The 137600-nt window shown below is 45.2% G+C and overlaps 1 protein-coding gene across 3 annotated transcripts; it reads right to left on the bottom strand.

The window, feature by feature from the left end:
• Window positions 1–53639: 53639 nt before the first annotated feature.
• On the bottom strand, window positions 53640–125719 carry SPATA6 (spermatogenesis associated 6). 3 transcript variants are annotated; one of them, XM_066597622.1, is made up of 10 exons: window positions 125419–125719; window positions 123358–123500; window positions 115113–115175; window positions 112993–113202; window positions 112090–112177; window positions 110006–110046; window positions 91772–91944; window positions 69343–69442; window positions 62636–62718; window positions 53640–57273 (listed from the first exon to the last, which is right to left on the bottom strand). In XM_066597622.1, exons 3-10 carry the CDS (start codon window positions 115122–115124, stop codon window positions 57084–57086), a joined length of 897 nt encoding a protein of 298 aa, XP_066453719.1. In that variant the 5' UTR covers window positions 115125–115175; window positions 123358–123500; window positions 125419–125719; the 3' UTR covers window positions 53640–57083. The 3 variants fall into 3 exon arrangements, with proteins under 3 accessions (XP_066453719.1, XP_066453720.1, XP_066453721.1); XM_066597623.1 differs by having other exon boundaries at window positions 125424–125719; XM_066597624.1 differs by lacking the exon at window positions 125419–125719 and adding an exon at window positions 125225–125371.
• Between the last annotated feature and the right edge of the window lie 11881 nt (window positions 125720–137600).

Raw genomic sequence — 137600 nt, 5'->3', positions numbered from 1 at the left:
GAATATACGCAGTGCTGCCTTTTGGTGGGAAAAAACTGAAAACAAATCTATTTGTCCAGCCTCTGTCCGTCCTTACGGGCGGTGGAGACGTGTGAGCTGCGTGAAGAACAGTGCTAAATCATACGCACCCAGCTACGCTTTACTGCTGGCTTCGCCATTTGCTTTCCTTAATTGGGAAAAAAAATTCCTGCTCTGCCAGAGTTATAATAACTCTGCTACCCTCACGTTCTGTGACACATAAGCAGGGACACAGCACAGTTATTAAACTTCTCATGTTCATTGAATATACGCAGTGCTGCCTTTTGGTGGGAAAAAACTGAAAACAAATCTATTTGTCCAGCCTCTGTCCGTCCTAACGCCTGTGGACACGTGTGAGCTGCGTGAAGAACAGTGCTAAATCATACGCACCCAGCTACGCTTTACTGCTGGCTTCGCCATTTGCTTTCCTTAATTGGGAAAAAAAATTCCTGCTCTGCCAGAGTTATAATAACTCTGCTACCCTCACGTTCTGTGACACATAAGCAGGGACACAGCACAGTTATTAAACTTCTCATGTTCATTGAATATACGCAGTGCTGCCTTTTGGTGGGAAAAAACTGAAAACAAATCTATTTGTCCAGCCTCTGTCCGTCCTTACGGGCGGTGGAGACGTGTGAGCTGCGTGAAGAACAGTGCTAAATCATACGCACCCAGCTACGCTTTACTGCTGGCTTCGCCATTTGCTTTCCTTAATTGGGAAAAAAAATTCCTGCTCTGCCAGAGTTATAATAACTCTGCTACCCTCACGTTCTGTGACACATAAGCAGGGACACAGCACAGTTATTAAACTTAGATAATTCATTCACTAGAGGCAGTGGGGCCTTTCGTTTTCCAAAAAGGGCAAAAATTATATTTGGCCTGCAGTCTTGCGCCAATTTATTTCCTGCCTGTGAAATCAAATCACTGGTAATACAGCATGCTGAGGGGTAGGGGTAGGCCTAGAGGACGTGGACGCGGCCGAGGACGCGGAGGGCCAAGTCAGGGTGTGGGCACAGGCCAAGCTCCTGATCCAGGTGTGTCGCAGCCGACTGCTGCGTGATTAGGAGAGAGGCACGTTTCTGGCGTCCCCACATTCATCGCCCAATTAATGGGTCCACGCGGGAGACGGTTATTAGAAAATGAGCAGTGTGAGCAGGTCCTGTCCTGGATGGCAGAAAGTGCTTCGAGCAACCTATCGTCTACCCGCAGTTCTGCGCCGTCCACTGCTGCCAATCCGAATCCTCTGTCTGCTGCTCCTCCTTCCTCCCAGCCTCCTCACTCCACTACAATGACACATGCTCAGGAGCGGGCAGACTCCCAGGAACTGTTCTCGGGCCCCTGCTTAGATTGGGCAGCAGCGGTTCCTCTCCCACCAGAGGAGTTTATCGTCACTGATGCCCAACCATTCGAAAGTTCCCGGGGTCCGGGGGAAGAGGCTGGGGACTTCCGCCAACTGTCTCAACAACTTTCTGTGGGTGAGGAGGACGATGACGATCAGACACAGTTGTCTTGCAGTGAGGTAGTAGTAAGGGCAGTAAGTCCCAGGGAGCAGCGCACAGAGGATTCGGAGGAAGAGCAGCAGGACGATGAGGTGACTGACCCCACCTGGTGTGCAACGCTTACTCAGGAGGACAGGTCTTCAGAGGGGGAGTCAAGGGCATCAGCAGGGCAGGTTGCAAGAGGCAGTGCAGTGGCCAGGGGTAGAGGCAGGGCCAGACCGAATAATCCACCAACTGTTTCCCAAAGCGCCCCCTCGCGCCATGCCACCCTGCGGAGGCCGAGGTGCTCTAAGGTCTGGCAGTTTTTCACAGAGACGCCTGACGACCGACGAACAGTGGTGTGCAACCTTTGTCGCGCAAAGCTCAGCCGGGGAGCCAACACCAACAGCCTCACCACCACCACCATGCGCAGACATATGATGGCCAAGCACCCCGCAAGGTGGGACAAAGGCCGTTCACCGCCTCCGGTTTGCACCCCTGCCTCTCCCCCTGTGCCCCAACCTGCCACTGAGATGCAACCCCCCTCTCAGGACACAGGCACTACCGCCTCATGGCCTGCACCCACACCCTCATCTCCGCTGTCCTCGGCCCCATCCAGCAGTGTAGTTCAGCGCACCGTTCAGCCGTCGCTTGCGCAAGTGTTCGAGCGCAAGCGCAAGTACGCCGCCACGCACCCGCACGCTCAAACGTTAACCGTCCGCATAGCAAAATTCATCAGCCTTGAGATGCTGCCGTATAGGGTTGTGGAAACGGAGTCCTTCAAAAGTATCATGGAGGCGGCGGCCCCGCGCTACTCAGTTCCCAGTCGCCACTACTTTTCCCGATGTGCCGTCCCAGCCCTGCACGACCACGTCTCCCGCAACATTGTGCGCGCCCTCACCAACGCGGTTACTGCCACGGTCCACTTAACTACGGACACGTGGACAAGCACAGGCGGGCAGGGCCACTACATCTCCCTGACGGCACATTGGGTGAATTTAGTGGAGGCTGGGACAGAGTCAGAGCCTGGGACCGCTCACGTCCTACCCACCCCCAGAATTGCGGGCCCCAGCTCGGTGCTGGTATCTGCGGAGGTGTATGCTTCCTCCACTAAAGCACCCTCCTCCTCCTCCTCCTCCTCTGTCTCACAATCAAGATGTGTTAGCAGCAGCATGTCGCCAGCAGTCGGTGTCGCGCGGTGTGGCAGCACAGCGGTGGGCAAGCGTCAGCAGGCCGTGCTGAAACTACTCAGCTTAGGCGATAAGAGGCACACGGCCCACGAACTGCTGCAGGGTCTGACACAGCAGACCGACCGCTGGCTTGCGCCGCTGAGCCTCCAACCGGGCATGGTCGTGTGTGACAACGGCCGTAACCTGGTGGCGGCTCTGCAGCTCGGCAGCCTCACGCACGTGCCATGCCTGGCCCACGTCTTTAATTTGGTGGTTCAGCGCTTTCTGAAAAGCTACCCACGCTTGTCAGACCTGCTCGTAAAGGCGCGCCGGCTCTGCGCACATTTCCGCAAGTCCCACACGGACGCTGCCACCCTGCGCACCCTGCAACATCACTTTAAGCTGCCAGTGCACCGACTGCTGTGCGACGTGCCCACACGGTGGAACTCTACGCTCCACATGTTGGCCAGGCTCTATGAACAACGTAGAGCTATAGTCGAATACCAACTCCAACATGGCCGGCGCAGTGGGAGTCAGCCTCCTCAATTCCTTTCAGAAGAGTGGGCCTGGTTGGCAGACATCTGCCATGTCCTTGGTAATTTTGAGGAGTCTACCCAGGTGGTGAGCGGCGATGCTACAATCATTAGCGTCACCATTCCTCTGCTATGCATCTTGAGAAATTCCCTGCAAACCATAAAGGCAGCTGCTTTGCGCTCGGAAACGGGGGCGGGGGAAGACAGTATGCCGCTGGATAGTCAGGGCACCCTCCTGTCTATTTCTCAGCGCGTACAGGAGGAGGAGGAGGAGCATGAGGAGGATGAGGAGGAGGGGGAAGAGACAGCTTGGGCCGCTGCTGACGGTACACCGGCTGATTGCCTGTCATCCTTTCAGCGTGTATGGCCTGAGGAGGAGGAGGAGGAGGAGGAGGAGGATCCTGAAAGTGATCTTCCTAGTGAAGACAGCCATGTGTTGCGTACAGGTACCCTGGCACACATGGCTGACTTCATGTTAGGATGCCTTTCTCGTGACCCTCGCGTTGCACGCATTCTGGCCACGACGGATTACTGGGTGTACACACTGCTCGATCCACGGTATAAGGAGAACCTGCCCACTCTGATTCCCGAAGAGGAAAGGGGTTCGAGAGTGTTGCTATACCACAGGACCCTTGCGGACAAGCTGATGGTAAAATTCCCAGCCGACAGCGCTAGTGGCAGAAGGCGCAGTACCGAGGGCAAGGTAGCAGGGGAGGTGCGGAGATCTAGCAGCATGTACATCCCAGGCAGTGCAACAGTCTTTAAGGGCCTGGCCAGCTTTACGGCTCCCCACCAAGACTATGTCACCGCTCCCCAGTCACGGCTGAGTCGGCGGGAGCACTGTAAAAGGATGGTGAGGGAGTACGTAGCGGATCGCACGACCATCCTTGGTGACGCCTCTGCCCCCTACAACTACTGGGTGTCGAAGCTGGACACGTGGCCTGAACTCGCGCTGTATGCCCTGGAGGTGCTTGCTTGTCCTGCGGCTAGCGTCTTGTCGGAAAGGGTGTTTAGTGCGGCTGGGGGAATCATCACAGATAAGCGTAGCCGCTTGTCAACCGACAGTGCCGACAGGCTAACACTCATCAAGATGAACAAAGGCTGGATTTCCCCAGACTTCTGTTCTCCACCAGCGGACAGCAGCGATACGTAAGCAATACGTAGGCTGCACCCGCGGATGGAAGCTACGTTCTCTCTCACCATCCAAAACGGGGACATTTCTGCTTCATCAATCTGTGTCTAATATTCCTCCTCCTCCTCCTGCTCCTCCTCCTGAAACCTCACGTAATCACGCTGAACGGGCAATTTTTCTTAGGGCCACAAGGCTCACTCAAATAATTTTTCTTAACAATTTTTATAAGTTTCAATGCGCTTAAAAGCGTTGGAACTTTAACTTGAACCAATTTTTCGTTACACTGGGCTGCCTACAGGCCTAGTTACCACTTAAGCCACATTAACCATTGCTTACATGGAACGAAGACTGCGCTCCCGCTATACTGCTGCTTCAGAATTGTTACTGGGGCCTGTCTTGAGTGCTACTATTGCTTACATGGAACGAAGACTGCGCTCCCGCTATACTGCTGCTTCAGAATTGTTACTGGGGCCTGTCTTGAGTGCTACTATTGCTTACATGGAACGAAGACTGCGCTCCCGCTATACTGCTGCTTCAGAATTGTTACTGGGGCCTGTCTTGAGTGCTACTATTGCTTACATGGAACGAAGACTGCGCTCCCGCTATACTGCTGCTTCAGAATTGTTACTGGGGCCTGTCTTGAGTGCTACTATTGCTTACATGGAACGAAGACTGCGCTCCCGCTATACTGCTGCTTCAGAATTGTTACTGGGGCCTGTCTTGAGTGCTACTATTGCTTACATGGAACGAAGACTGCGCTCCCGCTATACTGCTGCTTCAGAATTGTTACTGGGGCCTGTCTTGAGTGCTACTATTGCTTACATGGAACGAAGACTGCGCTCCCGCTATACTGCTGCTTCAGAATTGTTACTGGGGCCTGTCTTGAGTGCTACTATTGCTTACATGGAACGAAGACTGCGCTCCCGCTATACTGCTGCTTCAGAATTGTTACTGGGGCCTGTCTTGAGTGCTACTATTGCTGACATGGAACGGACACGTGGAGAGGACACGTAGTGCCTCAAAAACATCCCCCTCCTCCTCCAACAGGGAAAACATTGTTGGCAAATGCCTTTGCATTGGTTCGTCTGGTGGCAGTCCAAGAATTTCACCTTTACCGACACTACAAGAGAGCCCCGCCACCATCCCCCCGCCACGGCCCACTTAATCCTGGCCACATTCCGAAAACCAACAAAATACAACCGTGGTACTAGGTCCGCAGTCACCACCACATTACCACCAACGCGGTTACTGTTAAGGTGCATATAACCACGGACACGTGGAGAGGACACGTAGTGCCTCAAAAACATTCCCCTCCTCCTCCAACAGGGAAAACATTGTTGGCAAATGCCTTTGCATTGGTTCGTCTGGTGGCAGTCCAAGAATTTCACCTTTACCGACACTACAAGAGAGCCCCCCCACCATCCCCCCGCCACGGCCCACTTAATCCTGGCCACATTCCGAAAACCAACAAAATACAACCGTGGTACTAGGTCCGCAGTCACCACCACATTACCACCAACGCGGTTACTGTTAAGGTGCATATAACCAGTCTGACTGGGGCATGCAGACACCTTGACAGAATGAATAGTGTGTGGCACATAGGTTCCCCATTGCTATGCCCACGTGTGCAGCTCCTGATGGCGGTGGCACAGGATTATATTTCTCATTGCTTCTGTACAGCATTGTGGGCTATCGCCCCGCCCCTATTAAAGAGGGTCGCTACCTAGCCGTGCCAACCCTGTGCAGTGTGTGCCTGCGGTCCCTCGTCGTGGCAGACGCACTTCTAAATAGACATGAGGGTGGTGTGGCATGAGGGCAGCTGAAGGCTGCGCAGGGACAGTTTGGTGTGCGCTGTGGGGGGGAGGGGGTGCGGTTGGGCAGCATGTAACCCAGGAGAAGTGGCAGTGGAGTGTCATGCAGGCAGTGATTGTGCTTTGTTGGAGGTAGTGTGGTGCTTAGCAAAGGTATGCCATGCTAATGAGGGCTTTTCAGAAGTAAAAGTTGTTGGGGGGGGGGGGGCCACTCTTGCCGCTATTGTGGCTTAATAGTGGGACCTGTGAACTTGAGATGCAGCCCAACATGTAGCCCCTCGCCTGCCCTATCCGTCACTGTGTCATTCCCATCACTTTCCTGAATTGCCCAGATTTTCACACATGAAAACCTTAGCGAGCATCGGCGAAATACAAAAATGTTCTGGTCGCCCATTGACTTCAATGGGGTTCGTTGTTCGAAACGAACCCTCGAGCATCACGGGAAGTTCGTTACGAATAACGAACACCCGAACATTTTGGTGTTCGCTCATCTCTACTATCTATCTATCTCATATCTATCTATCTATCTATCTCATATCAATCTAATATCTATCTATCTAATATCTATCTATCTATTTAATATCTATCCCTCATATCTATCTATCTCATAGCTATCTATCTATCCATCTATCCCATATCCATCTATCTCATATCAGTCTAATATCTATCTATCTATCTATTTAATATCTATCTCATATCTATCTATCTATCTATCTATCTATCTCATATCTATCTATCGCTCTCACTCTCTTAAGGATCATGCCCACTTGCATGAACAGATTTCAATGCTAAATCCCACAGTGAAATCCAAACATGCCCGCGGACATGGAGAGGGAAAATACATTATACTCACCTCTCCGGACACTGCGGGGCTCCCTCCCCTCTGTGCTGGCCGGATCTTCTTTCTTCCGGTCGGCGGACATACTCAGCAGCGTGCCGCGTGCATGCGCACCAATATCTAAAAAAATCTCCTGTTCTCCCGCATATCCGCGGCACAGCACAAAAACAGCAGCGGCTGTGCCACGGATACGAACGGCTTCCATAGCCGCAGGAGCTATCTGTGCGGCAGATCTGCAGGAAAATGGAGCATGCTGCGATTTCTTCCTGTGCGTGTGACCCGCATGCCGGGAAGGAATCCCATCTGCATGCTTTTAGCTGCCCTACTGATCATAATGCATCCCTATGGGCAGCAAGACACACGGATCTCAGGCATAGGTACGGGGCGAGGGGGAAAAAGGGCCCGGGGGGGCCCTAACTGAACTTCTGCACCCGGGCCCCTAAGCCTTTAGGTATGCCCCTGGTCACTGGCAATGTAAGACGCCTGTATCTGGCATCCTGTTGCCATGGCAACCTGTCAGGCTCTCCACAATTACATCGTGAGAGTCCAATGACGTCACAGAGGGAGCCTGGCATGCTGCATGATTACATAGAGCGCAGCAGGGAAGGGGTTAACAGTGGGTGAGGCTGTCCGCATGCACCCTGCTGTGGCAGCTGGAGGCCGGCTATCGGTGACAACTGGCTCCCGCTGCCGGATAGCGTGGGATCTCTTCTGACCTTGTGTTATCCTCCGGGTGTAACTGTACGTTCTGTTGTGCTAAGTACCTCCCTGCCAAAACATACAGTTATGCCCTGTGGCATTAAAGGGTTAATAGTAGATCCAAAAAAAAGGAGTACACAGCAGCACACAAATATTCCTCCTTAAGGTGACATGGAAAAAATGCGGGTTAATAGCCGAGCCATTGACTTTCAGTATATATTTCAAATAACACTACATGCTGGTTTTAAGCCATTTGGCTAAATTTCGGCAAACAGCTCAGTTTAGTCAGAGGAAGTTCAAACCAAACAGAAAAAGAAGAACCGTCTGAGGCCTGGGCTCACGCCCAATCAAACTTGTTGCAAAGTTTGATCCAAAATATGGTTTCAGTTCTTCAACGCTACGACTTATTGGCACTGGTACTATGTATACAGTGGGCATTGGTAACAATATGGTGTGTTTGGTATAGCAATATTATTTGGGTGCTACATGGCAATATTACTTGTGCACCGTTAGGTGTAGACTTGCTTCTTTGCTCCCTGTAGGACAAGAATACGTATGTAGTAGAGAAAGACATATCTACATGCATGCATCTCATTACGCTACAGTGTATCTCCTAATTGCAACCCAGGTGCAGAGAATAGGAGGGCACACAATGTTCCCTGCTCTTCTTGGAACATGTTAGGATTAATACGGCTTCATTTTGGCGAGCGCCTCTGCATGGTATTTAATTTTTCACTTCATGTAAATACATTTAACAAATGACAACATCCCAACAGAATCTCGGCTCAATCCGTCATTCAGAGTGATAAATGGATCCATTCAGACAGTAAAACATCGCTGCTGCGCAGTGTAAGTTCTCAAGACAGGATGTAATGTTCAGAAGAACTGGCAGCAGCAATAATTAACAGCGCTGGCAAATGTGTCCACATAAGTTTCCAGGGCCAATGTTGGAAAATGGCCAAGTCTGATCTCTTCATTTCAGGCAATTCTCTGTGTCTTTTGAGATACGAGTCGTCTATGTAGCATACAGGCAAGGAAGAAACGGACAGCGCCTTGGAAGTGAAAAAGAAATGGTTCCTAGGGAGACACGTCTTTGAGGGTTCTTCTTAACCTCCCATGCAATCCACATCAGTGGAAATCTGCACATACAAAAAAAAGGAGAAACCCCCCCTAAAGAATGTTTTTTGGGGGGTATAAAGACAATTAAACCTAGGTGAGTGTGCTCCAGTGGTGGTCAAGACGGAAAATGTGCTTGAACTTACTTGGAGTTGAGGGAGTGACCCCACTTTGAGGTGAGGGAATTCTCCTTACGGTCCCCAAGTGTGTGTTGAGGAAAAACCACATCCTCTCTGGATGGATGATTATATGATACTTGAATCCATACACACTAATGGGAAATCCCAGGATAAAGAAAGCGATGGAGGTGAGTGCAACGCGTTTCGGAGCTGAGAATGGCACCTTTTTCGAGCACAAATCTGTGCAGGAATTGCTGCAGAGCCCATGTATGTAGCAGGCAGTGGTGGCACCGAACAGCCCTTTCCAGAGGACCGACTAATAGAGACATTATGATGCTTGGAGAAATTTTTCTTGAGGGGTGGCCTGGGTTCAAAAATGACCAAGGACAACATCTGCATGAAGTTTGTATGTTTTACATATATGTCACATCTTATTGAAGGAGAAGGAGGAAGAGGAGGAGACCGAGAAGGAGAAGGCTTGTCTGTCATTTAACTGAGTTGCAATGACAGGGAGGAAAGATGCTGGTGCATGTTTGCTTCATGGTGCCGCTCAGACGCAGGCATCTGCAAACGCTACTGAGACTTCTTTGCATCATGAGCAACATTGGAGGCAATATTGAATATTGAGCAGGGTGATCGTGCAAAGTGCAGGGAACGTTTTGACCTTTCAAATTACTTTACCGAGAAATGTCACAATGAGGCAAACAGGTTGGTGGAATTTGCTGATAATAGTACTCTTTATTTGTATAGCGCCAACTTATACTGCAGCGCTTTCAAGCACGGGAGAACACAGACAATGCAACAGATTACATGTGATATACAATCAGTTTGAAACAATCGAGGTGGGGGTGATACAAGGGGTACAGGGGGAGGAGATGAGGCACGGGGGAACGCAGGCAGTATGGGAATTATATGTGGAAATCAGTTATTAGGAAGCAAACATGGTGGGGCAGTAAGGAGGTGCAGGGATAGAGGTCATATGTGATAGGCAGGTGGAAGGTGGGGGGAGCCATAGGGTGGGTTGGGACTAGGTCAGGAGATTTGGTATGCCTCCCTGAAGAGGTGCGTTTTTAGGTCGCGTCTGAAATTTACGGTGGTGCGGCGCCATGGAGAGCTTTGTGGGTGAGGGTGAAAAGTTTAAATTTAGTTCTGAAGTGGATGGGCAGCCAATGCAATGACTGGCATAGTGCGGAGGCATCTGGGAAATGGCTAGATATAAAAATGAGGCTAGCTGCCACGTTTAGTAGGGATTGGAGGGGAGAGAGTCTGGTGCGGGGAAGGCTACTGAACAGCGAGTTGCAGTAGTCGAGTTGGGAGTGAATGAGGGCAACAATGAGTGTCTAGCGCATCTGGGGTGAGGAATAGATGGATTTTATTAATATCTCTGAGGTGCAGGTGGCATGTTCGGGCAGAGATTGGATGTGGGGGTAAAGGAGAGGTAGGAGTCCAGTGTGACCCCCAAGGCAGCAGGCGTGCTGTCTGGGGGTAATGGTGGTGCCAGATACTGATATTGAGATGTTGGGGGGAGGTCGGCTGGTCGAGGGCAGAAAGACGAGGGGGTCAGTTTTTGTGAGGTTAAGTTTAAGAAAGAGGGAGGACATGGTGTTAGAGACAGTGAACAGACAGTCGGTAAGATTTTGGAAAAATGGTGCTCAGATGTCAAGGGAAAAGATGTATAGGTGGGTGTCGTCAGCGTAGAGATGGTATTGGAGGCCGAATTTGTGGATGGTTTGTCCAACTGGGGCTGTTTAGAACAAAAAGAGGAGAGGCTCAAGGACCAAGCCCTTGGGGACCCAGACATCGAGAGGAAGTGGAGAGGAGATAGAGCCAGCTGAATGAGCGGTCAGAGAGGTAGGCTAGTTCAACTTCCTCCTGCAACTCAGGTAAGAAATGCTCATAAAGCATCTATAGTTGTATTTGCCCCTCTGATGGGACTTTTAATATACTATCTCACTCTGTAATTGAGATGGGTAAGCGCGGTCCTGTTGTATATGCCTCATCTGCCTTTTAGAATACTATTATGCAGGCCTTTTTAGCTCAAGCTAATGATGTAGATATGCAAAAATGATACATAAAAAGAACCAGATGTTTTTCTAGCTGTGACTAAAAGCAATACTGTTTTGGCTTTCCTCTCTGCTCAGGTTGGTAGCCTGAAAATTACTGAAGCATTCTTTAAGGCAGAGACATGTATTAATTAGAGATGAACGAGCACCAAAATGCTCGGGTGCTCGTTATTCGAGTCGAACTTCCCGCGATGCTCGAGGGTTCGTTTCGAGTAACGAACCCTATTGAAGTCAATGGGCGACCCGAGCATTTTTGTATGGGACCTATGCTCCGCTAAGGTTTTCATTTGTGAAAATCTGGGAAATTCGAGAAAGTGATGGGAACGACACAGAAGTGGATAGGGCAGGCGAGGGGCTACATGTTGGGCTGCATCTCAAGTTCCCAGGTCCTACTATTAAGCCACAATAGCGGCAAGAGTGCCCCCCCCAACAATTTTTACTTCTGAAAAACCCTCATTAGCAATGCATACCTTAGCTAAGCACCACACTACCTCCAACAAAGCACAATCACTGCCTGCATGACACTCCGCTGCCACTTCTCCTGGGTAACATGCTGCCCAACCGCCCCATACGACCCAGCGTCTGCCGCACACACAAAAGTGTCACTGCGCTCCCTTCAGCTGCCCCCATGCCACACGCAGTAAACTGAAGACGGTCACAGGCAGCCCAAATATAGTATTTTTTCCAATTTTTGGGAAAAAGCTCACTGCCTATATAGCCTGTATATGGATTTCCCTGTTGGAGGATGACTGTGGTTATTGAAAGCACAGTGCAGCCAGAAAAAATTATGTGCAAGGCTGCAGTAACACCTAGCTGGGTATTAATGAGCGACTACTACCCCCAGCAGACACGCAGTAAACTGAAGACGGTCTCAGGCAGCCCAAAGATTTTTTTTTCCAATTTTTTTGAAAAAGCCCACTGCCTATATAGCCAGTATATCTCTTTCCCTGTACCACTGTCCCTGCCTCACCAGTACTGCCCCTATACTCAGTAAAATGACTGCAGACTGAGGACGCAATGGTCTGCACGCCCGATATACAAAAAAAAAAAATTTGCAAAACTGCTAAAAGCAGCCTCAACAGTACTGCACACGGTCAGATGTGGCCCTAAGAAGGACCGTTGGGGTTCTTGAAGGCGAAGATAACAGCCTAACACTCTCCCTATAGCAGCTACAGCAGGACGGCACTTTCCCTAATGTCTCTCAGCGTGCATCTGTGGCGAGCCACGGCCAGCCCCAGTTTCTATACTCGGGTGTCACCTGATCTCCCCAGCCACTCACTGCAGGGGGGTGGTATAGGGCTTGAACGTCACAGGAGGAAGTTGTAATGCCTTCCCTGTGTTACTATTGGCCAGAAAACGACGCAAAATTTTCTGGGAAGAAAATGGAAGTGACTCGGACACCGCGTGGTGCTCGTCTCGAGTAACGAGCATCTCGAGTACCCTAATACTCAAACAAGCATCAAGCTTGGACGAGTACGCTCGCTCATCTCTAGTATTAATGAAATAGAAGAGAAATTTGTTCCTATGATCAGTAAATTTGAGTGATCTAGCTGTACTTTCTAATATAAAGCAGATGATCTGAAAAACAGGCTTATGAAAAATAATTTGTGATTGCTAGTGGTTACTGAAAAGGTGGAAGGACTGCATCCGAGATACTTTTTTGAGGGATGGCTGAAATCAACTATTCAGGAGGATACTTTGTATAGTGGCCCAGTACATCATCCTGATCCCCTCCATAAATGTCATACATGTTAGTCTTATGTGGATGCACTGTGCAAAATCTATCTTGTCATTTCCAGTGTGTGTGTTGCACAGCTGCAGCGCTTGAGAGGTTAACTTTAATAAAATCCAAGTCAGCATGTATATGTATCAAGTTTGTCATGTCTCATGGTATAAGAGAATGTGTAAATAGGAGTGATTGAGAGTGGCTAGTGAGTTCCATCTTGTCTGATGAGAGAGTCTACAACACCAAGCCACATGGAAGCACCTTCAGCTTTTTTGAGGGGAAGATGGAAGCGGAGCAGAGATTTCCCATGATGTCTGGACTCTGGATGTAAGTGGAATGAGTCCCCAATAGTAAGAGAGCAATTGTAAGTAATTCTTCAGACAAGGCCAGTGCAGAGGTACTACCTCTCTGTCTAATTTTCCTACGTGGCCGTCCAGAGGCAGGATCCCCACGTAGAGGTACACCCTTTAACTGTCACACCCCCGCGTCTCTGAGTCAGGTGGAGGTACTGCAAGAGAATAATCTTTATTACGTTTGAAAGTATTTGCCTGCACTGTAAAGTCTTAAAGTAAACTGCCTTGTGTAATCCATTCAAGTTTTCAAGTAAAAGTTTATGCTGGGCCCTAACCATTCCTAGGGACCCATCGTACTCAAAGACTGCCTCTGTCTGTATTTATTTTCCACCGAGGGTCATTCCGGTGTGTAGGAACGGTGGCATCACCCGTGACAACTACAACCCCCATTTTTCCTGTGCTATTGACATTCCCTATCATAGGGGTGTCTACGGTGGCCTGCAATAACACTATGGCCATGACTGCATGTATCCCTCCGGGAAAGGAGTTTGGTAAGTGCCGCTGTGACAAGCCATCACTTTACCCTCCCAGCTGTCAGTTGTCCGGGGTCTCCCTATGGGACGCTGTACTTTGTCCACTTTCTTTGCCATGGTAAGGGCTCATAAAGTAAAAAAAAGAATTTTTAAAAATCATTATCACTATGCCTGATGTGTGTAGGTATGTGTGTATTGGGATGGGTGTGGTGGGTGTTTTGTTTTTGTTTTCCTTTTTTTGTTCCCGTTCCCTTCTCTCTATCCTCCTCTACCATGTAAAAAATAAATAATGAATATCATTTACTGTGGATCAACGGGTTAATAGAATTTTGTGGAATGTGTGGGATATGGGAGCCAAAACTAAAAGCTATGCTGCTTTGTCATCTATTCAACAGTTTCAGCCAGCTATTGTTTGTCTATCAGAAACAGATTTAGCAAAAGATACTGTACACTTGGTTCATTATTCAGAACTTTTTGTTCCATAATGCACCAAATGTTTTCTGCTGGTAAAAGGTCTGGACTGCAGGCGGCCCGTTCAGCACTCAGACTCATCTTCTATGAAGCCATACGGTTGTGTAAGCTGCCCATGCCATAGACACTAATGCAACCCCATAGCATCTGAAATGCAGGCTTTTGAACTGTGCACTGACTGATAACAAGCTGGATGGTCCTTCTCCTCAAGTCTGCAGCACATGGCGTCCATGGTTTCCAAAAAGAATTCAAAATTTTGATTCATCCGACCACAGAACAGTTTTCCATTTTATCTCAGTCTCTTTGAAATTATCTTTGGCCCAGAGAAGACGCCGGCATTTCTGGATTGTGTTGATATATGGCTCTTCACAGACTAGTGAACCTCTGACCATCTTTGCTTCTAAGAGACTCTGCCTCTCGAACATGCTCTGTTTATACACAGTGTAAGCAGGATCCACAACAGGTATGTGTCTGTTGTAGGTGATGCTAAAGCAGGGTGGCTTATTGCCAAACTCTCAGTCATAAACAAACGCAGGCTTTCTCCAGCCATATAATGTCCATAAGGCACCCAAAATAACAGTCTTTGTAATCTGATGCAGGGATTCTCACCCAACCCTTTCCTCAGGGTTTACCTTCTCTCAGCTCTCCAAGTTCTCTTCACCTGGCTTTCCAGGGACTCTGCACACAGTCTGTCCTCTCTCTGGTCTGGCTGAACACACTCTGCCACAATCTCTCTCTTACTGAGCTTTTCCTGCTCCTTTTTCAATTATGTTTCAGCTGTGCTCCAGGTTCAGGTACTTCCTGGACTGGAATATACGTGTGACCCGGACAGCCCCTGTCTCATGGAAACTCCAGAGTTATATCCTGGAGTTTAGTAATCTCTGTGGTATATACACACCATCCAGGACTTTACCCCTTACTTCACTGCAATACACATAGTGGTCAGTTAGATTCTCCTCAGTATATACACATAGAGGAGAAGTGGATTCTCCTCAGTATATACACACACAGGTGAGGTAGATTCTCCTCACTATATACACATAGAGGTCAGTTAGATTCTCCTCAGTATATACACAGAGGAGTGTTAGATTCTCCTCACTGCATACACACAGAGGTCAGTTAAATTCTCCTCAGTATATACACATAGATCTGAGGTAGATTCTCTTCAGTATATATACATAGAGGTGAGGTAGATTCTCCTCAGCATATACCCACAGAGGTGAGGTAGATTCTCTTCAGCATATACACACAGAGGTGAGGTAGATCCTCCTCAGTATATACACATAGAGTTCAGTTATATTCTCCTCAGTATTCCCATGGAGGTAAGGTGGATTTTCCTTACTATATACACATAGAGGTCAGTTAGAATCTCCTCTGTATATACACATAGAGGTGAGGTATATTCTCTTCAGTATATACACATAGAGGTGAGGTAGATTCTCCTTAGTATATACACATAGAGGAGTATTAGATTCTCCTCAGTATATACACACAAAGGTGAAGTAGATTCCCCTCATGATATACACATAGAGGAAAGCTATATTCTCCTCAGTATATACACATAGAGGTCAGATATATATTCTGGTCAGTATATACACACAATGGTAAAGTAGATTCACATAGAGGAGCGTTAGATTCTCCTCAGTTTATACACACAGAGGTCGGTTAGATTCTCCTCAGTATATACACACAGAGGTCAGTTACATTCTCCTTAGTATATACACATAGAGGTGAGATAAATTCTCCTCACTATATACACATAGAGGTGGGTTAGATTCTTCTCAGTATATACACATAGAGGTGAGGTAGATTCTCCTCAGAATATACACATAGAGGTGAGGTACATTCTCCTCAGTATATACACACAGTGGAGTGTTAGATTCTCCATACTAAATACACATAAAGGTCAGTTAGATTCTCCTCAGTATATACACATAAAGGTGAGGTAGATTCTCCTCAGTATGTACATATAGAGGAGTGTTAGATTCTCCTCAGTATATACACAAAGAGGTCCGCTATATTCTCCTCAGTATATACACATAGAGGTCAGTTACATTCTGGTCAGTATGTACACATAGAAGTCAGAAATATTCTCCTCAGTATATACACATAGTGGTCAGTTAGATTCTCCTCAGTATATACACATAGAGGAGTGTTAGATTCTCCTCAGTATATACACATAGATGTGAGGTAGATTCTCCTCACTATATACACAGAGGTCAGTTAGATTCTACTCAGTATATACACACAGAGGTCAGTTAGATTTTCCTCAGTATATACACATAGAGAAGAAGTAGAATCTCCTCAGCATATACACACACAGGTGAAGTAGATTCTCCTCAGCATATACACACACAGGTGAGGTAGATTCTCCTCACTACTCACACATAGAGGTCAGTTAAATTCTTCTCAGTATATACACATAGAGGTGAGGTAGATTCTCTTCAGCATATACCCACAGAGGTGAGGTAGATTCTCCTCAGTTTATACACATAGAGGTGAGATAGATTCTCCTCAGTTTATATACATAGAGGTGAGGTAGATTCTCCTCAGTAAAAACACATAGAGGTGAGGTAGATTCTCCTCAGTATATACCCACAGAGGTGAGGTAGATTCTCCTCAGCATATACACACAGATGTGAGGTAGATTCTGCTCAGCATATACACACAGAGGTGAGGTAAATCCTCCTCATTATATACACATAGAGGTGAGGTAGATTCTCCTCAGTATATACACACAGAGGACAGTTAGATTCTCCTCAGTATATACACATAGAGGTGAGGTAGATTCTCCTCAGTATATAAACATAGAGGTGAGGTAGATTCTCCTCAGTATATAAACATAGAGGTGAGGTAGATTCTCCTCAGTAAAAACACATAGAGGTGAGGTAGATTCTCCTCAGCATATACCCACAGAGGTGAGGTAGATTCTCCTTAGCATATACACGCAGATATGAGGTAGATTCTTTTCAGTATATACACACAGACGTGAGGTAGATTCTCCTCAGTATATACACATAGAGGTCAGTTATATTCTCCTCAGTATTCACATAGAGGTAAGGTAGATTCTCCTCAGTATATACACAGAGGGGTGAGGTAGATTCTCCTCAGTATATAAACATAGAGGTGAGGTAGATTCTCCTCAGTATATACACATAGAGGAGTGTTAGATTCTCCTCAGTATATACACACAGAGGAGTGTTAGATTCTCCTCACTGCATACACACAGAGGTCAGCTAAATTCTCCTCAGTATATACACATAGATCTGAGGTAGATTCTCTTCAGTATATATACATAGAGGTGAGGTAGATTCTCCTCAGCATATACCCACAGAGGTGAGGTAGATTCTCTTCAGCATATACACACAGAGGTGAGGTAGATCCTCCTCAGTATATACACATAGAGTTCAGTTATATTCTCCTCAGTATTCCCATGGAGGTAAGGTGGATTTTCCTTACTATATACACATAGAGGTCAGTTAGAATCTCCTCTGTATATACACATAGAGGTGAGGTAGATTCTCTTCAGTATATACACATAGAGGTGAGGTAGATTCTCCTTAGTATATACACATAGAGGAGTATTAGATTCTCCTCAGTATATACACACAAAGGTGAAGTAGATTCCCCTCATGATATACACATAGAGGAAAGCTATATTCTCCTCAGTATATACACATAGAGGTCAGTTATATTCTGGTCAGTATATACACACAATGGTAAAGTAGATTCACATAGAGGAGCGTTAGATTCTCCTCAGTTTATACACACAGAGGTCGGTTAGATTCTCCTCAGTATATACACACAGAGGTCAGTTACATTCTCCTTAGTATATACACATAGAGGTGAGATAAATTCTCCTCACTATATACACATAGAGGTGGGTTAGATTCTTCTCAGTATATACACATAGAGGTGAGGTAGATTCTCCTCAGAATATACACATAGAGGTGAGGTACATTCTCCTCAGTATATACACACAGTGGAGTGTTAGATTCTCCATACTAAATACACATAAAGGTCAGTTAGATTCTCCTCAGTATATACACATAAAGGGGAGGTAGATTCTCCTCAGTATGTACATATAGAGGAGTGTTAGATTCTCCTCAGTATATACACAAAGAGGTCCGCTATATTCTCCTCAGTATATACACATAGAGGTCAGTTACATTCTGGTCAGTATGTACACATAGAAGTCAGAAATATTCTCCTCAGTATATACACATAGTGGTCAGTTAGATTCTCCTCAGTATATACACATAGAGGAGTGTTAGATTCTCCTCAGTATATACACATAGATGTGAGGTAGATTCTCCTCACTATATACACAGAGGTCAGTTAGATTCTACTCAGTATATACACACAGAGGTCAGTTAGATTTTCCTCAGTATATACACATAGAGAAGAAGTAGAATCTCCTCAGCATATACACACACAGGTGAAGTAGATTCTCCTCAGTATATACACACACAGGTGAGGTAGATTCTGCTCACTACTCACACATAGAGGTCAGTTAAATTCTTCTCAGTATATACACATAGAGGTGAGGTACATTCTCTTCAGCATATACCCACAGAGGTGAGGTAGATTCTCCTCAGTTTATACACACAGAGGTGAGATAGATTCTCCTCAGTTTATATACATAGAGGTGAGGTAGATTCTCCTCAGTAAAAACACACAGAGGTGAGGTAGATTCTCCTCAGTATATACCCACAGAGGTGAGGTAGATTCTCCTCAGCATATACACACAGATGTGAGGTAGATTCTGCTCAGCATATACACACAGAGGTGAGGTAAATCCTCCTCATTATATACACATAGAGGTGAGGTAGATTCTCCTCAGTATATACACACAGAGGACAGTTAGATTCTCCTCAGTATATACACATAGAGGTGAGGTAGATTCTCCTCAGTATATACACATAGAGGTGAGGTAGATTCTCCTCAGTATATAAACATAGAGGTGAGGTAGATTCTCCTCAGTAAAAACACATAGAGGTGAGGTAGATTCTCCTCAGCATATACCCACAGAGGTGAGGTAGATTCTCCTTAGCATATACACGCAGATGTGAGGTAGATTCTTTTCAGTATATACACACAGACGTGAGGTAGATTCTCCTCAGTATATACACATAGAGGTCAGTTATATTCTCCTCAGTATTCACATAGAGGTAAGGTAGATTCTCCTCAGTATATACACAGAGGGGTGAGGTAGATTCTCCTCAGTATATAAACATAGAGGTGAGGTAGATTTTCCTCAGTATATACACAGAGGGGTGAGGTAGATTCTCCTCAGTATATAAACATAGAGGTGATGTAGATTCTCCTCAGTATATACACATAGAGGTGAGGTAGATTCTCCTCAGTATATACACACAGAGGACAGTTAGATTCTCCTCAGTATATACACATAGAGGTGAGGTAGATTCTCCTCAGTATATACACATAGAGGTGAGGTAGATTCTCCTCAGTATATAAACATAGAGGTGAGGTAGATTCTCCTCAGTAAAAACACATAGAGGTGAGGTAGATTCTCCTCAGCATATACTCACAGAGGTGAGGTAGATTCTCCTTAGCATATACACGCAGATGTGAGGTAGATTCTTTTCAGTATATACACACAGACGTGAGGTAGATTCTCCTCAGTATATACACATAGAGGTCAGTTATATTCTCCTCAGTATTCACATAGAGGTAAGGTAGATTCTCCTCAGTATATATGTACAGAGGTGAAGTAGATTCTGTTCAGTATTCACATAGAGGTGAGGTAGATTCTCCTCAGTACACAAATCATTTCCCTGGGCTTTATGGTTTCTGAGAATAGAACTATCTCATGTATCGCGGATTTCCATAGTTTATCACGCTTAGAATTGAACATTGAAGTTGTGACCCCTTAACTTTTCTTATTAGGACCTAAAGAATGTGAGGGCTTTTGCATATATATATATATATATATATATATATATATATATAGATAGCAGAGTAGAAAAATTCCCCCTGCGCTCAGAAACCCACGGGAATCCAAATAATTATGTATTTTAATCTGCAACGTGTTTCGGCAGTCTCTGAGAAAGGCAGCAGAGACTGCCGCAACGCGTTGCAGATTAAAATACATAATAATTATTTGGATTCCCGTGGGTTTCTGAGCGCGGGGATAATTTTTCTACTCTGCTATCTTAACATTGGACAACACAGCCCAGCAGGAGGCTGCACCCCAATGCTGACTCTCCAGGAGACTGGATCACGAACCCAGGGTGGCTACCTAAGTCATCTCGGACAACAGGTGCCGGTGGTTTCTCATATCAGAGCAATCCACTGAGCACCAGGTGAGTACTCACACACCTATTTTTTATAATTTGCAGACCAACAGCAGAGGCGCTGATTAATTGGTTTATATATATATATATATATATATATATATATATATATATATATATATATATACATACACATATACATATATATAAACTTTGCATCACCGTGCTCATACTGACCCACAGAATAAAGATAGCGTCTCGTGTTTACTGCACCGTGAACGTGGCCAAAATAACCCCCCAAAAATGTTGCCATTTTTTCCATTTCTCCTTAGTAATACATCTTTTTAAGTTTTCCAATACATTAAATGGTGCAATTAAAAAAAATACAACTCGTCCCGCAAACTACATGCCCTCGTCTAGCTGTGTTGTCGTAGAGCTAGGAATAATTTTTTCAAGGTCCGGATAGAAAAATAAAAATGAGAAAACGAGAAAGGGTCCGCAGCGGGAAGGGACTGATATTCTGCTATAGGACTCCAGACAACCCCATCATCAGGGACCTGACTAGCAACATTCTGGAACTGTCATATTCTAAATCACCACAAGGTGGCGGAGTAAGATAGGAAATGAGAGTTTTGTCTTTTAACTACAGAAAGTTTGCTACAACAGAAACTACTGAAATAAACGTAGAAAGTAAAACGAGAAGAGCGCTAATCATAACGCATGGGATGTTTAGTGTCCAGGCGCCTGGAAAATGGAATATGACTGCTCGGTGCGGCGGAGAAGCGAAGTGAGATTATTTTCCTGCTAGCGGATTACTATAATTTCATGTTCTGCAAGCAAAGACATGACAGCGCAGAGATCGTACGGAAATGTTACTATATTATCTAGCTTCCGCTAATGATTTTTCTTCCCAAATAGCGGCCAAAAGGGTGTCACTAGGGGCGTATTCACAAGATCGATATTCTTGCGTGAGTTTTGTGTGATGGACACAAAACTCGCACGAATGTGAATGCATTTATTCAAACGTGCGAATGTTCTACATCTACATTCAGTTGGACGAGCGCGATATTGGGCCAAGAAACTCAGCCCAATATCATGCTTGCCAATATGTCATATTGCTCCTGTGAAATTGGGATCCTCATGTGTGTGAAACGCGTTACAAACTCTGCGTTCAGGCGCAGTTCTGAGAAGCTCCATTAAAATCAATGGAAGCGAAAAGTAAAAAGGGGTGTGAGTAGCCCCAGTGCTTAAACAGACAAACGTGTTTGCAGGGGTTTTTGCGCGCGTGAAAATCCCACCCGCAAAACATGATATAACAAAGCCATTGATTACAGTGGTTTTGTTCTCACGAGTGCGTTTCTCACGCGCAACTCCTACGCACAAGAAAAGATAGGCCCTGCCCTATCTTTCTGCTTTTTGTTTGCACCCGCAATAGCATTGGGTTTGAACTTGTAAAAAAAAACAAAGACTTATAACTTGTTCATTCGCAAATATTCTCTGTTGCGGTAAGCGTGTTTGTACAATCGTCTGTTTAAGCTCGAATTGCCAGATTTTTTTTTTTTTTGCACAGCGTATGCTAGAGATTTTGAAAATCTCCTCCACTGCGCTAAAATCAATGGGCTCTATTCACTGTATATTGCACATACAGATTTGGCATGCGCAAATACTCCCGTATGAAGCCAGCCTAACTTTAGGAGCTCTCCCTGACTTCTCTCCCGCTGTTTCACAGTCTACCACAGATGTCAGCAGACCGACAGTCATAATAATAATAATCTTTATTTGTATAGCACCGACATATTCCGCAGGGCTTACATAGACAGGGGGAATACAGAAAGACAAAAGTACAAAAATACAAAAACTACGGTTACATAGTAAATTAGTAATCAGTTGATGGAAACAGTAGGGGTGAGGGTCTTGCTCCAACAAGCTTACATACTACAGATAATGGGGTGATACAGAAGGTAAAGGGGCTGGAGATGTGCACGGTATGGGGAGGTGGAGAGTGAGGGATGCTATACACATAGACAATGGTCAGAGTTAAGCCGTATAGTGGCTGAATCAGTATGACTGCAGAGGCCGGCTGATGGTGGCTAGCAGGGGTTGCAGTCTGTAGGACAGGAAGCATGTTATCAGGGGGATAAAGAGGGGTTTGGTTTAGAAGATGTGGTATGCCTCCCTGAAGAGGTGCGTTTTTTAAGCACGCCTGAAACTTAGTGTGTCAGGGATTACCCGGATAGTTTTGGGTAGCGCGTTCCAGAGGACTGGTGCTGCTCTAGAGAAGTCTTGGAGGCAGGAATGAGAGGTTCGAATTTAAGGGGCACTAAGTCTGATTTCGTTAGCGGAACGGAGGGCCCGGGCTGGGTGGTGGATTGAGATGAGGGAGGCAATGTAAGGTGCGGTGCTGTGGAGGGCTTTATGGATGAAGGTAGTAAGTTTAAATTGTATTCTGTATTCGACGGGCAACCAGTGCAGTGACCGGCACAGGACAGAGGCGTCAGAGTAGCGACTGGACAGGAAGATGAGCCTGGCTGCTGCATTGAGGATGGATTGGAGAGTGGAGAATCTGGTGCTGGGGAGGCCGATCAGCAGCGAGTTGCAGAAATTGAGTAGATGAGGACACTGGTGAGTGTTTCTAGCATGTCCACGGTGAGAAAAGGGCGGATTCTTGCAATGTTCTTGAGGTGCAGCTGACATGTTCGGGTCCCACCACCTGCGTTAGCATCCCTCTCCCCGGTGGTTATCTCCCAACTCACCACTATATTCAACCTTTCTCTGACCTTTGGCATCTTTCCCTCTTCCTTCAAACATGCCATCATATCCCCACTGCTAAAGAAGCCGACTCTTGATGCAACTGATGGTGCCAACTACCGACCCATCTTCAGCCTCCCTTTTATCTCCAAACTATTGGAACGTCTGGTTTACTCCCGCCTTGTAAGCAACCTATCAGAGAACTCTCTCCTCAACCCCCCTACAGTCCAGCTTCCGACCTCAACACTCCTGACAGCCAAATCGAGGGTCGATTACTCCTCCTTACTGATCCTCTTCGACTTCTCCACAGCAATCAACACTGTTAACCACGAACTGCTCCTCAGAATGCTTCACTCCATCGGCCTAAAGGACACTGCTCTCTCCTGGTTCTCCTCCTACCTATTTGACCAATCCTTCAGTGTCTTCTTTGTTGGCTCTACCTCCCCTCCTCTTCCCCTTGCTTTTGGGGTCCCCCAGGGCTCGGTCCTCAGCCCCCTCCTTTTCTCCATCTACAAAGCCCCTATTGGACAAACCATCGGGAGATTTGGCAACCAATACCACCTCTATGCTGATGACACCCAACTATACACCTCCTCCCGTGACATCTCTGCACCTTTCCTCCAGAACGCCACTGACTGTCTGTCAGCTGTCTCTAACACCATGTCCTCTCCCTACCTAAAACTGATCCTCTCAAAAACTGACCTTCTTTTGTTTCTGCCCTCTACTAACCAACCTCATCCTGACATCTCCATCTCAGTGTGCGGCACCACCATAACTCCCAGACAGCCTGCCAGGGTCGCTAGCGCAAGTGGTGGGACGAGCAGAGAAGAGCAATCTGCAGACTTCTTCCTCTGTCATTGGTCTGAGTACAGAGAGTGAGCAGGAGCTAGATACAGTACTGACGAGACTAGGGTTTGGGATTGGGAGGTTATTTCCTGCCAGATGTCGTTGATTTTTCTCTTTTTCTTTTTGAAGTAATCAGCCAATTCGGCCGCACTGAGATCTGTCATGGAGGGGAATGCAGTTTAGGGCTGAGAAGGGAGTAAAAAGTATCAAAGAGTCATTTAGGGTTGTAAGATAGTGAGGAGACGAGAGAGGTGAATTAGACTTGTTTGGCGTGGTGGAGGGCGAGGTTGTAGGTTCTGAGCATGAATTTGAAATTCCGCGGACGTTTGCGACATTTTAATCACTCACTTTCAGAACGGCCCTCAAGTTTCTCCTGGCTTGAAGCGTCCATCGTCAGAGATAAGAACAATGGTGCTCAGCGCCTCAGACTCCGCCTCCTTGTCTCCTTCCTTCTACCCAGGTAAGATGGATGAGTAGAGAGACTGATTGGGACTTGTGAATCAGTGCTGCAATCAGACAGTAATGAACTTGTTCCCCAGGACTGTTTCTCCTCGGTAGACAGTAATGCATGGGGTGCTATTATGGTGGTCAAGACAGGTCCCTTACTTGCTTTAAAACACTGCGCATATTGGGCCCTGGCATCTACCCAGCTTTTCCCTTGCTAACGCTGGCCCTGCCGTCTATTACACTTCCAGATCTAACCACCAATGACAACATTCAGTCCCACTGCGCTGACGGCAAGCTAGAGGATCAGCTGACTGGCAGGGATCCCGAATGGTGGACCCCTACTGATCAACTATTTATGACTAATCCCGAGGATTGGTCATCAATAGTAAATATCCCTTTGATCCACCACTTATGCTCACCCTCGTAAGGTGGTGGTCATTTAGAGATACAACTTCCAATCATAGGCATAACTTGAAGCTGTTGGGCTCCAAACTGCACCCCCAACTCTATTGCTTCATTCTTAGTATTGGTCTCCTCGTATGGGGAAGAGAGACCTTATGGACCTCTTAAAACTCCGGGATGCAGGTGCAGTCGCATCTTCTGCACCCATTATAGTTACACCCCAGCCTTCACTTATATTATATGTTGTGATCTCATTGAAGCATCTTGTCCTAGCAACAGGTTCATTTGCAGAAAACATTGCTACTTACTACTTACATCTACGTCTCGCACACTTGCTTTAAGGGTCCTTCAGAACTTGACACACATTGCCCACGCAGAGTTTCAGCTGTAACTTCGGATGAGCAATAAACCACTCAACAAATCCCGCAGCTATTAAGATCGCTTACAATGGGCTTCACTATATACTTGAAGTACAATGTAATCAGCAGGTCAACGCCAAGCAGCAAAGATTGGGCTTAAGAACATCCATACCCCCTCTAAACCAGAGAAGAAGCTGCATCCATGACGTGAAGATGAGAGTCTTTAATAACAGTCTTCTCCATGTATTCTCCACGATACAAAGCAGCCTGGGAATATCAAGCCTATGGAATCTCGACAGCACCTCTACGCGCAACCTGTAGGCCATACGGACATCACAGTTTGGAATTCCCCACTCAGGACCCCCTTCTATGAGACAAAAGGCAAGACGCTCACAAGCAGCAGCTTGCGCAGACGCGAGCCATTGACTTAAAGGAAGCCTATGAGTTAGTTCATGTTGTCCTCACCACGGACTGCAATAAATGCCGACAGGCTCCCACAATATGAAGAACTGGAACCATTAACATTTTTATGCCAAAATTGCAGTGTAGAAAAGTCACAAATTTTGTCGCTGTTGGGCAAAAATGTGCAACTTTTCTGCTTTTTTACACCATTCTTGCCACGTTTGTAAAAAGTGGGCAGAGCTCGGCAGGAGGGGGCATGAACCATGAAATTCATTATCATTTAAATCATCAAATAAAAGCACAAAAAAAAATTTGCAGCATGTTCTATCTTGGTACATACTATGCGCTTCTACACGCTTCACGATTCATGGCTGGAGAAAGTATGGAAGTCATTGCGTACTTGCTGCGTCCTCGCACGTCCCGCAGCTAATTATGGCTGTGTGAGCCCAGGGCCTTAGGCCAGTCTTACACGGGCATTGTGCGCCACATGCCCAATTTTTCCTTGTGTGACATGTGATGCTAGTAGCCAATTGATTTCTAGTGGGCCATTCCCACCAGCATTTCTTTTGCACGCTTATCACTCGTGCAAAAAAGCTGCAGCATGCATTATCTTGGCATGTATTAAGCACCCATACACACCGAAATAGTGCATGGCCATTGGCGTCACGCATTAAGTACTCAACGACATGTTCCCATGTTCCATTTTGGTGTATGGGTGCTTAATACACACCAAATTATGCATGCTGCAATGTTTTTGTGCAAGTAATACCAGCGCAAAACAAATGTAGAAGCCCCAACGCAGGTTTACAGGATGTCACTGCAAATTTCCCTGACGGTCACTTTTTGGCTGCAGCAATCATGTGGGAAAACAACCCATGTCATACCTGCAGCCCAAAGTAAGCAGGAGCTGAAAGATTTCAGATTTATTATAGTTATTTTGAAGTTAGGCAATTTTCCAAAGAGGTCAAAGACTTTAATAATAGAGAGAAAAACTTTTGGGGGGGGGTTGTCATTGGCATTAGAAGGTCATCTGCAAAGGCAGCCGTATGATGTATTGTGTCGTCTACTTTGGGGCCGACAATATATTTGTTTTGTCTAATTGTTTGTAGGAGAGTCTCCATCACAAAAACAAACAATGTGGGAGAAAGTGGGCAGCCCAGGCTTGCCATTTTTAATTACAAAGGGTTTCGAGAGTGTTCCATTAATATGAATTCTGGTGGAGAATTGTGAGTAGAGAGTGAATATGGCCAAGATAAATTGAGAAGGGAAGCTGAAGTATGTTGGTGTTTCTCATGTAGCCTCAACTCACCCGGTCAAAGACATTCTCGTTATCTGTGCCAAGGAGAACTAGCAGAATTTTATTAAATTTAGCGTTGATGATGCGGGAAGTTTTGAATTTACCCCCTCTATTCGAAACGAACCCTACTTGGTCCAGACGGATCAGTTTGGTAAGGTAGGGGAAATACATTCGGCAAGGAGTTTTGGCCAAAATTTGAGATCTCCATTTAGTAAGGAAATAGGGTGATGATTGCTACACAGCTCACAATCTTTCTCTTATTTTGGTATAAGAAGGATATAAGCTTCTAAAGTTTGAAGAGTTTTCTGCCTACTAGCAAAGAGTTGCATAGCTTAGTGAATGGTGGAAGAAGCATTTCAGAGAACTTTTTGTTGGTAATAAGTAGGTCATCTGGACCTGGAACTGTACAGGGGATACAGGGGATGTGGTTGCACCCAGGCCCAGGAACCTTAGGGGGCCATACGGCTTTTCTTCTCCATATAGGGAGCCCAGCACTATGATTAAAGCATTATAGTTGGGGGCCATGTTATAGAGTTTCCATTGGAGCCCAGAAGCTTCAAATTATGTCTCTGACCTGGACTCCTTCCATTTAGGATGGAAGAGAGGGTTTTGGCTAAGTCATCGATAGTAAATGGTTGGAGTAATTTAATTTTTTTCCTTTTCAGTTATTTTAGGTAATGTTAAGGGGTTAAGAAAAGAAGTGGTGATCGAGGGGTCTTTGATACGTTGATCTGCTGGTTCAGATTCAGCTAAGTTATAAAAGGCTTCATAATACATTCTGAATTCTGAGGATATGTCCTCTGTGGATACAACTGAATCACCAGAAGCAGATTTTATTTTATGGATAAATGCTTTTGCTTTCCGTTTTTTAATAAGTCTGGTAATGGCCTTGAAGCCTTTATCTCCGTGGGCATAGATTTTATATTCAGAAGAGAAAAGGGTTTTATCCGCTTTTGCGTTTAAGGTGTTCTTCAAGTTGTTTCTCAGTGTTTTCAATTCAGCCAAGATATCATCATTCATGGATTTTTTAATGTAGATTTTCTAAGCTAGAGATTTTGGCCAGAAGGGAGTTTATTTCCAAAAGTCTTTGATTTTTTTTACTCTTGTACCAAAGGCTATTAACTCTCCCCTCATGTAAGCCTTGTATGATTCCCTCAGTATTGGGGTAAAGACTTCTGGCATGTCTTTCAGATTGAAAAATTCATTTAGTTTTTCTGAAATGGAAGAAATGAGTTTATCATCTTCTATCAATATATTGTTAAGACGCCATGTCCATTCCCTGACTGATAGGCTTCAAACCGAGTCTGTCATAGATACCGGGATCTGAGATAGTGATAGAGTTGCTATCTACCTCAGTGATCACCTAGACATGGTTCTCAGATATGAAGAAATAATCAATTCTGTGTAATGATGAGTGTAACTGTGAAAAGTAGGTGTAGTCTTCTAACCTCTGCATTTAAAATTCTTGAAGAATCTCTCACCTTATATTTTGAGAGGGCGATTTTGAGTTTACGTAAGTGCTTTTGAGATGTGGTGTCTAATAGTGGGTCGAGGACCAAGTTGAGGTCTCCTCCTACTACAATCAAACCACTGGTAAAGTCCATAAAAGTTTCAAGTGTTTGGAGAAGCCATGAGACTTGATTCTTATTTGGGGCATCTAAATTAGCAAGAGAAATGTTATTATGTGCAATTGTACCTTTCAGGAAGACATATCTACCATTTGGGTCTGATGAAGAGACTGAGGGAGTAAATGGGATGTTTTTACTAATTGCAATTGATACCCCTCTAAATGCAGAGGAATGGGTGCCATGGGACCATTTGCTATAATTGTGGTTAGGGTGCTTAGATGTATGATTATGTCTAAAGTTCGGGACGTGGGGTTGTCCTTGTCGAGACGAACGTCCCCCGTTAGGCAGGGTTATTTTTCCCCCTTTGGCTCATAGGGCTGGATTCCCCAGCTTTTTACCTTGTTTGTATTGGGCGGTGGTTTTAGTGTTTTATGTGGGAATTTCTGGAGTTTTTTTGTCCTGTGTGAACACTGCCTTGCGTCCGTCCTGCACATGGTGCATAAATGCTCAGCATTGATGCAACACTATGTACATAATATTCCACGTTCAAATTATTGAAATTGAAAATGACATTGAAGCAGGCGGTAATTGACTTGATGAAGTTATGTGTCATCCAAGTCTCACACATCTGCTTGAGTATATCGGGGGTAGGTAGACGTGCCTTATGGAAAATATGTAAAGCCCCAAGAAATTTCAAAAGCATCAAAAGAAAATGAATAGTTCCAAATAAAACAAATCAAAGTTAATGAAAACGGGAGTTGTGTAGTATGTGCATAGACGACTCTCCCTAGGAAAGGCTGTTTCTAGAGGTTGGTCTGGCATCCAGTGTTGCACCACCCAAGCACGCTGCCAGTTACCTGGTAGACACACTGGGCCAGCGCTCCCGCCAGATACCAGAGGTACTCAGTAACTAATGGCCCAAGCATAGCCATAGCAATAAAACCTGTAAGGCAACTTAAAACAGGAAGAACATATTGACTTAGAGTTCCCAAAAATAGCGGGTGTAGCACCAGTCTTCACAGTTGTCGAGTACAGTTCATCTGCAAGGTAAAGTCATGTTCATAAGAACTAGAGGAGGACAAAAAAGAGAGCATAATACCCAAAGAGTGTGAAGCTGAGATAAAGAGAGTATTTGCTTTCTGGTGACTTGAATTTGGAATTCAGCTTCCAGCCTTCTGTTCTTGTAAGTTGCGGTATGGAGTTGTGCTGGCATCCAGGATGGTATGTCTATTGGAGGGATTTTGAGTTTTTCCCATACCTTTTGCAGATCTTCCAGAGACCTAATAGTAATTTGTTGACCATCTTTAGAGCTAGCTAGGCCAAATAGGAAGAGCCATCTCACTGGAAGTCTTTTTGCTCGAAGAGTGTCAGTAAAGGGTTTCAGGATACACCTTTAGGCAAGTGTGTTTGGAGCGATATCTTGAAAAAGTAATATTTTATTGTTTTCAAATCGAATTTCTTGTGATTCTCTTCCTTTTGGTAGGGTAGCTGAGGTGTCTACATAGATTAACAGCCCACATATGACATCTCATGGTGGATCTGTAAAGAATGGCCTAGGGCGAAGGGCTCTGTGAATGTGCTGTATAATTACTGTTTCAACTCTAGTGTTGCGTAGGAGAGATTTAAAGATCTTTAGAGGCTGCAGATCTCTAGTCCTCATTTGGCCACTAGGCCTCGAAATCTAATATTTTCCCATCTACTTCTTTTTTCTTGATCCTCTATCATTAGGAGTGCTTGGTTGAGGTGTTCCTGTTGGGTTACTAAGTTGGGTTGTATGACTTCACTATGCTGGAGAATCTCATGGTGAGAACCTTCTAATTCTTCCACCCTGTGTTAATGTCCGCAAGTTACTTCATCACGGAATAGGGATTGTGTCAAGATATTTTCTAATGAAGGTTTAGGAAAGTCAGCCCTGATCTTGGCCGTCATTATGGTCAGAGTTAATAGAGGCACATTCCATCAAAGTTTTGATCTTGTTGTGCATATCTCGTTTTATTTCTTTGTGCAGCACGGAAATTGCTTATTTTTTGTGGGCTTTGGTGTACTTGTTAGATCCTCGCATTAATTCTGGAAACGTAGAGTTGGAAAGTGGTGATCTTATGCCCTAGGAGTCGTGCGGGAGAGTTGGTGGAAGCTAACAGCAGAATTTGCAATAAATAGCAGAAGAAATTGTGGTAGTGTCTGTTTCTGTAGGTGACTGAATTGAAAGCTGCAGCTGGAAGGGCCCTCAGAGGGTCTGTGCTGCCCAACTACCGGGAATGAACCAGATCTGGCGGGTGAGTGCCTAACTTGCCAGAGAGCAGCTGCACACTCACGTCGATGTGAGACCTTGCTGTGGGGGCCTGGTGCTCCAGGTGATAGGAGCAGTAGGACGCCGCTGGCCACAATCCCATCAGGACTGTCCACTTCTGTGGCTCGGGCGGCAAACCGCATGAGCAGTTGTGAGGCGGAGGGGCTCTCCCAGGCCACCCAGGCACCGCTCTATGCCAAAGCCGAAGACCCCGATGGAGTTAGTGGAGGCCCGCAGTCCCAGATCTCTGCATGTCTCCATGTCCTAGGTGATCTGCCCATTAGGCCTCCAGACGACAATTCATCCTTAAACTCGATTGTCCGTTGAAGGGCCGAGGGGTCTCTAAAAAATGATGTCAGCATCCATGTGCTATTTTAACAGTGTTTACTATGTGATATAAATGACATCTCAGCTTTTTTTTGCAGGTTAGTACGATTTCAACGGCACCAAAATGATATACTTTTATTTTGTTTTGTTTTTCCACTTCTAAAACCCCTAATTTGTTTTAGCTCCACTGAATTGTAAGATCTGGAATTTGGGGCATGGCTTGGCTGCCAAGACACATGGCTGCCTGATCCCAGAACTCCTGTCTTACCCGGCACTCACAGCAACTTTTAAGCACTTACTTTACTGGAAAACAGACTCCACCGGTGACTGAAGCACTTAGGATGCCGTGGAGGGGAAGGAGAGCGATGGCCAGAGCAGAGAAGCACACCAATTTCTACTTCTCCTGGTCCTTAGCATGGGACCAAGATTCTGGAGTTGGGAGCTCACAAGGGAGCTCCCCGGAATCGGATCACTTGGAGCGTTCACTCGAATGTTTGGTAACTGGACCATCGATGGAATGAAGCAGCAACAACCCTCTGAACCATCTACTAACACAGTTTTTCTACAAGGCAAGGTTTCTCGAAAGAGTAAATGAAAGAACCGAAAAATTCAGAAGGGAACTGTCTAAGAATATGAATCATCATCTATTAAGCCACAAGAGAAAATGGATCATCTGGAGGGGCAACCAGGAAAGGGGGGAAGTAACCAAACACTTACTAAGACTTTTCTGCTGGCTGAAACAAGTGCCTTTGATGATATACCAGTTAATGACATATCGCTTACAGACACATCTATAAAAAATATATTGAAAGCATTCCAAATCTCTCTCCAAGCAAATTTTGTTCAACTTATCCAACCTCTAAACTCCGCCATAGCAGAGGCAGGGCAGAGAATTACACATGTTGAGACTAAAATGCCTGATATTGCATCTTTGCATAATAACCTCATAGATGCACACGAAATTGAACATCTTCGCAGAAAACTGGTGGACTTGGAAGACTGGTTGCGCCGCACCAATATCAAATTCACGGGGATTCCAGACAAAGTGTCCCCTTCAGAGCTGATGCTATAGCTACAATCCTTAATGAAAGCACTACTATCGCTTGGCACCTCACAGGGCTTTGTCATAGATAGGGCACCCAGGCTTTGTTGTCCGAGAAACTTGGCAGAACATGTGCCGAGAGATACCGTATCTTGGCACACATCCATTTTTTTCATGTAAAAGGGAAGCTACTGGAAGCGGCGAGTAAGCTAAGCCCTGTATCCGCACCATATCATAGTTTGTCTCTGTCTAAAGATTTATGTACAACTACCTTGACACAAAGGCAACAGTTGCTCCCTGTCACTATAACTCATCGAAGTAACAAGATTGCCTATAAATGGGGATTTCCAGTGGGCCTTATCATCTCTCACAATAACACTACCGTATATACCGGCGTATAAGACGACTTTTGAACCCCGAAAAATCTGCTCTGCAGTCGGGGGTCGTCTTATGCGCCGGTAATACAAAAAAAAAAAAGTGTAAAAAAAAAAAATTTTATTACTCACCTCCCGCGGCGTTCTGTCGCGCTCCGGCAGGATGTCGCTCGCTCCTCGTTCCCGCCGCAGCATAGCTTTCTGAATGCGGGGCTTGAAATCCCCGCTTCCAGAAAGCTAATACACACGCCGGCAGCCATGACAGCATTGAATGGCTGTGATTGGCTAAAGCACACGTGGCTTCAGCCAATCACACTATTCAATGACATCATTGAATGGGTGTGATTGCTAACACGTGCGCCTTCAGCCAATCACAGCCATTCAATGATGTCATTGAATAGTGTGATTGGCTGAAGCCACGTGTGCTTTAGCCAATCACAGCCATTCAATGCTGTCATGGCTGCCGGCGTGTGTATTAGCTTTCTGGAAGCGGGGATTTCAAGCCCCGCATTCAGAAAGCTATGCTGCGCCGGGGACGAGGAGCGAGCGACAGCCTGCCGGAGCGAGCGACATCCTGCCGGAGCGCGACAAAACGCCGTGGGAGGTGAGTAATAAAATTTTTTTTTTTCTCCACTGAATACCGGCGTATAAGGTGACAGTTGGGGGGTCGTCTTATACGCCCCGTCGCCTTATACGCCGGTATATACGGTATATATGTGATAAAGTCAATGGATGAAGGGATCAATGTGCTGCGGCAGTGGAATCTAGAAGTCTATTTACCCATAAAGGACCCATTTGGACAACTTTCATCTGAATACTCTCTAAATTAAAGGGACACTTACAAATACATATTCTTCAAAAGCACAAACCAACTTTATTGAAGGGAAATACACACATATTCAAGATACTTTTGAGGAACACTAGGGTTGAAAAATATGTATATACATTACTTCCAGAAAATCTATCCATTGATGGAACGAGAATTTGAATTTAACCAAAAATTGAAGCATAAAGAAGGGAAACAGGCCATAATTTTCACATAGAGCACTGTGGGGTGATAGCTTGGTAACATGCGAGTTTCATGATATTTAGAGACGGAACACCAGCGGATACAGTCCAAAGCAGGTGTGACCTGCGTTTATTTTATAACAGCAACATAAAGTCCAACCTTAGCTTCAGGCAAAACAGCAACATAAAAGTCCAAACCTTAGTTTCAGGCAAACAAATAATAGTCCACAATCCTGCTATCAGGCCGTCCCGGCCTGATCAGGTCGCACTTAGCAGGTGCAGCGCACAGCAGGGTTTCTCTCTCCAGCTGGTCACACAGGCTGCCAGGGTCCAGCAGCCATCTTAGCTCCCCTGTGTCCGTGCATCTGCTATTTATGTGCACACTAGAACTGGCTCAGCCTCAGCACCTGGGCTGATTGAGCTCGTCCACACCCTGGAGTGGAGGAGGTGGAATGGACGGCCCCACAACCAACCTGCCATCCATTCCAAAAAACCAGGCCCGGATAATTTTAAAGAACAGATCTCCAGGAACTGCTTGCTGGAGACCACATTACGCTCCTGGTTTCTTACGTCTCCGAGAGCGGGACATGACCTTCCTCCAGTCCCCTTATGCATAGTACCGGAACCTAGGGGCGACGTAGCGACCGTCCACCACTACACCCCTCAGTACCTCACAGCACTTAAATGTAGTACACACATTGAAACACGAACCAAGATTACTTTGAGATGATACTAAACAACGGTCCGTTTAACTCAAATGTATCGGAGAAACTGTGGCTATAGAGGAACCTTGTTACATGTATTATGCAACTGCACTTCTTTCCTACAATTTTGGGATATTAGCCCGGGTACCCGATACAGAACACGTGCAATACAAAGGGTGACATTTTAAGTAAGAAAAGATGATATCAGAACGTGCGCATAAATACGTGGAAGGACACCTAGGCTGATTAATGCTATGTTAAAGTATTGTGTTAGATCCGGAACATGACCCTGACATAAGAGCCTCTAGTGGTTTAGGAGGAGTTCTAGGTGTTGATAGTAAAACCTTTCCGCCACAGCAACATAGTCCATGGGTCTCCTGGGGCCACTTTATAGTCCATGGGTCTCCTGGGGCCACTTTATAGTCCAGGTGTCTCCTGAGGGTACTTTATAGTCCGGGGGTCTCCTGGGGCCACTTAAGAGCATTGCAATATGAAGTTGGTTTGTTCATTCGGCCAAAGGAAATGACACTCGGAGTTATTGCTTGCATTGTCTCTAAAAGCTTCTCCGTCTAAGAATTTCCAAGCTTTTCTTCTCAAAATTGGCTATCTCTCTCGGCCTGAAGAATGTCGGGCATGCTTCGCTTCGTTAGTTTCTACAATTCAAGCTTCCGCTTGTCGCTTGCATTGATTGTGCAGTCTGTTAGTTTGCTCTGACGTCTCAGCTAGTTGAGCGGTGACTTGTTGAGTGCTTTGATTCTTGAGTTGAGCGTTAGTTTGCTCCGGCGCTGCAGCTACTCGCGCGGCTGTTGTCCTTCTGCCCAAACTGGTCCTTCTCTTGCTTGGCATCTTGTATCTAAAGCACAAAATCTGTTTGTTCGTGTCGTATACAAATCCCCAGTTCTGGCCCGATTTGAGTAAAATTTGTCATTTTTTGTTGCCAATAGCAACCAATCATAGCTCAGCTTTCATTTTTTATTCTGCTGAGGTAAAATGAAAGCTACACCGTCATTGGTTGCTATATATTATACTGCTAAGGTAAAATGAAAGCTGTGCTGTGATTGGTTGCTATGGGCAATAGTATTTAATCCTTCTAGTGCTGAGGTAAAATGAAAGCTGCTCTGTGATTGGTTGCTATGGGTACTCAAAACTGTTTTTTTTACTATTTGTTGATTTACTGTTAGACAGTTTGGATAAATGAGGGCCGGTGTTCATAAATTTGCTCCACGTATTCCTGTCTGGGGACATTTTTGCAAACTGTTATCCATACAGAAATCCCAGGCGGAATTAGGAAGGACAAAATGGGCAAATGATTGCTGGCCTCCACCAGGGTAAAAAGCAGTCCTGAAACACATATTTTCAATGCTCAGTCTGACTCTTCTAGTGGGAATTACTTGTTGGAAATAACCTGAAATACTAAATCCATTGGTGAAAGCAAATTTGGGGGTTGCTGCATTAAAATTCAACCAAAAGCAAAAAAATGCTCATATAGTTGCCAAGACAACAACATTTCTGGATTTTTTTTAACCTATAACCTGCTTTGGGTTGAGGTTATACTATGTGCAAAATTTCATGTCAATCGGTCGCACAGTTTGTGCATGACGTTCCAACAAACAGACAGACATTGACAAAAATATAGCAGATATATGTATATGACAGAATGCTTGCATGTGATACAATGTCACCACCACAAGGTCATACTATTTGGTCTACTTGGATGACTTGTAGCCAATGTATAAAAGAATGAATACACTTTCCCGCTTGCATTACATCTTTTAATATGCATAACCACAAGAATTATTACAAACTTTACCAACTATACCTGAACTTTACCGGGTATTTAATTCTCTCTAGGTATTTTTACCTCTTTATTCAATTATTTGGTCTTTTTTTGACATTTGCCTATCTGTTATTGCAAGCTTTGGAACAGAGTCCAGAAATGTACAACATGGAACTTATGTCCTTTATGGCAGTACAGCTGACTTTCACTTTACACTCCATGTCCTGCTGATTGTCATTATATTTTGTTCTGTAAATATTGAAAAAACTGTAATAAAAAAAACTACTGAAACAAAAAAAAAAAGACCCCGAACTTTGTTTTTCCATGGCTAGAGCTCTGTGAAGACTCATTTTTGCATGACGAGCTGTTTTAATTGGTACCATTTTAGATTACATACAACTTTTTTTATTACTTTTATTGTGTTTTCTTGGGAGGTAAAATGAACAAAAGGAAAAGCATTTTGGGTTTGTTTTCTTGCTGTTTTTCTTTTAACCCTTCAATACTACTCCTTCCTGAACGAACAATAATAATATTTTCAAAAGTAGTTGTACAACAATTACCAAGCATACCCTCATACATAGAAGACCTCGTCCAGACGAGCGCTGTTTTAGCGCAGTATAGGTGCACTAAAAATCGCATGAGCGGGCAGGAGGACAGAGAGATGAAGCTCCGCAGGGCTTTGTGAATTCCCCATAGCAGGGAGAGAGAGAGCAGGGTAACGGGGGATTAACCCATAGCCTCACTCTGTGTGTCCCTGCTATGGGTTAATCCCCCATAGCCCCACTCTCACTCCAGGCTATGGCTTAATCCCCCATAAACCCGATCTCTCTGCTATGGGGTTTTAACCCATAGCCTGACTCTCTCTCTCTCTCTGCCTGCTCTGGTTATCCCCAAGGAATCTCCCCATAGTGCATAGTGAGTGGGTGGGGCTACATGGAGGGGCGGGGCTATATAGGTTTTTTTACAGAGATACCCCATAGCAAAGATAGAGGGGGCAGGGATAGAGGGCGGATCCCTCTAGCCCCACCCCCTCCTCTCACTCTCTCCGGGGAATCCCTGTAACCTCGTCTCCCCCTTTCTCTCCAGCTATAGGGAAGTCCCTTGGGGAGAGAAGTGGAGAGAGTCCCCACTGCCCCTCACTGCTGGGGAATTGTCTGGTGCTTACAGCAGGGAGGAATACCCTGGTGCTTACAGCAGGGTGTTTAAAATGTGTTGCCCAGAAGCACATTTTAAATGTCCCATTGCAAATTCCTATTAGTCTCCGCAGGGATTAACAGAACCCTCGGGGAGTCCCCTCATCCCCGTGGGGACTAGCAGGAGTTTACAGTGGGACATTTAAAATGTGCTTCTGGGCAGCAGGTCTTAAATGTACTGCTGTAAGCAGCGGGGAATCTATTGCCTGCACTGGAGTTTCCATAAACTCCAGCTCCCATACGAGTCAATGGAAACTCCTGCAGGTCCTATCTTTTCGCGCAGCATGGACCTGTGATGCGGGTATTGTAGACACTCATGTCCTATCTTTGTTAGATGTGATAATTTAGCTTGTCTAACAAGCGTCCATGTGAAAGCTTCTGTAGGAACCTATTGGTTCCTATAGAAGCGCGTTTTGAGGGCTGCTTAGCAGTGCTCATCTGACCGAAGACTAAGAGTTTAATACAGTTTTGTTGTAATAAAATAAAAATTAATAGCGCCCTCGTGAGCAGTTTGAAAATGTTGAAAATCTTAATTTTCGCCCAGGGTAGTTTTCCAGAGTTAACTGCAAAAAAACAGGAAAAGTGTGCATAAAGGCTATTATTGTTATTTTTAATCTTTTTCTATATCCCTGTAGGGGACTTGAACCTATGATTCTATTATCGCTAAGATAATACACTACAGCACTTCTGTACTGCTGTGTATTATCTCTATTCATGGCTGTGACAAGTTATGGCAGACCTGAAGGGCATTATGAGGCAACCGCTTTCCATGGAAAACCGTTGGTTCTCCGTAATTGGATGTCGGAGGGCCAATGACATCACAGAGGGAGTTCACCTCAACCATTGACATCCTGCAATCGACCTTGATTGTGGTGTAGGAGGGGTGAGCAGTGCCCTGCTCCCTTGTTATGGATTGCAGTTGTTCTGCTGTCATGTACTGAGCTACAGAGCAAAATCAAGTTCATTGCCATTATCAGCCACTCTGTGTCATCCAAGACAGGCTATATAATTGTTGCAGGCTGCACTATTAAAGTCTGCAACAAAAAGGAGCCCAAAGATCTGGCTCAGTAGAATGCAATTGAAATATACTGGAAACTTCCAGAATAGGTTTTGATTGGTAGTGTGATCCCATGTGACACTGTGAGGAAGGGCCAGCAGCCTTCTTGGGAAAGAAAGACAGCCTTATGCAGTGTGTGGAGGAGCAACGGAAGCCTGTGTCTGTGTGCTGCAAGCTGCAGACTTTCACTATAATGCCAGCAAGAGAGACCGGTGAAGTTACGGAGACAGCTGTCTGCAGGTGCTATTCTGTCTCCATGCTGTGAAGCAGCGCAAATGTGTAGAAGCAGGCAGTGGACCTGATGACCAGGACCAAAGGGAGAGTGCAAGGGCCCTAATGACCAGGGGGCCAAATGCGAAATGGCCCTGATGACCGGGGACCAAAGAAAAGATGAGTATTGCTGTGGAACTGATGGCAATATGTTCGTCCAAACTTTTATGGGCCAGTAGGGGACCACCTGCGCCTCGTGTGGTGCAGAGTGTTAAGGCAGCAGAAATTCAGGCCTAAGCTCTCGCTCACGACCTGAAGGTTGCAGGTTCAATCCCCACATGGTTCAACTGGCTCAAGGTTGACTCCGAGGTCAGTAAAATGAGTACCCAGCTTGCTGGGGGATAAAAGATGGCTGGGGAAGGCAATGTCAAACCACCCCACAAAAATAGTCTGCCAAGAAAACATTATGATGTAACATCCCATTAGGAGTCACCCTAGGTCCCCTAAAGGGGACTTTACTTTTAGGGGACCACCCACAAATGAGGCTGTCTCATTAAATACTGGTAATGTGCCCTAATTGTCCGAAAGTGTCAAGTGACTTGTTGTGGCCCAGCTGAAAAGAAAAATCTTAAGGAGATGTGCCCTGAGTATTGCATGCGATGCTGTATAATTCTGCCATTTCATGCAATGTTTAAGTACCAGAGTCCTTCTATGAAGCAAAACCTCACGTAAACTATTTAAGTTAAAGAAAGCTATTTTTGATTAAAAGAAAGATGTGCTGCCTTTCTTCTGTCCCCGCCAAGGCACTTGTAACTTGTAACACGGGAACGTATCACCCACCCGTTATAGCTGCATGTAAGGGATTAACGGAGCGCATGGGTGTTCTCTGCAATCCCCGCTGTTGCAGCAGGACTCCTGTCATTTACAGCCGATTCCCACTGCAGACAGCAGGGCTCAGCTCCTGAGCCTGTGCCACCTACATGCTGTACATGTGTGGTATTTCACGTGAGCGCCTTTCATCCCATGATGTCATGGGGTGGGAAGGGGTTAATCTAGACTAAGTTGCTTGATTTTTTTTTTTCTTTTAGTGTACATTCATTAGAGTTATATTCGTTGACCAATTTTAATTTTTAGCCTTTAACTGAAGTTTAGGCAATACTATACCTTTGGCTCACAGGGCCCCTATATTACTAGGCCCTCCCCTTATTTAGGGGCATAGCTAAAGGCTCATGGGCCTGGGTGCAAAAGTTTATCGTGGGGCCCCCAACGTCTCTTAAACCCTTAATGCAGAGGCGTAACTTGAAGCTCCTGGGCCCCAATGCAAAACCTGTAACAGCTATAATGCTTTATTCATAGTACTGGGCTCCCTATATGGAGAGAAGAGGCCTTATGGGCCCCTAAGGCTCCTGGGCCCGGGTGCAACCGCATCCCCTATAGTTACACCAGTGCCTTATATGCATATAATGCTCTCTTAGAGTCAAACTATGACATTCATGTCTTAATACATATAATGTTTCGCTTTTTAAGCATCTGCTGCTTCAGTATAACAGAAACTGTCCCTGCAATCACCGGAAGGAAGGCAACACTAGTGTCACTTTTCCATTAACCTGAATGCACCATCTCGCTGGACGACCAACCTTAAGTGAGATTATGATTATAATTTGCTGCTCTCCCTGTGGGCGGAAAGTTTTCCGCATTGTAAAGGTTACCGGCATTAAACTGGCAGCCGGGGTTATTTTCATATCTCAAAAACAAATCACATTCGCTGACAAAACGAGGAATAAAAAATCGAATGTCTCAGTTGCCGCCTGACACTAGTAAAAAGTGGCTTAACGGGAAGAAATATAGAAGTCTTCATATCCCCATAAATAAAGCGTTTGCTATAATGTGAACGCGTTTTACAGGCCAGCTGCCCTTTGCATATACACGTAGCATCCCTGAAATATTAATATGTGTCGGCGGTAACATAATATAACGCCGTCCAGGAGGAGCGGGCAGAGGAACATGGAATTTATAATGGTTATATTTAATGTGTGACATGTTCAGCTCTCTCCTATCCTAAAGGGGAATCACAGTTGGAAAATAGGAAATATGTCTTTCTGAAGGTGTGAGATGTTTTTAATGAACATTTTTATTAACTTCACTGGAAAGCCATAGAATGGGCCTGGTTGAGCAAACCATAATGGCGGCTGACATAACAATGTAAACAATGCCAGCTCCCGGTTTATGTGGGCCTCTGGGCAACAGAGTCACAGTTGTTTCCCTTAGTCATTTATGGGTTTTGCTGTACCCCTAAGTCATTTATAGGACTCACTGTGCCGCCTAGTCATTTAAAGGTCCCACTGTGCACCTGAGTTATTTATAGGCCCTACTGTGCCACTCTAGTCATTTATAAGCCCCACTGTGCCAGCTAGTCATTCAAAGGTCCCACTGTGCACCTAGTCATTTAAAGGAAAGGTCCCACTGTGGCCCTGAGTTATTTATAGGCCCTACTGTGCCACTCTAGTCATTTATAGGCCCCACTGTGCCACATAGTCATTTAAAGGTCCCACTGTGCCACCTAGTCCTTTAAAGGTCCCACTGTTCCCCTGAGTTATTTATAGGCCCTACTGTGCCACTCTAGTCATTTATAGGCCCCACTGTGCCAAATAGTCATTTAAAGGAAAGGTCCCATCATGCCAGAGTTATTTATAGACCCCACTGTGCCGACTTAGTCTTTAATAGGTCCCACTGCACCCCTAAGTCACTTATAGGCCTAGCAGTGCCCCGTGTCATTAATAAGACTCCACTGTGCCCCTTGAGAAATGAATAAGGCCCTACTGTGCCTGCTAGGCAATTAATAGGGCCACTCTATGCCCTTGAGTCATTTATAGGCCCAAATATCCCACTGAGCAATTACTAAGGCCTCACCATGCCCCCTTAAAAAGTTAATAACACCCCACTGTGCCCCCTAGGCAATTAATAGGGTGTGCCTCCTACGAAAATTTTAAGCCCCCACTGTGCACAGGCAAATAAAATAATAAACTCCCTCCCCTCCATCATTTTTCCACAGCATCCTCCATATTTTGCCTTGGCCTCTTAAGAACAGAATCTGACATCATTACGACATCTTCAAGACAGAGAAGGCACTTTATGGTGAAGTAGAAAGTGCCAGCTTCCTGCAGTGTCGCTGTCCTACTCATTTGTATCTGTGTCTTTAAGAGGTGGATACAATTAATTTTAAAGGACAAAGAGTGGATTGTTCCCACCCCTAAGTGGGTCCTCACCAACCACCGTGGGGCCCAGCACTTGCTTAGATTTCCTGGATGCTGATGCTGGCCCAAAATGTTAAACCTAGTCCAAATCACAATTGTTTCTGATTATGACATATGCACCGCGTCTATGAACCAGAGTACAGAGATGTCTCTGACAGCAGCTTCAGTCTGAATTGCTACCATGTACTATTATATTTGTACTATTGTAAAGAAGTGCAGCCATGGCTTTTCCTAGCAAAATCAGTGGTGCCAGGGACCACAGCGATCAGCTGATCAGCTCCACTCTGATAGGGGTTGTCTTTTATGAAAAAAAACTTTTTTAATCGTAGATATAGTTAAAAATAGAAACTTTACATAGCGCTTACATCCTTATGTACAGCAAATTTTTCAAGATGTTCCCTTTAAAGCATAGTAGTTTGTGTTGCAGAGCTCTGCTTCTGTAATTAGTAGGAAATTGTTACCATTGTCTGCCATGTTACAGGTGCATTAGATTGTAGCTGTATCCCAGTCAGGGTGCGGGCAGACGAGCGTAGGCGTATTTACGTTCGCACGAGCGCAACATATAATCGCCCGAGCGATCGTTTTTCACCGATCACAACCAGAGCTAGAAAGCGTATTTTCGTTTGTTCCTACTTTGCAAACGGTCTTTTCGGCGATCGAATATGCGTTGGCGCGTATTTCGGTCGCATATGTTCTGTTTTTTTCGAATTTCCGTTTTTACGCGCTGTAAAATCGCCCATGTGAACGAATACATTCGAAACCATTGCCTCAGATGGTCATGTATATACGTTTGGTCGCAAAAACGCGCCGTTTATGCGCTCGTCTGCCCGCACCCTCACTCTGCCAGTGACTCTGCTAGCTATTACATTTGTCATTCCTCCTCCCTTTTCTCCTACGCTGTATGGACTGCTTGCTTGAAATAGTGCAGAGGCTGCTGTAATCACAGGACTTTAGCTATTAGGTAGAAAGTTTCATCTTCAAATAGATACCCTTATTTAGTTAAGACAGGCATTCGTCTGATTTTAGAGGTACAAAATTTTGTCTAATACACTATGGACTGTAGTGAAATGGATGGGCTGTGCAGCCATATTGTTTGACTGAAGGCAAAGCCATCGTCTGTTAGGTGGACAACATTTAGCTGAAAGCTTCATTGGTTGAACAGAATGCACACACAGTAACATTACCAAGTTTACTATAGTGAAGTTGTTATGTATGACATGACTAGTAAATATTTGGAAATTATAGTACCAGAGTTTTTGGTGACGCAATGCGCAATATAGTTGTGCTACATGGTACATCCCACACGCAGCTCTACTACATCCAACCTGACCCCAAACATCACATGACACACACAGCTCTGCAATATCCTGATTCACACACACAGCCCTGCTATATGGTACATCCATTATGATCCGCACACATCACACACAGCTCTACTACATCCAAACTGAACCTACACATCACACACAGCACATAACAAACACAGCCCTGCCACATCCTGATTTACACACACACACAGCTGTACATGGTACATCCATTATAATCCCCACACATCACACACACAGCTCTACTACATGCATCCGGACCCCACAAAGCACATGACAAACACAGCTCTTCTACATCCAGACCCACACACACACACAGCTCTGCTACATGGTTCATCCATTATGATCCCCACAGATCATACACAGCTCTACTACATCCATCTTGATCCTCACAGAAGACAAACACAGCTTGGCTCCTCCCACAGCAGTGACATCACGGCAGGTCCATTTGCCCACCAGATCTCTGTAGTGGTGGTGGTAGGTCAGTGTCTTCTATCACGACCACTGAATTGTGTCTGAGATAATAACGGCCTAGTTGTATTCTCATTTTGTTATTTTTGTCCTCCCCTTTTCAAAAGCCCTAACTGTGTTGTTCTGTTTTATATATTATATAGGACCTGTGATTATGTCACACTGGGGGCGGATCATGAGAAGAACCCACATATAGTACTTTCTACAAACTGCAGAATGGCCCCTCCCACAGTACCGTGGCTCAGCCAATCAGAGCCAGCGCTCGATTAACCAATCCCAGCCATCAGCCGTTAGGTGATGTTATGTGTTTTTTTTAAAGCAGATAGGGCTTATTTTTGGCATAGGGCTTATATTTCAAGTTCCCTTGAAAATCCTGGTAAAAGAGCGCTACAAAATCGCGATATCATTGCGAGAAAACACAGCGGCGAACAGACATGTGATATCGCAGCCATTTTCTCGCTGTCGCCTGTGTGAAAGAGGCCTTCGTTTAATGCAATAGATTTTTCTGTTACTGAAGACGGACATATTGGGGACGCCTTCCTGTATTGACTCTGTAGACAAAACTATAGAATGTGTGCTTTCTGGCAGATGCACTGAATGCAATAAATGAGAAGAGAAATGTCAGATTATTATGGCCCCTCCCCCAGAGAATGACAGGTGATATGCATAGAGAGCCTTAGCTACATATATAGTGTTGCTACCCTGCCTTATCTATGCCTCCAGAAGTAGAATAGAGCAGTTATTAACTTGCCCACCTGATGTAAAGGCATGTACCAAGGTTAAAAGTAATCTTCTATTCACAGGACAGGGAATAACTTGTTAATCAGTGGGGTCTCACTACTGAGACCCCATCGATCTCGAGAACAGGGGTCCCGTCACTGTGGGGTTACTTAGTGGGGAGGAGACTAAATAGAGCATTGGTTTCACAAACTTTCTAATATTCCATTCACTTTCAATGGGACTGCGGAGATAGCCGAAGGCCATAGAAATGAATGAAGCGCTGACAGTGCATGCTCGGCCAATGCTCCATTGATTCTTACATCACTGCAAGAGAGAAGGGACCCTGCAGTGACAGGTAGAGAGGAACACCGGTCCTCTGTTCCCAAGATCAACAAGGTTCTCAGTGGTGAGACCCTCACCAATCAGCAAGTTATCCTCCATTCTGTGGATAGGGGATAACTTGTAACCTTGGCACAGCCCCTTTAATGAGATGACTCTGTTCATTTTGTCTCAGTCCATACAGCAAAACTGACATGAGCTGCAGAAGTCAGGAAGCGTCAGCTTATTGTGTGCTCTAGTGGTCAGCAGTGGCATAGCTATAGGGGTTGCAGGGGTCGCAGATGTGACCAGTCGCATATGCCAGGGGGACCGAAAGAACCCCCCCTTTGCCACTGTGTAAGCCAGGTGACCACACCCCATGCACCTGTACTGCCAGTTACTAATTTCGGATTCTCTGTGACATCTTCACTTGGCTGATGCTGCCTGACTCTTACCCCAATAGAATGAAAACTGGAAACTAGGGGGGGATTCAGGCCATTCAGGCAGTAGTAGATGGGTGTGTATGTCACGGTGACTGAAGATGCTGAAGATCTGAAGCTCCTGACCATCGTTGCGGGTGCGAGAACGGGAGTGGGATGGATTGTAAGGGGAACCACTATAACAACATTGGGACAAAGAGGGGGTCACTGCAACTATGTTGGGGCATGTATGGGCTATCATAACGATGTTAGGGCACAGAGGAAGCCACTGTAATTGTGTGGAGGGAAATTATTAATTTTCAGGGGCAGGAAGTGGGCATTATTAGCTTGTGAGGGCCACAAAGAGAAATTGTTACCATGTGGGGCACTATTAGTATGGAGAGGGCATTGGGAACAGTGGCAGGATGTGGAGAGTATGCAGAGACAAGTTACGGCTGACATAAGTCTTTATGGTGGTCTGAGCTGGATAGAAAAGAAAAGAAAAGCAAAAGCTAATAAACCAGAGAATACGTAACCTGTGGAGGTAACTGCACTGTAATCACTATCACTGATATCTTACCATTATATGGTGACTGCATAATTAGAAGTATACTAAAGATAAGCAGCTGCATCTGAGCCTGCTTTTATATATATATATATATATATATATATATATATATATATATATATATATATATATATATATATATATATTCATTTATTTACTATTTACTTTTGGGGGAGGATAGTGAGTGTGTGTTGGAGCTTGTGCCCCTAATCTTTTAACCCTTTCCAATCCACTGTCTGACGTCTGAAGACATTCTGATTGAAGGCTGCACAGCTCCGGGTATTCTTACTGTATATTACTGGCCGCTCTGTTGTTGGGGGGCCTCTTCAGCATGTCCCATACCGCAGTACTAGCTCTAGCCAGCAGGTGGTGCCATTGTATAATGGCAGAAAAAGAAAACCCCCTAGGAAACCCTGAATCCAAAATTGGAGTGCAAAGGGTTAATACTCTAATCATAAGTCCCTGGTTGCTAGTGCTGCTTTGATGGACCACTTAAGAATGTTCAGTGGAAAGTTCTAGGCAGACAGGGATCTGTAACCATGATGAGCAAGATGAATGTTTGCACCAGAGCCTGTAAGCCTTTAGCTGCACCCCTAGTGGCCAGTGTGAAAACTACAATACTGTAAAGAGACACATTAAAAAAAACTACCAAATTAAAACTATTGTAATAACAATTTGATTTAGATAATCTGTCTTAATAATAGTCAAATATCCAAATAAAGACCACAGATAACTCATATATCAATGCATTCCTACAACTAATGAGTCCATAAGAAGAATACATAAAGGCCCACATATTTTTGCTGCCTTAGCACAATATTAAATGTGAGAGCTAGAAAATCTAATAGCGGGAGTGAGCAGTAAACTCCGGCGAGCAATATCAGTGCTCTTAGTTTAAACATCAGCAAACCCTTGGTGACTGATGGCCTTCCCTCCGCCGAGGCCGGGGCTGAAGCTTTAATTTACAGCGTTCACTTCAGAGCTGCCCAATGAAACAATCTGGGTTTGATTTACTACAAATAAGATGGCCAGAACAATTTCTGTCCGAATTACATTTTAGGGCGATGAAAAGCAGTTTGCATTACTGAAGGCCCAACAGCCGTCAGCGATAATGCTTGCAACCTTTTTATTCTAATGTATGGCCATCGCCGGTGTATATAGTCCATGGGGGAGCGGTGGGAGGGAAAGGCTTATCCATGAGAATATACAAGATGAATAACTGTTACATACATAAGCTGTACGAGGTTCGCATCCATTACTGGGAATACACAGTGTGGGCAATGAGCAGCGGGCCGCACACCAACATCATGCAGAATGCTACAATGTTACTGCATGGTCAGAACCTGGGATCCGGCATATCAAAGATACAGAAAGTGAAGCATAGCAAAATGGCCCTCTGTTTGTAGCGAGGCTTTATTTACAGTTGCAAAAAAAGTTAGTGAACTCTTCGAAATCTCCTGGATTTCTGCAATGATGGCTAATAAAGTTTGATCTAAAAGTTATCTAAGTCACAAGTTTAGACAACCACAACTAACTAAACTAATAACACAAAGACAGTTGTTGTTGTTAGCCATTTAGTCGTTCACGACCCTCGGTGATGGTAAAGGCGAGCTCCCTCCATGTTTTTCTGTTTTGCGCTGCTTCTTTCAGTTGTACGACATCAATGCCAGTATAAGCTTTGACAGTATCATGACCTTTGGCGGTCAGGTCTTCTTTTGCCTCTGATCTGTCCAACCATTATAGATTATTCTAGCGACTCTGCTCGCATTACATGGCCAAAATACGTGAGCCTGAGCCGGGTGATCTTGCCCTCCAGTGATATGTCAGGTCTTGTACGATTCAGGACTTCTCCGTTACTCTCGCCGTCCAGGGCATACGCAGCAGTTTTCGCCAGCACCACAGCTCTGGCATTGATTCTCCATCCCGGTCAATTTTTTGAGCCAAGGAAGATGAAGTCTCGCACACATTCTACGGCCTCGTTGTCGATTTTGATTTGAATTTGGCCATTTTTCGCAGTCGTCATCATTTTTTGTCATTTTTATATTCAGGTAGAGGCACATTTTTTCACTTTCAGTTTTAACCCTTTGCAATACAATTTTGGATTCAGGGTTTCCTAGGGGGTTTTATCTTTCTGCCATTATACAATGGCGCAGTCTGCTGGCTAGAGCCAGTACTGTGGTATGGGACATGCTGGAGAGGCCCCCGACAACAGAGCGGCCAGTAATATACAGTAAGAATACCCTGTCAGACGTCTTCCGACATCGGAGCTGTACAGCCTTCAATCAGAATGTCTTCGGACGTCAGACAGTGGACTGGAAAGGGTTAATCTTTCATATCAGCTGTTTCAGAACGGCTTCTGTTTCTGCAAGCAGAGTTGTGTCATCCGCATAACAGATTGTTGATGTTTCTGTCGCCTATTTTCATCTCTGTTTCCAATTCGTCTAAGTACATTTTCTGCATGATCACTTTCGCCTATAGGTTAAACAAGAAGGGTGAGAGGATGCAGCCCCGTCAGACGCCTTTGCCGATCCCAAACCAATCTGTGTCCGCATACTGTGTTCTCGGTGTCTTCCTGATTGGTATAAAGTGATTTTATTAGGTTGACTAGATGTGCCAATATGCCCAGCTCTTGTAGGGCCTGCCATAGCTTGTCTTGGTCGACGGTGTCAAAGCCCTTGATGTAGTTGATAAAGCACATGTAGATATTCTTTTGGTATTCTCAAGGTTTTTGCATAGTCCATCGCAGGTTCGCAATATGGTCGCAGGTGCCGCATCCTCCCCGGAATCCTGCCTGCGCATCGGAGTGCCGCTTCAACTACTGATCTCAGTCTTTCCTGTATTTGATTTCCAAGAAACATCTTGCTTGCATGCACAATGAGGGCTATTGTTCGGTAGTTGGAACAATTCTGGGAGCCGCCTTTCCTTGGCAACTGTTGCACCATCTTTTATTGAGCATATTGGGTAAACATTCACAGCGTAGCGGGGAAAAAGTAAGTTAAACCATGAAAGTAATAATTGTGGATCTCCCTTTAGAAGTCTTCCAAAAGTGGTTTGTGTCAAGGCATGGTTAACACAAACCGATTTTTCTTAAGAACAGATTTGTCAGGAACCAGGCTTTGTGCGCTTCATTTCATTGGAAAAACCCCTGTGAACCCCACACTTCCAATCTTATATTCTTCATTAAAACAAGTGTTATGAAGAGGTTCACTTACTTTTTTCCCTGCACTGTGGTTGATTACTCAATGTGTCCAATAAAAGACATTAGCGGTACAACTGTCTTTTTTGTTATTAGTTAGTAAAGGTTTGCCTATAATTGTGACTTATATAACAATGGGATCACACGTTATTAGGAATAAACGCAGAACTCCAGGTCATTCCAAACGGTTCACTTACTTTTTCTTGTAACTGTACACTAGTGCTAGGATTCAGAAATAGTGTTGCCTGTAGTGCTACTCTTGGTATCAAAAATGTGAGGGACACCATTATAAGTTCGTGGGATCCCCTAGGGATTGAAAGCGGATCAGTTGTACCTATCCTTCTCTCCTCTCACAACCAAACTCAGAATGGTGGAAGATGGTAAAATTGACGGATTGCTGAACAGAAACTACGTGTCTCTTCTGCGCTGTTTGCTTCCACCCATTTGGCCTGCGGTCCTCCTATCCATTGGTACAGAGAAGGGAATCGTAGAGCAAAACTGTCAAAAAGTATGTAAATTACTAATCACTGGTATGATAAAAACCATACCAGACAAACTTTTTACATCACTTGATATGGGGTTCCATACCCTTTGGGGCTCACAATCGATATTCACCTATCTCTATGTTCTTAGAGAGTGGAAGGAAACCAAAAAAACTTGGAACCCCAATACTGCATGGTGACAGCGCTAACCACTGAGCCACCATGGACTGCTTTACCAACAGCAGCCATCACACAACCCCCTACTCTATAGACCGGATTCACATGAGTATAAGATCTGGGGTCAACAAGAAAGGGTGTTTTTTCAAATATGTTTAGTTCCATATGATGTTTTTACTGACCTATGCCATCTGTTTTTGATTGGACCAACATACTGCGATTTTCTCTATATGGACCACAGTTCTGTGTGAAAAAACTGATAGGTGAGTTGGCACATTAAAGGGGTATTCCAGCGATGGGACATTTAAATTCATTTTCACCGATCCACCTGTCCCGAGAATGGGGGGACCCGTATCCCCCTTATTTCACAGTTCAAGATACATTGTCCTATTTCTGCATTGTAGTGGGGAATGCAGTGGATGGTTGCACATGTGCGCCTCCATTGCTCTCTCTGGGCACTGTATTCGGCTATCTATCTGCCCCAGTGAAATGAACAGAGTGGTACCGCTCCACTCATTCAATGGGGCAGATAGATAGCAGAGTACAGCATCTGCCTGCGCCATTGAGAGGAATGGAGCCGCTGCCGCTCATGTGCAACCATCCGCTCCATTCCCCACTACACTGCAGAAATAGGACAATGTATCTCGAATGTGAATTAGCGGTCATACAAATCTCAAAATCTGAGAATCCCATTTGGTCGGATTTTGAAGTGACATTTATTGCATATTTTTGTGCGAAATTCACCCCTTTATGGATAGCAGCGGAAGCAGCGATAAAATTAACATGCTGCGAAATTGAATTCCGCACCACGTGGGTTTTGTGCGGATTATTTCCGCAGCTCGTGGATGAGATTCCCAAAATTGCATCCACTTTACAGCTGCTGTAAATACCGCAAAATTTCCACGGTCTGCACAGAAATTGCGCATCCAATTCGCCCGTCTCTTCCAACTTTAGTCCGTTTTCGAGTCAGACATCAGACGGCCCCAAAACACTCTCGTATAAATGAGCCCTTACAAGCAAGCACAGGGATGGGTGGTATTTTTTCACGCATTTTAATAGCGTGTTCTGCAGTGCTGCACAGAGCATGCTGGGAGTTGTAGTATCACAGCAGCTGGAGATGCCGCTCTTCTAGACAGTAAACAGCTCGGATTATTATTATTATTTGATATGTTTTGATACATGAAATGATGGAAAGGAAAAAAACCGTTTCTGCGTTCCACGCGATGTTCCCATCTGGATGGGAAGAAACAAATCTCCATGTTATCCCCAAGTAACCCAGACATTCGCATTAGAGATTTCAGTTTTGTTGGTGGAAAGTAAGATGCAACAAACAATTATAGCTTATTACCGCGCTGATTTGTGCTCCCTGAAACTATAATTATCCCAGCAGTTCTCGACTGAAAGAGTTTGTCTAAACCTGGCTATGAGCGCAGAGCGGGGACTAACCGCGTCTGCTGGTTAATGCAGACGTCTTACTAAGCACCTCCGCCGCCAGGATATCAGCAGAAACCGCAGGAACGGTTTTCTGCAGTCGCAAATATTTTGTGGCCATTAGTTTCTCTTATTACCTTAGATGACAATCACGCGGCAGAGCAGATGTCACCTGTTTCTTCTTTTTAGCTTTCCTTTCTGCACTGGGAGACGCGTTCTTATGGTCCTCTTACACGGGCAGATCATCTGCCACGACCAATGACGTTTCGGTCGGCGCTCGTTCCCTCCGTGTATATGGGCAGATTATTATTTGCTGTATGGGGACAACCGAGGATTACTACTGTCACTGATTGGCTGCAGAGCTTACTTGGGGAGATAAGAAGCCCAGCAGTGAATACGCTTATGCTTATTTAAGGCTGGCTTCATACGGGTGTAGTGGCGTGCACGCTATCCGCAGAGAATAGAAGGCATGGATTTCACTGGGTTAGTCCATATTTTCGAATTTTGTGCACGCTCTTTGGTCGTGCAAAAAAAAAAAAGAATGTTCTATTTTTCTGCGTGTTTGCGCACCAATGGTCTCCATAGTGGTCAATGGGGAGGTCCACAAAACTCAAGGCAGGGAAAACTAATTGCGCTGGAAAAATAACACATTTGGAACTCATTAGCCAATTGGTGCTTTTGTTTGCTGCATGCAAATGAACATGCCCTGCGGGCTGAAGAAGTGCAGTGAGTTACACCGGTACGCACGCAAAAAAAAACAAGTTCAGTGCGAGCACCATTGAACTTACACTCGTGTGAAGCCAGCCTAAACGGCACAATCACCCAAGGAACGGGTGTTTCTCGTTCGTTGGCAGATCGTTCCTCATTTTACATGGCCCAATGCAGAGGAATGTTCAGGCCCAGTAATTGGCGCAGTTTAGGGTTTCCATCTTTGCTCCATTTTTGGAGAAAAACTGAAATAAAATGAATCATGAAGTGTCCACATTGTTTTCGATGGGGAAACCTTGCATCGCACCGCCTGCACCTGGCAAGTGGAGTGATGCTGCCGTCGGCCCCATTGAAAACAATGGGCTATGCGAGGGCAGGCCAAAAGATAGGACGTGACACGTCTTGCAATGCACAAATCTTGGCACGAGATTCTCGACCGTGTGAAAGCGGCCTCAGATGACCGTGACACAATGTTGCATTGTACAAGTAGTGCGTCATTTGCTTCCACACTTCAGCGTAGACCAGGTCAATCAAAAGGGCTGATGCCTGTTGGATCCAACATGGTTTTCCACCACTTGCTGTGTTCTTTTTTTCTGATGCTTTTGTGCATTATCATAAAATGGGGCAGAGTCTGCATAAATATGCCGTTTGGCCCACATACCATATTTTCTATTTACATTCTAAATTGCCCCATTGTTTTCAATGACAGTCATCCCCCAGCGTTGCGAGCGTGGCTCCGGTTTGATATCTCGGTGTGCTTGTTAGAATTGGTAGTTTTAAGGGCACCTGCACATAACATCAGGTTTAAGGGACCCATTTTTTACGATAGGCATAGGCCAGAGGGCTTTCAGTTCTACCCTCTCCCCTACTGTCCTGGCATGTTCCGGATTACCTACTTACAGAAGAGTAACATTGGCCTCTACTTCGGATAACTGGACTCGAGCGACCGTGGGCATCACCAGGTTCACTGGTTGGGTCTGCAGCTGGTGCAGCATAAAGTGTGCTTGCCCGCAGGGTTGGTGTTGTGCAGAATGGACCCAGGATGAAGACTCTCCTACTCTCCCCATGATGCTCAAAAACGTTTTACTAACATGGAATGCAGTCTACAACTCATGGTGAGTGACAGATGATCCATCAGTACCACCATGAAGGGTAACCACTGCAACACTTTTGAGAACATCCTTCTTAGATCACCAGTGATCTGGTCGCACATGACTAGCTTAGAGGACAGTGGGCACAAACTCAGTGTATACCAGACCGGAGCTTCAGACTGGGTGAGTGGAATGCCTGTAGGAATGCTGCCTGGCCAGAGGCAAATAAGGGGGGGGGGGGGGGGGGGGGGTTACCATTACTACTGGACCCACCATGGGGAAAGGAGGGGCACTATTACTACTGAGGCCCCGAGAATAAATTTCTCACAGGTTTCTGACAGACCATGGTCAGATAAGTCATGCTTCACCTATTCCCCACAATATGGTACCAGAGAGTAGCTTTAAAGGGATTTTCCAGCACTTTTACTATTAAAAGTCCACTATTGACAATCTATTCTCAGGAAAAGTCATCAATAGTTGATTGGCGGGGGCCCACTGCTTCGGACAGCGCTAGAAGCATAGTATTGCAGCAGCCTGGTTCAGTAGTGCAGGCACAGCTCCCATTGAATTAAATGGGAGCCATGCCTGTAGTACCAAAGCGGGCCACTGCATTGTTGACAGCGCTATCTGCTTCAAGCACTGCTGTCCACATTAATAGTGGGTTCAGCGAACCCATCGCAATCAACTATTAAGACCTATCCTGAGGACACTAGTAGTAAAAGTCCAGGAGAACTCCTTTCACACTGAAGAGGAAAGGAGACAAAATTGATATGGAAACACATGTGACTATTTTTGGCACCGTGAACCCCCTTCAGAACTCTGTCTGGAGCTCTCATCACCGGCTACATTTGGAAGTAGTGAAGATGGCTTGACTTTTATACCGCTCTAAAGAAAGAGGACAAGAAATAACGAGGCTCAGCAGAGCGTCCCAGCCCTCTGGTTTGGGTGATGGATGGATGTCTTAGCCCTCAGATTTACAACTTCTCTGTCATCTTCAGTAGCGGCTGCAGTAAGTTGGAGGCGCAATGAATTTCAGCTGTTTTATAAGGATATTGCTGTTTATGCAGGACCTTTATACATAAGTAAATCAACACTATACCATATCTCCCGACTGTGTGATCCTGAGCCAAAGAAAAGGTGAAGCGGAGTCTCCCTGTAAATAACTGGAAACCTTTCAAGTTGTTATATAATTTTATTAAAATAAGTATAAAAATACAAAAAAATGTACCGCGAGTGATACAGTATGTAAGACACTTCAACCAGACGTCTTCTGTGCAGTGTGAACGGTTCCTGAGGATACAACATGTCGGTAGGTGTAAGGCTTTGTTCACATCTTGCTTTTCGCTTCCGCAGGAGGTATACATTGGGAGCATTCCCCAACATAAGTCTACGCATACCACGGAATAAGCATACGTCGGCCATGATCCCCAATGTAAATGACGTATACCGTGTACTTTTTATTTTTCTGTGTTCCTCTGTATAAGAAAGCACAGCAGTAGAGAGGAGCGAGCATACTCGCTAAGGACAATTGCTCGACTGAGCATTGCCCTTAGCGAGTACCTGCCCGCTCAGGAACAAAGGATCGGGTGGCGGCGCGGGTGACAGGTGAGTTGCAGCCATGAGCAGAGGGGAGCGGGGGGGGGGGGGGGGGAAGAGGGAGATCTCCCCTCCGTTTCTCCCCGCGCTCCCCCGCCACTCCCCGCCGGCAGCCGAATCTCTCCCGAGCGGGCAGGTACTCGCTAAGGGCAATGCTCGCTCATCTCTACACAGCAGGCTAAGCTTTTCTATATAGTCAAAAAAAGTATGCTAACGAATACCACCAGCCCAACGTGTAGCAAAATGACCCGTTTTTGGCATACACTGGATACATAACGGCCTATAGACATGTTCAGCATGTAAACCAGGAGCTCCTCTAATATACATGAAGTAAACACTAAATTTGCACCACCTTAATGTTTAATGACGGCGCAAAATGTGGCCCCATCAATCACATGAGTTCAGAAATGGGCAGAATTTTTGTGGTCCTCATAAAGTACCCGCAACTTTCTCCTACTTTTGAAATATTGTTGTTGAGTGCGATTCTGTGTCGCCGTCGGAACTACTTCTGATTCAGTTGCTGGGGCCACAGAAGATACATTTCTTGGATCATTACTTGGGTTAAGGGTCAGGACAAGTATAAATGAGTCCATAAGTAACAGATTGCTAAGGAAGGCTAGGACTACAACTGCGGCTATGAAGATGTAAGTAGCAATTCAGACATAGCAGTACTGCTCAAAAGACAATCGCAACTTTAAAGGGGTTGTCAACAATGACCTCATAAATTTGAGTTGCATTTACAGGTAATGGCGGCACTATAACGCCAAACCGTTACATGAATATATTTAGTCCCGTTGTGAACTGTTGATGGCCACTCTTCAGGATAGCTCTTCAAAAGCAGATCATCAGGGAGCCAGGAACCCCTGCCAATGAGCTGTTCTCTGGGTCAGTACACTGAGCTGATGTGTGCCGGAAGCAAACAGCTCTGTTTCCACTGCAGTGGCCCAGCTTGGTATTACAGGCAAAGCCCTTATTGAAATAAATGAGAACGTGGCCTGCAATACCAAGCCTGGCCACTGCAATGGGAATGGCGCAGTTTGCTTCCTGCAGAAATAAGCTGAGTGCACAAGTGCACTGGCCTGGCAAACAGCAGTGTTCCCTGGCAACGGACCCTTGCCAATCTACTATTGATGACATGTCCTGAGAAGAGCCCATCGATAATTTACAACTGGACAACCACTTTAATAGATATGCATTATAGACCCTTTGATTTCAATCAGAGCGCTACCACGAATACAGACAATACAATACATCGCTGTAGCCCCTTCAAGTCTCATCTCATGGAAACCCACCAATGCCCACTTCAAACATCGCTCAGTGACATTCAGAAAAAAAGAAGTAGGTCAGCCTTTACTTTAAGGCCATCAGATGTGGTAAGTGTATATCAAGAAATGACACAAGTCATAAAATTCTGCTTTGGTCCACGGAGTTTCTATTAAAAGGGGAAATCCTCCTTAATATGTCTTCTGATAGGTCCCAGAGACCGTCAGTAGATACTCATGCTAGAATACTATTGATTACCATGGTGTGTCATTATGAGATATGTGACACATTCCTCCAGATGGAGCAAAGAAGTGTAAAGGCCCAACTGCACGGGTCGCATGTCGGGCAAATGGTGCCTGACACTTGTCCCTGTGTGTACTCACTTCCGTGCTGCTGCACAGGAGCGAGTATCGCAGGCTGTCTGACAGAGCGGCCAGCAGGGGGCCAGGGCAGCTGGAGGAGATTTCACTCCTCGCTCTCCCCGCCCCACTCCATTTACTAACACAGCGGCCGTTCAGTACTGAATGGCTGCTGTTTATACTCATCACTCACCGTTCAGGATCATCACATAATGAGTGTTCAGTGTAAATAGCAGTCGTTCAGTACTGAACAGCTGCTGTGTTAGTGAATGGAGAGGGGCGGGGGAGTGAGAGAAGTGAAGTCTCCTCCAGCCACCCCACTGCGAGTCAACAATACTCCCTCCTGTGCAACAGCACGGGAGCAAGTACATGCGGGGACGAGTGTCGGGCATCGTTCGCCTGACAGTCGTCCCGTGTAAATGGGGCTTAAGGGCTTTACAGAGCACAATGGGGAATATGCAAATGAAAAGATGGAAGGCAACATTCCTGCAAGTCAATGTCAGACTTTTTTAACAAGCCTTGTAACAATGACTGTGTATGGTTATTCTGGCTTTTGACTTACAATTCCCAGACAGCTTTTTTCAGGCTTATTGCCCCTCAACAGTGTGCAGTAGGTTTCCGGCTTGGCTAGTGAGAGGCTATCATTTCACCTTTCAGAGAGCACCTATAACGTGTGAAGAGACTCATAAGGCCATCCACGCTCCGCTGGGAAATATGCAAATGGGAAGGTGAAACAATACTAAGTTATGGTGCTTACAGTTTAAGTGATGTCCGGGTAACCTCTTGTCATACTCATGCAGTCCTCTGTTCCTTCGGTGTCACCCGGCAAAGTGAGCATACGCACACCAGCTTGACTCTCTTCAGAAGGCTGTGCATGCTCACTCCCATAGAGATGAATGGGAGTGCACAGCCTTCTGAAAAAGAGTCAAGCTGCTGTGCAATACCGACTCACCCGGGGGCACCACAGGACAAGGTGGGTAATAAAAGAGGGTCCCGAACTCCATATCACCTAACCTATAAACACTATAACTTAGTTTATGGTACTTCTAAGCTGATGACAGGCTTCCCTTTAATATCTACATTCCAACTCAAGCATCTAGTACAGTACATAGAAAAATAAGACAAAAGCCCCAGCAGAAGCGGGTAGATGAGTTTACATTCACTTGTGCATAGATAGGCTTAAGCTCTGTAAACGTAAGTAATAACCTGAGGATCTTTCGGACCGTTTTGGCATATAGATGTTCCAGGTTTACTGTAGATGGTGTTGGCCGCCTTAAAGGAGCACTTCGATACAATGCGTCATGCCTAGTGCAGGGGCGGTGGATGACTCAACGAGCCTAAACAAAAGGAGAGAAGCTCCTGTGTCAAGCACCGCCCCTCAGACTGTATCGCCATACTTCAGATAAACTCCTTGGAGTGATGGGATCTCCTATAGACATTGGGGTTTACAGCATTTCTGTACATGTTCTTGTAGATTTTCTCCATGCTCTCCTCGAATATTCTCCTATGACTCTTGCCTTTGTAGGCGGCTGCTCTCATGGACCAGTACTCTCCGTTGTCCAAGTGAACGGACTTATCCTGCGAGAAGCTGTAGATAAAAGGTGGGAAGCGTTACTTACATCATCCCATGAAATAACAATAAAAGAAAATGTAACCAAGTTGAAACATACAGATGTAGCCGTCATTAATGTGACCCGCAGATTGGGATAACTCGACTTACAGCAGTGTAATACATCGTAATGATCATAGCACATTGAGGCCTCATGCCCACGGCCAGGTCGGACCCAGAATCAGACCCAGCGCCCCCCAAAGACCTTATACTCACCTCACCGGATCTGTCGCAACTGTCCCATCCGGTGAGCACAGTGCAGCGCATGACGCGCCGGTGCTGGGCTGTGACGCCGATTCCTGTGATACTTCTGCAGTGCTCACAGCAGAAGTATCACGGGACGGATGGCTTCCATTGACTGCAATGGGAGCCGTCCGTGCGTTTTTCGACACAGGATAGAACATGCCGCGATTCTCTCCCGCGAGCGGAAAATCGCAGTTGACTTCCACTCGTGGGCAGGGGAGAATCATTTAACATAGCATGTCTATGGACGGACATAGCTGCAGAATTCGCGGCGGGTATCTGGCCGTGCTTTCCGTAGCAATAATCCGTCCGTGGGCATTAGCCCATAATGTCAAGTTAACATTTGCTACACTTGTAGTTAATTTCAAGCCCATGCCCAAACTTTGGAAGTCCACCTGCATGACCCCCTCATACCACCACTTCTTCCCCCAACGGTGGCATTAGGACCAAATAATTTCCACCAAACGAGAGAAAAATGACAATGATTGAAGTACATCTAGGTAGTACCTAAATCGCTCTGCCTGATCATAGGCTGGACTGAGTAGCTGCACAATCCTCTTTATTCCCCCCCTGCACTCATCTCTATAATCAGTGCAAGGAGGAAACAGGAATCTGCATACAAACAAAACAACACTGAAATCTGGAGCGGTGAGGAACGACTGGAACCGTGGTATGTAGCATCAACCCTTCTACTGTCCTCCACCAGATAGCTTAAAGTTACCCCTTTGATGCCACTAGACCACCAGGGATCTTTACATTGACCCCTTCCATGGCCTAGACAACCACAGATACTGGAATTAATCTCCTCACTGCCAGGAATACTGACATTAATCCATTTACTGCCCTAGACCACCAGGGTCCATACATTAACCTCTTCACTGCCCTAGACCATTAAGGCTACTGACATTAATCCTTTTACTACCCTAAGCCACCAGGGATGTTGATACTAACACACTTACTACCATAGACTATCTGGCATACAGATAATACCCCCCTTTATAGCCTTTAACAGACATTAATCCCTTTCCTGCTCTAGATCACTATGGATGTAGAAAATAACCCTCCCTATGATAGACCTGGATGCCCCTTAATAGCATTTGTCTGACTGCTAGGTGGCCTTGTATTTCTGGCTTTTATCTAATCGTTAGGGTAATGTTCATTAAAGGTGTATTTCCAAGACTGACTTTTCACCCATACATAGAACTGTCCCCCCCCCCCCCTCTTCTCCACACTGTAATCCCCGCAGTGATGTGGAGACTGAATGAAGTGGTGATTGAGCATTCTCAGCCCCATGCCATTCACTTTAATGGTGATGATGGAAATGGCTGAGTACAAGCACTTGGATATCTCTGGCAGTCCCATTGAAGCTGAATGGAGCGGTACCGCTCACACTTGACCACCACTCTGTTTAATCTTTTTCTCACCGTGTGGAGGTACCGCATTGTCCAGCCGCTTCGGCTGCACAGGGCCCAGCAGGGGAAGAGTGCCTGGGCTGCTGGGTCATGCACAGTCTATACTCCCCTCTCCTGTCGCTTCCCGGCCGCTGTCCTCTCGTAACTTTCGGGTTGGGTGAACATGTGGCACACACGATCGCTGAGAACATTCCCAGGCTCACTAACTCTGAGACTGGAGATTGACTGCAGCGATCATGGTTGTGTGACACAACCCGGAAGTCAGCGGGGGACAGCATCGTCGACTACAGCTGCCAGGGACCAACACGGGAGGAGAGTATAGACTGTTTTCTAATTTGTCACATCTTTATAAGGGGGCAGTATATGCAAAATGGGGGAAAAGGATGGTATACGCAGGTAAAAGGAGCAGAAGGTGGCATATGCAGGGAAGGTGGCATATACAGGTAAAAGAGTGCAGAAGATGGCAAATTTGCAAAAAGGGGGCAAAAGGTGGCGTATCTATAAGGGGGCAAATGTGGCATATAAAGTTAAAACGGAACAGAAGATGGCATATACGGGCAAGGTGGCATATACAGGTAAAAGGAAATAGAAGATGGCATGTACATGGCAGATGGCATATACAGGTAAAAGGAAACAGAAGATGGCATGTACATGGCAGATGGCATATACAGGTAAAAGGAAACAGAAGATGGCATGTACATGGCAGATGGCATATACAGGTAAAAGGGGTCAGAAGGTGGCATATACACGAATAAGAGGGAAAAAGGTGGTTTATATGTAAAAGTGGTAAAAGGTGGCATATTTAAAAAGGGGCAAGAGGTAGCATTATATCAAAACGGGGTAGAAGTGGCATTATAACTAAAAGGTTGGAAAAGGGAACATTATTTCTAAAAGGCATCAAGAGAAGGTATTATTATAGACTGAGGCAAAAGGGGGAAAACTGGGGGCATAAGGAGGAGCCACTATAAGCAGCACATCCTATATGGTTGTTAAAGGGGGCACATGAAGGGGGATACTATTTTACTGTGTAGGGCATTACAGGTGGAATTATTACTATCTAGGGCACTGCAGATGGGAAGATTGCGTAGAAGCGTAGAAAAAGTAAGGAGGATGCTGGAAAAGGAAGAAGCCAAAGATGTCTGTGTGTCATTCTGCAGAGACAAGTTGTGACTGGGATAAGCCATCATAGTGGTCTGGGTCGGGTGGAGAAGAAAGGGAAAATAGAACGCCTCCAATCAGATAGGAAATCACCTGTGATCACTGGAAGTAACAGCACTGTAATAACTTCTGCAGTCTCCCAGTAGAGCTGGTATGTAACATTTGGTATATATTATAACCTTGCGAGGGTAATATTGGTCTCTGTATGGTGTTTTTTCCGAAACAGTATGGGAGTATTCCATCACTATGTCAGGTGGTATTATTTGGCCCTCATATGGTGTTATTACTGGTAATGCTGCTCCTGGTATAGTGGGTTTTGTTGGGTGACACTTTGGAGGTAATATGAATGGTAATAGTGTTTGCATCTTGTATATATGGTATGCGATATTATTTTAGTGTCTGCTCTGGGATAACATATACGTGTTTAACGATTTGTTACCCTTACAGGCTTGGTCAGAATGTAAGGGCAGACTTGTGGCCCCTTTTCTTTTTTTTGTTACGCTTGAGTCGGCCCGCAAGTGGGTGCTTGCTGAACTTTTACATTGAGCTAGAAAGTTTTCATGCTCGAGGGTGGAGGTTTTTTTTTTTGGGGGGGGGGGGATTTTGCCCCCATCCTCAGGACAGGTGGAGGTCTCAGCGGTGAGAGCCCCACGATCAGACTTGTATCACCTAGGTAATAAAAATGAATCTTGGGAGCACCCCTTTAATATTTATTGGCTGTGGTTCTGTATTGCCCACCCTAGAGTGATCTGTGTGCGCAGGTCCCAAGGCTCCCCAGCTACAAAGGCTTAGAGGGAACATAGCTTTCTGCACAGTCTATAAAGACAATACAGCAAGTAAATGTATGAACTCCCAATATAGCCGTCCCAATTTATCTCCCCCATTTCGAATCTTGAACCAACATTATTTCTCTTCTCCATATTTATTTCATGAGACATAAATGCCCCCTAGTTGTACTATGCAGGTTACATGCAACCCATTTAAATGGCACACTGTGCATACGGATGAAAACAAAAAAAAAGGAACAATCCATCTTCAGAAACCGAGGATGTCTGTTGGGGATCGCTTCCGAGTTCCCTGGAAGTTAGGCCCGCAGGCAAATGATCTCTCCAGGTTCTCACGGAGCGCAGCTCTGCAGCATCCAACCTCCCGCTAATAAAATACATTTTTAGTACCATTGGGTTTAATTAAAAGGAGTTAGTACCTAAATCGACTTTACAAGCGGGAATGCCTCTCTGGGGACTGTTAATGTACTGTCCTATTACACAAAAAGTGCGCCCAAAGACGGAATGACTAGATAAAGAGGGAACATAGCGGCGCACGTGCTCCATCCCACAGTGCCGCTGTACCTCAAAGGGAACAGGCCGGTAGAGGGTTAATGCTCGGTCTATGTATTAGCTGGAGAAATGCAGTAATGGCTGAAAAGGGAGGAAATGAGAAAATCTAATGTAATATGAAAGAAATAGGCTGTGGGGGATGTGAAACAGGAGCGTGCAAAAGCATAACTAGATGGGATCAGGTTGGGAGAAATATCTGAGCGTGTGCAGATCAGCTTCTACGAGGAGGTAAGTTCTAGACTGGATCGGGGAGTCACGGGATACTGTGTATCAAGTGTTTGATTCTGTGCCGCATAGAAGGTAGGTATATAAAATGAGAATGCTTGGTCTGGGTGACAATGTGTGTAAGGGGGTCAGTAACTGGTCAGTAATAGAAAAGCAGAGGGGGATTATAAATGGTACAGACTCTGATTGGGTCACCGTTACTAGTGGGGTACCACAGGGGGCAGTATTGGGATGGGCACCGTTACTAGTGGGGTACCACAGGGAGCAGTATTGGGAAGGAGAGTGGGGGGTGGTGGTCACTATTACTAGTGGGGTACTACAGGGGGCAGTATTGGGAAGGGAGGGGGGGGCGGGGTGGAGTCCCCATTACTAGTGAGGTACTACAGGGGGCAGTATTGGGAAGGAAGGGGGGGGGGGGGGGTCACTATTACTAGTGGGGTACTACAGGGGGAAGTATTGGGAAAGGAGGGGGGTGGGGGTGGTCACTATTACTAGTGGGGTACTACAGAGGGCAGTATTGGGAAGGGAGGGGGGTGGGGGTGGTCACTATTACTAGTGGGGTACTACAGGGGGCAGTATTGGGAAGGGAGGGGGGGTGGGGTGGAGTCCCCGTTACTAGTAAGGTACAACAGGGGGCAGTATTGGGCCCTATTCTTTTTACTATATTTATTAATGACCAGGTTACATCAACATCACTATATACAGGGGATGTATATCTGCTATATATAGTGATATGGAGCATGCTGCTATACCTTGGGTATCTTGTGTATATACTGGGGATATCTAGCTTATACCAGTATTACATATATAATTATATAGTGATATGGAGCATGCTGGTATAACCTGGTATATCACTATATACAGCAGCTGTGTATACATAATAATATACCCGCATCGGGTACAACCTGACCTTGCTATGCCACTAATTAGCAGCTGCCAGAACTCAATAGTAAGTGAACCCCTCACCTGTCGTGCAGCTCTCTGGCGTTCAGTAGCTCCTCACTGACGGTCCTGGTGCGATCAGGTTCCTTCCAGGATACATTCTTGTCCTAAGAAAATTAGATATAAAACTTTGGTTTGGTCATAAATGGGCCTAGACGATCCCTCAGGAGAGGAGAGAGGGGCGGAGACACTTGGTGGATATTAGTTCACTGTGAACGGCGTTCTGCAGCTTGCTTTATACTGTGATACACAGAAGCTGCAGAAACCAAAACAGCACAACGTTTGTAATCCAACTCTATTGCAAAAAATTGGTTTTGAACAGTAAAAAAACGCCCTCAAAAGGTGTCCATATTCTGAGGCTGTTGGCGTATTATTACAAATATCGATGGCCTATCTACTATTAGTCTCCACGTTCAGAAGGTGGTTATGTGTATCTCCATATAACGTCTACCAGACAGCCTTTGGCTTTTTGACAATGTATAGAAACAACTAAATGGCACCAAGGAATTGAGAACGTTCCACACTCTACCCTGAAATAAAATGACTCTTCGGGCTATTATTCAGCATAGTGCTGCTTCTGGATCACAGATTTGGTCACATGAAAGTTGCACCGCAGTTCAGTGAATTTGATGGCAGGACATTAGGGTGGTTTCACACAAGCGTGTGCCGTACATAGGGGCGCACCAAAGTGAGCACCCACGTACATGCACAAACACACGTGAATGAAGGTCCGTGCCCATTGCCTTCAATGGGGCTGCGGCTGCTGCTGGCGGCCCCATTACAAACAATGGGCTGCCAGCAACCCCTGCAGTGATTTTTGGGGAAGGGCCTTAAATATAAGCCCATCCCTGAAAAATCCCTGTTTGCGTAAAAAAAATAATAAATATATATATATATATATATAATGTGTGTGTGCCCCGTGTACATATTCCCCACAGGGAGTCCCCTTGTCACTGAACACTGTGACAGCACTGTCACAGTGATCAGTGCCGAGAGGACTCCCCGTGGGGAGTAAAGAATCCTCTACCTCATCACGGGGGTTGTTTGGGATCTTCTAAGGCCACGGTCACACAGGGCAGATTCCCGACGGAAATGGGAGTGGCTTTGAAGCGGCCCGCTCGCTCTTCTGCTGCGGCCGGCGCTCCCATAGAGGAGAGCACGGCCGCAGCAGAAAAAAAAAAAAATAGACATGCTGCGGTTGGCAAATCCGTGCCGCAGCAGCGGCTTCTGCCGGCTTAGCCGCAGCGGATTTGCCGTCCCACGTGGACGAGATTTCTGAGAAATCTCGTCCACATGGCTGACTAATCCCGGGATAGGCGGCCGCATGCGCATTTGCTGAGGTGAAATTCCGCACGGCAAATCCGCCCTGCGTGAACCCAGCCTTACTCTGATCGAGGCATTTACATGCCACTGTCAGAATGAATGGCAGCATTAAAAGGGTTGACAGCCAGTCAGCATTAGCGCCGATCGCAGCTGTCATTGGTGGGGGTCAGCTGTGAGAAACAGCCGAAACCCGCATTGTATGGAGTGGGATCGACTCCTGATCCCTCTCCATACGAACCCTGAACCTGCAGGGCTTAACTGTACGTCCTGGAGCATGAAGGGGTTAGAGGCCTCTCAGTGCGTCTGATGTGGAGATCAGTAATAACAATCAGGCCGCAGTGTGGAGACGACAGCCGGCCTCACCGCATGGCGGATGTGTAATGGCCCCGCTGCCTGCTCAGAAGCATTCCACATGTCAGATCACATAATTACAGCTTTTTAATGGTGAGATAAATATCATGAAAGTGGGAAATGATGAGAGCAACGTTCTTCAGGTCTCACAGATGAGCGGCAGGATGGCGGCAGGGACCCCCTTCGGTGATATCAGGATGGCGGCAGAGACCCCCTTCGGTGATATCACCAACTTGTCACGTGCCATTAAGATCTAATTAGAGATGAATGGACGTGTCGCCGGTGGTCGTGACTCTGCGTTAGCGGCTTTAAACAGACACATTTTAAGCACTTCTTTACATGGCGGCCATTTTGTGCTCCGAGTATCATGTCGGCCATTTTGTGAGCTGAATGATCTGGCTACAATGATGTGCTCTACCTCACATTTATGCTATGGGTAATATGGCAGCCATTATGTACCCGATATTCCATGGCAGCCATTCTGTGCTCTTCATTACATGCCAGCCATTTAGTCCTATGGATGATACGGCAGCCATTTTACAACCTAGGACATAACGCAACGGGCACTCTGAATGACATGGTGCCATTTTGTGATAAATGATAGCCATTTTGCACTCTATGTTCCAGGATAGCCATGTTTCGCTTTGCATAACCTAGTAGTGATTTTACTCTCTGCATTACATGGCAGCCATTTTGTTTTATGCATTATATGGCATTTACTTTGCACCCTACATTAGATGCCAGCCATTTTGTTTCATAAATGACGCCGAGTCTGTTTTGAGCACTTGCAGCCATTTCATCTTATGGATTGCTATTCCAGTTTTACTGTTTAAAGGGGTTTTCTGGGACCTTAATACCAGATCGGCCATCAATACCAGATCGATGGTGATCCGACTCTCAACATACCTACCAATCAGCTGACGGAAAGGGCTGCGGTGCTTGGATGGGCAGCACATCCCCTCATTGCTTACCAGACACCGCTCCATACATTCAGTGGTGGCCGTGCCTGGTACTGCAGCTCCTTGCTGCTCTGTGAAGTGAAATGTAAGAGCACCACAGTTCCTTTAATCAGGGGGTTGTACGAGGATGCTGGCGATGTTATCCATGTGGTGGTTTTATGGAATTATTTTTTTTCTTGGCCTGCCAAAATACTTTTTACTGGTTTTTTTGTGATATGTACAGGGCTACTTTTCATACATTTTTCAGTTATTTTCCAATTTTTTATTATTAGAGTAATGCGTAAAAAAAAAGCATAAACAAATTATAATTTTTATTTTTTTTTTATTTCGAGAATTAGTGAATTTATACTATAATAAAATAGAGGAATGGGGTCCCCCAAATTTTGTTTTGGACATTTTGATATAGAATAGGGCGAATAGCATGGCGTGAGCGGTGGATCGTTCTTTTTTTTAATATACTTGCATTTTATTTGGCAATATTTTTTTTTTACTTATTTTTGTAAGTATTAATGATAACATATAAGTCCCTATGACATCATAGAAGTCCCAAAGCGCCATTTTTTTTCTTGCATTTAACAATTTTCTGCTGCAACGTCCATAGGAGCCCCGGCTACAGGATAAAACATCTGCCTCTGTCACTGGCAGGGCTGGTCAGGGGTCTAATAAGGCCTCATGTCCACTTGCGAATTCTAAATTTCAAATCCGCAGCGTTTTTCCTGTATGCGGATGTCATTTTTCCCTGCAGACGCGGATCCGCGTGCAGGAAAAAATCCGGACCATGCTCCATTTGGTGCGGGTCTCCCGCAGGCTTCTATTGAAGCCTATGGAAGCCGTCCGGATCCGCGGGAGACCTAAAATCAGAATATACTCACCTGCTGCGCCCATGCGTGTCTTCCCTTCTTCCCGGCCGGATCTTCTTGCTTCGGCCCGGCGGATATGCAGCCGGCGTGCCCAGCACATTGGCCAGGTCGAAGAAAGAAGTCCCGGCCGGGAAAAAGGGAAGACACGCACGGACCGCTGCAGGTGAGTATATTCTGATTTCAGTCCTCATGTCCGCGGGGCAGGAGGGACCCGCTGCGGATTCTCCATGGAGAATCCATAGCGGGCCCAATTTTTCCCGTGGACATGAGGCCTAAGACTTAGGAGCTCTGCCAATGCCGGGGGTCGCCGGTGGTCACATGATCGCCTGGTCTAATAGAGAAAATGTCCCTACCGCTTCCTTCATAGACTACATATCACACATTGAGCGCTAGGTAGAAGTAGTTACAAACCGCTTCTATCTTCTCTTCCTCATCCCTGGCCGTCTCTGACCAACCGGGAGCTTTAAACCCGTACCGTATTTTTAAAGCGGCGTGGGGTTAAAGCCCAGGAACGAGAGTCGCATATTTACAACATTTGGTCCTTATCCGGTAACTAAACTGAATTGGTTAAATTTTCGACTTTCTAATACATTCTCTAATCCCATCGTGAAGAATGCCCCCCGTCCTTGACACGCGTGCACTTGGATTTCCGTAGAGTGTAATAGAACTGGAGAGAGTAAAAAAATAAATAAATAAAAAAAGCGGCAACGTGAAGTAATGAGCCGCAAATTGATGAATATTTTTAATTAAATGTTACCGAATGGAGAGAAGGAAAGCAAACTCCTATGGGTTATAAATTGGAGAGAATCTACGGAGGCCTTGGAACCGCCGGCGCTTGCCATTCACCGCTCATGCCTTTAAACTCCCACGGCGGCTGAACATTTGTAAAACTCAACATCAGAATCAAATTTCAAAGCTCAGCGAGCGCCTCTGCTAATATGTTCTTGTTAGACATCCCATCATTTGTACTGGTTAGCTGTAATTACCGGGCGCGCTCAGCTATTCCACCGCTCGCGCTAAAACTTTTTTACTCTCTGCTTCCTGCTACCGACCCCCCAAAAAACACTGTCAGGGTAAAAATAGATGCTGGATTGTTATAGACGATACTAAACTCCCGTTAGGAAGGAACTGCTAATTACGTTATTAACCCCTTAGCCCCCCCGTAGTGTTAATGCACTTCCTAGGTTTCTATGGAGCCAAGTCTACGCCATACGCCGGCTGTAAGGCCCCCTTCACACTGGGTTTTGCGCGTACAATCCGCAGAGAAGAGAACCCTTTTTAATTGGTGCGGATATTTCCTGCACATTTCTGTCGCGCGCAAAAAAACCCTAAAAAACGCAGCATGCTCTATTTTCCTGCGCACCCGAAGTGCCTATAGACAAAAATAGGGATGCGCAAAATACGCTAGGAGATGCGTGAAATGCTGTGAAGTTGAGTAGGAATAAGAATACATCTGGAGTTCATTAGACTAATTGGCCATTTTCATTCAATGAGTTTTTGTTTGGCGCGCATAAAAAAAAAAAAGCATTGGTCGTTCCCTAAATATGCAGCGCTCAGACGCACGCAAATACGCATACGCTCGTGTGAAGGGGGCCTTAACTCTTCAAAATGCCATATTCAGCATTTATGGGTCCTGAACAGAGTCCCCTGCGATGAGATCGCGAGTTGCCATCCCTGATTTCAGGAAGCTTTTTGAAAGCCCCCGAGGCTGTCATGTATTTCTGCCTATTAAGACAGGCTTGTGGTATGTCTTAATAAAAAGCATGCAGAAATACCATATACTGCAATACTGGGGAAATTGCGGCTTTTTACATTTCACTCCATTTAGAAATTTTTGAAAGCTTCTTCGATACATTAAATGGTATATGAAATGGTACCACTGAAAAATACAAGTCACCCTGTAAAACAACAAGCCCTCTGAAAGCCCTAGAGGAGAAAAGAAAAATGGTTAAAAAGAAAAGGGGTCCACGCTCAGGTCAAAAGGGGTTCTCTGAGAAATTACATTTTAGAAAATGGGTCCCTATGTTTGCTCTCCAACCCACAAAGCCCCCCCAAGATACCTTTAAATGGTTAATGCCGCTCCCCCTGAAATCACAGGATGTGTTTACTGCCATGACTTCTGGCTGTAGCCATTTCCGGTTTGGTGCCCATGATGCTGGAGCCATGGGGACTGAGGCGGAAAATAGCTGCGACTGTAAGAACCCCTCGCAATGCAATAGCAGAACTCCGCCTTGCCCTTCAACCCTTGTGATTGACATGGAAGTAGACGCCACCTAAAGGCAGACAGGGTTGGAAAAAGGCTGTGGATAGCGGAGAACTTGACACATGGAGAAAAGATAAACTGAATGGGTCTGACGTTGCGCGTACATTAGGGGTTTGCCTGGCTTTTTATTTTTACTATGAAATTAATGAGCTATCCTCAGGTCATAACCTAGCTTATTGGTAGGATTAAAGTACATGTATAAGGCCAATATGCTTGAATGGATAGTCCATTTAAAAAGTATTGATCAATAGTAGATCAGCCATCCAGGATCCTTACCCATCAGCTATTCATTGGGCCGATGCATTACTGTATTGAGCTAATTTCTGCAGGAAGCAGACAGCTCTGTTCCCACTGCTGTGGCCAGGCTTGGTATTACACACAAAGTTCTCATTTACTTCAGTGGAAACTTCGCATGTAATACCAAGCCTGGTCACTGCAGTGGGAACAGAGCTGTGTGCTTCCTGCAGCACACCGACCCCAAGAACAGTTGATCGGTGATGGCAGACCTCTGCTGATCTAATATTGATGGCCCATTCTGCAAATAGGCATCAATAATTTACAAGGGGACAGCCTCTTTAATTACCCAGGGCAGCTGTAAGCGACAAAGTTGTCTATGTCCTAGAATACTCCTTTAACCCATTCAGGACCACAGATTTTTCCTTTTTTCTTTTTTCCCAAGAGCAATAAAACAAATTTTCCATTGATATAGCCATATGAGGGATTGTTTTACTGCCGAGTTTTATTCTCAATGGTAGCATTTAATGTGCCGTAAAATGTATGGAAAAACAATAAAAAAGTGGGAAGAAATTTTTTAAATGCAATTCCGCCGGTTTTGGGGGAGGTTAGTTTTTACGACATTCACAGAGCAGTAAAAGGGACATCTGAGCTTTGCCGTCAGACTTTCTAGATCATCGCATACTGGAAGCCAAGATCATTTTACTGTAGGGATCAATAATGTGATATTAGGGGACTCACAAAATGTAGCTTCTGACGGACACTGTGCGTCCTCAAGATACTCCGGACTCGCTCGTGGGTTTCCTTCCAGTTAGCGGATGCTTGCCGATCGGTCTGGAACCTTCAATAATCAGACATAATGAACATTATTCACTGCTCTGATATAGGAAAAGGTAGAGAACTTGTAAGAGGTGAATGTAACTCATGGAGAAGTAGCAAGTAGAATACAAAGAGACAGGTCAAGTACAGCAGTACCAAAACTCTGGAAATCTGGTTAGTTGGTTCAGAAGCCTCCAATATGTGAACTGAAAGTAAAGTAATACAAAAGGAAGACTATAGAGACTATAGAAAGTGAATCAGATACAGATAAAGCAAGTCCTTACATATGATATAAAAATCTGAAGGATCTGCTGAAAGCTGTAAATCACTTTCTATGGTGAAGGCAGCAGCATCATCAGGGTCCAGTACAACAAAAATTACATGGAGCTGCTCTCAACTCGCGTTCGTAGTAGCAGCTCATCCTGGTGCAAGTAAAGGACATGTACAGAGTTTCCCACGAAAATAGGACCCTGTCTTATATTAATTTTTTCCCCAAAATAGGCACAGGGTCTTATTTTTTGGGGATGCCTTATTATACTTACCTAGCAGGCTCGGTCCGAGTCCGCCCTGCTGCTCTCCGGAGCTCCAGCGCGCTTCCTACAGTCCTCAGCCGCCCACAGAAGATCACGTCCTGGTTATGGGATTCAGCCTCCAGGAAGCGATGGCTCTGATTAGTTCTTCGACCGAGGCTCAGCCAATCAATGCAGCGCTCGATGAACCAATCACAGTCAGTGAATTGTGGAGGCGGGATTTAGAAATTGGCTGAGCCACGGCATTGATTGGCCAATTCATAAATCCCGCCTGCACAACATGATGGCTGTTATTGGTTCTTCGACCGCTGCTCAGCGAATCAATGCAGCGCTTGAAGAACCAATCACAGCCATCGCATTGGTTCATGGAGCACTGCATAGATTGGTTCTCAAGCGCTGCTCAGCCAATCAGAGCTATTGCTTTATGGAGGCAGGATTTATGACTCCCGTAACCAGGAAGTGATGTTGTATGAGCGGCCGAGAACTGCAGGAAGCAAGCTGAAGCTCCGGAGAGCAGCGGGAGGGACCTGGACCGAGCCTGCTAGGTAATATATTCCTTTTTATGTAATGCAGCTAGGGCTTATATTTCAAGCCTTCCAAAAAATCCTAAAAAAATCAGAGTAGGGATTATTTTCGGGCAAACACGACAGTACTGCACTATACTGTAGAGAGGTGCTACTAGACAGCCAATCCGCGCAGGCACTTCAGTCATACAGGGGTTTTACCAGTGAGATGCTCATGCTGATTGGCTGGATTTTCTGGGCAGTCTGTGGCATTGTCTGCTGCATCTGGTTTTAAGTCACAATGGCCGAGGAAAAAAACATGGTATGCTGAAAATATTGTATCACGTAACCACTGTAACTGCAGGGAGCGTTGTATATAGCGATGTATTCTGTATAAAAAGTTAAGTAACTCTGTACTACATTTATAATTGTGCTGATCATGACTGGAAACAGTCAACAAGCTGGTGAGACACACCGCTAACAGCATAGCCAAGTTCCCATACTACAGGCAGTCAGTTACTTTTACTTGATCTGCTTACAGTACGGTGTCTGGTGTAGAGCCTGCGCTATTCAGGATGGAAGAGTGCGGACTGTGAGCCAGCAAGGAATGCAGCAAGATTTCAGCTCCGGGGCCTACAGAATTATTAAGGCAGCTCTGCGGTATAAAACAGGCTGAAACTCAGGATCAGTACAGAATAAATAATGGGATGTATTTTCAAAAAGTTACCTAACTTTTTATGCATATTAAAGAGGCTGTCCAGTTACAGAACACATTTTTTAAAACAGATCCAACGCTATTAAAAAGCACAAAAGCAGAGATACTTACCTGCCCTCAGACGCGCCGATCCAGCTCCGCAGTCCCACAGTTCTCCCGGTCTTTGTTGCGAAACGGACATCACGTGACCACTGCAGCCAATCAGAGGCCGCACCATCACCAACTGTTTTCCTGCCATCGACACACACAACTTGGGCGCCACGATGCCAGGAGTGCAGAAAGATGGCGTTGCAGCCTCTGATTAGCTGCAATGGTTATGTGATGTCCGTTTCACAACAAAGACTGGGAGCCCCATGGAACTGCAGTGCTGAGGATGGGTAAGTACCTCTGCTTTCATTATTTGAACAGTGCTCGACTTAGTTTTAAAAATTTGTACTGTAACCCCTTTAAAGGGGATGTCTAGAACTTTACCACTGATGATCTATCCTCCGCATGGGTCATCAATAGTTGATCATTGGGGGTCCGCTGCTCTGATCCGCTGATATTGAGCCAACTGGAAACAGACAGCAGTCCGGTTTGGCAATGCAAGCAGAGCTCCCATTAAATCTAATGCAACTTCAACCCAGGTCGCCGTCTACAAACAGTGGACCCAGTAAACAGCTGATCAGTTGGAAATCCCAAGTTTCAGACCCCAATCAACTATTGATGACCTACCCTGAGGATTGGGCATCGATCATAAAATTCTGGACAGCCCCTTTAAGTCTATAGTACCATCAATAGTTAATTTTTTTAATAAAAATACTCCAAATGCCAAAATTGCGTGAACACAACAAAGTCCTTTCCCATCTCTGCAGAATCATATGCATGTCCCTATAAAATTACCCTTTGGGGTCTTCGCAAACTCCTGGAACGCCTTAAAGACATATTAGAAGGCAGTGGGGTTCATGAACTGGATTTCAATTTCTTATCATTAGAAATAAGACTTTCAGTGAGTTGCAATTCCCACATTCAGCCACTAGGGTGCGCTGCCACCTCACCAATCCGGCCGGACGCACGGCGAGCATCAACCTGGGAAATAATTAGCAGCCCTTTATGGCAGAATCTTAAAAATGTAAATAAAAGGATTAACGTTTAATGTGAAGTCGTAGTATTATAAATTGTATGTTCACATTACGTAAATTCATCAAGACTCTTTTTACCGCAAAACGACACTCGCCCCCGAGTGCTTAAACCGTAGCCTGTGGAAATATTTGTGGATGGTGCCTCTGTGCTTACTACATAGGAAATGAAATACGGATTTCTTGCAATCAAATTAATAAAGGAACTGGAAAGTTATAAGAAGAACAGCGGTAGGAAGTGGAACCCGACTGAACGGAGAAGGAAACCGTCGCCAAGGATCACCGGCCGCGAGCGATGTACACAGCGAAGGTAAAGGGCAAACGTTCAGAGCGATGGCCTGCTGGGAAGTGCATAGTTTTTCCTGCCAAGTTGTGTACTGTAGGCTGAGACACTTATGACGGACCCCAATAACTATAATGTGGACCCCACTGACTATAATCCATGCTCCTTTAGGAAATATGCAAATGGGAAGATGGAACTACATATACCTGTTGCACACTGATGGGGGGCAATCACCCCGAGACAGCTGTCTGTGTATGGTTATTCTGGCTTCAGCTCACAATTCCCAGTCATTCTTATAAGGTTTGTTTAAAACGTCTAACAGTGACTTGCAGGAATGCTGCCTTCCAATAGGTGGCGTTGCAGAGGTATTGTTCCAGCTTCCCATTTGTCTCATCACACACATTCTAGGCGCTCTCCTTAAGGAGAAACGATACCCTTCCCGACCCCCAAAAAAGTGGTCACATAATAAAATCCATAGAAGGTGTTGCCAATGTTCGGTGTCCAGAAGTCCCAGTAGGCAAATCTTCAGGACTCAGTACCAGAATCACCACAACCTTACTAAGCAGGTGCAAAAATCCCTTTAACTGCTTTTTTAGAGCTTTCTGTTAAATATGTGGGTACAGATAGTACTGCCTTCCTACAATATATAGGTAGAGAACTGCCTCCTGTCCCTTTCTATACAATATACAGGTACAGATAGTACTGCCTCCCTGTCTCTTTCTCTACAATATACTGGTAGTACTGTCTCCCCACAATATATAGGTACAAATAGCACTGTCTCCCTGTCTTTTTCGGTACAATATACAGGTAAAGATAACACAGCCTCCCTTTCTGTACAATGTACGAATACATATACTACTGCCTTCCTACAATATATAGGTACAGATAGTACTGCCTCCCTGAATCTTGCTCCACAATATACAGGTACAGATAGTACTATCTCCCCATCCCTTTCTGTACAATAATACCTGAATAGATAGTACTACCTCCCATTCTGTACAATATGCAAGTACAGTAGTACTACCTGCCTGCCTCTTTCTCTTCGATATACAGGTACAGATAGTACTAGCTCCCTATCCAGTCCTGTGCAATATACAGGTATGGATGATACTTCCATCCTGTCACTTCATGTACAATATAAAAGGTGCAGATAGCACTGCCTCCCTATCTCTGTCCTTACAATATACCGGTACAGACAGTACTGCCTCCCTGTCTCTTCCTGTGAATGGTATACTACGTCCCTGCCTCTTTCTGTACAATATACAGGTACAGACAGTACTGCCTCTTCTGTAAATGGTATACTACGTCCCTGCATCTCTTGGTACAATATACCGGTACAGACAGTACTGCCTCCCTGTCTCTTCCTGTAAATGGTATACTACGTCCCTGCCTCTTTCTGTACAACATACCGGTACAGACTGTACTGCCAATGCATTATCATGGCTCTAATAGCTGTTATGGTTCAAGTCCCCTACAGGCACATTAAAAAAAATGGAAAAAAAGACCAAAAAAAAAACCCTTTTTGGCGCACTTTCCCCTATTTGTATAGAAACATTTCTGTTTAATACCACATAATTGGTATCATCGAATCCTTAACGACCTCTACGATAAACTGAATACATTAATTATCCTGCACAGCGAAAACTATAAAAAAAAAAAAAAAAAAAGGAAGAAAAAACAAGGGGCAAAATGCTTATTTTGCTCATTTTGCCCTCCCAAAAAAACACAACAAAAGTGATATGAAAAAGGCATACGTATTACAGAGTGGTGCCAATAGAAGTTACAGCTCATCAAGCATAAAACAAGCCCTCCGAGAGCTCCGTCCATGGAAAACTACAAAGAAGTTATGGCTCTTGAAAAGTGGAGACGAAAGTCTCCCAAAAATTGTTGCGTCCTATTTTGGCCATGTCCTTAAAGGGGTTGTCCCGCGCCGAAACGGGTTTTTTTTTTTCAATAGCCCCCCGTTTGGCGCGAGACAAACCTGATGCAGGCATAAAAAAAACAAACCGTCCAGTACTTACCCGAATCCCCGCGCTCCGGTGACTTCTGACTTACCTTGTGAAGATGGCCGCCGGGATCTTCACCCTCGGTGGACCGCAGGTCTTCTGTGCGGTCCATTGCCGATTCCAGCCTCCTGATTGGCTGGAATCCGCACACGTGACGGGGCGGAGCTACAAGGAGCCGCTCTCCGGCACGAGCAGCCCCATTCAACACGGAGAAGACCGGACTGCGCAAGCGCGTCTAATCGGGCGATTAGACGGCACCATGGAGACGAGGACGCTAGCAATGGAGCAGGTAAGTGAATAACTTCTGTATGGCTCATAATTAATGCACAATGTACATTACAAAGTGCATTAATATGGCCATACAGAAGTGTATAGACCCACTTTGCTTCGCGGGACAACCCCTTTAAGGGGTTAAAAGGTGTCATGTAGAGATGAGCGAGTATACTCGCTAAGGCACATTCCTCGAGCGAGTAGTGCCTTAGCCGAGTATCTCCCCGCTTGTCTCTAAAGATTCGGGGGCCGGCGCGGGTGACAGGTGATTTGCGGCGGGGAGTGTGTGTGTGTGTGGGGGGGGGGGGGGGGGGGGAAGGAATGACCTCTCCAGAATATGACCTCTCCCGATACATATCCGCTACAGGGAAAAGGTAGTGTAAGACGGCTGCCATTCAGATGCTACAAGGATGGCTTGAGTTGCCAAGACGGGAGCCACTTGTGAAGAACAGATCTCCATTCTGGCCCATAGAGGAGATCCTCGTTGCAGGACCCCACCGTGATGTCCACATTCCCTAGTAGACCATATCGATGGATGTAGGTTTCATGACACAAACTCTTTAAGGAGTTAAATCCAGCTGCATTCTAAATTTTTAGTTCAAAAATACTTTTGATGTCAACAAGTATCCCGAATCTTAGAACAGTCCATCCAAGTGACTGAGAGGTAGGAACATCGTGAGACTAATGATAGTAATTCTAGATTTGCTGCTTTTAGACCAACATGTAACTTGTACCAATGCTGGAAATGAAAATTCATGGTGACAGCTGCACGTTAATGTATACGTGTGACGTTACACAAGTGGCTTTAAGATATACAGATGGAATATGCTCAGCGGATAAGAATTTCAGATGGCAATCACAGTGGTGGCAGGAAGAGCGAGTAGCAGCACTTCAATTAGGGAGACGGCTACACCTCTGTAAAGGCAGACACAGAACACAGACTGCGAATGTCTGCCGAACATGGATATACACATGCTCAAACTTCTGAAAGTTTTTTTGGGACTAGGGGGAAAAAAAGGGTCTACTTTTTGACCATTGATGAATCGCAATACCGGATATGAAATACATGGTCAAGAGTGGCACTGTTCAGGGCATTAGCATCGGTGCCAGGGACCACAACTGTAAAAGGGTTTTAGAGTAGGGGGTGGCTTCTTTATAAATGTCTTGTCCATATAGCTACTCTACGGTCAGGAAGGATCGAAGTCTTATTCTATTCTTAAGAGTGTTAAGGCAGCAGAAATGCAGTCCTAAGCTCTCTCTCACGACCTAAAGGTTGCAAGTTCAATCCCTGCATGGTTCAGGTAGCAGTCTTAAGGTAGACTCAGCCTTTCATCCGTCCGAGGTGGGTAAAATGATTACCCAGCTTGGTGGGGGGTAATAAATAAATGATCTCAAAGCGCTGCGGAATAAGTTGGCGCTATACAAATAACAAGATTTATTTATTTATCTATAGAGTCCGCATAGATTTATATAGATTAGCAAGAAAAGGTAAGCAAACCCTTTGGAATCACCCACATTTCTGTATTGAGTGCTAATAAAATGTGGTCTCATGGTGTTTTTCTAGAATTGTAACCCTCAAAACCCACGGCAGAAAATGGCCTCATGATCTTGCCAGATACGGTTGGGCAGTATTGTGGCCGCATTGCAGGCTACTGCAATGAGTGGCCATAACCTAAAAGTTGTTTGCATCAAGGTATGGTTCACGTTAACCAATCCTTCTTGAGAAGAACAGGTTTGTCAGTGACCAGGCTTTGCATGCCTTTATTTAATGGGCATAGCACCCGTGAATCCGACACTTCTAATCTCATCTCTTTCATTGAAAACCTTTTGGAAATTAGATCTTGGAGAAATCATTAAAAAGGGTTGTCCAATTTATATTTTTTATACAATCCCTTATGCCAAAACTATTAAAAAAAAACAACAATATACTGACCATGGTGCAGGAACATAGTATTTGATAGGGAATGTCACCAGGTCTTCTGATCGGATTACATCAAGTAAACCTGTCAACCTGTCACATGGGCTTACATTAAGTAAACCTGTCACATGGGCTTCTAATATAGAGGCCCCTGGTAGACTTACGGGACATAAATGTAAACAAAGCACCAGAGGACCGGAGTGGGGACATGGGAGCAGTGAAGAGTTGAGAGCTTTTTTGTTTTTTTTCTCCTTTGTCACTCTTCCACCCCCCCTCCCCGCCTAACTGCTACCACTGTTTTATGTACTGGAAAACCCCTTTAACACAAAGCTTGACTGACATTTTACCCCTGCAGTTTGGATGATAGCAATAAAAGACATGAGTACTATAATTGTTTGTGTATTTTTTACCAAGGGCTGAATCAGCCTTATAGTTGCCTTCAAAGGGCTGATTGTAATTGTATACGGGCGTAAGCGATATTTGGTTGCAGCATATTTTTCTGACCGAAATCTGCTTACCCCCATGTGAACAAGGCCTATTTGTGACCCCCATAGTGGCCCCAGTAGTAATAGTGACACCCATAGTAGCCGCAGTAGTAACAGTACCACCATAATGGACCCAGTAGTGATAGTGACCCCATACTAGCCCAGTAGTAACAGTGCCCCAGTAGTAATAGTGACTCCCATAGTGGCCCAGTAGTAACAGTAACCCCGATAATGATCCCAGTAATGAAAGTGACGCCCATTAGTGATCCAAGTAGTAATAATGACCCCCATATTGGCCCAAGTAGTAATAGTAACCCCCATAGTAGTCCCAGGAATACTGCCTGGTCACAGGCCAATAGCAACCCTTCCTATTTGCCTCTGGCCGGGCAGCATACTTACAAGCTCACTCTCCCCGCCTATAGCCCCAATCTGGCGGCAGCCGCTGCTGAGTTTACAACCACTGACCTTTCACCCCAGCACAGAAGTCAGTGGTTACAGACTCTGCACTGCCGAATTGGCACAGCAGGCAGGGTGAGTAGAGGCAGCGCACCGCCGGGATAAACTGGGGTTGGAGAGGAAGCTGCTGCTCTGATCCCTGTGTAGTGGTCGTCGCTCGTAAGTCCAAGTGCAGTTTCCATTGAAAACAATGAGAGCTGCGCCTGCAATGACATGTGACAGCCACTACACAGGGGGGCGAGCAACGGCTACCTCTTCAAATCCGGTGTATTGTGACGCTCCATGGATAACCCCTTTATTAAGAGGCAGCAGGCCAGATTCAACCTGTGTGTTTGACATCAGTGGTTTAAATACATTGATATCCAAGTCCCAATTATAGACAAGCACAATCAGACCACATTTCATTAGTAATGATTGCAGAAATCCAGGTAATTCCAAAAGGTTCACTTTTTTGCAACAGTAGATGATGTCCATAAGGTCTGTGTCCGCAGATATGATGGCAGTACACCCTTGAATACCATCAGTCTGGTCCATCACGGTGGCAGGAAAATATCTCATGAAACGTTACCCTGTCCGATGCATGCAGTACCATTATTCAAAGTGATGGATATTAGTTTCTGCATCTGACATACAGATTGATTTTCAAATATCCCATTAACTTTGCAGGTGAAAAAGATCACTTTCTGTATCTATTGATGGATGCGAGAACAAACAACTGCATGAACTGGAGCTTATCCTATGGGCTTTGGTGTCACGATGAGAGCCTGGAAGCCCATTTGGGCTGCTTACAAGGTCTCCATGAAGAGCACCATAGTGTCTGCCCTAAAGGGGTGGTCCTACCAAGACAACCCTATCCACATGTTCATTGAGGGCAATGGATATGATCTGCAAACAGTGACTCGCTGCCATGTCTGTCGGAGACTGCTGATGAAACGAGGGCGGGAAGGATACCAGAGCAGTCTGGACAGGTGAGTATATGAGCGAATAGATGCCAAACCGAAAATAATATAGGAATACCAATCTGAGTGGAACATAGTATGTAAGGCCAAAAAAGACACATCCAAGCAGTTCAGCCTCTCATCCCCAATGTTGATCCAGAGGAAGGCAAAAAATATTTTAAAAAAACAATAAGGTCAAAATCTGGCAATCAGAATAATCCCCCGATCACTGACCCATCTGAAGATCCTCGACCTCCTCAACAGGACTCGCCACGAAGGGGAGCACACTTGCCACTAAAAGGGAGACTTCACTGTTTGCAAGGTCTCAACTAAGAGATGAAGTAGGGAACCAGACTGGAAACTATGGAAGGACAGAACTTAAAATGCTGACAACTCACACTGACAACTAACAGATATGCCGAGGACACGACACTGACAAGTATGCCGAGAGTTCTGACAGGGACAGAGTACTAGGAGTATAACCGGCGTCATCAGCAAGGAGGGGCCAGCTGTTAATCCCCAGCCAGTCCTTCAGCTAAACAGAAGCAGACAGATGTTTAACCCTTGATGACGAGAACTGGCTGAAATGTATATGCCAGCATGAGAAATATATAATCTGGAGCTGATGCAGTAATGTCACCCCTGACGCTATCCAGAGACACAGAAGAAATCATCCCCAGCAGCGCCATGAAAGCCACACACTAGAGCACTCATGTGTAACATCAGGCCTGAGAGACGCATATTAACCTATTATTCCCCACTTCTACACGAGCCAACCTAAACAACCAAGCACCGTGAACCAGCCAAACCAAATAACCAATCACTGTGAATTAGCCAACACAAATAACCAATCACCAGGAATGAGTAAATCCAAACCCCCAATGAGATTGCGAATGGTGTGCATTTGCGGAGTAATATAGATATATGCCTGCGGGAAGAGTTCTGTAGGAAGCAAACAGCTCTGTTCACACTGCAGTGGCCGGGTTTGGTATTACATGAAAAGTTCCCATTTAAGTGAATGGCCTGTAATACCAAACCTGTTCACTGCAGCGAGAATGGAGCAGTTTGCTTCCTGGAGAAATAAGCATAGTGAATGGGCACACTGGTCCGACGGACAGCTAATCAGTGGGGGTCCTGAACAGTGGATCCCCACCCATCTAATATAGATGGCCTATCCTAAGTATAGGCAATCAATAGTTTACAACTGAACAAGCCCTTTAAAAAGGGAAGCTATCAACATGTACATGCAATGTGTTCTGCAGGTAGCAAGTTATAGAGCAGGAGGAGCTGAGCAGATTGTCATATCATTTTGTGGGAAAACATTCAGTATAGATTGTATTTCATTCATTTAAACTCCTGTTCATTCAGAGCTTAGAAGTCCAGTGGGCGGAGCTACTCGGTGATCGGCAGTCTTTCTGTATAGGTTTTTATACAGATGTAGCTGTCAATCACTGATAGGACCACCCACTGGACCTCTACTAAATCACTGATAGGACAACCCACTGGACCTCTAAGCTCATAACAAGCACAGATGTACATGAATAAATTACAAGTTCTACTAAATCTTTCCCCATAAAGCTATATATGGATCCGCTCAGCTCCTCCTGCCTTATAACCTGCTGCCGCAGAATGGACAGCATCTTCATGGTCACAGGTTCCCTTTAACTGATCATCAGTTCTTTTAGGCAACCCACTGATTGTTAGCAGGTCCATATTTAGAAAAAAAAAGCAGTCAGTCCAAATGGTGCAATCCCTTTAAAGACTGGTTTTACACAAAATGTAAAATATTGTTACTTTATACCAGGTTGGTAATTGGCAAGTTTCAATGTTCTCGGTTTGAATGCAAATTCATAATTACAGAGAGCGCAAACCTGCATGTGAATATGGTTGCTAGGAGGCAATGGCAGGGTTATGAACGATAGTGAACAAATTCTCTATAAAAATTAAGAATTTTCATTTGACTTCAATTGGAAAATCTCACCTCAGCCGGTATACAGCATCTGATTGAGTATATATTATATTTATGTGTAGTTTTTTTTTTTTCTTGGAATGGACTATCGAGGTACTGTGTATAAGCCAGTAGACTGATACAGGCTGCACACTTCTTGCTACTGATGAAAAAACTAACAGGGACAATGATAAAACATGCTGTGTATGGCGTAAAATATAGTAGGAAACTTTGTAAAACACTTAGGTGGGTGAGAGGCAAAACTTTTTTTGGCACTATGGTGGTGCCTGGTTGGCCATATTAGTAGCAGCAATCACGGATTTAGTGCAAAAAACTTTAATGGAAAGGGGATCATGGGATATATGAATTGACCTTTACCAATTAAGTGTCAGACTTCATCCAACATTCAAATTTTCCTGCATAGCTCCAATGTTGGGTGAGGTCTGACACAGGTTTCTAACACTATGCAGAGCAGCATTCCAGTGTGGCAGCCTGTTTTGCATATGTATGTTAGAGTATGCAGGACAGCACTCTGATGTCGGAGAGCTGTCCTGCATAGTGTAACACACATATGCAGAACAGCCTCCGACGTTGGAGCGCTGTCCTGCATACTGTTAGAAACATGTGCTATACGCACTGTATGCAGTTATCGGGTGCCTTTGTATGGCACCGTATTAAAGAGATAGACTATCATTAGAGAAATTAGAAATGAAGTCTTATATGAGCTGTAATATCAATATACATATATTTACAGGATTATTACAAATGATCTTTCCGATGTGAAACACTCATAACTCGCGTTTAATTTTCAAAAAATTGCTAATAAAATCATGACAGATCATTTTTATGTGTTTCTGTTGAGCAATTCCAAGGAATCCATTGATAGGTGCAGTTGCTTTTTCAATATCTGCAACCATTTTCGACTTATGGATGAGGTCATGTTGAGTATTAATAAAGTTGTGATGTTGAATTATGTGGTAGGGAAAACACTAATTGCATGCAATTAGCAACCCTGGTCAGAATTGAGATCATACTGATGGTCAATAACAGAAGTTCACATGCCGTAGCCGTAAATCAAGAACACCCAGGAAGACACCCAGTAAGGGCACCAACTGTCAGGAAACTGATTCAGAAGCTCAGAGAAACCAAGAACTGGTGGTCCGAGCAGCGTTTCCCATCCCCAGGTTTCGACAGCTTTGTTAGCAGTTTTGATGAAGAGTCCAAAGAAAAGCACAGGGGTTTTCTGGGGCTAAAACACTGATGACCCATCCTGAGAATAGGTAATCAATATTAGATTGGTGGGGGTCCACTTGGCCGTGGCCCTTGGGTGAGCCCTGTAGCCTCTTCTCAGGCAAGTGACATCACGCTTATTTATCATGTGCCCTAAGTTGCAATCAAGTGAATAAGATTGCGCTGCTATACCAGGCACTGCTGCTATGAAATGTATGGCATTGTGCTTGGTGTACATCCCAGGCAGTGGACTCTCACCGGTCTGATATTGATGACCTAGGTCATCAGATAAAATATCAGTATCCAAACCCTGGAAAACTCCTCTAAAATTATTTCCCTATTCAGAACCTTATGAATTATAGTCAGCATGGAGGAGCACCGGTTCTTCTAATGCAGCTTTGTATCCAACCGAGAACTTCCTTTCCAATTCTAGAATCTCTACACAAGGAGAACCCGTATCACTTTGAGTAAGGGTAACTTTACATGGAACGACTGTCATTTAGTCTACCATGTCAGGTCCCACTTACATGGGACAACCACGAGTCAAAAAAGTTTGTTTGAGCGATTTTTTTCAGCCAATAGTACTCTAAGCTAGAGTTACTAATGAGCGATTTCATGCTTAGTACCCTGTCGGGTCTCACTTTTAGGGTGCCTACCCACTTGCGATTTTTTTTCCTGTGATGTTTTGCGTTTTTTCTCAAGAGCAATTAGTATAGAATGTGTTCTTGTCCATCTGGGGGGTTTTTTTCCGTTTCGTGGGGTTTTTTCACATAGGAACTGTCAGTTGCATATGTCTCCTTATTTTTCTCTTAATGCACCCATGATTGTCAATGGAGGGCTGCAAAAACCGCCGCGGAAAACGCTGCGTTTTTCACGCGCGAAAATCGGCAACGCAAGTGGGTAGGCGCCCTTAGGGTGGATTCAGACGACCGAATATCAGCTCGGTTTTCACGCCCGGCTGATATGCGGTGTCCTCATCTGCAGGGGGGGGGGGGGGATGCAAGAGCCAGGAGCAGGAACTGAGCTCCCGCCCCCTCTCTGCCTCCCTCCGCCCCTCTGCACTATTTGCAATGGGGAGAGGCGGGGTGGGGGTGGGGCTAATTCTCGGAACTTAGCCCCGCCCCACCTCCTTTCATTGCAAATAGTGCAGAGGGGTGGGGAGGAGGCAGAGAGGGGGCGGGAGCTCAGTTCCTGCTCCTGGCTCTTCCATCCTTTTCTCCCCTGCACACGAAGACAACGTATATCGGCTCGGCGTGAAAACCGAGCCGATATACGTTCGTGGGAATGCAGCCTTAGACGGGACAACTATTGGTCAAAACATTTGAGCTAATTTTTGGGCCGAAAGTACTCTAAACTAGAGAAATAAGATTGCAGGGACAGGATCTAATGGGGAGGACAATCTCTGTACACCCATGCAGTATAAGTTGGTGCTATAAAAGCAAATGGCAACTTATGTAGACATGAAATCCAGCCTTTCGAATTAGGTCCACTAATTAGGTCCACTATCAACGGAGGCAAGAGGAAAAAGATTTAATTAGGAGAACCCTTTGCTTCGATTATATATATATAAAAAAAATACTATACTTTAACCGTATTCATTGTCATACTCTCAATGTTCCTCGGCCCTGGCAAACATTCTGCGGCTCCACCGGTTTAAATTGTTTATTGATTTCAATAGATTGTATAAACACTTAGGAATTATTGCTCAGTGACCCGAGAAGAAAAAAAAAAGAAAGCCAGATCAATGGGAGACCTTCTCATAATTCATTTCAAAGAAGCTCTGTCAAGTGTGATCAACCGGCCTCTCTCTGGTGTGGCGGCGAGGCACGCTTCACCTCTGTTTGCATAGCGATAAAGTCACAAATAAAAGAGAAAAAGACAAAAATAAAGAAAGCAAATAATCTTCTCTCTCAACAGCAAGATTTCTTGATTAGCCGGAGTGACAATGGCGAGACTCTCCGCGGGATTAAAGGCTGGTTACTACAAGCTGAAAACACACAAGAATTTTTTTTTTTCCCAAAGAATGGTTCACGCTCTGACGGTTTATCACTCGATACAAAGTCCTGTCTCAAATGTCAAACAATTATCTTTTTAAAACAATGACATGCTGGCAACATCTGTGGGGACTGCGACAAGCACGAGAGAAGAAGAGAAGACACATAGAATCTCGGCAAATATATCACTCAACTTTTCCAGCTTCCCCAGAGGGCGTGCACGCAGGAGGGAGAGAAATCACCGGATGTTCTGACTGCAAAGGACAAGGATGCTCACGTTCATATTGTAATTAAGACTACCGATTTACCGTGATTTTTGATTGCGGTAAAGTCGGGGGTTGCTGTGTGACCTTAACCTTCAGGGAGAAAAAGTTGCAAGTGACTTCAGAAAATCCAGTCACCATATTGGAATTCTTGCAATTCTTACATAATTTACTTCTTCATAAGGAGAAATTGAGGATGTGCACAACCACATCACGGTGGAGCGATTAGGAATTCTCTTACTGGATTGCCATCTCCTGCGGTCTAACCTGTTGTTGGGGCAGTTGTTAGGTTACTGTTCCCACAGCTGATCCACTTGTGTGCATCAGCTGACCACTTGTTAGGTTGTGCGTCTGGGACCTGTGGTTCTACAGGATTGCATTAGCACAGCTTCACAGGTGAGGGTTAATTGAGCTGGCTGGGTGTGGTGTTTCTCCAGCCTATCCCCTCTGGTCTGCTAAACAGAAATACCAGCATCTCTTGGTAGATGATGCTGGTCATTTTACTCTGTTTTAAACCCCCTCAGAGCTGGTGCTATGCATGCTTGTCTGAAGTGCCTCCTTCCCTGAGGATGGTCTGGACACCTGTTGTCCCTCCCCTCCTTGCATTCTGGGGTGCGTGTATCAAGTAGTGTGTGGTACGGTGACTGCACTGGTGCATACACCCGCAGGTTTCTCCTTATCCCCTTGCAGGTGCGGCCTCCAGATGTCTGATGTCTTAGGTGTGTGTCAGGTGGGTGATGCCCGACACTGTTACCTGTATATCAGCAAGGTGGCTCACTCTCTTCCCCCTCGGTGTGAGGACACTTGGACTGGCTATGGTTTACCATCTGTATGCATGCGAGTTCTGGGTGGGGTTCCTGTTCTATGTGGTGTGCATGACCTTGTGTGTTGGTGTGAACAGCGACGTGTTTTGTATGTCAGGTGGGCAGACGTGCTTTATGCAGAGTCCTGTTCTATGTGTTTTGCCTTACTGTGTGTGTTGGTATGAACAGCGACATGTTTTGTAGGTCTGTGCAGGTGGCCAGACGTGCTCTATGCGCAGTCCTGTTTTGTGTGGTATGCATGACCTTGTGTGTTGGTGTGAACAGTGACTTGTTCCGTATGTCCGTGCGTGTGGCTAGACATGAGGTGTGAACTATCGTGTTCTGTGTTCACTGTGTGTGAGTAGTGTTGTGTTCCGTGTTGTTATGCATCTTTCCAGGACTGTGTCTACAGCACATCTGGCCACCAGCATGATAAAATGGCCAGCATCTTCTACCAAGAGATGCTGGTATTTATGTGCAGCAGATCAGAGGGGATTGGCTGGAGAAACACCACACCCAGCCAGCTTAATTAACCCTAACCCTGTGAAGCTGTGCTCATGGAAACCTGTAGAATCACAGGTCCCAGACGCACAACCTAACAACCACACTGCAGAACCATGCTCATTGGCTAGCCTCCCTTTAAATATCCCAGTCTTCTGCAATGTGGTTGCTAGAGAAAATGCAATGTGCACTTAAATCCAGTATTTATTTAGTTCCAGCACCTTATTCTAGTCTAGTTTCGTATTATCAGTGTGGTCATGTTCCTATGGTTCTCTCTTCTAGTCGTTTTCTAACCTTGTGGTTCGTCTGTTAATACCTTGATAGTATATATTTGGCTTTGGTTCATTATTCAGCTTGCTCGTTCAGCTTTTTGTCTGGGTCCTAGTGCCCTCATTCTCAGGGGCAGTATTTTAGATAAGGTCATCAATAGTGATAACTGAGGGTTAATTAGGGACAGCAGTGTCTGGTGTTAGGGTCAGTGTCATGAAGAGCTAAGAAAAACACATAAAGGAGAGCAGGAATTAATGATGGGATTTATTTGGTTATTTCTGCTGTATACCATCTGCTCCTCTCTCCATTGCCAATTTCATCAACATCACTATCTATCTCAGATTACTTGACCCTCTCCATTAAAGTCCATACAAGTTACAAATCAAATGAAGTATTACTTGCTTGGAAGCAGCCGATGTGAATTAATGAACAGGGTGGCAAAACCCATGTTCTTCCTATACACGGCTCACGGTAGTGGGATCCACACCTATTAGACACTTGTGGCATATCCTGTGGATAGGACATAAATGTTTAAGATGAAAATAACCCTTTAAGGAAGAAGATACCGGGACTAAACAACTGTTAAGACTGCTGGGTTATCCAATGGAAGAAGATAGAGATTAATGTTACTCTACATAAGGACTCAGCCATATATACCATTTGCAACCCTATGGACACTGGCAAGTTTGTCAAGAAGCACTTGTTACCCATGTAAGAGTCCAAGACAGTTCATAACTGGATGAACACAATATACGGCTAAGGCTTCATGGAGTTGGACTCCAACTGTGGCATTACCATGACTCATGAGTAACCTCAATGTAAAAAAAAGTCAGACAATTTGATCGCAACAATTCCAACTATTCTTACGGTTGCCATGTGGCGTATTCTTTTTCAGTAGACATGTGTGAGCTCTTGTGTAGTAGTTTTGATAAAGTTGTTGTGGGGGGGGGGAAACAAAATCTAGTGCATTCATGTGCAAGTCTTCTACAAGTGGCCTAATAACCGAGACTCGTAACCCCCATATGCTCCATGTTCCACGTGAATTCGGACCACGCTTCTAAACGGAGGAGATGCCAGTTAACAGGGTCAGTAAATTCAGTCAAGTACGAAGATAAAGCACTGAGCAAATGTCAGCAGTAAAGACTAATAAAATCGTGTATCCCTATTCTGCTTTTATTGTCAAGGAGAGAGGAATTCAGGAAGCCGAGAGAATGAAATAGACTTCAGAACTTGCAAGAGACATCAGGTTTTATCTGGAGTCAGAAACCAGGTTTTGATTTACAGAAGCTTTGACAGAAGGACTTTTAAAGTGATTTCCCATAGTTAGAAATAGAACTAAAAAAAACAAACCAAAAACACACAAGTTTGGCACTTGGAAACTGTCAACAAGCAGCTAAACTGCTCTCAAAACATTGCTTGTCTAATTAATACACAGATAAGCTCATCATAAATACAATAGCGCCCCCTTTTTCACAAAGCAACGCCCATTTGTCAGACACCTTGAAAAGTCTCCAAAAGTGTCTAAAATGAATCGCAAGCCTGGTGCAAAGTATGTTAATTTATTTTATTTATTTTTTTTTTTTTACACAAACTCTGCAAGAAAACTGTCAAACTCTTAATTCAGATGAGACTTTACTGCAGACCTTCCAATCCTGTGGCGGATAATCTGCAGCACATTTGCAAATTGTGCCAGCCCCTTGTAGATCTATGGGTTAACGGTTTCCAGATAGCAAGAAGACAACATTATATATACTGATCAGTATCCACCATTGAAAAGGAGGAGATACACAGCAGATGATACATTTCTCTGCAGCCTATGCCAGTCCGGTACTAAATTTCACTTCACCTATGTAACCTTTTTATAGCCCCAATGCAACTAAAATGAAAATCGAACCGACTTTACAAATAGTCTAATTAAAAAACATCCGATTGTTCTCTATCTACAGCTCCCATTCAAGCCTATGTGTTTCCATGGTAACAGACCACAAACTCTGTGTAGTCTGACTCCATGGACATCACCATATGTGTTTGATAACTTATCAAATGTATGTTAAAGGGGTTGTACTAGAATAGATTTGACTTTTCTGATCGGTTGGGGTTCGCCACTGAGACCACCACGATCATGAGAAGGCCGGTCCTGCCTCCCACCCTTCTCCTCGAAGGAGATTGAATGGATCTGCAGTCACTCAATCGATTTTCAATTGCACTGCCAGAAATAGCCGACTACTTGTACTCTGCTATTAGTCCCAATGAACTAAATGGAGCAGCATCCACAGATGTGCGGCCATCGCTCCATTCAGTCGGATGGCGTGGGTGCTGCAAGCCAACAGTGATGAGGAGTGGGGGACATAGGAGTCCTGTTCTCGTGATCAGTGAGACCCCCACCGATCAGACTATAGGTAGGTAATAAAAATCTATTCTGGCACAGCCCCTTTAATAATAAGATGTAGAGGACGCATAGAAGAGAGTTTGATCGCAGGATCAGACTACACAGGCCTTGTTTGTTGTCTGTTACCATGGGAACACATAGGTCTGTGTAGGAGCTGTAGACACAATTCAGGACATTTTTTTTTATGTGTAAACTGGTCTTATTTGAGAAGCATTGGAATAAAAAACAAACAATTAGCTGCATTAGTCCACTTTGTTAGTGGAACTTCGCCTTTAACTAGCTGGCTCTCTGACTTTTGCAAGTACTATACATCTCTTAATTTCCATTAGAAGCAAAAATATATGTAAGAGTGAATTCTTGCTTCTTGTCACGGCCTATAATTCCAGCAGGAAGGCTCGGCTCGCTGGGAACATTGTTTGTTTAACAGCATCCCACACATTTGAAAGAAAGATCTGAGTTCAGACTCACAATAATTTGAATTTTTATAGCGCTGTGCGGCTGGATGAACCGAAAGTCATTTTTTGACATTCAGATATGTTTTGGCAGCTTTAGTGAGGAAACGACGACAGGATTTTGGAGGCAGAGATCAAAGATGAGTGTGATAAATAATACAAGGAATTAAAAAGGAGAGAAGCCATTGATTTTTTTTTCTGTGTTAATTTAGGTCAATGAGTTAAAAAAATACTGATTATTTATGTAGATTAACTCATAATCAGATCGCTATATTAGACTGCTGGCAGGCAACCATTATTTGCATCCATTAGACTGCCTAGAGAAAGTGTCAAAAAGCTTTTTTACAAACCCTGAATGGCATACACATTTCTATTAAAGGGGTATTCCAATAACAGACTTTTGTGGGATATGCACAGGATATGCCAGAAAGGTCTGACACATACAGGCCTCACGTGTGGCACAAGTACCTATGCTGACTTATGGCCACTCTGAAGGCGGTGACAGAAATAGCCGAGTGCAGTGTGATAAAAGGTTTCTGTAACTCCCCCAGAAGTCAATGGAAGTTAGACGAGTGGCACAGCGAGCTATGCTGTTTTTCTATCTCAGGTGATGCGGAAACAATGTAGCTTACTGTGCTACTCTGTTTGTTTAAAGGGGTTACACCAAGATTACAAGTTATCCCCCCATCCACGGGGTAGAAGATAACCGGCTGATCGGCAGGGCACTCATCACCGAGACCCCCAATGATTTCAAGAATGGATGTTCCACATCCACCCACCTTTTGCACAGCAAGCCACATACTAAACACTGATTGTCCACGTGCCTGAACTCCAAGACGTCCACCTCTACTGACCCAAAAGCAGAAGAAAGGTTGCCTCCAAAGTGCTGAAAACCATATAAATAAGCCACAGGAGTTTTGGGATTCTGTTCTGTAGAGTGATGAAACAAAACTGGAACTTTTTGGGCCTATGGATCAGCAGTAGATCTGGAGGAGGAAGAATGAAGCATGGAAAGAACACCTTACAGCTCACAGTGAAGCCTGGCGGTGGGTCGGTGATGCTTTGGGGCTGCTTTGCTTCCTCTGGCGCTGGAAACCTGCAATCACGTATCAGGAAATCCTAGTAGAAAACATCATGTCTTCTGTGAAGCTGAAGCTTGGGCGTTATGGGACCTTCCAACAGGACAATGATCCCAAGCAGACCTCCAAGTCCACCAAGGCTTGGTTTCAGAAGATGTGGAAGATTCTGGACTGGCAGTCACAGTCACTTAACTTGAACACCATAGAAAAACTTGTGGGAAGTTAAGAAGGTGGTTGTAGCACATAAAAACAAAAATATTCGTGATTGGGAGACCATTGCTCATAAGAAATGGGCTAAGACTCCTCAGGAAAGCTGTCAGAAGCTGCTGTCTGGCGATGCATCATGTCTGCAGCAATTGTTAACAGCAAAAGGTCCTCTACTAAGTACTAAAGACGCCTGTTATGAAGGGGTTAAAGGATTCTGAGACTGCAGAAGTCATAAATGAAACAAAAAAACTGCTCCTCCATTTAGCACTCTGGCCATCTGCATGTTGGGGGTTACATGGTTTGTAAGCCTGCCCTCTTGCATCAGTTTATTAGTAAGCATATGACCACTTTCTATGACTTTGTTTTGTCTGTTTGTATATTCCCCTTCTGTGATTTTAACTATGTTAGGGTAGGAACCCACACTATTCAAGGACCCTTGAAGCGGGTTGTGGGCTCACATATTTTGGCCAAAATTTCAGCTAATACCTCGCATTAATCAGTATTTATCAGTAACATGCAATGCGGCTTTCAATGCTGGGGGGAGCCCAGGCTGCCAGTGCTGGTGTGGTTTACCTGTGGGTGCAGGGTGACCCGCTGGATTTATATATGGCGTCATCTATAGGTTTGTAAGCATGCATGGTGCACTACATGTACCACGTGGCCTGACAGCCTATATCTGTGCAGGGGTCAAGAGGGATGTCATCTCTCCTTATAGAAAGCACCCAAAAAGTGTGTGGAGGTGGCTGGTGAGTGAGTCAGTGTATGGCATTGTCTCTCCCCAAGAAGAGCACCCAGAAGGGGTGTGAGAAGACACCTGAGAGGTGAGTGAGGAGACTTATAGGGCCATGCATGCTTCTCTGGGTAATGTAGGCAAATAAGGAAGATGGAACAATACCTCTGCAGCGCCATCTATTGGATGGCAGCATTCCTTTAATTCAAAGTCAGATCCTTTATACAGGTCTTTATAACAAAGATTGGGAATAAAAAAACATACAGAGACAGCTGTTTCGGGGATGTTTGCCCCTCATCTTCCTTCTATGCAGGGGTTAACACTAATAAGCCACCCCCTCAGTATAAGGAGGGCTTGTGAGTGGTTGACTCATCAGTGCCCAGCACACGTGTAAACTGCTTTACTGTTTAGCACTGTGGCCGTCTGCATGTTGGGGGTTACATGCTTTAGGAGCCTGCCCTCTTGCATCAGTTTAGCAGTAAGTATATGGCCACTTTCTGTGATTTTTTTTTCCCTCTGTTTGTATATTCAGTTCCTACGATTTTGCATAAGTCATGACAAAATATCGCTAGCAATATTCCGCCGCGGGGAAGGAGGGGGGAGCACTGACAGGTCTCTGCAATGAGCCTACCTATTGATAATTACCCTCTACTAGAAGTAAAAGGTAAATGTGTTGGCACAACAGTCGTGCCAATACACCTACTAAGGACTGTGCCAGATGACAGATACCCCAGTAGTATCAGAATGTTACCTAAAGTATACAAAACTACATTGTGAAGTTGGAGAGGACATTCAAGGGGAAAACCAAAATTAGAAGTTGTTTCCTGAATTAAAGGACTTTTGCTGTATGTGAGATCCAGTGACATTTTTTTTTTACTTCTAGCAGAATGCCAGGCTGCCCACACCTTCCTGCCTCTACTTTGCTTCCAGCTATGACTGACAGCGAGTGACATCTACCATGAAAAGACTCAGATAGAAATCTTTCCTTTCAGAAAATCTAAGTGCTCAGCAACTTTGTATACTGAACAATTAGGCGGCGATTCTGCTGACTGCCTTCCCGCGGTTTTAGATGGGACAGCATTCCTGAGATGGAGAGATTACATACAAACAACACCTTGAGATTGATTCGTTCGCGGTGTATCAAGGTCCTGCGCCAGACGGAAATCGCTGAAATTTTGCGATTAAGAATTATAATAATTGAGCAAATATTATTCATTATTCTTTAGCTATGAACTCAGCAAACACACGAGGCGCGACTGTTACCTCTCTCTGAGGGAAGATCTGTTGAGCACAGGGCTGGGGGGGTGTCTTAGGATTGATGGTGGAGCCGAGCGAGACAGAAGGGGTGAAGTTCTGCAGGGTGATTCCAGGAGCCTTTTGTTATTTACATTGTCCAAGGACATCTGAAGGTCATCTATATGCATCTCCCTGAAGTCCTATAGACAAAAGTAGTAAAAAAAAAAAAAAAGTTATTTCAAAGAATAATTTTAAAGGTAAACTCCAGTAACAGAAGAAAATCATCCATGGTGACATAGTGTGTGTTCTGTACATTATAGAGATTGTACAGTTGAATAACACTACTTTATATCTGCCCCCTATATGACTTGTATCTTGCATTTACCAACAGTTTTTTCCTGTGCAGGCTGTGTACCTGATTTTCAGTCCTCTCTGAGCTAGTCGGAGGAGCCTGGTGCCTTTTAAATACACTGCACATGGAGAAAACAGTAGATTCTGATCCCCAATTCTCTGCACTACACACAAAGTCAAAACATGACCATAGAAGTTACTAGAGATCTACTGAGCAGTGGAGATATGATATCTATATAAGCATCAGCTTCTCTCCCTCCTCCTCCTCCTCCCTTCTCTCTCCATAGACTTCAATGGGCAACATATGTAACCCCCCTCTCCCAACCAGTTGTTTTGATAGCTCTGTTAGGCCGCATTTACACAGCCAACAGCAAGTTGCCCCTAAGGATCATATATCACAAGGAACATGGGCACCACGTTCGTATTCTGTGTGATGTGCAGGAGACGCCACATTTGCAGGTTCTATGCTCGTGCAAGACTTGCGTGTAAATAGATCGTGCCGCATCATTGCGAGAGACAAATCGCCCATGGAAATGAACCCACTGCAAACTATGGGGTCTATTTTCACGTGGGTCTTGTACGTCTGGCAATGCATACATCTTTAGGAACTGTATGCATAAGCTCTGTGCAGAGGCGAGACCTTCCCATGTGAAGAAAGTTACAGAGTCGAAAAATGAAAACTTGATTTCTCGTTTATATAAACCAGCAAAAATTACGTTTAGAGGCAGAAAAAAAAAAACTCTCGACAGGAAAGAAAGTGTTCTATCCCTTATATGTGAGGAAGAGGGTGTGCAGCAAACTCGCATACAATTCCTACACCCTGCCTCACACCCACCATTTTCTTGGTGAGGCCGTCCACCTGGGCAGGTAGCACCTCGACCATGTTGGTCTATTCATTTCATGTAGCTCACCCCAGAAAACCCCTTTAGGGGGCGCTCCGCCATCTTTCTATTCTATATTCATTCAGTCTTCCCTTGACAATGAGCAGCTTCACTGAAGTGACTGGGACAGAGCTGAAATACCAAACACAACCCATGGACAGGTGTGGCACTGTTTTTAGAAGAAAGTATCCATGTTTTTGTTAATCCAGGGCTACCCTTTAATTTCACGAATTAACTCTATATATTTATTTATTTTCACGTATTCTTTAAATACTCCAGCCTTACAATAGACTTCTACGGTGAATGAGAAGCGAATGATTTCTCGTTGATCGTTCAGTCGGGGCTTTTACACTGAACGATAATTGTTCAGATGGATGTGGGAATCTGAATAGTTTATAAGTGCGTGTAAAAGGGCCCTTATACTTGCAGCAGTCGTCTCATTATCACCACCATGGGCGGGAATACAATGAAAGGCAACAGCCCTATCATAAAGCTGGAGGCGGATAACACAGAGCGCACCAGTGGATAGCTGATTGACAACTCCCGCCTTCTCCCTCCTCACACGACATTCTCACATAGAAGTCAATTGCTTTGTCTTCTTTTTTAATTGCATTTTCTTTCATCAAGGTGTCTGATGCAGCAGCCCAGGGATCTACATAAGGGCAGCAAACTACAGGGGCAATATCCCGTTAGCCAAAAGTCGCACGAAAAGTAATATTGTGCCATCTAACTAATAGGTGCAATGAAAGAATATAGTGAATGCATAATTATTAGTTTGCCATATTCGTGAGACAAGCCCTCCCCTTTCTCCTCCTCCTCAGAGTGATTGCCGAAGCAGCCAATCAATCTCCACTCGGTGGAGAAATCCAATATATTCTTTAATTGAAAAAAAAAAATACAAAAATTAGACCTGTCACCCATCTCTGTTTTAGTAGCTAGCTGTATTCCCCATGCAACAGCAATTCTGGAGCACCTTTCTTAGAACTCCATGTTGTGTCACTCCTCTGTTATTCCTCTTGGAAATTTATGAAGAAATGAATCATAGTCTGACTTTGTCCAATCAGGGCTGACAGCACCAGACTGTAAGGACACACCCTTTGGCTGTATATTAAGCCATTACATGATTTGCATCCTGCATTTTTCACTAGTTTCCCCCTCTGAGGGCTGTATACCTAATTTTTTGTGCTCTCTGAGCTGTTGGTTGGAATTTGGCATCTTCGATGTCTTCTATAATCTGTTGATATAGAAAACTGCAGATTCTGCTCCTTAACTTTCTGTAGTACACACAGAGTTATCTTCTCATCAAGGAGGACACTAGAGAAGGACTGAGCAGTTGAGATGTAATTCCAGTGGCTGAGAAGCATTAAGTTGTTCATCATTGACTCCTGCACCCCATCTATACAAATCTCTGCTTTTCTCTCTCCTCCCTTTCCTCTTCATAGACTTTTTAGGGCAGCATGCATCATAACCCTAACTCTACAGCCTATTCTCCATCTGGTTACCCAATTCCTCCAGAAAATGTGTGCATAGATTGATAACCGGGTGTAACCAATTAGGTAAGGAGGCCTGAACAATATGACTGGAGAAAAATATTTAAAAAATGTGGACATTAAAGGCGCAACTCCTATAATCAATAGAGAGCATTCCAATGAGTAATCAACCCCGTTCTTCTTTATTAGATAATTAAAAAGAACCAGTAATAAAACAAAAACGTCTTATCTGCTGCACTATAAGATCAGAAAAACAGCTGTTCTCCTGACCTACAGGGCAGCAGATAAAAAATGTCTAGGTTTTTAAAATATTTTTTTCTGGTCTAATTAGCACGCCCCACTTCACACGGTTGGCAATAGTGGACAGGCAGCACCGTTTCCCGTTTTGCACAAGGGAGATTAATTCCTCTATATAGAAGTGTCAGTAAAAAAAAAACACAATCCCTTTTTAGTCTTGTCTTGGATTCCTTCACAATACGACATTGTCCAATCAGTGCTGACGATGCCAGCCTATAAGATCACACCCCTCTGACTAGGGCTAGGTTACCACCCAGTTGTCACTTTATTTATAACTGTCTAGGAAGAAGAACGCCACAATGCACAGAAAAGATGCTGCAGAATAGTTATTTCATGGGGAATACTAGTAATTACTAAAATAGATGTCAGTCGAGTCGACGGACGGATCCTCTTTAAAGGAAACTTGCCAAAAAACCGTTGGCACATCCTTCTCTGCATTTGGAGTGCAAAACTTAAGACAAACAACCCTCGGTATGTGTTTGGATTGATTTTCCTCTAAAAACCTAAAAATAAAAATTTCCCAAAAAGTTAAAATAAACATCAATTCCAATCAAAATCCACCTGAACCGTTTCAAATCCTTTTTTGGCATAGCAACAAATCACGCGCCCCTATGAATACCTACAGCTAGAAAAAAAAAAAAATCAGAGAAAGAAAATCATTAGCTTTAGGCTGTGACTGAGCAAGAGGGATGGAAATTATGAGGAAAGTAATTTAGATTTCTGTGTGCTGATGAAAAAAAAAAATCCATTAATCAAGCGGCATCAGCATATCGATATCCGGCATTTGGCAACTTGGAGAAAATCTTATCTGCATGGGGAAGTGGCCAATACGAGGTTTATTGTTTATTCTCGGAATTTTCGAGCTGTCAGGTTCATTCCAAACACGTTCTGCGTTTAATTTCAAAGCCTCGCTGTGTTTTCAGCTGCTAATAAAGGTAGATTTCAATCTCCCTTTAGTTTGCTGGGAAGCTCGGCGGCTCTGGGCCATCCGGGGAGTGATGAATTAAAGACCAACCATGGCTGTCTAGCAGCGCCCAAAAGTTCTTGCTGTTAATATAGCTTTTTTTTTTTTTTTCCTTCAAACAAATCAATTTTAATTAAAATCTCTATGATAAAACAGTCGTGAATCACGAGGACAGTCTGAGGAAAGTAAATTATATGGAGAGAAAGAGAAGAGAGGGAGAAAATATTGCGGAGTCTTCCGTGAGGTTATCGTTAACGGTGTGAAGCTGGAGGCAGCGAGAGGAGAAAATTGGAATTTAAAATAATGGGGTCTGCATGTTGAAACATTGTTGCGGCTCCTAGAAATCTGTGTTCTGGGCTCTAGCAGCTGCTAGGAGAACACTGCATTACGGGGAGGTTTTCTCCTTGCTTGTATAGCACAAACATATTCTGTAGTTCTGTACCCCAACTTGGGGGCAACTTTATTAGAGACACCCATCTAGTAATGGGTTGGACCTCCCTTGGCTTTCGGTGCAGAAGCAATAAGTCATGGCAAAGAGTCCACTAGGTGTTAAAGTCATTCTGCAGGTTTATCGGCCCCTGCGGACAGGAAGCTTCAAATTAGATGGAGATGCTAACATGTTCCGAACAGTTGACAAGAAGGGTCATCGATTCATGCTGCTTGTGTCAAATTCTGACTCCCATCAGCACGGTGCGACAGAAATCTGAATTCTTCTAAGCTGGGGATGTTTTTCCGCTGCTCAGTGATCCACTTTTTGTGCGATTTTGCACACCGGAGTCTTGAGGTGTCTCCTAGATACAATGGTGCTGGTAGTCTGCCGGTTAAGCCCGTCCATGCTAAGGAACGATGAACTGTGCTTTCAGACATATTACTTGGAGCACCAGCGTTGTATTCAGTTGCAATCTGCTTAACTGTACAGTGCCTGTTCGTCAGAACGATTCTTGATACCCTCTTTTGACCCCTTTCATCAACGAGTTGTATATTTCTCACTGGATGGTTTTCCTCAAATCACACCATTTTCGGAATACTCTCCATACCGTTGTACAAGAAAACCCCACGAGGTTGGCAGTGTCGGAAATCCTGGCCCCGGCTAGTCTAGCACCGATGACCAGACTTCATTGGAAAACACTCTGAATGCTGAATTTTCCGAATTCTAATGTGGGTTCACAGTGAAACTGATGCACGGAAAACTTGTTAATTGGTTTTATGCTACATTCTGGGGTCAAGTATGTTTGCTTTTGAAGCAAACAAAAAGTAAAAAAAAAAAAAAAAAAAAAAAAAAGAGACAAAAACATTGTACACACCCGCAAAGTACTTACACCGTAACGACTAAGTGGTACAAGGAAAAACTGAGAAGCAAATCACAATTTTACTTTTCCCATTGTGATATAAGAGCTGTGCTTAGGGTGGTCTCACATCTACGTTGGAACCTCCAGACGGAGGTTTTGTCGTAGATGTGGGTGAAAATACTGGAAGAAAAAGTGCTGAATGAAACACTTTTTCTTCCATTCAAGAGGCCGGCCGGCTGGGTGTAAATGGGTGGAACACATTATAGTTAATGGGGTCTGCCCGGTTCGGTTCTGTCCAGAGCAGAAAATTGGAATTCCCTCCACCCTCTCACAGCACACGGCATATCACGACAACATAAAAAAAAAAAAAAAAAGCTGCACCCCCCCTCCTGTTTTACTTTTTTTTTTATTGGTCAGGGTGAACTTTTTATTGACTGAGAAATTTCGGAACACTTACAGAAAGCCAGCAGACGTGGAAAAAATACTACGGGCTGACGGGAAGGCAATGCTCCGGGGCTGCTGGGAAGGCAATGCTCCGGGGCTGCTGGGAAGGCAATGCTCCGGGGCTGCTGGGAAGGCAATGCTCCGGGGCTGCTGGGAAGGCAATGCTCCGGGGCTGCTGGGAAGGCAATGCTCCGGGGCTGCTGGGAAGGCAATGCTCCGGGGCTGCTGGGAAGGCAATGCTCCGGGGCTGCTGGGAAGGCAATGCTCCGGGGCTGCTGGGAAGGCAATGCTCCGGGGCTGCTGGGAAGGCAATGCTCCGGGGCTGCTGGGAAGGCAATGCTCCGGGGCTGCTGAGAAGGCAATGCTCCGGGGCTGCTGAGAAGGCAATGCTCCGGGGCTGCTGAGAAGGCAATGCTCCGGGGCTGCTGAGAAGGCAATGCTCCGGGGCTGCTGAGAAGGCAATGCTCCGGGGCTGCTGAGAAGGCAATGCTCCGGGGCTGCTGAGAAGGCAATGCTCCGGGGCTGCTGAGAAGGCAATGCTCCGGGGCTGCTGAGAAGGCAATGCTCCGGGGCTGCTGAGAAGGCAATGCTCCGGGGCTGCTGAGAAGGCAATGCTCCGGGCTGACGGGAAGGCAATGCTCCGGGTTGCTGGAAGGCAATGCTCCGGGTTGCTGGAAGGGAATACTCCGGGTTGCAGGAAGGGAATACTCCGGGTTGCAGGAAGGGAATACTCCGGGTTGCAGGAAGGGAATACTCCGGGTTGCAGGAAGGGAATACTCCGGGTTGCAGGAAGGGAATACTCCGGGTTGCAGGAAGGGAATACTACGGGTTGATGGAAGGGAATACGACGGGTTGCTGGAAGGGAATACGACGGGTTGCTGGAAGGGAATACGACGGGTTGCTGGAAGGGAATACGACGGGTTGCTGGAAGGGAATACGACGGGTTGCTGGAAGGGAATACTACGGGTTGCTGGAAAGGACATTTTCTCACTTTCCCCTATTAAAATACATTACAATATTTTTTATAATCGCATGTTCTGCTGTAATATGGAAAAAAAAAAGCTTAAAATGATAGGTATACTTAAAAGCGCTCATGTAGAAACCCTTCACATAGAAATTCATTTAAATTCATCAGTCATTGTCATACAAAGCATTTTAATAACTAGTTAGTATTATTCATCTGAAAACAAATGGACTGTGAAAGCACAAAAACGATCCGAGCGGTTTATACATCTCATTTTAGCTGCAGCAATTAAAACGCTACTCAAACCATCACATTTTTTCCTGAGCTGAAACTCAGACGTGCGCTATCACTTATTCTTACCCATGATGCACTTGTAAAGCGTACTCGCTGTAAAAAAAACAAACAAAAAAAACCCTTGTGCAGAGTACCGTCTTCCTAATTCACTAATCAGAAGTTATCAGTGACTGGTCCGATATATTAGGCTGTATTCCCACAGGGCAGTTGAGGTGCGGTTAAAAACACAACAAAAATCATCCTCCTCTGCAGCCGCTACTCGGACCCCTCTGCCCTGTGCCGGTCACTGCATCGGCTGCCCATCAAATGCAGAATTCAATTTAAACTCACTACCTTCATCCACAGCACAGCGCCCCCCTATATTGCCTCCCTCATCTCAACCCACCACCCACCCCGGGCCCTCCGCTCCGCTAACAAAATCAGACTAAATTCCCCTTTAAATCGAACCTCTCATTCCCGCCACCAAGACTTTTCCAGAGCAGCACCAGTCCTCTGGAACGCGCTACCCAAAATTATCCAGGCAATCCCCAACACACAAAACTTCAGGCATGCTCTAAAAAATGCACCTCTTCAGGGAGCCACAATCAACCGCCCCCTGCAGTCACAATTTGACCATTGTCTATGTGTATATCATCTTTCACTCTCCACCTCGCCATACCATGCACATCTCCAGCCCCTTTACCTTCTGTATCACCCCATTACTTGTAGTATGTAAGCTCGTTGGAGCAGGACCCTCACCCCTACTCTGTTTCCATTAACTGATTACTATGTAACCGTGGTTTTAAAAAAAATAGAATCTTGTTATTTGTATAGCGCCAACGTTTTCTGCAGCCCTTTCAGAATTTTCTTTTATTTATTACCCCCCCCCCAAGTTGGGTACTCTTTTTACTGGCCTCGGAAGGATGGAAGGCTGAGTCAACCTTGAGCTGGCTACCTGAACCACGCAGGGATTGAACCCACAACCTTCAGGTTTTGAGCAAAAGCTCATTTCTGCTGACTTAACACTCTGTGACACATGAGGCTCTAGTAGTTTTGTTCCCACTGTCTTGTAAGCGCTGCGGAATATGTTGGCGCTATATAAAGATTATTATTCTTTTTATCGGCATGAGGAAGGTGTATAGGTACAACAACAATAAAGAATAATATCTCATGAAATAGGATTATAAAGGCTGCAGCAGCCGCATGTAGCTGAACCTTTACCCACCTACATTGGGCAATGGCAACATGATTTAAAAAAAAAAAAAGAGTATGGCCATGGACCACCATAGGTAGGCAAGATTTCGAAGACCTACATCCGCCACAGCATAGAAGCACAGCCTAAGGGGTTTTCCATGAAAAAAAAAAAAAAGGTTGGTATGTGGCCGATCCCCAGCATGTGCCATTTATAGCCACTGCAGGCACAATGGCGCATCTTTACAAGTGGCTGTGCCTGGTACTGCAGCTCGGTCCGATGTAAGAAACAGTACAACGATTTTTAAATCTGAAATTTTTGTTTTTAGGGTACGCTCATCCATAGCAGAGATGGTGTGTATTCTCCACAGAGGATTTCACCATTTCGATAAAAGGGATCCAGCCTGCTGGAGATCCACAGCAAAATCGGTGCCAGATTTTGACATCTTTTTTAACTCTTGATTTTGGGGTGGGTGTTTTTGCAGAGGAAAATCCGCACCATTTCAGCTCCCCGTGAATGTACCTTCAAAATCTTTATTATTCCAACCAAGTTTTAGGCCTCCTGCACATGACCGGGTTGGATTCTATATTCGAAATCCCGAAGCGGAATCCAAGCCTGTGCCCGGCTGGGAACCCCACGTACCTGTCTGGATTCTTCTAGTCTGTACTACGGATTTGCCGGCCGGCGCACAGGCGCAGTACAGATTCTGCCATGCCGTCGCTAGGCGATGACGCGGATCCCGCGGCCTTTCCGCAATGATGATTGCGGAAGGGCCATCGATCGGACGGTTTCCATTGACTTCAATGAAAGCCGTCCACACAGAATCCACCTAGAAATAGAGCATTCTACGGTTTTTCCCCCACGAGCGGAAGATCGCAATTGATTTCCGCTCGTGGGCAGGAAAAACCACTTTTCCACAGCATGCTATGGAAAACATTTGCTGCGGAATTCAGAGGCGGGCATCCGCTCTGGTTTCCACAATGCAAATCTGGATGTGTGCAGGCAGCCTTCTGTGTTATACTATATAACTGTACGGAGTTATGTATTTTTCAGCTAAGCAACATAGTATTTATTTCATATATATTCTTGAACTAGCTGATCTCCCCGGCTTCGCCCGAGTTAGCATGGTACAGGTGTTTACCTGTTGTTCACACAGAAAATGTTCATCAAGTCATGGTTACTTCAGAGGAACCGAGGAATAAAATATGTTTACACATAGAGGAGCATTAGATTCTCCTCAGACTGCATGTACCGATGTCCCTCTGCAGAATCTGCCACCCCCCACTCTCCTCACCTTTTACCCTTAAAAGGTAACACGCCTTTTATTTAACCCTAGGGTGGAGGATGCAGCTTTTTCTTAGCCGTAAAGGCATGCTCCATCCCTGCAGTCCATTGCCTCTTCCTTATATACTTTACAGCCTTTCAGTATATACACAGAGGTCAGATAGAGGTGTGGTAGATTCTCCTCAGCATATACACAGAGGTCAGATATACACTACCGTTCAAAAGTTTGGGGTCACCCAAACAATTTTGTGTTTTCCATGAAAAGTCACACTTATTCACCACCATGCGTTGTGAAATGAATAGAAAATAGAGTCAAGACATTGACAAGGTTAGAAATAATGATTTGTATTTGAAATAACATTGTTTTTACATCAAACTTTGCTTTCGTCAAAGAATCCTCCTTTTGCAGCAATTACAGCATTGCACACCTTTGACATTCTAGCTGTTAATTTGTTGAGGTAAGCTTGTGAAATTGCACCCCACGCTTCTAGAAGCATCTCCCACAAGTTGGATTGGTTGGATGGGCACTTCTGGCGTACCATACGGTCAAGCTGCTCCCACAACAGCTCAATGGGGTTCAGATCTGGTGACTGCGCTGGCCACTCCATTACCGATAGAATACCAGCTGCCTGCTTCTGCTGTAAGTAGTTCTTGCACAATTTGGAGGTGTGTTTAGGGTCATTGTCCTGTTGTAGGATGAAATTGGTTCCAATCAAGCGCTGTCCACTGGGTATGGCATGGCGTTGCAAAATGGAGTGATAGCCTTCCTTATTCAGAATCCCTTTTACCCTGTACAAATCTCCCACCTTACCAGCACCAAAGCAACCCCAGACCATCACATTACCTCCACCATGCTTAACAGATGGCGTCAGGCATTCTTCCAGCATCTTTTCATTTGTTCTGCGTCTCACAAACGTTCTTCTTTGTGATCCAAACACCTCAAACTTGGATTCATCCGTCCACAACACTTTTTTCCAGTCTTCCTCTGTCCAATGTCTGTGTTCTTTTGCCCATCTTAATCTTTTTCTTTTATTGGCCAGTCTCAGATATGGCTTTTTGTTTGCCACTCTGCCCTGAAGCCCAAAATCCTGCAGCCGCCTCTTCACTGTAGATGTTGACACTGGTGTTTTGCGGGTACTATTTAATGAAGATGCCAGTTGGGTACCTGTGAGGCGTCTGTTTCTCAAACTAGAGACTCTAATGTGCTTATCTTCTTGCTTAGTTGTGCAACGCGGCCTCCCACTTCTTTTTCTACTCTGGTTAGAGCCTGTTTGTGCTTTCCTCCAAAGGGAGTAGTACACACCGTTGTAGGAAATCTTCAATTTCTTAGCAATTTCTCGCATGGAATAGCCTTCATTTCTAAGAACAAGAATAGACTGTCGAGTTTCAGATGAAAGTTCTCTTTTTCTGGCCATTTTGAGCGTTTAATTGACCCCACAAATGTGATGCTCCAGAAACTCAATCTGCTCATAGGAAGGTCAGTTTTGTAGCTTCTGTAACGAGCTAGACTGTTTTCAGATGTGTGAACATGATTGCACAAGGGTTTTCTAATCATCAATTAGCCTTCTGAGCCAATGAGCAAACACATTGTACCATTAGAACACTGGAGTGATAGTTGCTGGAAATGGGCCTCTATTCACCTTTGTAGATTTTGCACAAAAAAACAGGCATTTGCAGCTAGTATAGTCATTTACCACATTAGCAATGTATAGAGTGCATTTGTTTAAAGTTAGGACTAGTTTAAAGTTATCTTCATTGAAAAGTACAGTGCTTTTCCTTCAAAAATAAGGACATTTCAATGTGACCCCAAACTTTTGAACGGTAGTGTATTCTTCACAATATATACACATAGAGGTCAGAAAGAGGTGCCGTAGATTCTCCTCAGTATATACACAGAGGTCAGTTAGATTAATGTGCCAAATTTCACACTTGTACAATACCAGGAAGTTACATAACATAGGTGGTGTACTTACTTTTGCAATAAGCATTGAATAATGAAGTTGTGACCCCTTTACTTTTACCTATTTAGAACCTAAAGATGCCAAATTTCACGCTTGTACGACACCGGGAAGTTACATTACACAGGGGTGCCAATACTTTTGCAATTAGCATTGAATAATCGAGTTGTGACCCGTTTACTTTTACTATTTAGGATCTAAAGAATGCTCATGCCAAAGTTCACGCTTGTACAACACCGGGAAGTTAAAGAGTTAGATTTGGTACATTACATATGGGTGCCAATACTTTTGCACTTAGCATTAAATAATCAAGTTGTGACCCCTTGACTTTTCCTTTTTAGGACCTAAAGAATGTTCCTGCCGAATTTTATTTTTGTACGACACTGGGAAGTTAGAGAATTAGTGGCGGCTTTCACACACACACACACACACACATATTATATATATATATATATATATATATATATATATATATATATATATATATATATATATATATATATATATATATATACACACATACATACACATATATACACACACACATACATACATACATACACACACACAAATAGATAGTATATTTAGCTTAAATGAAAACAAGATTTGGAATTGTTCATCCGTAATTAATCATTTTCCGGATACTGTATATATTGAGGCCGCTGCTTAGCAACACCAGGCGGGTGACACATACTAGTAGGTGGAGACCCAATGTTTTTACTCATATTAACTGAAAGTGTTGGTGGCGCATATTAATACATACCACCAACGCTTCCTCTCCAGGAAGAAAAGGAACAAAATGGTCACCGCTCCCCAGTGCGAACAACAAGAGGAGGAACCATCTGTTTTTTTTTTCTTCCAACCAAGTACATCTGTAAGAGGTCACAGAACACAACACATCAGGCGACTTCATACCCCCCCCCCCTTACTGGTGAACATGGCCCACCAACGTAGTGCCTACGGATTAGCAGATGGATAGAAATCAATTGGGAATTGAAAAGAAAACACAAAACTCAACAAGCAGACAGAAAAAAACCGACTCTATCCGGGAAAAAATGTATCCAGGCTGCGAGCCGCACGAGTCAATGTTGTGCAAGAACGTAGATCTATCCTATCCTGTGAAACAGAATCTTACAATCTCACATTTCTGTATCCTAATTTGATGCACTTTGCCTAAAAACAAAGAATTTAATTATTTAGATTTTTTTTTTTCACAAAATGTCACCCAGAAATCATCATTGGATATATGGATGTCCCTTCCAATAGGTGGCACTGTGGAGGTATTATTCCATCTCCCTTATTTGCATATTACCCAGAGTCTCCTCACTCACCATCTAGGTGCTCTCCCCAAGGAGAAAAGATAGAGTTTCTGACTTCATATATTAGGTCCATCTTCGCTCCTCCACACACCCAGTCGGAAATCTAAGCCAGACGAACATTTCTGGTATTTACACCCATCTCTGGCATAAATTATACATAAATGTGTCATGACAGGGTGGCCTTGCCCCTCCAACAAGCCACACCTCATTTTCAGAAAAGTGGTGTAGAGCAGCGTACCTAACAGAGTTGCAAACAGTTTGCGCAAGTGGGTTTTGCGTCACATTTGTAGCTTTTTTTAACCCCTTAAGGACAAAGCACAGCAAATTTACGACACTTGGTCCTAGGCTTTAATCCCGGCCGATAGTAAAAAATACAGTGTGGGATTAGAGCTCCTGCAATGTAGCAGGTCGGGTCCTTGGTTGTTCGTTACAGCCAAGAACCTGGAGGAGAAGGCAGAAGTGTTTTTTTGACCTTTTCTGCCTTCTCCTTTCTAGGTTACATAGAGCTCAATGAGCGTTATGTAGTGAACAGAAAAAGCAGAAGTGTGACTTCCGCTATTTGACCCAGCGATCACAAGACGGTGCCAAGGCAAAGTGACTATTGTCACTACAGGGGTATCTTTGGCTCATATGGATGCCCCAGCTACAGTAAAAAAGTGTGAAATCTTAAATACAAAAAAAAAACCACAATGTGAATGACCCCCAGTGGTCTTATATCACGTCATGTGGGATATAGAGCTGTAAAAAAAAATAGCTACACAAATAAGTATAAAAAAATTACAGAATAAACTAAAAATATATATAAAAAAGAATATGACCCACCATCGGTGCCAACCAAAAATCCGTTCCAGAAGTCCTGCAATGCTATATTATAGCAATCATAGGTGCTATTGTACAAGTCCCGTACAGGGACATAAAAAGTGTTAAAAAAAAAAAAAAAAAAATATATATAAATATATATATATATATATATATATATATATACACACACATACATACATACATACATACATACATATACACACATACACACCTTTTCTGTTGCTTTTTCCCATATTACCATAAGAATTTTAATTTTTTTAAATTAAAATCCCACATATTTGGTATAGTTTGATCCGTAATGACAAGTACAATAAATTGAACCCGCTTTTTTTCCTGCACAGCAAAAAGTGTAAAAAAAAAAAAGTGGAGGCAAGATGCTTATGTTTTTCATTCTGTCTTCCAAAAAAAGACAACAAAAGTGATGAAAAAAGCCGTCTGTTCCCCCACAATGATACCAATAAAACTACAGCTAGTCTTGTAAAAAATAAGCCCTCACAGAGCTCCGTCCATGGAAAAATAAAAAAAAGTTATAGGACTCTGAATGCAACGATTTAGAAATAAATAATAATCCCCCCCAAAAAAGGGGCTTTTATTGCGGAAAAGCGGAATAACCTAAAAATATATAAGAATTTTGGTATTGTTGTAATCAACCCGCAGAATAAAACCTATTGTCATTTATGCTGCACAATTACCACAGTAAAAAAAAAAACAAAAAAAAACACAATGGCAGAATGTGATGTGTTTACTTTCCTTGTGATCATAAAAAAATGAATACAAAATGTTAGTCTAGGCACCCAAAAATGGCCCCAATAAAAATACAGTTCGTCATGTAAAAAACAAGCCCTTCTTTGGTCGTATCAACGGACAAATAAAAAAAAGATATGGCTTTCAAATGGAGATGAAAATCTGCCAAAAAACATTGTGTCCTTAACCCCAAAAAAAGGCCATGTCCTTGAGGTGTTAAAAAACAAAACAGCCTGGTCTTTAAGGGGTTAAAGGAAATGATATGCCCTATAAAAGTATATAGAAATCTTAAGCTGGGAGGGCGAGACCAACTCAAAAACTACCTATCAACCAGAGTGGACCTGAATGGACTCATCATAATAATACAGTGCATTTTCCCTGCAGAAGAAATATGGAAGGTCCTGTACTTTCAGCAGCCTCTGCAGAGGAACAGATTGCCAAAATAGGCCTTCATGTCAAAAAAAGGACAACATTCATTTAAGCAGTTCCAAGCAGGAAATAAAAAAAAAATCATCAATAGTAGTAAAACTACAAACCAATATTTGAAGGATGCGATTATATCCAGTATCCATGGGACAAAGTTGTTTTTTAAATCTTATTTCTCACATTATGCTAAGTTTGTAGCACTTCAGAAGAATAATAAATGTACGTCATAAATCTTGCTTTTGACATTCCTTGGCAATTTTCGACTGGACAAAAATAAGAGAACGCCAAAAGATCGAAGGTTAGAAAATTCTGTAGCGCGTACAGGAGTGTCTCCACTACACCGAGATCACAATGAAGTATGAGATCAGCCAAAAATCAATAACAAGGTACTTTACAAAATAATGGATGACGCAAGTAGAAAACGGAATGAGCTTTTCTGAGAAATAATGCATGGCGGGCAGATTGGCAACATCCTAAACTGTTTGTGCTAATCAGTGCAGGGAACGGGAAAGTGACACGTTGGGTGAGGACGTTACAAGTTACCCTTAAAGGGGTTGTCCCGTGAAAGCAAGTGGGGTTCAGCACTTCTGTATGGCCATATTAATGCACTTTGTAATGTACATCGTGCATTAATTATGAGCCATACAGAAGTTATTCACTTACCTGCTCCGTTGCTAGCGTCCTCGTCTCCATGGTGCCGTCTAATTTCAGCGTCTAATCGCCCGATTAGACGCGCTTGCGCAGTCCGGTCTTCTCCCTGGTGAATGGGGCTGCTCGTGCCGGAGAGCTGGTCCCGCATCGTCATCGTAGCTCCGCCCCGTCACGTGTGCCGATTCCAGCCAATCAGGAGGCTGGAATCGGCAATGGACCGCACAGAGCCCACGGTGCACCATGGGAGAAGACCCGCGGTGCATCGTGGGTGAAGATCCCGGCGGCCATCTTAGTAAGGTAAGGAAGAAGTCGCCGCAGCGCGGGGATTCGGGTAAGTACTAAACGTTTTTTTTTTTTTAACACATGCATTGGGTTTGTCTCGCGCCGAACAGGGGGCCTATTGAATAAAAAAAAAAACCCGTTTCGGCGCGGGACAACCCCTTTAAAGGAAACCTGAAACGCGTCTGCTTAGTAGTTACATAACTCTGCTGCAAAAGGACAATGTAAGAGTGTATCCTCACTCTGGGCCAATCATCTTGGGGCCTGCTCGCATCAATGTCCAAAGGAACCTCCATTGCCGAAATCAATTTAAAAAACAAATAAAAAAAACATTAAATATTCTTGCTTGCAGCACCATTTCACCCTGTAAAATGCCGGTCCAAAAACGAATGGACCACCTAATAGTCAATTGGGGCTTTTCCTTTAGTCATATAATGGTCCCATTCGGCCAATGGATGCAGTTTTGCTGCTCCCATAATGGAGCAGCAAAACGTAACCCATAGCGCTGGTGTGAATTAGTCCTTACTAAAAAGGCTCTTATCTATTAGTGTCGACAGTTGGTATGTAGACATACCGTGTTTCCTCAAGAATAAGACCTAACACAAAAATATGCCCAGTGTTTTTTGGGGAAGGTGGGGCTTGAAATATAAGCCCTACTCCAAAAAGCCCTAGCTGCACTACATGAAAAAAAGAAGCAATACTTACCGAGCAGGCGCCGTCCTGCGGAGTTCCAGCAGCTTGCTTGTAGTCTTCAGCAGCCAACAGAAAATCGTTTCCTGGTAACAGAGTTCATAAACCCTGCCTCCAGGAAGCGATGGCTCTGATTGGTACTAGAGTGCCGCGGCTGAGCCAATCTATGCAGCGCTGGATGAACTAATCACAGCCATTCAATGCGATGGCTGTGATTGATTTATCCAGCACTGCATTGATTGGTTCATCCAGCACTGACGACCAATCAATGCAGTGCTCGATGAATCAATCACAGCCATCACATTAAATGGCTGTGCTTGGTTCATCAAGTGCTGCATTGATTGGTTCTCGAGCACTGCGGCTGAGCCAATCAAAGCCATTGCTTCCTGGAGGCGGGGTTTATGAACCCCATCACCAGAAAGCTATCTTCTGTCGGCAACTGCAAGCCAGCTGCTGGAACGCCACAGACCAGCGGGAGGGACCTGAACCGTGCTAGGTAGGTAGCACATAGACAATTTTGTATTGCAACGTTTTGAACGCTGCAGTAATTGTGTATCACGTTCCCATTGATTTTAATTGGAGCCTCACATGACCTTGAACACAATTTTCAAGCGCTATTGCTTTAATTTTTTGCACTTAGCGGACCTCATCAATGATGTGGTGTGCTAATGCCACTGTCGGGAGACAGGAACGCTGCCTCTGAAAGCGGAAGTAAAATCGCGGCGCTCTGTCGCTGTTATAAGACATTCCTTGAAAATAAGACCTAGCACCTCTTTTTGGACACAAATTAATATAAGACAGTCTTATTTTCGGGGAAACACGGTATATGTCACCATGGTAAAAGACTCCAGACAAGTTCTAGGTGGTCTGCTCGACTAGACGTACGCTCTTATATCTGCCCCACACTCGTTCACTATATTGGATGGCAATATGACTGCAGCATCAGACTACAGCAGATCTCGAATTCCTGGTCTAAGAAAAATCTATTGAAATCAACGGGTTCTTTTCCCGTGAGACCTCTGTCCATAACATAATCGAACGGAACTCGTGCAGGGCAAAAAAAAAACAAAAACAAAAAAAAAAAATCGCCCATGTAAATACACTCTTAGGGTGCATTCACACAAACGTTTATCGGCTTGGTTTTCACGCAGAGCCAATATACGTCGTCCTCATCTGCAGGGGGGGGGGGGGGGGGGAGGATGGAAGAGCCAGGAGCAGGAACTGAGCTCCCGCCCCCTATCTGCCTCCTCTCCACCCCCTCTCCGCCCATCTGCACTATTTGCAATGAAAGGAGGTGGGACGGGGCCGGGCTAAGTTTTGAGAATTAGCCCCGCCCCTGTCCCGCCTCTCCCCATTGCAAATAGTGCAGAGGGGTGGAGAGGAGGCAGAGAGGGGGCGGGAGCTCAGTTCCTGCTCCTGGCTCAGACCCCCCCCCCGCAGATGAGGACGACGTATATCGGCTCGGCGTGAAAACTGAGCCGATATACGTTCGTGTGAATGCACCCTTAAGTTAACAAGGCTGAGCGGCAATATCACACACCATCCATAGTCAGGAGAGGCACCTCTTTAGGGAAAAAGTTGGCCATACTTTCTCATTTCAGAAAATCACAATGAAACATCTAAATTCTAGAAGTGAAATCTAGTAACCCGCGCCCTTCTTCAGCCCTGAGTGCGGTATGACCTGGGTGACGTCACACGGGAGCTGTGACATGCAAAAAAATAAAAAATCTCATTCAATAATCCATCAATTACATTAGCTTTGTCCTATCAAAATTAGCGCTGCTATCTGACCGCTCGGATAGAAAACCGCAAGCAGGATATCAATGAACAGAAGTGATTGCACTCAATAAACATTCCAGGAGCCGATCACACAAAATGTCAAATGAAATTTTGATACGCGACTGTGATGTAGAATACAAAGCGTTCCCCTGCTGAACACTTACCTTACTGCTCCGGGGTCTGAAGCTGCGCAGGGGAGACGTATCTGCAAAGGAATTCACCGAGATGTATAAGTGGACGTTCACACGCAATGAATCTGCTGCAGAAGATTTTAGTCGCACGTTTGCACCGGACTGTATGGATTTTGGCGCAGATTTACTTTTGCAGATTTGAAGGCCATGGACACCTTTGGGGGCGATTTTTTTTTTTTAACTTAAATGCAGGCATTTTGGGCTGAAAATCAATTTTGCAATAGGGTTTAAATAAAAAATTTGCACTGTTTGTCTTCTGCAGCTTCTACATATCACTGCATACAGAAACTGCAGTCTAAAGGCCCATTTACACGGAGCGATCATCGCTCAAAAATCGCTAAAAAGCGATCGTCTGAGCAACCATCATTGTGTCTAAACATGCGCCCATCGTGCGCTTTTTGTGCACTGCTAGCTGATCGTAAAATTCAGGCCAACCTAAAAATCATCGTTCAGCCTTATCAGGAACTGACAGCAGATAAGAGACCTCCAGCTATTAACTGCATTCAGCTAAAGGCTTCAATTGCACGCTAATAAGCTATTAAGTAGCTACTTAATTGTTTATGCAAAATGATCGCTCAAAGCGGTCAATCAAACTGTCGTTTGAGCGATCATCGCTCCGTGTAAATGAGCCTTAAGTCAGCAGGAGATCCGTCAGTCAAGCTGGACTGATAGGTTAGGGTACTTTTCAATGGGATGATAGTTGTCGTATAATCACTCAAATGAGTGATTTTGTGTGACTGTCAGCCTGTGTAATTACGGCACCTGACAAGGTATTGAGCGGGAAGTCGAAAAAGGAACTACTACTTCTCGCTCAGAATAAACAGGCAGTTTATCTTTGAACGACTGCTTGTTTATAGCGAATGAAGTCGGGCGGCCAGAAAAGGTCTCCAGCGCGCTCCGCCTCCGATTATCGCTCCTGTGTGAAACTACAAGTATTTCTTTGTTGTGGTCATACATTGAAGAGGGTGAAGGAGAGGAGAGAGCAGAGGGAAACTAAGCCATCAGACTTGCCTGGGCCGGGCGGCACCTCAGTGGACTACTGAAGAGTGCAAGAAGGTCTTATGGACCGATGTACCAATGATGTCAAATATGGATTCATAACGCAGGGTTTTGTATGCCATCGAGTAGGAAACAGGATGGCTGTTGAGTGTGTGACACCAACTGTCAAACATGGAGGAGGAAGCGTGATGCTTTGGGGCTCTTTTGCTGGATCCAAAGTTGGCAATTTGCACAGGGCGATTGGCACACTGGACAAAAAGGGCTACCACAGCATTTTGCTACACCATGCAATACCCTCTGGTGTGCGCCTAGTTGGTCAGAGATTCATATTACAGCAAGAGAATCCTCCAAAACATTCTTCTAGGTTATGTCACAACTACTTAAGAAGACAAGAATAAGCCGGTAGGCTTCAAAGAATGGAATGTGATGCACAGTCTCAGAAATTAAAGGGGTATTCAGACTAATATTGTAAACTCTAATCTACATCATCCCAATAAGACATTTTGTAATAAGGTTACTGTACCGGGTCTAGCTACTTTCTTCATTTTCTATCTATGTCACGTGACCCTCCACCTAAAGAAGATCTCCACTTCCTCTGACATCTTGCCCGCATTTGCTACTTTAGGCCCTGTTCATAGCCTCCAACATCCTCTGAGCAGTGTATGATGGGAGGAGAGAAGCACTGCACTGTGTTGTATTGTAAGTTGTAGGACCTGTGAGCTGTGGGCGGAGCTACAACGCTGCCAGGAGACATGCTTGATTCCTGCTGGAAGTTGTAGGTGACAGTCTTCCATAAAGGGATCTTGAGAATAGGGCTTTTTCACATCTTGACATGAGGGGTTAAAATTTACATAAAAAAACATGCGTTGCCTCCAGATTTAGACATTACAAATGAATGTAGGGTGATGGATGCCGCTGTAGGACTGAGGTACCTGTTGCACATGTATTTCCCAGTGTGTACATTAACAGAGGCCATAAACACAGTGTGAACACGGCCCGATGCGGATATTAATGTTCATAGAATAATACTATGTTTCACAAACAGCTGCGTTACTTACCGGCGTGCAGACTCGAAGATTCTTCTGACCTTGAACTTCCAGCAGAAGACGACAGCGCAGTGGTGTCCAGCAAGGAGCTTGCTTCTACCTGAAAACAAGAACTGACTTAAAGGGGCTGTCCAGGACTTTGGCCATAACTTCTATCCTCTGGATAGGTAATCAATACATGATCAGTGGGGTCCGATGCTCAGGATCCCTGCTGATCAGCTGTCAGCGTCGCTGTCAATGTGATAGCAACAGCCCGGTTTAGTACTGCAGGCGCGGTATTTAATGGCAGCTGTGCCTACAACAGCCTGGGCCGCTGCACTACAGACACCGCAGTCTGCTGACAGCAAAATAAGATATCAGCTGATTGACAGTTGTCCCGAGCGGCGGGCACCAACAATCATCTACTGATGACCTATCATGCGGGTAGGTAATCAACAAAAGGAAAAAAATGCCCAAAGTCCTGGACAACCCCTTTAACGCTTTCCAATCCACTGTCTGACGTCTGAAGACATTATGATTTAAGGCTGTACAGCTCTGATGTTGGTAGACGTCCGTCGGGGTTCTCTTACTGTATATTGCCAGCCTCTCTGCTGTCGGAGCCTACCCAACGTGTCACCTCATGCAGTACTGCCTTTAGCCAGCATATAGCGCTGTTGTATAATGGCAGAAAAAGAGTAAGCCCCCTAGGAAAACCAGGATACAAATTGGATTGGAAAGGGTTAAATAAATGAAGGCAACAGTGATAATGGCTAATATGGCAGGAAACCCAGTATTCCAAAAAGTCTTTGACTTAGACCCAAATATTACCGTGTAAGATCCAGACTATTTACGGGACGTCTACATGTGTAGATCTGGGCTTATAAAGTTTAGGAGATGCAAACTAGGAATAGAGAATACTTTTTTGGACAGACTTACGTGTCTGACTACAAACGGGGGCTTGTTAGACGACTCCTTCTTAAATTCGTAGGGCCCCAGGTGTAAATGAGCCAGCCTTTGCCTTGTCTCCTCAGAGAGCTCACACATGCGTCTGTTGGTATATGGGGACGGAGAGCGAGATTTGGAGGCGATGGTCGGCTGCTCGTATCTCCTGGAAGTCCTGGAGGATCCCCTTTTATGTGTGGAAGGCTGTGGACGACAGAGCGGCGTGTCAGGGCCGAGCATACAATACTCAACGCTCTAGACATGCCACATTCCAAACAAGCCCTCCGATCTGCTAAACCAAATAGGGAATGAAATGTCTGATCCAAATATCAATTTTCTTTAAATGTATCAAAAGAGTTATCCAGGCAGCACCCGAGGCGATACACCGGGGTTGGAAGTACTGCTCCGACCCCTTTATAGCGACCGCTGCTGGTAATTACAAGTGTAGCTCCCATCAATGAGAGCTGCGCTTGTAATAGCTGGAGTCCCATGGATTTATAGGAGAGCTGCGCCTACTTTTACAGGTGCCGGCCGCTACAGAGTGGTGGGTTCAGTGCTTTTGCTCTGATCCTGGTGTATCCCATAGACCGCTGCTTGGATAGACCCTTAAGTGCATCACATGTGTTTCCACGAAGCTCTTCAGATACTTTATTTTCCTGTTTTCATGTCCCCTAAGGACCCTTTTACACGGGCCGATAAATCATTCAGATTGCCACGTCGTCTGAAAACAGCCCCGCATCACTGCGGGGAATCCCTTAATCCCATTGCTGTCAACACTGTGACAGCAGTGGCTGGGGTGTTCAGTAATGAGGAGACTCCCCACGGAGACAAATAAATCCCCTGCCGCTGCTGCCCCATTGAAAGAAATGGGATGAAGGTATTCCCCGCAGTGATGCTTCCAGGGGTTCCACTTGCATTTCGAGGGTGATATTGAGCCATGAATCGCGAATATCGCTCTCGCCAGTGTGCAGGAGCCCCTATTCTAATCACGACTGAACGATGACACAATGCTGACCGCAAGACTTGAGTGAGTAAGGGCCACGCTCCCCAACTCGCCACTGCTGGGATCCTCTCTAGCGAGAAGCATTATAGGTGGCACATCTAGCAGACGCGCCTTGTGTGCGGCACGCCTGTATATCCAGATAGAATTTTTTTTCTCTTTGCTCTGGTCGTGGCACCCCTGCAGGTTCTCACACCACCCTAGTTTGGGATTTGCTGGTTTATAGAATTGTATAGAACTCTTTTTCCCCACAACTGTTCAGCCAGATCCTTTCCCATCCCTTGCTTGCACTCATAGATGGCCTTAGCTACATGAGACCCAGTCACCAGCTTGTAAGGGAAGAACGAGGTGGATATTGGCTGCGGGCAATTACCCCCATTAGGTCCACCTGGCCAGATGATCTTCTACCTCTGTGCAGCATCATCTTATGGAGTTACATCAGCCCATCAATGCCACCGCAATGCAATTCCTAAGTTCTTTAACTGCCATTGCACGCCAAGCTGGCCATTGGCGCTGCAGTTGCACGACAAGCTGGCCACCGCCGCGGCGACACAAGCTGGCCGCCGCTGTTGCGTGCCAAGCTGGCCACCGCCGTTGCGCCAAGCTGGCCACTGCCACCAACGTTGCGTGCTAAGCTGGCCACCGCCGCTGACATGCTGCTATTTTGCCATCAGTGCAATATACTATATATATCTGTTTTTCTCAGGTTTGGCCAGCACCGCTTGCACTTGAGGAACATATGGTTCTACTAATTATGTAGCTATGTGTGAGAGTAAGCGCAGCGTTCCCTTGTATACTACACAGATCACACAACAAATAAAAAAACGGAAATGCTGCGTACAACTGACCGATCCAATTACATCGGGAACTGCCACCATTTCAATGTCTCTGCAATAAAACCATTTACTGTTAATTAAAGTCTAATTGAGCCATCTACTTCCTTCAGTACACAGAGGTCTGTGGCAGTAAACCTGTTGGCGAAAATACTAAAAAAGGGGAGGAAAAACGCGGTCCGTTTCCTAACAGAAAAGAGCGTCTGATTTGTCTCTTTTTACATAATACCTTCTGTCATTAGACAAACAAGAAGTAGCGGCGGAACGAGCCCTTCGCTAACCTGCTTCTGCATTCTCCGCCCGTAGCTGGGTCACTGTTCAAACATACGTTATCCGACAAGTCCCTAGAGGGGGCACAAAAAACAATAATTAAACATCAAGGTCTAGAAGAAAAGGCGATTACAGGTAAATGTCACGCCGTGTAACAAACTGGGGTTTAATTGTAAAGCTTTCCCTTTGTAGAGCTCCAGACTTTAATAAAGATAATTAAAAAAGACGCGGGACTGGTAGGAAATGTCAGGCAGATAACATTTGCATTTCTGACGATTCAATTACAAATGATTACATTGCTTTGTACAACAATTAAGATCTGACTTTTATTTCCGACGAGCGTTTTGTCAGGTTTGATGATTCTAAGTGAGGCGGTTAATAGGGATTTAAAACAAAAATACACTTCAAATGTGGAAAATAAAATAAAACTTTAGATATCTGACACCATAAAAGGACGACATTGTGTATCGGGGAAAACAAATAAAAACAGTAATCGACACGTAAAAAGGCTTTGTTTTGGTTGCGCACTCCTTGATGAGTAACTCAAAGGGGAAGAGACACTTTGAAGGTTATTATCTGCTAAACATGTAAAAAAAAGAAAAAAAACACGTTTTGTTTTTGTGTAGAATGTCAAAATTTGATTAGAATTCTTACATCCCTTAAAAGGGGGTTTCTGATACTTATAAAAAAAAATGGCCCCGGGGTAGGTAATGGCATAAATAAAGGAAAACGTAAAGGAGAAAAACCTTACACATCCTTTCAGAGAGGGTCTAGCGCCATCAATCCAGTCCCTCTACTCTGGGAAGGAGGATGCCATGTGCATCGCTCACATGACCGCTGCAGCCAATTGCTTGCTTCAGCCGTCCTGTCATGTGACTGCAGCTCTGAACTAAAGGCAAAGTGAGAGGGTGAGTTGTTGTTGTTAGGGCGAGCTCCCTCCATGTTTTTTGGTTTTGCGCTGCCTCTTTCAGTTGTGTGATATCCATGGCAGTATCAGCCATCGTGTTCTATGGCAGCCGGGTCTTCTTTTGCCACTGATCTGTCCAAGCATTATAGATTTTATTTTAGTGACTGTGCTTGCATTATATGGCCAAAATACATGATTCGGAGGCCGGCCACCGTGCCCTCCGTGGACCCGAGGCCGGCCACCGTGCCCTCCGTGGACCCGAGGCCGGCCACCGTGCCCTCCGTGGACCCGAGGCCGGCCACCGTGCCCTCCGTGAACCCGAGGCCGGCCACCGTGCCCTCCGTGAACCCGAGGCCGGCCACCGTGCCCTCCGTGAACCCGAGGCCGGCCACCGTGCCCTCCGTGAACCTAAGCCGAGTCATCTTGTCTTCCAGTAATATATCAGTTCTTACACAATTTAGGACTTCTCTGTTTGTTACTCTTGCCGTCCAGGGCATACGCAGCAGCTTTCGCTCGCACCACAGCTCAAACGCATCAATCCTCCTATCAGCTTCCCTCTCAGTCCAGCTTTCACATCCATCCATACATGGCTATGGGAAAACGGTGGTTTGCACTATCCTAAGTTTAGTTACTACCCTGATATCCCTTCGTTTCCAGATTTTGTCCATGTTTAGCATCGCGCTTTACCCTAATGCTCTCCTACATTTTATCTTTGCCATAGATTCTCCAGCCCGGTCAATTTTTGAGCCAAGGAAAATGAAGTCTTGCTCACATTCTATGGCCTTGTTGTCAATTTTTGATGTACATTTGGCCATTTTTTGTAGTTGCCATAATTTTAGTTTTCTTTAAATTCAGGTGGAGGCCCATTTTTTCACTTTCAGTTTTAATCCTACATATCAGCTGCCTCAGACCGGCTTCTGTTTTTGCAAGCAGAGTTGTGCCATCCGTATAATGGAGATGGTTGATGTTTCTTCCACCTATTTTCATCCCGTAATTAACTTTTTTGCTTCTACCTACCCTGGGCCCATTTTTTGTAAGAATCAGAAGACCCTTTAAAATGATTGGTTAATTAAAAATGACACTCTAGTCCAGAAAAACCAAGATGGCTGCACCGCTTTTCTAACTTCCTGATGCACATTGTGAGCTGGTATTGAGACATACGCCTAAGGCTCGGACTCACACGATTGTGTTGTAGAAAGCTGTGTGTATAATGCATCGCAGACTGACTAGTTTCTTTTTTTTTTTTAATTTCCAGCTCTGTTGCTTAGCGACATCGCATTTAAACACCGCACATACGCAATGTAATTGCGTATGTACAGTTTTTCACATGCCCAGAGAGAACAATAGGGCGGTATCGCACGTAATGTAACATACTGCGTTCTTTTTTACGCAAGTGTGAATGGATCAAAGAAAAAAAAGTACTTTCATTGACTCCAGTCACCACGTATTTTGTGCCTTTAATACGCTATTAAATTACACTCGTGCGAGTCCGAATCCACACCGAACATCTGGTACTATAGGGGCTGATCCCAAATCCGCTTTGCAGGTCACTTACTGCAGCAGATTGTTTCCCGCAGCATGTGGATGAAATATTGAAAATCTTGTCCACTTAGCAGCTACTATAATTACCGCGGATTCTTAACACGGAGGGTCCACATGGAAAATCCGTAGTAAATCCGCCCCGTGCAGAATACCCAAAGGGTGCATTTAGTGTGGATTTCCAACAGATTTCACCCTTTCAAATGAATTCAAATTGGAGGGGTGAAATCTGCTGTGGATCCGCACCATATGCATCACTGAAAAACAGAAAGACTGGAATTCACTGAAAACTTGTGATCCTGCGTCAGTCCTTAAGGCCTCATGTCCACAGGGAAAATCAGGCCCGACGCGGATTCTTCATGGAGAATCCCGCAGCGGGTCCCTCCTTTCCCGCAGACATGATGCTAAAAATAAGAATTTACTTACCTGTCCGGACGCTGCGGACCTGCCCTCCGTCGCGGCCAGATCTTCTTTCTTCGGCCCGGCGGATGTGCTCAGCACACCGGCAGCGCGCATGCGCTGGGCACTCCATTTTTTTTTTTTTTAACTCCTGCTCTCCAGTGCTCGGAGAGCAGAAGTTCAGGCACGGGTGTACCATGGATCCGGACAGCTTCCATAGGCTGCAATAGAAGCCTGCGGGAGCCGTTTATTAGGAGACGCACGTCTTTTAATAAATCTGGCACATCTTTAGCCAGTCTGTACACTAGTTATGATTTCTTGGTCTGTGGGGGGAGAGGGGCTACACCCCCTTTTTGTAAGCCATGCCTACTTTTCAAAAAAAGTGGCGAGCATGGCGTAAAAATTATACCGCCAACTATGGATTTCATTTAATATTTCCACCGATTTGTAATATTTATTTACTAAAATTTGGTGTTTGGATGAGTAAACACGTCTCCAGTGTCCTACTGCTCCTTTATGTTTGGGGAAGGAATCAAAAGCTTATACACTATCCTACCAGAAGTATTTGGACCTTCCTATCAGTAGCATGCCATGTGTCCTAATCCATTCTACATAAGGTACAGACCACTGGAGGTGTCGGCCATAGTTTGTGACGGGAACTTCATGCTGTTGGATATACGGGTTATGCCGCTGCACACAAGCCGTCCATCATGAAGCATAATGCATCATTCAGTCTACATTGGTGCAAGGAGTGCTGTCGTCGGACAGTTGAGCAATGGAAGAACATTCTATGGAGTGCTAAATAACGCTACTCTATCTTCACATCAGATGGAGGATGCTGGGGAATGCCTTCTGCCCGAGTGTGTTGTGCCAACAGTTAAATACAGCGGAGGTTCCATTATGGTCTGGATATCTTTTACGTGGCATGGTCTCGGTCCGTTGGTTGTAGTGACAAGAACCATGAACAGGGAGGTGTAACCTGACATACTAGACAATAATGTGCTGCCGGCAATGTGCTAATACTCTGGGAATGGTCGGCCATACTTCCTACAAGACAACGCGCCTCTTCACAAATGCAACACTATTTTAATTTGACTTGAGGATATGGATTTCTACATTTGGACCGGCTGCACTGAGTGAATCCTACTGAACATCTTTGGGACGAACTGGAACATCGGGTCAGGAAATATGAACAGCTTCCATCTACTATGAGACAACTCACCAGACATTTGCAGGATGAATGGAGGGAACCACCAGCTGACTTGTATCAGATGTTAGTAGACAGTATGCCACGGAGAGTATCCAATGTCATTAGGGCCAAAGGAGCCCCACTAAGTATTAAAGGAGATGTCCCGCGCCGAAACGGGTTTTTTTTTTTTAAACCCCCCCCCCCCGTTCGGCGCGAGACAACCCCGATGCAGGGGTTAAAAAAACCACCCGCACAGCGCTTACCTGAATCCCGGCGGTCCGGCGTCTTCATACTCACCTGCTGAAGATGGCCGCCGGGATCCTCTGTCTTCATGGACCGCAGGGCTTCTGTGCGGTCCATTGCCGATTCCAGCCTCCTGATTGGCTGGAATCGGCACGTGACGGGGCGGAGCTACACGGAGCCCCATAGAGAAGAGGAGAAGACCCGGACTGCGCAAGCGCGGCTAATTTGGTCATCGGAGGGCGAAAATTAGTCGGCACCATGGAGACGAGGACGCTAGCAACGGAGCAGGTAAGTATAAAACTTTTTATAACTTCTGTATGGCTCATAATTAATGCACAATGTACATTACAAAGTGCATTATTATGGCCATACAGAAGTGTATAGACCCACTTGCTGCCTCGGGACATCTCCTTTAACATATGCAAATAGATACTACTTTAGGTTCTTGCTCAGGTAGCATAGTATGTTAGGCCAAAAAAAGACATATGTCTTTCCAGCTCAGCCTTTTACCCCCAACGTTGATCCAGAAAGAAAAAAAAAAAAAAAGCGGTAGAAGCCAATTTTCCCCATTTAAGGGAAAAAAATTCCTTCTCGACTCCAATCTGGCAATCGGAATAATCCCCCGATCACCGACCCTTCTGAGGCAATCAATGATTAGAACACGTAACATTGTATCGCTGAAGATGTCCAGGCCCGTCTTATACTCTTATCGAGTTCGTCATCGCCACACCCTCAAGCAGAGAGCTCCATAGTCTTACTGCTCTTACAGTAAAGAACCCCCTTTTATATCTGTGTAGAAGCCATTTTTCCTCAAGACGTAGAGGGCGCCCCCTTGTCACAGTCCTGGGTATACCCCGATGATGGGAGAGATCTCTGTATTGCCCTCTACCAATTACTATTGGCAGGATGGTGCACTAGTTCCCAAAAATTCTCCTACGTAAAGTCTTTCCAAACACTTACTTTGTATCAGGCTTGTGTTTATGTGCAGCAGCCAGTCTAAAGAACGGCTGCAGTGTAAAGCATGAAAAAGGGAATCAGCAATAGCTTAAGCTTTGAATGCCAGACAATCTACTGATAAAACGAGCTAACGAGCAGTGAAGAATACATAGCAGGTGCCGGCTACCCGGAAGGAATGACTTTTTTCCGTATCTACAGTGTTCGGCATCTTATCTACCTGGTTCCCTCCAACAACTACAAAGATGCTGAGTTGCTGGTGGGCAACAGATCAGCTTGTGATGACAAATTGCAGCCTTTGTGCCGATCCGCTTTATCATTGAAATATTAAAGACAAATAAAGTGATATTAATATTAATATACGGGAGGGAAGCGTTCCATCAAAGCGCTGTCTGCAATGTCAGAGCGTTCATGGGAAAGCTTCCCGTATAATCCAGTAATAGGCAGGCGAGTCATAAATCTTGCATTTACTGATAATGACATATATATAACAGCACTTAGGTGAAGTGCCATTTTATTCAGTGGAAATTGTATTTATGAGCACTCGGAGCTATGGGACGCATTCCAAAATTCTTTTTCAAGGACTTTCCGCTTAGGACAAATTACGTCTCGAGCCGATCTCACAATGTCGAGTAATTCTCTGCCACAACGCCCGGTTTGAAGAGCGAAATCTACAGCAGTGACCTCTTCCTTGCCAGTTTAGAACAAGTGACATTTGCAGTGGAAATTGACTTTTTTTGCATCAATTTCTGCTACAGAGAAGGTGGTTTTTGCTTTTTAGGATCATTTTCCAATCCTCCCCCCCCCCCCCCCCTTAAAAAAAGCAAATCACAATTACTCGTCAGCGATCAGCTGTGATCTATAGAGAAGCCTGGTAGTAAGAGTTCAGTTTCCCTGCAGCGCCACCACAGGTTATATTAAGTATTACATGACGCCCTAATGATAGTCATTTAACATGTGGATGTGTATGCCCTCCATAAAGAGAGATACTTTCTGTAACTTACTGCTTCAGTTAAAGGGGTGTTATGGAACTCTTTAAAATTTTCTCTATTAATGACTGACCTCTGATCAGCTGATTCCTAGGGCTGCTGTTACCGCAGACAGCACAGGAAGCAGACAGCGCTGGCCATAGCACAGTGGCCTGGGTTAGTACTGCAGCAAGGCTCCTATTGAATTCGATGGGAGCTGTATCAGCAATAGCAACCTGGGCCACTGCACTATAGTCAGCGCTTGTCGGTCATCAGTCTGGGAATATCCCTTTAACTGATGGAAAGTGAACCTACACACACACTCTATTGGGTCTCCAGCGCACTAGTGTTTTTTTTTTTTTTCAATCTGTGTGCCGTCCAAATAAAAACCGGAACACACGCGGACAGCACACGGCCCATATTATTCAATGTGACAAGACACCAAGTTTTTTTCATGAACCGTGAGAAAGAAACGCATGTCATTTGCATATGAGTCTTGCAGCGTTTTACGCATGCACTGGTGTGGATGAGCCCTTAATGTGGCGATGTAGATTTATTTGAAAATGTTAGTCTGTGCGCAGAATACAGCTTCAGTGGAAAAGTCAAAGTCTGCAATGATTCCCAATTAGTGTGGGTTACTGGCAGATCTGCAGCAAAATCCACATTTGTAACCAGCTTACAGGGATCCGCACACGGAACTTGCCCTCAAGAAGTGATATGTCAGTATTACTTACACTAGTCAATCCGTGGTCATGTGACTGCCATGGCAGTGCTGTAGGGTCTTACAGACCCTGATACAGTGAAAAAATATGAAATCATTTATAAAATCCACGCGTGCGTCTTGCTGCCCATAGGGATGCATTAGCAGCAGAAGTGCAGCTAAAAGTTTGCGGGTGGGATTCGCAGCATGCTCCATTTTACTGCGCATCTGCCGCACGGACGGCTCCCGCGGCTTCCATTGAAGTCTATGGAAGCCGTCCATATCCGCGGCACAGCTGCAGCTGTTTTTGTTCTGTGTCGCAGATACGCGGGAGAGCAGATTTTTTCTTCTAAATGGTGTGCGTGGCGCATGCGTGCGGCACGCTGAGAACATTAGCCAGCCAGAAAAAAGAAGAACCTGCCTGCACAGAGGAGAGCCCTGCAGCGTCCAGAGAGAGGGGTATAATTTATTTTCCCTCTCCATGGACGCAGGCACGAGTGGATTTCCCTGCGGAATTCAGCAATGGAATCCGTGTGTGCAAGTGGACATGAGGATAAAGGCCCACTGTCCACGTGCGGATTTTAATTATAAAATCCGTGTGTCTCCCGCGCAGGAGATCCGCAGCTCTAGAAACCTATGGGGATGTATTAGGATCCGCAAGGCAATTCAAAGCATGCGGATGTGATTTTTTTCCTGGTGTGCGGATAGCGAGACATAAATTGCAGCATGCTCCATTTTTGTCTGCAGATCCCACGGGACGGCTTCCGTTGAAGTCAATGGAAGCCGTCATATCTGCAGCCTACCCGCAGCTCTCATTGTGGCTGTGCCGCGGATCTGCAGAAAAGCAGGACGTTAAAAAAAAAAAAAGCACTGCGCATGGGTCTGGCACGTCAACGGGAAATCTGGACGCATCTGCTGTGCTAAAGAAAGAAGATCCGGCCGGCTAAGAGGAAATCCGCCCTTTTTTTCTCCCAATGGCCGCGGGCACAGCTGGATTCCGCTGCGGGATTCAGCAGCAGTGGAATCTGTGTGTGCAAGTGGACATTGGGCCTAAATATACTAATTTTGAAAATAGACAACTATATATAAAAAAAATAAATAACTTTTTTACAGCTTTTTACCCCCAATAAAACTAAAAAAAAAAAAGAAAAAAGAATCAGTTAAAAAAATATAGCCCTATGTACCGAAAAAAAAAAAAAAAAACAGCAAAAATTATTTTGGTAGCTGAAGAAAAAAAAAAAAAAATAGGGCAGTAAAACCTCCACAGGGGTAAAAGCCCTAAAAAGTGTCTGGTCCTTTAGGAACAAAACAGCCTGGTCCTTAAGGGTTAAAAAAAGCAAATAAAACGAGCACTTACTGGAAGAAAAATGTATTTAGCAAAGCGGCGGGGTCAGCGCTCCTCTGGCAGCTTCATCTCACATGTCCGCACGTCGGGCTGCTGCTCCTCACATGTAGGACTCCACAGACTGTTGCTGAAGCCGTTTCCATGGAGGGGAGACGCTGCAGAGAAAACCAAGGAGAACAACCGAGTAAACTCCAATGTCACATGACTGCATCACTGCACTACGTGAGAATGGCGCAGTCGCCACTGCACAAGCACGGGGCACTCAGAGAGGTAATCCATACATGGTGGATGGGTGGAGGTCTCCGAGGTCAGAGACAGAATGCAACCCCCATTTACTAATCCGGGGTGACATCAGACTGCAAAATGGTCTTCATGCGCCTGTGCATTGTGGCGGCCATCGCTCACCGTGGAGAGGAGAGAAAACGGCGGTTGAGATGAAGATGAAATTGACATGCCGCAGCTTTGAATTCCGCGCAGCATGTCAGTTTCATCGCAGCTTGGCCGCAGCGGCTCGTCCGCAGCATGTGGACAACATTTTTGTAAATCTCGCCCACTTTGCTGCTGAGGCTCGGGTTTAAGATTGCCGGCGCAGAACGTCCGCACGGAAATTCTGTCCTCAGGGTACGATCACGCGTAGCGGAAACCGCCACGGCAAAACCCGCAACAATTCCGCGTCAAAATCCGCAGCTGATTTCCGCTTCAAGGCCCTCACCTGGCAACCACTAATAAGCGCTGTGGGCGCCGGTCATGTGATGCGCCCACTTCTATTAAAAGCGTGAAAGCAACAGTGGATCCACACGAAAATCTGTGTCAAATTCTGGACCAACGCCGTGAATATTGACACGTTTTTTTAATTCGGAAAAACTGACGATTTTAACGCAGCATTTCCGCTCCACGTAAACGTACCCTTAAGGTTGGCTTCACACAGGTGTAAGAGCATTACATTTGCGCCACGTTTTTACGCATCAGGCGTCGCTCATTTGCGTGCTCAACTGTGTTTTTTGCGGTACGGGCGCAAATCGTGTTCACAAAAAAACAGGTCCCGTACACTGAAATGACTAAATAGCCGCTAAGTTTCACACGTTCTATTTCCCTGCGCAAATGCGCACGAGAACACGCTGCGTGTTTTTTTTCTGCGAGACAGAATTGCGCACACAAAGTACATGCTTGCGAACGAATCCATTGAAATCCATGGGTTCTAGTCACCGAATATTGTGCACGCTAATACGGTTACACGAATGCGGCCTAAGGCTTTGTTCACGCTGCAGTCTAAGTTTCCACCAGCAGTTCTGAATAATGGCAAAAATGGCGCAGCACGGAGCCCTACTCTTGCCGCCCAAATGATGGAAATCATGCCCAAACTTTGGTAGCCCGCGTACGGCGGACGCAGCATTACGAAAAGCAGCCGTGGGACAAAGTTGCACACTTTCTGCAGCGTCACAGTCCCTACGAAGCTGCGGCGATGTATATCGCAATTGTACGCGTTTCGGCCGCTGCACTGCGGGATGATCCACAGAAATCACACGGAAAGAAAAGGAACTAGTTATTTTTAATGGCGGCCATTTATATGTGCGATTTTCCTCCTGCAGCGCTTTGAGAAGTAGAAGTTGCGCAAGAGAAATACTTTAGCGTGTCCGATTTTTGGGCGACATTGTCTATTCTTCCCTATAAGAGCTTCGAAAAAATGTTTTTTAATCCGCGTCGCACTCCTAGGCCCATGCAAGCGCAGTTTTGTTTATTTTTTCGCTCAACTAGGTAATAATACGTTTTTTTTCACACGTTAGAAACTTGCAGGTGCTATGATGTGAGCGCGATGCATATTTCTCTCAAAAAAACCCTAAAAATCGCTTGCTTGCGATATACGTCCAATGAAACTCGCCCGGGTAAATGCGCCCTTAAGAATTGCGCTCGGCGTCACGCTGACCCTCCAACCATTCCCCCAGACAAATAGCGTATTTTTTAATGCATTTATCGAGGAAGCTGAATGAAATAGGAATTTAACAACTATGGGGTAATTTAGAGCTCTGGTGCTGGGGAACTACAAGTCCAAGCATGCCACGACAGATAGTATACCGCACACGATGTGAACACCGCCACAGCCGTCAGTCCATCATCACATGGAGGTTCAGGGCGGACACAGAAGCCGCTGCTTTATCCCGGTCGCCGTCAGATCCGTTTCCTCCGGCCGTTGAGGCCGCGATCCCGGGGCTGTGTTAGTGGGCGGCGCCCGACGCCGCGGCTCGCCCCTCGGATGTTACATCACTGGCGTCCCCGGCTTCACCCTTGGCACAGGCCTCCCGCGCTGAGTGACGGCCGGTGAAGGGGCAGCGGCTAGTGAAGTGCTCCGGGAAGGAGTTAGTGAGTGAACCGCCGGTGGGAGGAAGGAAGGAGCGGCCGCCATGGAGGAAATGATGTAAAGAAGCCCACAGCCCACCTGATTTTATTGTTTTTCATAAAACAGAAAATATCAGAAATTAATTATTCTTTTCAGCCATAAAACATTATTTTCAGCTGTTTTATCTGTTTTGTTTTTTTTAAAGGTGGGTGACGACCAATATGGCGGCTTAGGCTACGAGCGCGTGTGAGTGCGTATTACGTGCGTAGTTTTCATGTGGGAGTACATGCGTAATTGTTGCGTATGTTCAATCCATGCAGCCTATCTTGACATGTATGCGTGCGTAATACACGCCAAGATAGAACATGCAACGTTTCGGGGGTTTTTTTTGCGTTTGTACCCCTTGTTGCGCACCATGTTAGCGGCACGGTGACAGTCTATATTAGTACTATGTATTAAACGTGTAGGTCGGCTTCACACGAGCAGATCCGTATATTTGCACGTACCTTTTTGGGGAAAATGATGGGGTTTTTGCGTGCATAAGCACATTTTTACTGTACCTTTTGCACCCGCAAGGCAAGTTCATTCGCGCGTGGAAAACGTTAAACGTCTAATGAGCTTCAGATTTGTTTTTTGGAGTTTTTTTTCAGCAGAATTACTCTGTGTTTCACGCAGATCTTTGCATATTGTGCGCACATTTATGCACACACAACCCCTCCCCCCACATTGACTTCTATGGGGACCCATGGAGCGCAAATACGTAGAAAAATAGAGCGTGCAAATTTTTTAAAATTTTTTTTTATTCATGATCGAAGTGCGTGTGAAAATACAGCAATGTGAACGAACCCATTGAAATTAATTTTTGCGCAAATATGCCCATGTAAAGCCAACTATAGAGCGCACAGGGCTCTGAAAACAGTCAGATGGGGACACCGCGGGGAAGCAGGAAGCCCCCAGTGACGTCCCCTACAGCGCTGTAACGGAGTTTATGGTGCTGAAGGGAGGTGACGGGTTCCCTATAAGACACGGATTAGGCCCATCAGTAAGGCTGGATCCACACGGGCGGAATTTCAGCGCGGACTTTCTGTACGGGAATTCCTCCCGCAGTTTTTATCCCCGGATAAAGCAGCATAGTGGACACGATTTGCATAAATCCCATCCACCCGCTGCGGAGACGCCATTGCAGGCCAGCCACGACGAAACCGACAGGCCGTGCGGAATTCAAAGTCGCGGCACGTCAATTTTATCACCGTCTCCGCTACGGCCATCGCTCCTCTCTATGGGGAGAGACGTCTGCAGCGGAGTACAGGCCACGAAGCCGCTTCAAAACCAGCACTAAACTGCGCAAGTTTGGAAGCTGCGTTTCCGCCGTGGAAATCTTGCGGTATTTCCATGCAAACGTTCCGCGGGATTGACGCCCGTGTGACCCCAGCCTGTGGGGTTACCAGGGAAGCCGTGTGATTTCCCCATCAGCAGCCGCTGCAGTGTAGTTTATCATTCATGTACAGCACAATCATTCTTATGAATGTCCATCCATGTAATGCATGAATTCAGCGGCTCCTGCATCTGGCGGAGAGTGCAACCCCCGGGTGCAGCAGCAGGGGGCAACCAGGAGAGCAGTGGGGTGAAGAAAAATCACACCCGCCTGCTACACCGGCCTTCCCAATTTGTGCCAATCACTTCCGCGTTGATCGATCACACGACTGCTGCGGCAAGTCTTCCACCTCAGCGACTGTAGCAATCACGTGATCGCTCTGCCGGGAAGTCGGCATAGGACTAGTGTGGCATGAATTGCTGAGGCCGGCTTCACACGGCCGTGACGGGCTCCGCCGCGGAATTCCGCGGCGGAGCCAGTCACGGCACCCCCCAAGAGACCCCAATACTTACCTCCGGATCCGGCGTCATACGTCCCGCATGACGCTTCGGCGCGCATGCGCAATAGAGCACGTGACGCGCCACTGCGTCATATGACGCGGCTGGCGGTAGGCGGGGAAGCAGTTTCACGCTATCTTCCGCTTTGCTACAGCAGAAGATAGCGTGACGGACGGCTTCCATTGACTGCAAATAGAGCATGCCGCGGGTGAGGACGGGTGACGGGGAATGCCGCACCGTAAGCATTGTGTTATTAGGTAGCTGCGGGCAACGCAGCGGATTTCCGCTGCGTATTACACGGCGGAAATCCATCTGTGGGAAGGAGCCCTGAGAGGAGGAGGAGGAGGAGGAGGGACAGAGGTGAGTACGGGTTTGTTTTTTGTTTTCTTTATTTTGTATACAGCAGATATTATTAAATAGGGGCAATAAACGGTTTGATTATTATTAAAATTGGGCCAGTTGGGGTAATTATTAGTAAACAGAGGCAGAAGGGAAACGCAGTTATTACTAAACGGAGGCCATGGGGTTTATTACTAAATGGAAGCCATCGGCAGCATTATTGCTTAAAGGGGTTGTCCCACGGCAGCAAGTGGGGTTATACACTTCTGTATGGCCATATTAATGCACTTTGTAATGTACATCGTGCATTAAATATGAGCCATACAGAAGTTATTCACTTACCTGTTCCGTTGCTAGCGTCCCCATCTCCATGGTGCCGTCTAATTTCAGCGTCTAATCTCCCGATTAGACGCGCTTGCGCAGTCCGGTCTTCTCCCTTCTGAATGGGGCCGCTCGTGCCGGAGAGCTGCTCCTCGTAGCTCCGCCCCGTCACATGTGCCGATTCCAGCCAATCAGGAGGCTGGAATCGGCAATGGAATGCACAGAGCCCACGGTGCACCATGGGAGAAGACCTGCGGTCCACCGTGGGTGAAGATCCCGGCGGCCATCTTCGCAAGGTAAGTAAGAAGTCACCGGAGCACGGGGATTCGGGTAAGTACTATGCGGTTTGTTTTTTTTTTAAACCCCTGCATCGGGTTTGTCTCGCGCCAAACGGGGGGCTATTGAAAAAAAACAAAAAACGTTTCGGCGCGGGACAACCCCTTTAATGGCGCCATGAGGTGTATTATTATTATTATTATTATTATTATTATTATTGCTGAAGGGCCATGAGGAGAATTATTACAGTGAGGCAGGCCACTTTCACATGGCCGTAGGCGCCGTAACAACACGTGAATGGGTGCACAAATCTAACATTTGTGTGCCTGTTCAGACACCACGGGCCCCGGCGCATATATATGCCAAGGCCGCAGTGCTGTTACCTCCCCCTTGCCGACTCACCTCTTATCTCTGGCTGTTTGCAATGAGAGTGGGCGAGACGGGGGCGGAGCTAAGCACCTGCCTCTTGTCCGCAGCCAGCATTGAGGCGAGGAGGAGAAAAGTCACGCTGCTTAACTTTCTCCCACCTCCATTCTCCGGCCGCTGTCATTGGATCCCATAGAAGCCCATGCAGCGGCCGACTTATTCCGGCCAGAAAGATAATTCCAGGACTATCTTTTCGGCCCGGCGCTATATTGGCCGGCCGGGCGCTTGTACGCTGAGGGAATATGACCATGTGATCTGATGCATTGGAATCGAGGGCATCAGATCGTAGCATATATATCGGTCGACTGTGAAAACGGCAGCCGATATACGCTCGTGTGAAAGAACCCTCACTGTGTGGAGCCTACATGGAGAATTAAAAGGGCATACTATTATACCTGGGGCACTATGGATGGGAAGATTGTGCAGAGATGTGGAAAACAAAAGCAGGTGACTGCAAAATTGAGCCAAGGATGACTGTGTGGCACATTTCACAGAGACAACTGACCGGGAGAAGTTGTTGTGGGAGTCTGGACTAAATGGAGAAGAAAAGGGAAAGTGAATGACGCCAGTCAGAGGGACGTCACCTGTGTTCACTGTACTATAAACCCTTTTATCATTTGCAGAATGCCGGTGTAGAACGAATATGTACCGCTATATGGTCACTGTTTTGGGGTAATATTGTTTTTTGCGCAATGTGTTTTCAGTAATACTGCGGTAATACTTTATGTGGTCACGATCTGAGGGTGTAACATGGCTCTCATATAGTGTTATTGGTGATATCGATCTCTGTAGCGGTCATTCACTAACAGTACGGTGGTATTATTCGGTCACTATGTGGTGGTAATATGTAACAATCGGTGTGGCGGTATAACACACAGACCAACACGATCGATATACGGGTTCTGTAGATCCCTTTTTCCTGTTGAAGGGCCACTTCCTTGAAGGCATCGCTTGAGAGTCCATGAAACATGTTGTATACCTGCAGTTGGACGGTGCGGAGGAGACGCCGATCCGTTGAAGGTCTCAGTCACAGAAATTGGATAACACATGACATTTCCGAAGCAACACTGTAGTTGATCTTTAAGTCCTGTCATTTAAAATGTCCTTTAAAAGAACTTTTTTGACGCCGGTCGCCGAGCTAAGGTCAGGCTGCCAAGATTTACAAATTAAATATCGACGAAGCCCACTTGAGATGTGGGAGAATTTGTAGATCTTAGATTCTGTCACTGAAAAATAAATATACTTTGGTCTTTACGCGTATCTTTGTTTTGGAAGAGAATGGGAGACCTGATTAGGATAAACAAGGTCAGCGAGAAAAAGCTGACGCAAGGTATTCTGTATGCTGACAGAAGGTGGTTTGGTATAAAATAGACTGTAGATCCAAAAATCAAACGTATCGGATGTTCTATGTAATTCATGCTACAATCAAGAGCGCAGAAGAGATGCTGTAAAAGGAGGAAAACCCCCCTAAAAAAGGGTAACCCGCATTATAGTGCCCGTTGTTGCCCGGCTTTCTTTTCCCTATAAGGCTATGTTCACATGTTGGGATTTTCAAACGCATCAAAAAATTGCATGCCGTTTTCAAAAACCGTAAGTTTCTTCTGAAAACCGTATGTATTGTTAACCCTTTCCAATCCACTGTCTGACATCTAAAGACATTCTGATTAAAGGCTGTACAGCTGCGATGTTCGGAAGACGTCCGGCAGGGTATTCTTACTGTGTATTACTGGCCGCTCTGCTGTCAAGGGCCTCTCCAGCATGTCCCATACTGCAGTACTGGCTCTAGCCAGCAGATGGCGCCATTGTATAATGGCAGAAAGAGAGAGCCCCCTAGGAAACCCTGAATCCAAAATTGGATTGCAAAGGGTTAAAGTGCACTTTTTTTTTGTTTGTTTTACAGTACATGCATTTAAAGAAAACGCTTGTGGGTTTTTTGATGTGTTTTTTTAATTGAGGTTGAAAATCGTAACAAAAAATGACAGCTGTGATCGCAGCCTAGGGAGTCTATTTTTGCATGAGCTTTTGAGCGCGCAAAATCAGTCACGTAAACTGCTGATAATAGAACCCATTGATTTCAATTAGCTCCCTCTAGAGATGAGCGAACGTACTCGTTTAGGGCGATTTCGCAATCGAGCACCGCTTTTTCCGAGTAACTGACTACTCGGGTGAAAAGATTCAGGGGGCGCCGGGGGGGAGCGGGGGGTTGCAGAGGGGAGTGGAGGGAAGAGATAGAGCTCCCCCCTGTTCCCCACTGCTACCCCCACTCCACCATGCCGCCCCCCGAATCTTTTCTTCCGAGTAGTCAGTTACTCGAAAAAAGCGGTGCTTGATTGCGAAATCGCCCTAAACGAGTACGTTCGCTCATCTCTAGTTCCCTCACATTCAGCAGTTTTGCGCGTGCATTTCTGTCAGGCAAAAAAAATATGCAACATGCTCTATTTTTGTGTGTATCTGCGCACCCAAGGCACCATGGGAGTCTATGGGGATGAATTGAAAACCAAGCCGGAATCCATGCACAGACAGCTGTTTCTGGGTTTTTGCCACTCATCAGTTTACAGTAGGCTTCTGGCTTGGCTAGTGAGAGGCCTATGATGTGGGTCGGGAGAGATAACCTCTCAGCTTAAGGAGAGCACCTAGATCATAGAATGGTAGAGTTTGGAATGGTGAGTGAGGAGACCTATAAGGCCATGCATGCTCCTCTGGGAAATATGCAAATAAGGAAGATGTGATGGCTTATTTCTTGCAGGACGTCTTGTAGTTTGCATCAGTGCCATTTTGGAATACATACGACTTTTTGATCGCTTTTTATTGCATTTTTTTCTAGGAGACAGAATGACCAAAAAATGCATTTCTCGAGTTCTTAAATTTTTTGGGGACGTTCATCGTGCGGGGTAAGTAATGCATTGCTTTCATAGATCAGATTTTTACGGACGCAGCAATGCCAAACATATGTTTTTGTTTTATGATTTTGATTCTTTTATTTGGTCTAACCAATGACCTGTAAAAACACAGTTCATTAATTACAACTTACTGCTGGATGATCTGCAGTGTTTATGCCACATGGAAACATACCCTACATGCTACATAAACCTACCCTTACAGTGTTAAGTCAGCGCACGATGTGTAACAGCGATTGCGAAATAGTTGCGCAATCACTTTTGTTCTTTTTATTAAGCAAGGTTAATGACGAGCCGACTGGATTAATTGTACAGGCAGATTTCCAAAAATTACAGTACAACGGCAATCGGATTACACTATTCACCATAATTGGAGAATCTTACGTGGCAGAAAAAAATGGATACCATATTTGAATTCCGCGCACTAAAGTTACTATAAGCCGCCTATCTTCTTATCTGCTACAAAAATTGTGTTGCACAGTGTAATAGGAAATGCAATGTGCACTGTTTGTGGAGATTGGATGCAAATAATGAAGATGGAGCAATACCTTTGCAGCGCCACCTATTGGAAGCATTTCTGCAAATCAATTTCAGACCCTCTAACGGGTCTTTATAATGCTGATTTGGGAATTGGAAACCAAGCCAGAATACTATACACAGATAGCTCGGGGTGTTTGCCCCTCATCAGTGTGCAGTAGGATCTTGGTTTCGCTAGCAAGAGGCCTGTGACGCGGGTCAGGAGGGGTATCCTCTCTCCATTAGGAGAGCACCTAGAAGGTGAGTGAGGCGACTTGTAAGACCATGCATGCTACTTTGGGAAATATATGCATATAAGGTTGATGGAACAATTGGTTTTCAATTCCCAATTATTATAAAGACCTGTATAGAGGGTCAGACATTGATTTGCAGGAATGCTGACGTCCAATAGGTGGCGCTGTAGAGGCATTTTTCCGATTTCCTTTGCATATATTTCTCAAAGGAGCATGCATGGCCTTATAAGCCTCCTCACTCACCTCCTAAGTTTTTTCACACACCTTCTAGGTGCTTTCTTTAAGGAGAGATGATTCCCCTTCCGAGTTTTGCAGCAAAACGACAACTGCTTCTAGATGCTTGATTATTTTTTTGACAGTATATAAAGGTTTCCATCATGTCCCCCTCTCTTTTCTCTCTTCCTGTAACCTATATAAAGGTTTCCATCATGTCCGCCTTTCATCGAGGCTGTACAAATTAAGTTCTGTAAGTCTTTCCTGGATAGCTGTAGCCCGTCTTTGTACCTGTTCTAGCTTATAATGTATTTCCGTAGATGAAGTCTTCAGAACTGAACACAGTAATCCAGATGTGGTCTCGCCAGACTTCCATATAGTGGGATCACAATCTCTCTCTTTCTACTGGTTATACCTCTCGCTATGCAGCCGAGCCCTTGCTTTTCCTGCTGTCTGACCACACTCTGGACTCATTTTGAAGCTGATATGATACTCACTCCGAGGATTTCTTCTCATTTAGAAACACTGAACTGCAGCCAATAAATATCAATTTTCCAATATACCGTTATTACAGGAAATGCTGTGTTTTAGCCAAGGGGACGTTTAGATAGCAGCCTACAGCAAACTTGAAAATAGACCTTCTTTCCCCCTGAAATCTCATGCTGCAGAGACTGAGCATCCTTCAGCTTGAGTCCATTAGCAGACTACAGGCTGCTCTAAACAGAAGCCTGTCATCTGCTGAAGACCATAAACTTACTATCGGGAGGATTACAACTTCGCCACAGCAATTCCAATATTCTTAAAAGATTGTCATTTAAGCAACTATTTTCTATCATTACTGAGGCTGTTATCAAATAGAATTCAAAAGTTCACTTTTCGCCTTAATTTCTCCCAAGTGCTAAATGTTCTATTCCTTTAGGATTTCATTTTTCAATGTGTACAGGCTGTAAGATATGAAAGTTTCACCTACTGAATAGGTGATAATAGCAGAGATGAAAAAGGCATTGGGCTATTGCTAGAGCATTTATGGAAGGAATGCAGTCATCAAAGAGACACTTCGGGAAGAGAGATCGTCCCTGGACACTGATGAAAGTGATATCATTGCTTCGTCTATTCCAGTCATTTCGGTGCGGTTGAAAAAATGTATTCACCGGGAGTGAAATGGATAAAGCAAGAAGTCACTTCTTCTGCCCTTCAGAAATAGACAAGCTTCTGTCATGTACATATAGGAGAGCCCGAGGCCAAGAGATTCTTCCCGGATTTTGCTACTTTTTGAACATGCAGGCGGCCATTGTCGTCCATGGACTTGTATATCATCTAGTCGTGAAGAATGCTCTGAGCTTATAAGCATCCCATTCCAATAATCTAATTTGCATAAGATAAGGATTGTATCAAGATCTAAATTGGTAGCCATGCCCGTTCACCTTAACATAGCAGCTTCAACCACAACCGTGTTCCCGGTAAAGCTCCAAATGGGGACCTCAGCCAATACTCTTCACGAACAAGTCCAGGAACTACCGGTTAGGTTAAAAGTTTTGGTTTATGGAAAAATCATAATAAAACCACAAATAATACATAAAAAAAAAGAGGCGCACAGCTAAGCATTTCGGAAAGGAATCCTTCTTCAAAGCTGAGCTTAAGATCTAAAGTCCGGTGAGACCTCCACCGAACCCGAGAATGGGGGTCCGGATGGTCTCAGCATGAATAGAGCGGGTGTCACACATGCAGTTTCATTTGTTGACATGCTCATTTGAGAACGTGTCTCCAACTATAAGTACTACAAACTAAGTTATGCTGCTTACAGTTGAGGTGACGTGGAGCCTCTTCTTATTCTTGCCCGTCTATGGTTCCTGTGGTGTTCCACTGAGAAATCAGCGTGTGCAGAGCAAGCGTAACTTTTCAGAAGGCTATGTTTGCACATTCCCATTCACCTCCATGGGACACACGTCATTAAATCTGTATGAAACATGACTTCCGCGAACAAACATCTATTTCTCCATTGAAGGGGCTGTACCAAAAATGACTTTTAGGCTTTATTTCCACGAGTGCATATATGGCGTGTTTTCACGCCTGGCGTATATACGCTACCCATGTGAAGCATTGGTTCGCAAAGCATTAGTTCTAGAACTATGTTTTGGCCAATATACGCCGGCAGGTCCCATAGACTCCTATTGGGAGCTGGAAAAAGAAGAGAGGGGGAAGCATTTTTGCAGCATCCAATGGTGCAAAAAGCTTACAGGTGCCTCCTATGTAGGCACTGGAAGGCATCCCGAGGATTTTGGCAGAGCGAGGGTTTTACGGGGTGTGGTGTATTTTTTCACTAAAAGTGACACGATTGTGTGAATGGTCGAGAAAACGCTGTCCGTGATCATGGAAAAATACCCATTCAGGCGCTTAAACGGAGCAGGCATGAAAACGCTGTTGCTGTATATCCACTCTTTGTTGATTGGTTGAGATCTCACCTCTGAGACCCCCTTTGATCCCGAGAATAAAGGTCCTACCCCCCACCCCCTCCACACACACACCTCCTATTCACTGCAGGCTCACTACACTCCCTGCAGTGAGGAGGAAATTGAATGAAACCGCAGTTATGTATGCACCTGTACCAAAAATGACTTTTAAGCTTTATTCCCATGAGCACATATACGGCCCGTTTTCACGCCCGGCGTATATACGCTACCTATGTGAAGCACTGGTTCGCAATGCATTCGTTCACATGGGTGATTATACGGCGCATAAATACGCCAGCACTGTGAAAGATGGAACATAAGCGACTGAAATACGGCCGAGGTATATATGGTGGCCAAAAAGATCGTTCTGGAACTATCTTTTGGCCAATATACGCCGGCGGGTCCCATAGACTCCTATGGGAGCAGGGTAAAAGAAGAGAGGGGGAGGCATATTTGCAGCGTCCAATGCTGCGAAAAGCTTACAGGTGCCTCTATGTAGGCACTGGAAGGGATCCAGAGGATTTTGGCAGAGCGAGGGTTTTACGTGGTGCGGTGTATTTTTTTCGCTAAAAATGACGCTCACAATTGTGTGAATGATCGAGAAAACGCTGTCCATGATCATGGAAAAATGCCCATTCAGGTGCTTATACGGAACAGGCGTAAAACCGCTGTCGCTGTATAGCCACTCTTGGGAAAGAGCCCTAAGGCCTCCTTCCCACGCACGGATTTACGCCGTGTAAATTCGCGGCAAAAATCCGCTGCGTTGCACCATGCTATTAGGTTCTATTGAACCTAATAGCACAATGCTCACGATGCGTAATTCCACCGCGGAATTACGCACCGCGATTTCTCCCGTCCTCACCCGCAGCATGCTCTATTTTCTGCGGGTGAGGACGGGCTGTACGCGCTGACGGCTTCCATTGCAGTCAATGGAAGCCGTCCGTTCACGCTATCTCCCGCTGTAACCAGCGGGAGATAGCGTGAAAAAACGCTTTCCCGCCCACCGCCGCACGTCATATGACGCCATATGACGCGGCCGGCCGCGTCACGTGACACGGCCGGCCGTGCACGTGACACGGCCGGTGACGCGGCGGCGGTGGGCGGTGACGCGGCGGCGGTGGGCGGGGAAGTGATTTCACGCTATCTCCCGCAGGTAAGTATAGGGGCTCTGGGGGGCGCCGTGACGGGCTTCACTGCGTAATATTACGCGGCGGAGCCCGTCACGCTCGTGGGAAGGAGGCCTAAGTCTCATTGGTTGAGGTCTCAGCTGAGACCCCCTCTGATCCCGGGAATAAAGGTCCTGTCCCACCCCCACACACCTCCTATTCACTGCGGGCTCACTACACTGCACTGAGGAGGAAATTGAATGAATCCGCAGTTATATATGCACTGCGCCATTCTTGTAATTTTCAATAGGACTGCCGGAGATAACTGAGCGCTTGTACTCAACTATTTCTATTAGCCCCATTGAAATGAATGGAGCAGCTTCCCAAAGGCATGCTGCATTCAGTTTAACGTCACTGTGGGTGAGTGCAGCGACCCGAAAAGAGGGGGACATAGAACTCTTGTTCTCGAGAACAGTGGTGAGATCCCATCTCACCCCCTTCCTTATCAGACTTTTATCCCCTATCCTATGGATAGGGGATAAAAGTCAACTTTGGTTCCACCCCTTTAAGGATATGTATGCCAGAGCAGAGCCAATACCCTAATTTCAATGAAGGAACCAGTTTGGTTCTGAAATACTGTATATGGCGTATTTGCACATCAATAAAGGCTGTAAGAAATATGGCTGCAACACTGTTCTTCACCCCTTCAGGAGTCCAATATATGCCTTTCCATTACATAAAGTAACATAGAATGCAGGAAGGAGCTAACTTCTTTTGTGCCTTTTTTACATTAAATGTTTAAACATTACTATAACTCGCAGCATTCAGCAATACACTATCCTGCCAAAAGTAATTGCAAGAACCAAAAGTAGTATTTATTTCCATATGTTAATACTTAATGGGACACATTTGGTCCTAATGACATTGAATATTCTCCGTGGCATACTTTCTACTAACGTCTCATACACTTCAGCTGGTGTTTCCCTGAATTCATCCTGCAAACGTCTGGCGAGCTCTCACAAAGAATATGGCCACTGTTCATATTTCCTGACCCGTTGTTCTAATTCGTCCCAAAGATGTTCAGTAGGTTCAGGTCGGGACTCTGCGCAGTCAGTGCAATCATAGAACATCCATATTCTCAAACTAATGTAAAACAGCGTTGGATTTGTGACAAGGCACGTTGTCTTGTAGGAAGTATGGCCGACCATTCCCAGAGTATTACCACATTGTCGGCAGCACATTATTGTCTA

The sequence above is a fragment of the Eleutherodactylus coqui genome, chromosome 3 (assembly GCF_035609145.1).
Source record: "Eleutherodactylus coqui strain aEleCoq1 chromosome 3, aEleCoq1.hap1, whole genome shotgun sequence".
In the NCBI taxonomy this organism is placed as follows: Eukaryota; Metazoa; Chordata; class Amphibia; order Anura; family Eleutherodactylidae; genus Eleutherodactylus; species Eleutherodactylus coqui.
The sequence above is the reverse complement of the archived record's forward strand: the minus strand, read 5'-3'. Positions and strand labels throughout refer to the sequence as shown.

Excerpts from the sequence above, each read along its gene's own strand:
- SPATA6 (XM_066597622.1), bottom strand. Across the intron at positions 91,945-110,005 it reads TCAGACCCCGGAGCAGTAAG|GACTTCAGGGAGATGCATAT; the intron begins GTAAGTGTTCAG and ends TTTTGTCTATAG. Across the intron at positions 69,443-91,771 it reads AGATCTTCCCTCAGAGAGAG|GTTCCAGACCGATCGGCAAG; the intron begins GTAACAGTCGCG and ends TGATTATTGAAG.